The sequence below is a fragment of the Oreochromis niloticus genome, linkage group LG10 (genome assembly GCF_001858045.2).
Source record: "Oreochromis niloticus isolate F11D_XX linkage group LG10, O_niloticus_UMD_NMBU, whole genome shotgun sequence".
Lineage (NCBI taxonomy): Eukaryota > Metazoa > Chordata > Actinopteri > Cichliformes > Cichlidae > Oreochromis > Oreochromis niloticus.
Genome location: NC_031975.2, coordinates 8,383,906 through 8,501,183, shown reverse-complemented (window position 1 = coordinate 8,501,183; position 117,278 = coordinate 8,383,906). Strand labels below are relative to the sequence as shown.

Sequence of the window (117,278 nt, the reverse complement as noted above, 5' to 3'; positions counted from 1 at the left end):
ATGGGTATTTCAAGTGACAGCTAAAAGATGGACAGAGGTTCACCAGTCTGCAAAAAACAATATCATTTAGATAATTTCATAATTTACATAAATCAATTAGAATACAATCAGTAAAAGGAGAAAAAAATAGCAGTAGCACAAGAACATCACAACAGGCAGAGCAACTTATGCTAAGCACAATGATAACAGAACAACAGTTTTGGTTAGTTCCTAATAAGATGCTGTGTTTACAGTGCAAATTAATGACCTGTGTCAAACCTGAATTAACACCTGAGAGCCCTTAAACTGCAGACAAAGTCAGAAACTGACACTGGCTACACTTTCCATCTGTAGTGTACTGCTAGCTAAATATTAGCAGCAGTCGCTGCATAAGAGGGTGATTGTTATTTGAATCGTGTAGTATCAACAGGCATGTGCAGATTTTTATATGCCACCTTACTTACTGACACCCAGAATCAACTGACAATACTGCAAGATCTTGTCAAACCCACCTGCTAACTACTCTTCTTCTCTTAAGCATATAAGTAAGTGTCCTGGCTCAAATTAATTATATTAATAATAACATATTTTAGTATCATTTTCTGGAATTATTTTCAAATGTTATATTTTCCTAACTTGTCTATTGAGGACAATACAGGATAGAATGAAAACAGGTTTTGTGTCCAGTGTTGTTGATGTCATGATGTTGCAGTGCACTCACACAGAAGAATGGCTTGCCATTAATGGTTGCTGCAGGAGAAAGAAGATGAAGAGGTAATTTCATGACACACATCAGTGATGTAGATTTAAAACACACTTTAACTGAAATACAGCAAAAGTGTAAACTGTTTTGATAATGTGGGGACATTAGCTATGTTATCTAGCTAACTAGCTAGTCAGCTAATAATCGCTAGTGATCTAAGCTACTTATATCACTAGAGATTATTAGCTAATAGTAACCTTCTGATCCACTAGTCTGCTGGTATCTCATGAGTTGCCAGCCAAGGAGCTAATGTGTTATTATTTCTGTCTGTTAAAACATTTCTATTCCTATTCTGATCGAATTGAGCATCAGTGTTTGTTTACAATACAGCTCCAGATCCTGGTGACAGCAAGTCAAAATGATGTTACCTGTCCATGTCCAGCAGCGGCCTGTATTCAGTTTGAATGTTGCTATGAACTGAAATGGATCAGTTTATGTCTTTTATTCAGTGTAACATGTAAATTTACCAAAAATGATAAAGCTGTAGCTTCTGTTTTACTCACATTCATCGATGATGATTTCACATAACTAAGCAGCGTGCTGTTGTCGATTGTGGACGCCCCACTTGCTCTTATAATAATTATTGTAAGGTTATATTTTTGTCATTTTCTAGTTTCTAGTTGAATGAGGAGGGTGGAGAGAGAGGGAGGGAGAGGACAGAGGTTGCACAAGAAGAGGAAGAACGAGGGACCAAATAGTGAATTTAACTGGAAAAACAAAAGTTATTTTTCACAAAGTAGTTTTTCATGTTTTTCAGTGGTGCTCAGTGTGCTTTCCAGTAGCACACTTACAAAAAGCCAGTGGACATTGTAAACAGAGCCTATTGATATGAATGACAGGAAATTACAGGATTCAATAAAGGGAGGGTTTGTACTGTATGAATTGAAAAACTTTAATATAAAAGAACTCTACCAGTTTGCTTTGTGTACAGGTCTAAGGAGTGGCAGTGTGATTTTCCAGTGTCTGTACTGAATAATGCCACTTTAAGCTTGATGATTTGTTGGACTTATCTGCTTTGCCAAAAATGTTTTTTTAACTTCTTTAAAGACTTAGCCTTTGCCTTGTGTTTGATAACTAAAGGCTCCATGCTAAAACGGGTGGATTAGATTGAAATCTCTGATTATTCACTCTGAATTACACTCAAAAAAGAACTATTTGAGTGAACATTAAAAAATAATGGAAAGGATTTCCATGTGATTAAATTGCTTTATTTTAGCATCATGCAGTTCTGTTATTCCAACTTAATGTACTTGAGTGGGACCAACTTAATTAATTAATGATGAATCAACATATTTACTGCAGTTGAATCCAACTTAATTCAATTGAGCTGATCTGACACATGCAAATAGTAGTCCAACAAAAGTACATAATGCTACTAGAGGGGCATTTATTAACATGAAAATCCTTCCCATGAGTATTTTAAGTTCATTTAAAGAGTTATTTTTTGGAGTGTCCAACGAATCAGAGTTTGGTTAACATGAAGCTTGTCATACGCATCTTCTTTTCCCCTCCAATTTAATAGCTTTAGGAAATGCCATCACTCTATCTATCTTTTTCTGCTTGTCTTGGAGGGTAACTGCATGTACCCAGAGAGATGCAACAGGGAGAACATGCAGACTCCACACAGAAAGGTCCTGGCCAGTTGGTGGATTTGAACTCAGAACCTTCTTGCACTGATATAACAGTGCTAATCACCATGCCACCAAGCTGCCACTCCATATTTTTAAAAAAAGTTGGAAAGCTATGAATTTGATACAGAATTTTCTTTATGTTTTTGTCCTTGACAAGTTAAACCACAATAAATAGCAATAGCATACACGCGGTGTATGTATGCTTTTCTGCCTTATATAACCCCTGTGATTTTCCTGTCCATGATTTTGCGATATCCAGGCAACAAACCACTCTTACTACTCTTACTGTATCACGTCATCGCAACAAGAATCTTTCTTTTTTTTGTCCCTAGTTAGCGGTCAGCAAGGTAGGCTGTCCACGAAGCCAATACGCCACTGTGGGTTCCGTAGGGATTCCAGCTTGGTCAACGATGCACTTCCAGTCCTTGCGATCTGTGGCCTTAAACTTTACCTTAGATGTCATTGTTTAAGATCATATTCAGTTCAACAAGAATAAATTGAACTAGTTTTAAGTTGTTGAATTTCATGCAGATCATACGTGATTAAATTACCGTAGAAACATAAAATCCTTTTGTTCAAATTACATGTCAGACTCTTGTAAATGTAAAAACCACCCAATTTCACTTTTTTGAGTGTATTCTTAGACCCTACAATAGGTCATCCAACTAATTTGATTGCTTTAGAAGGTAACATGTTTCTCCCACTGAATTGAGGTTTGCAAATGTGAAAAGGGTTGATGACATTTGGAAACAGCTTATTCCATTAATATGAATTAACCTAGAAGTGCCCCTCCACTGAAACACTTTCACTTTTAGGTAAGGCCTAAATTACTTTAGTATAACAATCAACAGAAGGCGTTATTCAGTTAGCCCAGTATTTGGTTGCTGGCAGCCATTGCAGCTGTCATTCAGAAGGAGCAAATGTCTTCTCATTTCACTCCACAAGCCGAAAAGGCATTCTGGTGAGCCAGAAGGAAAATAATCCAACCCTGTAATTGCTCTTTACAGATCACCCTTACACTGGCTGGTGGAATGGAGCCAGCTCCTTCATGGTGACCAGTTGAAAAAGGCCAGCAACCAGATTGGCTTTACAACTAAGTAGAGTGTTTGAAGAATAGTGTGCTGCGAAACAAATTCCTTTCCAGCCTCCTATTAATGCCAAATATGAAATGTTATACAGCTAAAGTGCACTTAGCAGCTATTCCAGCTTTCATGTGAGTTTTAATAGAAAAAAAGGAGCAGCATAGTGGTTTGTTATATCACGAAATGGAGCATGGACACTTACTTATCTTGATTTGAACCTCTTCAGATGTGCCGTTTGCTCTCGAGGCCCTCACCGTCCCTTTGAACTTCTTGAGCGCAAATTATATTTCTTAGAGTGCTTTGCCGTTCCGTATTAGTGATGTTCTGACAGGGTCAGTGCAGTCCGCCTGTATGTGGATCACCCATGAGAATACTGTGCTGACAAATGTGTCTTTTTCTGTAAAGGTTATAAATCCAGGTTCACCTTTACCTTTACTGATAGTTGACAGTGTGAAGCCAGACAGAAACTCTGGTCCTGGTCTGTGATCAGAGGTGCGTCCCGAAGACAAAACACTGTACTGGTATGGATTGTAGAGCTGCCTCTTGGCATTGCACCTTTCCAGCCTTACAAGTTCAAAAAAGCATTGTTGTGCCCTCTTCCTTCTTTGTGTGTATATGTGGAGACCAGTTGTTCATACTGAACACAGCATAGGTTGCCAGACCCCTTAAAGAATGTGCCTCATATCTCCAGCTCAACGTCTGAGGTCAGAAGCAAAAGCATTTGCTGGAAGAACAACTCAGATTTCACTGTTTCTTCAATTTCCCTTCAAATTGCCCCTTTTCCCAATTGACAATCTTGTTGTACGTGGGTTCCACAGCCATAATCTACATTTAAATTCAAGGAGTTTTCATGGAGGTTATCGAAGTGAAAGAATCTGATGTTTTAGATCTGAAAGCTCAAGACAGCAGCTGCCAGTCTTCTTGTGTGGCTCTTCCTTGCTCAGCATTGGACTCTCCAAATGTCTCAGACAATAAGCACAAAAAAATCAAAACAAAGTCTGTCAGTTATTTGCAGCTCTTTGGCATGTCTGTCGTTTCTGCAGCCTGATATATATTAAGAAAAAAATGTCTGGTTTTTTACCCCCCTTGATTTTCTCCTCTTTGCCTCAGCATCCCTGCTGTCAAATCTGTCAGTATAAATCCAAAGAACTGAGCAAACAAGAAAAACAAACATACATATCATACATATTTTTTTTTTCTGATGGGGAATTAACAAACTAACATCTGTCTGATCTACTAAGAAGCAATCTGTCTTTTCAAAGAACCAAGATTATTTAACCAAAACATATCAGACGGATGAATAGCTGCAATTACGTCTCTCGTTCACGACCCAGCAGTCAATTACATATTACAATCTGTCAGCGATAACTGTGGTAAATTAATGCCTCGCAGACTTTGATAATTAGACTACAAGTTATATTCTGGAGCAAGCCGAAGTTGAGCAGCATCTGATCGAGGAGATTATTGTGCACTCTGGTCTGTCACAACAAGTTCCCCTTTGAGATGTGACCTCAGTCAGGGTCAGACAGCTCGCTTTCTTCCTCTGATCCTCCTTGTGCTTTATGGGAGCATCTTAAATCTCATGGAAGCATGACTCGCGCATTTATATAAGATTATTCTCAGTAAACCCACACAGAGTGGAGCAGTCTGTGCTCAGACTGAATGGAGCTTTATATTTCTTAATGCAACAAATAAGGATTAAGGCATTAAACCAAATATAGTTCTCACGATAGCTGGAGGAACCAATTACCCTCAGCATGTGTATGTTTCTATTATAGGAATCTACATGCTAAATTTGAACAAACGTGGGAAAATCACAACCTTACACCGCGTTTAATTATGTTTTCCCAGTGAGTGCCAATGTTCTCCCGACTGCATGCAATTTGCATGGTCTGTCGTTGATTTTACTGTCAATAGCACAGCATCAAACGGTTGCAGAGGAATGACAGAAAAATTTGCAAGAATTGCATGTACGTTATGGGAATGCATATGAAAATCATGCTTTACTATTTAGCATCACTTCTAAGTATGAAGCAAAAGATGTCATAAAAACAGATTCTAAAGAAAATTAACATTTAACATTTTAGTAAAAGTTTGCTTAGAGGAAAGAAACTAAATATAAATCATATCAGTAACTAATATTCAGAGATGTTGAGTTATGTCAGTGAGACACAGTGCCTGTGTTCCTGCTTCATTCTTCTCAAGTGTTGTCCAATGCCCGAGATGTAAGAGGGCGATGAAAAACATTTTCTAAAGGTACGAGTAAAGCCTTTTACAGCTGCTGTCGAAATACAGCCAAATTTAGATAGTTGGCTAAAATTTAATATACTATGTAAATTTAGGCATTAAGATGTGGTCAAGATGAACTGCAGAAGTTAAAGCTGATCATCAGAAGGGACAAAAGGGTGTTTTCAGTGATTTTGAACATGGTATGGATTGGTCTGAGCATTTCAGAAATTGCTGATCTACTGAGATTGTCCAACACAACCATCTTTATGGTTTATAGACAATGGTCAGAAACTATCCAGTAAGCAGCAGTTCTCTGGGTGAAAATGTCTTGTTGTTGCTAGAGGTCAGAGGAGATGGCAAGACTGCTTCAAGCTGAAAAGTAGGTAACAGTAACTCAGTTAACCATCGTGGGGCACCTCGGCAGCCGGAGGTGGTGGACGAGGGGCGCGGGGGGTCCGCGCCTGCCGGAGGAGGAGGAACAGCCGGGTGAATGGCTGCTCCTGCCGGGAGTGGTGGAGGAGCCGCTCGAATTTGAGGCGGCGGACGAGGCGCGCGAAGGTCTGCGCCAGCCGGAGGAAGAGGAGCCGCGCGAGGTGCTGCTCCAGCCGGGAGCGGCGGCATTTACGGAGGAGCTGCGCGAGGTGACAGAGGTCCCAGTGTTTTAACAGGCGGGCGTGTTTGCGGCTGCCATGCAGGTGCGTCCGCACGGCACCGCAGACCACGCCCACCACAACCATTCATTACAGCCAAGCTATTCAGAAGACCATCTGTGAAGAAGCAGATTGGTTATAGCAGCAGAAGACTACTCCGGTCAGCTTAGAGCAGGAAACTGAGTCTGCAATGCAAAACTGGACAATAGAAGATTTTTTAAAAACGTTGCGTTGAGTCTGTATTTCTGTTGTGACACTGTAATTGTATGGTCAGAATTTGACATAAACAACATAAAAGCATGGATCCATTGTGGGGGCAGTGGGGTAATGGAGTGGGTGATATTTTCTTTCCTCTCTTTGGGCCCCTTACTACGGCTTGAGCATCATTTAAACTCCACAGCCTACCTGTGTACTATTATGACCACAACGCACCAATCTTCTGATGGCTGCTTCGAGTATGTCACAAAGCTCAAATCATCTCAAACTGCTTCTTGAGCAGGACAGTGATTTCACTGTACTCAAATGGCCTCCACAGCCACCAATTGCGCACTTTTGAGGTGGAATAGGATACTCACTGTCGAAGCTGTATATCTCTCAGGAATGTTTCCAGCACCTTGTTGAATCTATGCTATGACAAATTTAGGCACTTCTGAAGGCAAAAGCAGAGGCCATTCCATTTGTTTAAGATCATAGCTGATTTCTCCATCGCTTTATGGAACAGGAATGACTGCTGGCTCTTTCATTTTTTTTTCCATAATGTTTGCTAGAAAATAGCAAATAAGAAGTAGGCTTACAAAACGCAGTTTGCGATCATCAAGATTAAAATTGGCCAAACAGCATTCATTTGTTTTACCTGTATATATGTGACCCCATGACTTTAAATGATGAATATAATAAGTCCTAACATACACCGTGTGCTTAAATATTCAAGCTCCTCTAAATATATGAACAGCATCATATACTCATGGGTGCTTTAGTAAAAGAGTGAGCTAAAATGGCTGTGTATAGAACTGCTTTGTGTTCTATTTGCTTTAACCATTAGATGGCAGCATTTCACTTCACATGTCTGTTTGTTTCACCCCTGTGTAACCTTATGTCCTTTATCCTGCTTCCAAGAATCATAAAGAACAATTCTGGGAAAAAAGACCTCAGGTGAGTCATTACTGTATGAGGAAAAGTCCTACGTGATATGCTGAGGTTTCATGCAAACTATAAAATCTGTGATTAGAGTATTTTTGAAACTATGTTAAAATTTCAAAGGTATTTGTTTCATTTTAAAGAGTTCCAGTGAGTTATTTCCTTACGTTGCTCTATAAAACGAACTAAACTACAAAAACTTGTTTGGTTAGTTTGTGTGTATTCTGAAGTCAGTAATGTGGATTATAAACTAAACAATAAAGGTGTGATTGATAAAAAAAAATTGGATCAACTGTTTAGGAAGTACAGCTATTTTTATACATAGTCCCCACAACCTAACATAATTTTACAGATGTGAGTTTCTTTTAAATCATAACCAAATATTCACTTGAGACTTCTTCACTTTACTGCAGCTGCCTTGAATTACTGCTTCATTGTGGGTGCTGCAGATCTCACTTTATTATTTAATAACTCAAAATCATCTGTTGGATTGAGATCAGGTGACTGACTTGACCATTGAAGAATATCACATCCCACACTTTACCATCTCTTGGGCTGCTTTGGTGGTGCAGTTTCGGTCAATATCTGTTTGCGCTGTCCGATCAGTTTTGCAACATTTGACTCATTGTGAGTAGAGAGTATATAGCCCTGTTGATCCTGCTACGTCTATCAATAGTCTATGGTCCTCTTTCCTGTTTCAGAGTGAGAGATAATGACTATTGTGTGATATCATGGTACTTCTGTGTCCTTGGCTTGAGGAAGTAATCTGCTTAAATGCACATTGAGTCACCTGTTAATGAATTAATGTATAAACCACAAGATTTTACATGTTCAGGGTTTTTATTCAGCTGTGTTTCTGATGATTTTTAGGACTGAAGCACATTTCAGCTGTGCTATTGAGGAGTTGAGGGGTGGAAGTGCACAATATTCTCTTTTTGAAAATATTGTCCTCTTTTTTCATTTGAGTGCACAGCAGATGAGAGTCTGTTCAACTGCTGACTGCAATGTTATAGCATTTTTTTCTATATAGGGCTTCTTTGATTTCATGTTATGATGGCGACAAATGCATTAAAAACATTTTTTGGGTTGCTCCTTTGTTTCTCAAAAAAGTGGACTGCTGTCTGTTGCAGTAGATGGTTCTGTATATTTGAATTTTTAAACCAGATGCAACTCCTGACACAATGCTCCCCATAGGCTAGGATTGTGTTTCAGCCCAGTCACATACCCTAGAGATAGAAGCATTGCAACAGCTGAATACATGTTATAGTAGTTTTTTTTCTAATTAAGCCTTTTGCTAATTTCATGTTCTCATGAACACAAATGAATAAAAAAGACGTTCAGCTGAAGGGAGCAGTCGAATGGGGGTGTATAACACGGTGTCCGGTGTCTGAAATCTACACCTACTGCTTTAACTTCAGTTAACCGTGTTAAACTGTTTGGAGTGAGCTGTAAAAACAAGCAGCTGAAGAAGAGTGGTAAGCACTACGTTGGTAAAAGCTTGACTGCAGTGCCAAGATCGATTTTAGTCAGTTTTATGGTCATTCAGCCAATCAGCATTTTGTTTGTTTGTTTGCTTGCTTTTTGGTATTGGAGATTAATTTTTTTTAAAGTATAGCCAAAGGTCTGAAGGCCATCGACACTGTAATTCATAGAATTCAGCGTGTAGAGCAAATACAGATTAAAAGACATGAACCTATTATTTCTTTCATCCGTTCAATATTGTGTTTTTAACATGCTCGACACTGAGCTTTTGTGAAATGTTCCACAGAAATAAAATCAGTTTGAATCAGATGAAGTTCCCTTGCATAGTTTTGCTTTCATTTTTGAGTATGTGTGGTTTTTGTTTTTTAAATCTTGTAAGAGCATCGTAGGCAAATGATGTGTCATACTGGGATATATGCTTCCACTGACTTGACAAATTGCTTGTCTGGTTGGTGCAATTTGCTAATAATTACCAAACTCGTTATATATAGTCCCTCAGCTGTTGTTATGTACTCACTTTTCCGCTTTAAAAAAATAGTACCTATTTAAATGTTTTTAAGCAACACACCCTCCCTTTGCCTGTTTTTCTTTTATTAGCTAACCTATTCAAACCCCTGGCTTCCATCCAGCTTCTCCTTTTCAAATCTTCCAACGACAGGAGGAAATGGCCTGTTGTTAGAGATGGAGTTGTGGGGGAGGGGAGCTTGTCAGGTGATGGCTTTAATCATGTAGCCCCCCCCCCATAACGTAGTTCACAGTCACAGAACGTGGGGCACGTGGCTACGTTTAGAGCGGGTTAACTAAAATGTAATGGATAAATTGAAAGTTTAACATACCTGTCCAACAACAGATAAGAGATCTACCAGCAATCCTCCCGAAACTTCCGATGAAAGGACACGCCCTGTGAAGCAAAATAAAAACATTTTAGTTGTTCCGTTTGCTGCCATCCGTGTCGAATGAGTCATGTGACTGACCAAAACTCAAGAGACAAAGTCAAAAATATTTATCGTTTACTTTGTGTATGATGACTCACAGTGGTGACATCAGATTTAAAGTGAAAAGTCTCGGTTTCATAGTAGAACACCTCTGCTCTACAATTTACTTTTTTGTTAAGATGTTACACACCGGCGCAAAAGCAGGAATAAGAAGTCCACGTGCCTGGGCTTGTCAGATTTACTTGTATGTGGAAATTGCATTTGAATGTACAATTTTATGCTTTCCATCAACTCTAGCAGATCCTTAACAAAACCTGTTTGACTGCTGAGTGAGTTGGCGCCCACTGTTACCACACTGTTGGCAAACAGAGAGAGAAAGAGAGCCCTATTTTTCATTCTTTCTATGTGTAATCAAAATTCAGATTTCTCAGTAAGGTACATATTTAAATAATATGAAAATCCAGTTATTGAAAAAAAAGAAGATGACACAAATCAAAGTGCTGGATGTCTATAGACTTTCTGACTGATAACTCGCATTAAAATGTCCAGCATTTCCTCATCTACACTCATGTTGTTGTTGTGAATTGGTAAAGGCACACGGTCGGTGTTACTCACCCTCAGGGTGAGTAACACTCCCAGTCTAATCTTCCTGAATTACTCCCCAGTACTCACTTTTTTTCTATCTATAATTCCAGCAGTAAGACACGTGCTTGTTAAAGGAATCTAGGAAAATACTTAAGTAACACAGATGGTGGCAATGGTTTTGGCAATATTCATATGTAGTGAATATAAATACACAAAGACAGAATGTACAAAATTAAATAATTATTTACAGGAAAAACTGAAAATGAACGTTTACAGGTAATAAATAGTAAGAAGTAAGAGATGTTCCAAATGATCTATTGATCGGGGGGAATCTGATCATACTTACATGCTAATGCAATGTTTTGTCATAAAACTATCCATCAGTGCACATCACTCATATAGCTGTTGTTGTAGTCTAATCACATGGGCACACATTTAACCACTACTAGATTTCTCTGCTGACCTACAATAAATAAGCCACATGTAATGTATAGTAAGCAATTTCACATTTGCTGTAACTCGAGCATATTATGCCCAACTAAGCAGTCACATGTACTGGATAAAAAGATTTAAAACCCTTTAACAACCCAAACAGTAATATAAAGTATATTGCTATAACAAGGTCTGACTATTGTATAAACTCACAGGTTGGCATTTCCATTAAATATGCGAATATTGAGACTAAAAAATAACATTCTAAGGTACAAGTATGATTTTTTTACAGTACTGAGGTAAGTTCATAGTCTTGAAGGTAAATTTTAACATGACTCGTGATCATACTGTTTTACCCATGTGTCTCAAAAACAAATAAACAAACAAAAACACTCACACACAAAACTTATAAACTTTTTATTATTGTTACTGTGGTATTTGTATGAAACTTCATTTCCCACATTACTTCCAGGCATGTTACTGTCACTTCCCACTTTGGAAATTTATTTTGGCTAATAAAAAAAGAAAGACAGTTTGTATTCTTATAATACTATTTATACAGCAAAGAGTAATATGAATGCTTAACAGAATGGCCCCGTTATAGAAGGCCGAAGCTGCAGACTCTTCCTGGTCAGAAAAATCTGTCTCCACCAGATGCTGTCTGTACAGCTCAGTGGATAGCAATATTTTAATACTGGTTCACAAAGTGGTGAAAGTGCTGCAAAATGTTGTGTTTGTTACTGTTGATTGGTTTTATTTACTCAGCGTCTTTCTGTGGTAAGAATTGCGGAACTGTGTTGTTTATCACATTCTCACCATGTCAAGCTTTCTTAAAAATATCTTAATATATATATAGCTGAACATAAAATTATGTTTTTATTATTTGTTAATTTATGATTGTTAATTTATTATAAATAATACAAAACTATTTATCCAGAATCTTCATTTTGACTGTCGAAACAGTTCAATTTAAAAGACCTCACTATTTTACAGCAGTAAAACAATTCCCTGTCTGTCTTTCTTTATTTCTTATCACTGTGTCAAAAGCGGGACAGGAAGTTGTAATATACATATATGTAATGTGTACAGTTTGTTATAAACTATTTATGGGCATATCCGTGGCATCGCAGTGGTCCGGTTCAGGAAACACTTACATCATGAAACTTCAGGTGTCCGGTGCTACGGCAGACGAAACTACGTGCGCGTCCCCGCCCACCTGTGAAACCGCCTAAAAAAGCTCGCTCCCGCTATTCCCTCTCCATTCAAGGTGCGGCAGCCAAGCAGGTGCGCGAGGAATCGTCGAGAAATCATATAGCTGTTGTTTGCTAACTTTATTTTTTTAAAGCTAAGGAAAACGTGCCTAGATAGCAAAAGAGGAGCCAGTTTTTTTCTCTCAAGGAAGCAGACTTGTTTTTTTTAAAGAAGAGAGAAGTCTGTGTCTTGAGGAGTACCTGAACAGGTGAACAGCGTCCTTTGTGTTTTCAAAGTCAAGTCGGAGAAGAAGTAGAAATGGCTAACTCGGGTCTTCAGATTCTGGGATTCGCCCTGGCTCTTCTGGGCATGATTGGACTAGTAGTTGGTACAATTATGCCCCAGTGGAAGATGTCTGCCTACGTCGGGGACAACATCATCACTGCGATCTCCATGTACGAAGGACTGTGGATGTCCTGTGCGTTCCAGAGCACAGGTCAAATGCAGTGTAAAGTGTACGACTCCATCCTGCAGCTCAACAGTAAGTAACACAGTTGATGGCTTTTAAATAAGTACGAGCGTCCACATAATTTCTCTCTGTAATGGGCCAAATAGGTTAAAAGTTTAACGGCAGGCTCCGGCTTACTGTGAATACTACGGTAACTTGTACTGTCATTGTTCTTAAGATAGAAGAGGAAATTTTAATGTCTGGTAGGAAGTGACTTGCAGATTGTGCCTACTTTAAATCTTTCTGTCAACTTTTTGGCGCAGTCTGTAGGTTGGTTCTTGGTTTCCTAGAACTGGTCTAACCGGTTTAATCACTCGTTCTTTAATTTTCCTGTTTAAACCACCGAGGAAGGCAACACCTGCGCAGAGCAGCTCGGGTTCATAAAGGCTTTTAACGGGCCAAATGTTTAAACTCATCTTCTATTTTACACACGGGAATGTCTGTGCACACCTTGGCAATGATTACCTATAAGCCATTGTATGATAGAGCACCCCCACCCACCCACATGTGGAGCTCACCTTTCCGTGTGGGAGTTTATTTGACACCATTTACTCATCTATGTCTGAAGGCCATATGCAAAACCCTTCTCTATAGAGCAGAGCAACAAATGTTTCTAACAAACACCCAATGGCAGCTCCTTTTCGACTATATTCCAGGGGGAAAACAAAAAAAATGTAGTTGGGTCATGGAGCTGTAAAGTCTAGGTCATTCTTGTTGACCAAAGTGTTCTTCCTGTTGTATTCCAACCATCTTTATGGCTCTTATCTCCTATTATAAATCAGTGGCAAAAATAGGTTAATAGTAGCATGGCAGCTTTATTTCCCGTGCTTCAAATTCAGCTGATCGAAGCTGTGCCCTGGGGTCAAACTGCCTGAAAGTCACTGTGGGACAGATCACATAATTTGTAGTTGTGAATAGCTAATTCACTTGATGGTTCATAGACCGTTTCTTTCGATGAACAAACACAAACCCATCTGTATCAGTTTATTTTTTTGTGTTATTTGTCAAAACATTTGATTAAAATATCTGCAGCAGTGCCGTATCACCTCTTCAAACATGAACCCAATCCAACTCTGATAAACACTGTGTGATTAAACCTGGTGGTTAGATATGGAGCAAGTGAGTAAACAATGGCCTGTCGTTCAGAAATGGGTGCTTAAAATTTCTTTACCAACAATGGATACCAAAACTGGGGAAGGAGAAACACAAATTCAGAACAAGTGCGAACAAGTCGTTTCCGAGCTCGTTGTCTGATTTTTAGTGAAACCCAGATTCTGTCAGATGGTGGTTTTTTGTTTGGGTTTTTTTTTTTTTTTTTTTGTTCTGTTTTGTTTTTTAAACAAAGTGTGCACCTGCTTAAAAAGCGATCTGTTAGTGCCTGAGGTTGGGAGCGTCTTCCTAAGAGTGAAACCTGAAACCTGGTTAGACCTGTTTCAGACTTTCACGCATGTACTGCCAGGCTCCCAACCCCCAACCCCCAACCCCTCCCCCTCGAGCTTTGTTAGACTTCCGGGTAGAGCCAGTTTCTGTGTGTCGTTGTTATAGGGAGTGGCAGTGAGACACAAGAGACCGGTCTCTCTGTTGTGTGTTTGTCTGTGTTTCCACCATCTTCTTCCACATAGAAAATCTAAACACATAAGTCTGCAAATATAAGTGACAGCTTAGTATAGTTACCAAAAAATTGCTGCAGGAAAATGCTGCTGTTTTGCTTTCTTTTTACCTCTTAGATTCACGGTAGTAAATCCTACAGCCTGTCACCACACCCTTGTATTCCATGTAACATATTACAGAGTGCTTCATGTTTGTCACATTAACTGATGGTTTAACCCTGGCCCTTGTGTTTTGTTTGTTTTTTTTAAACCAGGTGCCCTTCAGGCAACCCGCGCCCTCATGATTGTGAGCATTATTGTAACGCTGGCTGGTCTGGGTGTTGCTTGCATGGGAATGAAGTGTACCAACTGTGGCGGAGATGACAAAGTGCGCAAGTCCCGCACTGCAATGGGTGGTGGAATTATTATCTTGATTGGAGGTAAAGAGCGATCCGACTTGGTTGTCTTTAATTTTTTTTTTTTTAAAAAGGTTAACAGTTTGAATAATGTTGTTTATTCTGCCACAGCTTTGTGTGCCATTGTTGCCTGCTCTTGGTATGCGAATGACATCATCCGGGCCTTCTACAATCCCTTCACCCCTGTCAACACTAAGTATGTACATTACGATCTCAAACTGACCTTTGTGTACTCTGAATATCGAGTCATCTTGGCATAGTTCATCTGTTTGACTGACTAACTTTTTTTTTCTAGGTATGAGTTCGGTTCTGCCATCTTCATTGCCTGGGCCGGTGCGTTCCTGACCGTTGTGGGAGGTGGCATTCTGGCAGCAAGCTGTCCAAAAAGCAAAGGGCGTCAAAGTGGACCAAAGTATCCCATCTCCAACCCCAGATCCACTGGTAGCAACAAGGATTACGTATGAACAGGAACGTTCCTGGTTTGAGGCTGAAGGAACACTTTAACATTTACATTTGTCCAACTCAGAGATTGAAGCATTGCAAAGATGTATCGCAGGAGGTGGAGACCTCACTTTTTATTTTGTATTTTAGTTTCACCAGTACTAACCTGTGATGTTACTCTATTTTATTAAATCCAGTAAAATATTTTAAATGATGGCTGTTTACTCCTGAGACCAAGATTATTGGCTTTGTTTTGTCTGGATCTGTACCTACTGCTTGCGTGCTTATATAATGTACACCACACCACCACCCACGTACTATGTCAGTCCTCCCTCATTCTGCCAAAATGCGGTACTGTGACACTGGCAGTAGACCCTTTAGATCAGTTATGGGTTTGGTTCAGTGAACCTCTGCAATGTGCTTTGGTGTCTGAAGAGCTTTGGGGCGCGCCAGTTGTAAGCAAATCCTTTTTTTTTTTTTTTTTTTTTTTTTTTTTTTTTCTTTCCCCCTCCAAACTAAATTCTTCTCATTGGCATGTGGCAGCTGTGTTATCTTGCTGCTGCCATCAGAGAGTGCCATAACACATGAGAGAGCATAGTGGGTCAAGTTGCCAACAATGTCAACAATTGGACAACAAACCCCCCGCCCCCCCACTCCTGTTTTTCAAAAAAAAAAAAACATTTGTAAGGACTGAATGCATAATATTTAGTCTGCCATCCAAGATGAGAAGCTCTGTGCTACCAATATTACACATTTTGTTTCCCCTGTGTAAACACGCAACAAATCATACAACCACAAACTATTATAGCTGTAGTTTTTTGTTTTTGTTTTTGTTTGTTTGTTTGTTTTGTTTTTTAATCATTTGCAGGAGTGAATTTGGAACTACAAATACAGATTTTTCAAAATTTCTAGTGTTTTGCTGAGAAATGTTGTGACCTTGTTTTTGACTTTTTCTGTCTTGATTACTGTTGTTTTGTGTTTTGTCACAATATCTGTTGCATACAATAAATTTTCAGTTTTTAAAGAATTTTTTTTTTTTTTTATTGTAAATTTGTGTTGTACATTAAAAATGGAAAGAATTTCTGGCTTTTAGATTTGTGCCATCTCAAAATGAAGACAATGAAAGTACAGGGGGGAGAGAAAAGAGCTGTGTTAGTGTGGACAGGTTTATATTTGATTAGAATGCACATGTGTTGTACTTCATGTAATGGTGCGCAGAAGCCAGCTTGTGCTGTAAGATATCGGAACCCCTTTGCGTTACACATGCATGGTTCTAGCATTTAGCAGTATTGCAGTGCAGACACATCAGACTCCAGTTGCAGATAAATTTCCTTTTGAGGAGTCTGAAATCATGAAGGCCACACAGTTCTAAAGGGAAGCCATCTTCCTTCAGCTGTATGAGTTTTGCTGGCTGCTTTGCTTTGCCTTTAATGCCACCTAGTGGTGTGTGTGTATATATATATATATATATATATATATAAAGCTGCCTGTAGTTGGAAAGAAGCTGCACATGTTGGTGTGTAGGCTATAGATGAATACAGCATTCTGTCAATTTAAATACTTAAAGTTTGTGTGTGCCTGACTGCTTAATGATAGATTTTAAACTGTAACACTATGTCCCCCACCCCGATACCTTTATAACTAGAGCAGAGAATTCCCTGTTCCTTGTATTTTTACTCTCCCCATCCCTCGCTTTGTCATTATGCCTTCAGAGGTTGAGATCCTTGCCGTTTATGAGGCTGTAGTGTCTTGCTCTAGATCTCCTTTTCTCATTCTGCCTGCCATTCTCTAATCATTACTCTTTCCTCCCTCTGGCCCAGATCATAAAACTACTTATACTGGTTTTGCTTAGAAGGGTCAAACCTTCTAACGCCTCTCTGCCAGTGTCCCACAACTTCAAAAAAAGAAACATCTGTTGTATTGTCCCATAAGATGTTTCAATTGCTTTTGGTTTATTGTTATATATAATAGTGGTGTTCATGTGGAATCCATTTTGTTTTTAAAGTTGGAAAACATTTGTCTAAATTCTGAACACAATACATCCCCTACTCTAATCAGCCAGATAACACTGATAATCAGAAACGTACCTTGCCGAATTGAAGGAACTTTTACTATACACGTAATAGAAAGCCACACTGATACATAATACTTATTAAATAAACAGGGTCTCTTGCACAAGGCTTCTTGTTATATCAACAGTTCACCTCACAGAGCTATTTATCCACCTGCATTGTTTAGGCATAGCGATGTGTACCCTTTAATACATTAGGATCAACCTTGTGGGACTCAAAATGTAAAAAAAATAAAACCCCCATAAACCTTGTTATAAAGTTTTATATATTAACCATACTTCTACTGAACTACATCCACACACCAGAACAGAGGGAAGCCATCAGTGTTTAAAGCATGACCACGAGCCCATTGTCACACTTCCCTCTGCAGTGTGAGTTGGCAGGTGTGGTTCAGCAAAGAGGTACTTACTGCATGAAACTGCATTTTTTTTTTTCCCTTTAAAAACACACATCCTGTACCATTTATTTCCATTATAATCAAAGGAAGGCAGATGCTTAACATCTCCCATAACAGGCAGCTCATACGAAGAATCTAGATAACCAGTAAAATATGTAAACTTAATGTGGGGTTGAATGTTCCTTTTCAAGCTGCACAATCATTCACATCGTAAGCCATTCGCAGGTTGCTGCAGCACATCTGAATATTTGAGTAAAATGTGCTGACACTGGAGTGGCTTGATAAAACACAATCAGAAGGATCTTGCTTAGAAACGTGGCCAGTGTACACTAAAGTGGCCTTGGCATTTAACAGCATTACAAAGAGAACTTTATAGCCCATCTGCATTTCTGTAAAATGGTTCCTTTGTCAGATGACAAAACGCTTATAAAAAGTTATTTGTTCAAAGGTCACATGCAGTCTCATCCTTTCTGTCCATAAAACACCAAGAGGAATGTTGCAATAACTCAGAAAAGGTGTTAGCACAACCTAATTTTAAATAAAGACCAATAACAGAAAGATACACATTTATTATTTTATCAATTGAGGGACAGTCTATTGAAAAGTCATAAAAACTTGACAGCATGGAATGGTCTTGTGTTTTAACAGGCCTCATGCACCGAGAACAGAATACCCTCAGCTGGTCAAACTGCATCTTCTTCAAACTTGATACTAGTAGAGATTTCTATGAAACATTACACAACTCATTTGCAAATTAACTCACACATACAGTTACTGAGCATGTAACCTTTGGCCTCTGGGCTGTCAGTTGGCATGGCAACACAGAGCAAACAGTTTCACAGAGCTGAAATGTGTTGTTACTCCACTTCTAGGTTCATTGCCCAAACCGATTGGCTGAATCGTTTTCCCCTTGGACGGTAAAAATACATCTCCAACACATTTTGAAGGGAAAGAATCGCTGTCACAGGATTATGATGCAACAAATCTCACATTATAATAAACAAACGACAATGTTCCAGAAAAAGTGACAAATTTACCTGTTCTTAATTACACTAAAACAAACATGAACTTCACTGAGCATTGTCAGTATTAGTTCCCCATTGAAAATGGATTAAGTAAAGTTGGAGCTTGTATGCACTTTTAATTGTGTAATGATGGGTTATTTCAACTGTTTCTTAATAAGAGTATATCAAACTTACCAAAGTTGGGGGGATAGAAAAAGAAAAAACATAACATCCTCCACTCTCTGGTGCCAAGAATCATAAGTTTATAACAATGCAAGGATTTATTTATTAAACAAAAAAAAAAACAAACCAAACCCTGTGCTCTTACAAGAGGGTGATGGAGGTGGATAGACCATGCACCAGCACTGCACAGCCACCGGCCATCACTACCTCTCCAATCTCTTCATCCAGGAGGGCAAATTGAAGTGGACTATACGTAAAGAGCAATTTAAGGACAAGTGTGAGGCACTCAGTTTGGCTTCAGAGGGTTTAAGAGGTGCTATGGGCATAAACAAGTTATAAAAATAGATAAAACTGCAACGTCTGTTATTCCGTCAATGCCTGCCTCCACTTCCACAGCTCTGCAATGACCTGAGAAGAAAAAATAAAAACAGCTGACTTAAAATGTTGTCAAAACCAGAGCAGGTTCATAGGCATTTAAAATGTGCCAAAAAGCAACATGGCCTCTTGTGTAGCACATTTACTGCGACACTACTTCCTCCTTAGTTATGATTGGAATATTTGGACATTGATGCCCCCTAGTGGTATGACAAATAAATGGCGCCTCCATTTAAATCAAATTTACAGCTAGTAGCTACATTTCCATAATAATCTAAGAAAGCAGGAATGTTATAATAGCAGGCAATAGAGATTTGTTGTATACCTTGGGATCTGTCACCTTGTGACCATGCTTCACAAAGTTCTCAAACTTGGGCTGGGCTTTAGGCAATGTTACTCCCTGTAATGACAAAACCCAAATATAATCAATTTACAACTTTAATCATGCCAAACAGAATAATGGTAATAAAACCGCTTCAAAGGAAATCCAAGAACCAACCTTTTTCACTGCCTCCATCATCTTGGCTTTGATCTCTGGCATACTTAAAGGTCCTTTGGGAGTTGGTGGGGTTTTGGGAGACTTGTCACCTTTTCCTTTAGGTGTCTTTTCCTAAATAGGGCAATAAACAAATGAAAATGAATAAAAAGCCTAGACATTAGAAGTGTTGAATTTAATCTTTAAATATTATATTTGCCTTTGCTCGTCATTCATTAAGAAATCTTGCTCATGTAAACCATTGTTACCTGGTTTTTGGCTGGAGTGTTTGGTTTTGAACTCTTGCCATTCTGTGCAGGTGCTTTGGATTTGGATGGCGTCTGCTTGGATGCTGCAGGTTTGGCCGGAGCTGCCTTGGCCTGTAACAAATGGGCAGCTGTCAGTTTCAGAGTGTGCGTGTGCAAATCAAGCTTCAATTTAAAGCCCTGTGATAAAGATATCCGCTTGCCTTGACGGGCGTTTCTTCTTCCGTGCTCTCCTCGTCGTCCTCATCATCCTCATCATCATCCCTGAAGAAATGAGAAAGATTAAAGCAACAGTAGTTCAAGTACAACTTAATTTTTTTTATGTGATGCATTAAACCCATTAAGTCCCTTTTAACTACTACAGCCCTCTGTGTCAGCAGTACCACTACTGCTTCAGTTTTTATGAATGGCTTTTTTTTTTTTTTTTTTAAATATAAAATTGACCTCTTGCCTGCAGCAATGCCAAAGTTTGACTAAAAGCAACAGCGCTCCAAACTGTCCTCACCATTCTAGTACAGAAATACAACTTAAAGATGCACAGAAGTCAAAGGGCACTGTTCCCATTTACTTGAGGGAGGAGTAGGGCTGTTCGATATAACGATATATATTGGATGACAACAACATGATGAAAACATCGTTTCATATTATGCTATCGTTTATTTCGTGGTGTCGTAAAATAAACTGTTTACGGCAATATTTTTTTCATTGTTTTGATGGTCACTGTAGTGGCTATATTAATTTCTTAAAGTTCTTTCTTTTATATTTAAAATAACCACACTACAGATGAACAAGCGACTGTTTTTCGTGTTGTCATTAGCAACAAAGACCGTAAACCCAGCGTGTGGCCCCGCCATCTGGTTGTTTATTTTAATAAACCTTTCACAATAAAGCTAAAGATCCTGTTGAGATTTTTCAAAATAAACTGAAATGATGGCAAACAGAAAGACGAGTCAAAACAAATCGAGGACCTTATTTCTAAACGAGGGGCTACCTCTGTAGCATGGACATGGGTTATGCAAAGTCTGACATGGACCGGAAAACCTTTTCCCTAGTTTCATAATGACAGTAACTATTAACTGCACACTGTTGTGGCTACAAATAATATAACCAGTTTTTAGATGTTTCCTACAAGTTTTGCTTTTATCATGTTATGAAGAAAGCTCCATTAAGCATTATTTAATAAATAATTATTATTAATTATTAAATAAGCTCTTATAAAACATGATAGGACAGGTGTTCAAAAGCCATCTGACCTTCGCCATGAATTTCATTTTCACTATTTCAGTTGGTCGGGGAAAAAAAAAAAAAACCAAACAAACAAAAAAAAAAAAAAAAAAAAAAAGGGCCATTTTCAACTAAAGCCAGCTACACATGCTGGCGGCAAGATGAGCAGAAGTACGTTCTTTTCCCAGCAGTGCAGTGACCCAAATATAAAATAACACTTTGCCCAGAGCTGGCCATGTTTAACAACTGATCTCCCGACAGTCATCAGCTCTTTAAAAGGCAGGAGGAGGAAAGATGCAAAGCTACCATCTGTTCGCATGAGGACGTCAACTTAAGGACTTCACTGCATTTGTGTGGTCAGACACTCACTCATCATCGTCGTCGTCTTCATCATCATCATCGTCTTCTTCATCATCATCGTCGTCGTCATCATCTTCCTCCACCTCCATTTTCATCTTTTTCTGTGAAGGAGATTAAAAGTCAGTCATGTGATTTACAGTGACAAGTTTACACTTTATACTAACACCGATTTAAAAAACCAAACAAACCTGAGACTTTGCAGCAGGGGAAGCAGCAGGCCTTTTCTTTGATGTTTTGACATCTTCCTCCTCTTCATCGTCGTCATCCTCATCATCTTCATCAAAAGACTGATCTGCATCCATCACTGCGGGGACAATTTACAAGGAATTTATAATCAAAAATTACTCAGTCTGCTGTGCTACGAGGGGTCTTGATTGTTTGAGGGTTATCACCACAGTCTCAGAATTATGAATACTCACTGACAAGGTGCTGTCCACTGATATGGATCGGACCAGAACCTGCCTTCAGGCGGAAAACTGCTGGGGGTGTGATTGTGTAACCACCAAGACACGCCTGCAACAAAACACACATAAGACAGCTGCTGCAAGACTATACAGAGCAGTTTTTCCTGAGGTAGCAGCACAGAAGCCCCTACATGTGAGGCTAAGGAAGACTAAAGCATGAAATCATTTGCTCGCCCAGGTGTGTTTTCAAGCAGAAAGTTTACTTACACTTGGCAAAGTAGAGGGCTTAAGTGAAACCAGAACTGCCTTGACCTTCTGACCCTCTGCGTCCTGCCCTTCTACCTCCACCATATGAAGTTCATCTTTTGTGCTGGGGTCCACACACACCTAAAGACAACAGAACATTTGACGTTTTGGTGGTGAGAAATTTCAAACTGAAAATGTTAACCAACGATTTGGTATTCACAGTACCACTTGGCTGCATCATTCTCTTCACAAAACACAAGTAATGTGCTCAGTGTGTGGGACACAATGAAATATGAGAATTTTCTGTACGCTTTGCACTACATTTTCTACATTCTGTGTGCCCGATGGTAAGAGCTTCAAGTATACAGGGATGAACAAACTGCATCAAAGACACCTACCATCCTCAGATCCAGCTGATGCTCCAAGTCATCGTCGTCAGGATTGAAGACCACTTCCTTTCCAGCTTCCAGCACACACCCTGATTAAGAGATTTCAATAAAATGATTTATTTTAAAAGAATACAAATGTAGAAAATGAGTAGAACCACTTAGGTGTAAAGCGCTACATTCAAGATGCACACAAGAGGGAGCCCTACAGAACAAGGGGTGAACGTTGTCACATGGCAACAGCAGGAATTCCCCTCAAATGAAGAAAGGGGGAGAACTGAAAATCACTTCAAAACTTATGCTAAAGTTCTGAAACACCTAGCAAAGACACGTGCCATGTTAATATTCCAATATGCATCCTCTACAGCTATGGCATTTCAATTAACCTGGGTTAAAAGCCAATTGCAGAGCTTTGGATAATCATCACCTATCTGGAACAATCTATTATCAGATTAAGACGATTTGGAAGGATTTGGCTTGGTTTCTGTGTGTGAAAAAAATGTTTAGCTCTTGCTCTTTTAAATCACCTCAGAATTTGCAACTTCTCTATTTTCAATTCATTAAACCAGTACACTGTGAACGTATCTGCTGTTTAAACGGTGTCTGAAGTATCCATCCTAAGAGAAGAGGTTAAATTTTAGTGAGTAAAGAGGGCAGAAGGACAGATGAAGAATAGAAACACTCTTTAAGATCTGAGGTGGCTTAAAATGCAGTCGCAGGAGGAGGTCAACGCGGTCCGCGTGTGTTTGAAGCCACGTTGAGACCAATTTCCCCGGCCAGCAGAAAACTTTCAGCTCGAAGAAGAGCGTCAGGGGGACAGTTCATCTAAAAAAGCAGGTGTTTCAATAGAACAGCAGCGCTAACTCTTTAAAGAAACTGATCAGATATCAACTCAGTTAATAAATCACGGGGGCCGCCATGTTGATAATCAAGCACGTGTGTGGCAAAGTGGTCTGAAGCACAGCAGCTCAGCAGGACTCATTCAACCTCCTGCCACGACTCATAACAACTAACAACACAAGACATTTTAAATGTTTTAAATACAAACAGGTCCACTGTCTTCGTCTGGAAGAAGGCACGTGCAGCTAAGCATGCTACATGTAATGTATCTGTTGCTAACGCCAAAAAACACGAGAACACAGAATATAAAACAACCTCAAGCCACACATAAAACAAAGTGGTGCTCTCACCGTAAAGAAAGTTTTGTGGTGCCATTGGTTCATCCAGCCCGTTCATGTTGGAGACGAGGACGCTGACAAACTCTTTATATGCTGTAGAAGATTAACCAAATGGTACCAGCAGCCACTAACTAACGTGCTACAGCGCTCCCGCTCTTCTTCTATTCTCAATGAGGCACGGAGTAAAGAAAATCAGCCCACATTGCCACCTACAGGATGCACAGGGCATCATGCAGCTAGCTCCATCGTTTGTGTTGGAAAAGCGCAAAAGCGCATTGACTGTTAGGAATTACGGTCATTTTGAGATACGGCTCAACATTATAGTCCTTCATTTCTTTTCCCATGCATACTACAGTCATTTAAGATGTTTTCTTTACATAAACCTTTAATTTTACGATCGCATCAAACCTATTATGTTGTTCTGTAGCTGAAAATCTGCCTCTAGGTGTCAGCAGAGTGAAAACGTCTTGAGCCTTTCCTTATTTCTTTATAGTTCACTTCCAGGTAGCCAGACCTTCTTGTATTTTTTTCTGGGTATCTTCTGAAGAAGAAGTTTCATTCTGGACATTGACTTTTTTTTTTTTTTTTTTCCATTTTATTTATATAACGCCAAATCATAGCAACAAGGTGTAATGTAATGTAAAGACCCTACAATAACAAATTAATTTCAAAGTTATTTTTTAAGCCACTCAACACTGATCTATCAGTCATTCAAGAATGACTGAGTTAGGACACCTAACTCTAGGGATGAAGCTTGAACCAATTTAAAGAACCAATTTTAAATTTTCTCTTTTGGCACCTTGTTACTAGTTGCCTGTCATAGTAGCCTGTTGGGTCAGTCTATGAGAAATGCCAAAGGTAACACAGTTTGATAGGCATAATTTTTTTTTCATCACAAGGTAATTTCTAAACAGCTATTAGCCAAAAAAAAACAAAAAAAAACCCTGCCATATAGTGTGCAGTGTGTCCTTCAAGACATAAAGTCAAAGAAGTAGCAAAAAACTATCTACTGCACATGGACACTATTTGAAAGTAGAAAAAGAAATCCAACAAAGACCTGACACAGGACCTGAGAGATGGATTTAACCAGTTGATCAGTTGATCTACTTGCTGTTTGCTGATGCTTCATCAGAAATGATCTCAGTAGAAGGGTTGCTGTTGAAAAGCCACTCTCAGGGAAGTGAAACAGGGATAAGAGTCTGAGGTGTGCCAAGTTACAGAAGAGCTTGACTGAAAATCTGTGGCAACAGGTCTTATGGAGTGATTGACACAAACCTGAAATTTCATTTGTGGAAGACGTCAGGAGACCCAACAGTGACTCTCTACAGCCATATGTAAAACATGGAGGCAGCTTTGTCATGTTTTGGGCTCGATGTTGCTAGATGTTGGGATCTTGTCATAACTGATGAAATTAGGAATGCAGAAAAGTACTGTAAGAATTTGATCACCATGAAGAAAGATTAAGATCTAAAATTTTGCACAGAACTGTACTTATAATATAAATGCCAAGAAGTTAGCAGCAAATAGTTGATAGATGGGCAATTTCTTCACCAAAAATGTTTTTTTTTTTTTCAGATTTTTTCCCCAGTTTGAATAGTTGAGCTAAATCAATACAGACGGGTAAGAAGAGAGAAAAATCTAATTAACTTAACATGACCAAAACAGGTTCAAGTCTGAGGACTTGCAAATGTCATGGCATATGATTCACACAGTTTTCATACTCATTAAATTTTTCAGTGACTCCTTAGAGCCTGCACTGTGTTTTTGTGTTCTTCACTCATTTATGTAGGTTTCTGCTCTAATGATCATTACATTTTTTTTTAAAAGCATACAAAAAGGCACACCAGTCAAATTTAAGAATTGACACATTTATTCATATGGCTTAGAATGAACCTGTTGGTGAGATTTAATAATCTGATTCCAAAATAAGATCTCCGAGACCTGAGGCTGCGATGTCACACGGTCGCACGGTGCAGCAAAAGAGCCTCTCTAATGACTGCGAAAAAGAACAGCAATGAATATTTTAGTGCCTAAACTACGATAGTCTTGCGAGTTTTCTATTATGGTGGCGCATTTAAACACACCACGACTCACAGGAAACCTTCAGCGGGCTACTGCTGCAGAAAAAACCTATTTTCTGTGTACCGTTTACGTCAGTGTGACATCACTGTCCTTGTTTGGATGGAGGACACAGTGCCAAATGTTCATTATTACAAGTGGAGCTGTCCTCAGTGTCATATCACATTCCAAAGCTGACATTCAGCGGGTTTTCCCTGCAAGATTATCAGAAGCTTTCTCAGTTCTTTGCTGGAATGGACCAGCAGCAAACGTCTCGCTTTTTCTGACACAGTGATGTCTTTTGGACAAAACTTCTTCTGTAACATCGCTGTTTCCATCTGAGACTCACGCCTCGATTACCTGTCATCTGTGCAAATAAACATCTAATAAGCCTCTTCTTCAACATCTTTGATTTGCGGGTATTTCATAATTATGTCTAAAACGTATTCATGTTTTTTTTTCAATCTTTTTTTTTAAAAAACATTTTTGACAATACACCAATTTGACCACAAGCAGGAAAGCAGCAGATGAAAATATGAAAAAAGAATGAATCGGTTTCTTTTTCACTAAAAAAGAAAAGAAAAGATAAACACACACACACCATGTAAGACCCAGGAAATGTGCTGCTTTAAAATTATTTGACTTGTACTGTAAGTTTTGGACAGACGAGCATAACACAGACTCAGCACACAAGCGACATCCAGGTCATCACAAATTTACAAGGGTCACCGCATCAGTGAAACCAACGTACAACATTTGCAATATCTCATATCTGTCAACCACAAGATGCATGAGACACAAGTATAGATTTACTTATGGTCAAATCTGTCAAAAAGTTTGGAAATAAAACAAGCATGCAATCATACTTTGGCAAAAAAACAACCAAAAAAAAAAAGCAAATAAACAAACAAACCCCAACTGCTTCTTGGCAAAAAATAAAATAAAATGTTCAGCTTCTTGAGCACATCGCCCTTCACTGGTCAGGAGCAGCCTCATAATGGATGAGCAGCTTCATCTTTAACAGGCCAATCTTCGTCTTCATGACAGAACAGAGACGAATGTGTTAAAATCCATGTCTGTCACATCAGTCACTTTGTGTTGTGTGACGAAACTCGTCAGGAGCACTAAAGAGCATCCCAGTCCAGTCCCTTCATACAAGTCATTGTGGGGGATTCAGCCTATATCCTGACCACAGCTGGATAAAACAGGAGGAGGAGGAGGAGAGACTGGATGTACTGCACATATGCATCCACACACACTCACATTCAGCCCTCTCATTTTTCCATGTGGTTGTCTCCACCCTCTCCGCTTGTTCTACATGACGTTTTCAAACAGCTGCATGGATCTCATCATAGTTTCATCCTGTTGAGACAAAGAGTGTATGGAATTATTTTGAATACCTCCGTCTGTGAAATGAAATCATCTGATGGATTGTGGTTTTTCTTGTGTGCGACTTTTGACATAAAAAAATTAAGTAATGGTGAAATTATGTGGGCCTATTTACACTTTTAACACTGCATGTATTCAGGCTAATATACACTACTGAGTCCTTCTCTAAAAAAGGGCCAGATTTAACAATGTCTGTGAAGCTGGATTTAAAAAAAATAAGTGTTTAAAGTTTTTAGAACATGTATAGTGCCATCTTGCACCAGTACATAACATAATGTCACTGCGTTAGTTGGTTGCTGCTGATAGACTTACAATAATTATTTTAGCTGACTAGTAAAATAACCAATAACTCAATGGAAAAGAAAGAAACAAAAACTAAAAAGCAATCTAAAAGTGTCACTTTAGTTTTATGCTTAAATAACACAGGATATACTGTTCACATTCACTCTCTGTCTTTCAAACAGTAAGTGGCTTTTCATTGTTAGCTAGCTGCACTGAAATGCGAGAATCCACCTGTTAGCCGTAATGTTAGTGTTCGTAGACCACTTTATGAATGAGGAGGAGAGGCTGTTTGAGTCAAGTGTAGTGGTGGTTTCACGACTAGAATAACAAGCTGAAGTAAGAAACTAGTTGCTTTTTTTCTTGTTGGGTCAGGTTTAATGAGTGTGTATGAGTGAGTATTATATTTTAATTCTTTAACTATTCATTTGACAAAAACACATGAAGAAGAATACTGACCTCTTGGCAGGCTACAATGAACTCCTCCAAAGTCACCACGCCATCTTTGTTCTTATCCATTTTCTGTAGAGAAACAGTTATTTTTTTTTTGTTCATTCTGTTCTGATGGCATTGCCTTGCATCCTAACGCTAATGAAACAACCTAATAATGACTACAAAGCTGCTATAAACCAACAAAGGTTTCTTGGGAAGTTACAGGGTTATGACAAGAGACATTAAAAGCCTGCTTTCCTTCATAATGCGTAAACACTAGGGTTTATAAACCTCATAAGGTTTATAAAATGTTCCACGAGTGATGTCACTGTGCTAATACTGCGCTGTATTTGAAATGAGGGTGCTTAAGAACTTCTACTTCTGCACCAACCAGAGCGTCCTGATGGGAAATATCTGACAGACAAGATCTGCAAAGAGTGGTGCGCTCAGCCAAACACGTCATTCGATCAGAGCTTCCTGACCTGCTGTCCATCTACACCAAGCGGTGCAAGACTAAAGCCAGGAAGATTGTGATGGACCTCTCCCGTCCCAACATTGGACTCTTTTCACTGTTGAGGTCTGGGAACCGCTTCCGCTCCCTTAAGACCAAATGAGAGAGGATGAGGAGGAGCTTCTTCCCCCAGGCTATTCGGGCCCTGAACCAGGTGTAGGACTGGACTCTCTCACACATGTCGCATCACCGCACACACTCTGTTTATATGCACACTTCTTATAATTTAGAATTTCTTTTTATTCATATTTTTTTCCCTAAATCATTATTTACACATTCTTTTACTGTAAATTTCTAAATTAAAATCTGTAAATTTTGTAGTAATCTGTAAATCTTACTGTCAGTTCTTACTGTCATTTAATGGTCGGGCACTGCAGAGCAATAAGCATTTCACCACAGGTCGTACTGTGTATGGTTGTGTGTGTGACAAATAAAATTTGAATTAGAATTTGAAATGAACCTGAAAAAAGGCATCCACATGCTGCTGTGGAACGTCTCCCTTCAGTGCAGGGTAGGTGTACTTGCCCATCATGTCATATATGGCCCTCACAATCTCAGTCATTTCCTGCAAGAACAGGAGATTCATGTCATGCTTAGATATAGATCTGAGATAACAAATAAAACCCAGTTAAAACTTTGGTAACACAATGTCACCTCTCTGTTTATGTATCCATCTCTGTTGATGTCATACAGGTGAAACGTCCACTCCAGCTTTTCCCTTAGCGTTCCCCTCAGCAGAATAGATAGTCCCATTACAAAATCCTGTCCAAAATACATCAGGGAAGAGGGAAAGCATAAACTAAAAAAATGAGCAGAAAATTAAAGAAATAACTAACATTTTGTCCATTTTTTGTACCTTAAACTTTATGGAACCATTGTTTGCAGTGTCAAAGGCGTTGAACAGATAATGTGCATACATGCTTGCATCTGTAACACACACAGAAGAAAACTGTAAAAAAAGAAAAGCTTCATAGTGCAACAAAAAAAGATTAAAAACTGTGTACTTTACCTCCATGAGGAAAGAACTGTGCATAAATGTGTTTAAATGTCTCCTCATTCACAACTCCACTTGGACATTCCTGTGGGAGAAATGAGACTACAGTTATTGTACTCAATGAAAATTTTGTTGTCTGATTCTGTGATGCACACATGCACCATATTGCCAAAAGTATTCACTCGTCTGCCTTCACATGCATATGAACATAACTGACATCTCATTTTTAATGCATGGCATTTAATATTATGTAGCAATAGCAACTTAAACTCTTCGGGAAGGGTTTTCAACAAGACTTAGGAGTGTGTTTATGGGAATGTTTGACCATTCTTCCGGAAGTGCAATTGTGAGGTCAGACACTGATGTTGGATGAGGAGGCCTGGCTTGCATTCTTTGCTCTAATTCATCCCAGAGTTGTTCTGGCAGGTTGAGATTAGATTGAGATGCAGGCCAGTCTTCTTCCACAACAAACCCGCTCAATCATGTCTTTATGGACCTTGCTTTGCACACTGGTGCGCAGTTATGTTGAAACAGAAAAGGTCATCCCCAAACTGTTCCCACAACACTGAGTTTCTTTCACTGGAACTAAAAGGCCGAGCCCCACTCCTGAAAAACAACCCCACACCATAATCCCCCCTCCATCAAACTTTACACTTGGCACAATGCAGTCAGACAAGTACTGCGCTCCTGGCAGCTGCCAAACCCAGTATTGTCCATTGGATTGGAGAAGCATGATTTCTCAGTCCAAAGAACATGAAGCGCTTTGTGCGCTATTCTTGAGCAAAGGCCACATGAAGCACATGAGCAGTTGATTCCACAGAAAGTTGGCGACCTCTGCTCATATGCACCTCAGCCTTGCTGACCCCACTCTCTAATTTTATGAGGATTACCACTTGATGAGTTGCTGTCATTCCCAATCTCTTCCATTTTGTCATAGTACCACTAGCAGTTAACAGTGGAATATTTAGTAGCAAGGAAATTTCACAATTGGACTTTTTGCACAGTAACAGACCTCCTGAGTGCGGCTCATTCTTTCACAAATATTTTTAGAAGCCATCTGCATGCTTATGTGCTTGATGCTATACACCTGTGGCCATGGAAGTGATTGGAACACTTCAATGCCTCAGTGTTTTGGACAGGTGTGTGAATACTTAGAATAGAATAGAACAGAGTTTTGGCAATAAAGTGTATTTTAGTATGACTGCATTTTTAAAAATAACAATATCTTGGTGTGTGCTTACATTTTTAAAACCACGATAGAGGATCTGCAGTTCCTGTTTGGTGAAGTTTGTTTGGGCTTCAAGTTGCTCAAGTCCTTCTGGTCTGTGGCACACCATCGTCATCTCAAGCTCATCATCTGTTTTATCTATGGGGAAGAGTAAGGGAGAGGAATTTTGTTTTAAAAAAGAAGATGTATGTGAGCCTCAAAATGTACACACTGTGTGTTTAACAGTATGTTTCACTCAGGATTTAGAAATAGGATGGCTATTAAATACAGGAAAGAGATGACTCAGCGAAGCTTGAAAATGGTAAGTCGGCAACGAATGTTGTGGGATCAAAGAGAATAAAAAAGTGCTTTTGAGAGTGAAGCAGAAGAAAAATAAGGGAGGATGAGGGAAAAAGAGAGAACAAAGGAAGGATTTGAGGAGAACTTCATCTACTTGACAAATTAGGTTTCCCCTTGGGAGCTGAAGCATTTTATTAATGGCAACATGGTGCTCAGTGCCCAGTCCTGTGGAGATGGATGGTGGTTAATGATCTGAAGAGATGCTGCTGTGGGCAAGTGTTTGTCACTGTGACTATCTCACGCTACAGGGCAACGTTGACATCCCAACATCCAGCAGCGACTTTACAAACATGAACAAATATCCAGAAGAAAACACCCAGTGGCTTTTGTGGGCCCCGGTGAAGGAATTAAATCTGAAGTGTGAAGCCTTGTGTGAGGTATAGGGATGGCCTATTTACAAAGGGTGGTCTGTGGCTTGAAATGCATTGTTGAGACTGCAGTTATTATTAGATGATATGTCCTTGAATGAATTGTTTTGACACAAAAGTGTGGAGAAAGCACACTATCAGTTCCCAGAATTTCTCAGTCACCTATGTTATTAACTTGAAAATGACACATGTGAGAACAAATAAGCTTCCTAATGGATTCAGACTCAGTTCAGACGATTAGACACCAAGAAAAGGAGATTAACATGACTACATTGTTCTTCTTCTTTTTTTTGGATGGTAGTGATGACTCATTCATTTCAGCCCATTCATGAGTGGTGTCAGGATTAATCCTCAACAATGAAACTGTATCAAGTAACATACATCATTATGCCAGAGGCCATTGTAATTTAAATTTTATACATGAAACAGGAGAAGAGGCACAGCTATAGAACTGCCTGCAGCCACATTCTCTAACAGTAAATTGTAACAGGTGCAGTCTTCATTTAAGTCCCACCTACACCAGGGGGGAAAGCAATTACCGGCTCTTCATTGACTTTTGAGTGGGAGAGACGATCCTTGTCAATTCTGTCTGCTAGTGAAAAATAACTTACTTAAAGTTTCTGTGTGAAATGGACTACAGACTGATTATAGAACCCAGAATAGGTTTTTATGAATTTCTAAACTGAAAAACTGTGACTTTAAGGAGAAATAAACTCCTAGGAAACTCCTGTGACTAGGAAATGTAGTGAAACTGTGGGATCCTAACAGTCATATACTGAATGAATATGTCAAATAAGTCGATAATGCCAAATTTCCAGCTTATGTCCATACCATAAGCTAAGCAGGGTCAGGCCTGGTTAGTAGTTGGATATGCAATGTGTTAGTTAGTGCTGTTCCCTGATAGCAAAAAGGTTCTGGTTCCAATCCACCATTTAGCCAGGGCCTTTCTGTGTGCTGATTGCATTTTATCCCTTTGTTTGTGTGGCTTCCCTCTGAGTACTCTCTGGCTTCTCCCACAATCCAAAGACATCCAGTTAGTGGGGTCAGGTTAATTGGTGCTTCTAAATTTCCCATAGGTGTTAGTGAGAACGATTGTCTTTCTGTCTGTGTTAGTTCGGTGACAGACTGAGAACCTGACCATGGTGTACCCTGCCTTTTGTCCTTGGACGGCTAGGATAGGCTCCAAGCTCCCTCACAACCCTGAATTAAATAAATGAAGAAGATGGATGGATGTCAGTTTTAGTCCACTACATTTCTGTAAAATGAGGTAACAAACTTTCAGAAAGCTGTAACATCACTATGCATGTAAGTGCTTTAGCTAACAACAGTGGCTTGCTACTGTTGTTAGCTAAAAGTCTTTTATGTAGTTTTTATCTTCTTTATTCTCTAGTGTCAGAAAGGAGAATTATTCATGGTATGTTCATTGGTAGAGGAAGATTGAAAAGCTGTTGGCCAATCAGTGTGCACTTTCACAGTGAGATCCATCCCTTGCTTGTCACTTCCAGTTTCAAACAACAAGATGGTGAGACCAAAAATGCTCATCTCAAGACTTAAAAATGGATGTCCCTGAAGGTACACCCATCTGTTACAATGTTTACTATTTCTAATAGATAGCTAACATTAGTTTTCTAATAGCTTTGTAGATACAAGGTACTAAAAGAGTCCCTTGTTAAAGCTAAATCTAACATTTTAGCCAGCTAGTTGCACTTGTCAGCTTTCTGTTTAATATTGTGACGCTAACTTTATTCTCTTGTATTTTCTCCTGTGTTTCATTTATTAAAACCATGCACTAAAGGTTTAAATACTGCTTACATCTGGACAGGATGGTTGACACAGCTATAAAAACTGAAGGGAGTAGTCATTTCAATGATATTTTCCACATGCTTGGGAAACTATAGCAATAAAATGTTCACTAGAGACACACATGTTCCCTCTTACCCCAATCTGTCACTTTTACATGGCCTATTTGCCAATGGCGAGATAGCATGCTGTCCATTACCATGCAAACATATAATGCGTTACTTTCTCTCAATCTCCCTTCCATCTTCCTCTGAGCTCCAGTTCCAACCCACTGACTCATGTTGTCATGGAGATAGATAGCCATAATAAATGTGAGGAGTGGTGGGTATACTGGATGAACTGATTTTTTTTTTTAAAGGTGTCAAACACAATTTGTACATATATTTTTCCTGTGACTAAAAGTCTCTCGGTTACATGAAAACAGAAAGACAAAGGTGCTGTTAAGACTCCACCTATGTGGACTAATCTTTCCTGTGGGCTGATTTCTCTTTCCTGTTAATGTGACAGTGTGATTAGAAACAGATGAAATGGAATGAGGGTGATGAAAAGGCAGAGGTGTTGATTAGAGAAAGCTGAGACAATGAGGACTGGGAGGAGAGGAAGGAAGAGGTGGCAGAGCGTGAAGAAAAACAAGAGACAAGAAGGAGAACAGCAAAGGGCAAAATAGGAAAGCACAGAATAATGGTGGACGTCGAGAAGAAACGAGAGCTGAACTGGGCTCAGAAGCACAGTCAGCAAAAGAATATGTTGCCTGAGGGTTTCAAAAACCTGTTGAATATATCATATCATATAACAGAATGATCTGATTGCCAGAGTAAGACTCAGGCAAAGAAATGCTGCAGACTTTTGCAGTGAGCCTTGCTATAAATGGTGCAACGACTACTGTGCATGTGATTACTCATTAGCATGTAATGGAAGAAGGTGTGAGACGCTGAAACGGTGCTGATAATTGAAAGTGCGTGTACCAGCTTTGTTACGCAGTCAGTGGCAAACACTGCGGCACTAATGAAAATGAAGGTCGTGTAGAAGTCTATGGGAAAATGGCTCTTGGTTTTCCTGATAACTTTATGGTCTCAATCACTAGTTTCAAGTCATAGTTGAATCTAACATGATCTATCACATCATCTTGTAAAGTGTGTCCTTTAGGTTGATGTTATATTGTGATTAGGAAGTTGCTACCATATGAGTGTGCAGTGTGCCTCAGATCTGCCTTCTCATCACATCCGATTTGGAAACACCAAGATCAAGGCAGCCACTTTATATATACAGTTCTGCATGCTTTGACTTTGGCGTGATCTTGCTTTCTTCTTCCCTTTGTTCTTCATTCATCCTCTTTAATTCACGCAAGCAGCCGACCGCCCAAACAGGTGGAAACGGCTAGCCTTGTTCCAAATATAATCATCCTACCAGTTTATTTAAAGCCTGCTACTTATCAGATTATATCTGGTTTCTTTAATCCAGCAGCCTTCTGGTGTCTGTAGCCATGAGGACAAAAGTTGAAGAAGTCATTGTGTCGGGCCAAAATCACAGTCCCCTACGTGATTCCTCACAAAATCCACAGCAGGCTGTTTGGTTTTGCTTTGTACAAGCAAAGCAAAACCAAACAAACTGGGCTTTGGAAGTGCTGAATGCTGCAGGAAGAGTGAGGTGAACTGTTTCCCCTACCGTGTTGTGTGGACAGCCCCCCCCCCCCCTCAAAGTTTTGTTGAAAATTTATACAGGACCTTTTTCAAGACAAATCAGGTATAGCACAAACTGGCCATACTGGTTAAATATAGACCAGTTATATTAGGGCATTAGAGAGATGAAAATAACAAGCCCTCTTCCTCTCTAAAGAAGTTATATGATTTTGTATATATAGCATTTACGCATGCTCAGCGATGAGCAGTATTGCTAGATATAGCTCTATTTTGTATCCTACTTGTAGCTTACCTCTGAGTCTCATTTCTTGTGTGGCTGTGGTACCTGTTTATCCCCTACAGGATCAGACTTTATCTGTTCTATCTTACATACCTCCTCACAGCTGGCACCACAACACGTTTTTTAACAGACCACTTACTTAGAGCTAACAAAAAATCCCTAGATGACCTGCTTTGCTGAAAGGTTATTTAAAGGCTCTTATCAAAAAACAGACAAACGGTTTCATCTTATCTGCATTTAAAGCATTACCCTCGTACCGTGGGGCATTTCATCAATGTCTTTTTAAAAAGTCGTTATTTTGCTGCCTTTTCATGGTTCTAATCTCGATCTTGCGCTGCCATAAATTCATCATTCACCCTGGTGGAGTGTGCGCTCACACTCTCCCTTTATGCCCCTACAACCCAGTCTCCATGACAACAGGCTTTTCAAGCATAAGGCCAGGGAGAGGTATGATATGTGAGCTGCGTGTTAATTCAAATGCCCAAAACCCCGCTCCCTCCGTGTTTCTGTTTCGCTCACTCACTGGCGCGTTCGATGGGCATGCACCAAACACACACAGGCATAATTGCAGAGACAGAGCAGTGATTTTGCGCTGTTGTTATTTTCAAGGACATCTTACTACATGCCCTCCTGTTGTCTCTAAATCATTATCTCCGTACAAGTGCTATACCTCGTCACTGAACGTGAGTGAGAGATGCTTCACCCTCCACAATACTGCTGCCACTTCTAGAAGTAAATATTATACATTTCTGTTTGAGAAAACAGAATCAGCACTACTGGCTCTTCATTAAACCTATGTAACATTTTCAAGATTCATTATCCACTTATTTTTTCCCTTTAACTTCATAGTTCAATTAATTAAATCACTTGGCAAAAGCAGGGTGAAAACATAAAGTCTCTTTGCATTGGATAAGCAAAGAAAATAACTAAAACAAACACATATCATGATTGGCAGCTGGTGTACAAACATTACGATCTTAGTGTTACTGTCAGTTTGGTCTAGCTTTCTGTTGCTCTTTTTGTCTCATCTCCATCTCTTCTCTTTGTGACTAACATCGACGTACCTCTAGATGGTCTCCTGTTCTGTTTGGTTTGCATGGTCAAAGTGCCCACCACTGCACCCATGTTGTCACCGTGGAAACCAGGCCGGCCAAAACAACCCAGAGAGTAATAGTCCCTCTATTTACTTCACGATTTTGTCAGCCTGTCGTCCTGTCGCTGTCTCCCTCCACGGCTCTGTACCTTACAGGATTTTTTTTTTTTTTTGCCCCCGTCAAGTCCTTTCACTGGGTCCAGATCTGGCACCGGGGGACGCTTCTCCTCTTTGAGCTGACTCTCTTGAATTTCTGATCCCTGTCTCCAAACACACACACACACACTCACACGCACAAGCTGCTCCTGCCTCTTTGCGCCACTCCCTCTGTTCTGTGCCTCACTCTACTCATCTGTCAGCCTTTACCCCCCCACTCTTTCGAGCTCCCTGCCTCCTCATGCCCTTGTGTTATTGTAGAGTGGTGTAGTCACTAATAACGCTTACTGACATGTGAACGGGGGGGCAGGTGAAGAACATTCATTTAAAGCAGACACGTGTATTTTCTCAACCCAGTGGTTACTACTCCAAATGAGCAATTTGCTCCCCGAAGTGTGTACCATAATGAGGATGTAGCTATATGTAAGACTGCCCACTTGGGATGGCATTTGTGCATGCCTATGTTAACTCACCACAGGATAAAGGAGCACATCTTTTTCTCTATCTAGAAAGAATTAAAGTTAATTGTGAGATTTTGAAGAAATATTAAAAAAAACAACAAATCAAATGTGCTACAAACAAGAACATTTGTATTCAATGGTGCCAATGAATCCATGCAGAGTGGACTGTGTGTAACGTGGGATGGAAAGCTGTGGGGGTGAGTGATGCTTGTTTTCCTCCAAAGTCAGAAAATAAGACAGGGTTGCTGGATTGCAGCACAAACAACACAAGCAACAAAAAATAGCTAATGCGTAAAACATAAAATTTAGATTTCACTGTGGATTTATGCAGGAGAATTCAAATGATCTAAGTTTATGGAAGCTACTTGAGGGGCAGTTAGCTCAGTCTTTGTAAGCTGCTTGTAAAAACATTGAGAAGAACACAGAAAGAATGTGAATGATATTCCATCCAATCAAATATTCTACTGGCGGCCGACCAAAAAATTTATTGCCTTTGTCTCGCTCCTTCTTTGTGTGTGTGTGTGTGTGTGTGTGTGTGTGTGTGTGTGTGTTTGTGCACGCGAGGTTCAGAAAACCCTCTCACACTTTAAAAAATTCATGGAGAGACATTTTTTCAGCGCTGTTTCAGCTTTCTTGTTTCTTGAAAGTTGACATCTATATGTTCTGTGCTGAGTAGTAAAAACAAGATCCATGAGCAAAAATGATAATAATAATGATGATGACCAAATCCACACTGTATGGGAGTATAGATTATTATTTACAACCTACACACCAAAACTCTGGAGCCTGACACTAGATCAGCTGTGCAGTTGAGTTTCTGTGTGTGTGAGAGCATGTATGGCCTATGCTGACCTGTGATTCCCTGGGTAGTGCTGAGAAAAAGAACTTAACATGGACTAAATAATTAAAGATGAAGTCATGCATCTAAAATAATTTAAACTTCTCTCAACTTAGGTGATCTCTGAAGTTAGATGGATGTAGCCTTTGGATCTGAAAAGTGAAGCAAATTTAAGGCACATTTTTCTTAAGGTTAGAAAGGGGCAACTACTTTGGTTCCAAAAATAAGTCTGATTGCATGCCGGTCAATGAGAAAACGACCCTACTGCTTACTTTACAACCCCAGTAACCAGATTAGTAGCCCCAGCTTTTAGAGAATACACAGTGATGTGTGTTTTGTAAACTATGATCTAATTTCGAGGAAAATAGATGATCATCACTATATAGTCAATAAGATAAGCGACTGTACAATGAATGGGGCTGGGGGTTAACAAGATCTACTGCTTACTTGATGTCTGAAATCAAGAAAGCCAAGATGGTGAGAGCTGAACGAGAGGCATTCTGCAAAACATTAAGTACCATCATGGTGGCTAATGCCATGTTTTATATAAAGAATCTGTCCTACATTTTTCATCCATTCAAATATAGTCACTTTGTATAGTGACTTTCATGTAATGATTTCTCTGCCTTCTTCAATGCAGTAGTCATTATTTTTCCTTCTTGGATAAATCAGGAAGCATAAAGAATTTGTAAACTGTGTCACAGATGTTTCAAACTCGTTTATAATCTTCACCAAAAATAACCTGCCTGACATACAGACAGTCACACTCACACACTTGCGATGGGAAATTAAGTATTCTGATTACTAAGTAACCCGGTGTAATCCCTGTGACAGATGTTTGCCATCTGGAACAGTCTTAGTGCACCATATCACCCTGCACTATGACAGACATTCAAGGACACTGCATTGCAGTCTGGCTTCATAATCTCTTCAGAATCTTTTCTCTAATTTACATACAACCCCTTCTACAACCAATGGGAAGGACACACTTGGACCTTGTACACTAATCAGCCATTATTTATGATTTTATCAGTAATTTTGTTTTCTGTTTCTACTTTGGTTAGTGTTTTTTTTTTTTAATAAAAATGCGAGATGAGCAAGGTGTTATCTTTGGTTCTGAAACACAGCTGAAACAACTGTTTGCTCTTTTGGTCATATGCCAGTATGCCCTGAGCAAAGCACGAGGCACATTTGTGCACTATAACTGCCTATACTGTGTGTTTAGATTTAGTTGCTCCTGGTCCCAGTTAAAAAATCCCTTTATGCTTTCTGAAAATTACACGGTTCCCTTATGAAAAACCCAGCATACATAGAGCAAACCCAAGAGATAAGTATACACACCCCTGCCTCTGGTCTCTAAGATTGGAATAGAGTCCATCCTGACATCCAGAACTAACCTGGGCATTGAGTTGCATTCCACTATATCTAGCCAGTGCCTCTGAACTGCAAGAGCTCAAGCTCCTTACCCTACGGTGAGGTGATGTTCCATGTCCCAACAACCACTTTCAGCAGCTGGGGTCTGACCTGCCAGGGGCTCTGCCCTTGACTGCCACACACATACACATTGCAGCCCAACATGGGCCAGTCCTCTTGAGGATTCATCAACTATCAGACGTGCTGTAGGGATTTGGTGGATTGTGTGTTGGGTGGCTAGTTAAAATAACACATTCACAAAAAATCCTGTAATTTGAATGCAAATAATGATAGTGCACATGAAAGCCTGTTCTTTCCACTGCCATGTGTCCTTTTATTTCCCAAAGTGTTTCATTGCTCCCTCTGCTTTTGGTATTCTGTATGAATGCATGTCCAAAATCCATGTACAAAAAGCAGCTCATCGTTATCATTAAACTCCTCTTACTACTTCCTCTAACAGTTATTTCAACCTTAAAAAGTCCTGCAATTGCCATGTAAATCAAGTGAACCAAATGATGTTTGGATGGGAATCACTTTCCCTCCAGTGGGCTGAGACAGCAGTTTCAGACCTCGTGTGGCTTTCTAGTCTGACCATGCAAGAACTTGCATCTTTAAATTGTTTCGTCTCAGCTTCTTTCTTTAACCTGACATTCAGTTGTGTCCTTTTTAGAGCTACTACTGAGATGGCAATTATTACACAACAGCTTTTGAAACTAGTATAGCAGTTCACTTTCCCTAAATGTAAATTTGTGTATATTAATTACTTTTGTTTCTTATGAAACACAAAACCAAATAAACTAAACATAAATGGGTAATATATATTTTACTGTTAAAACAACTACATACTACTTATTATTAATGCCATTATTAATATAATAGACTGACTTACAATGATTCTTTAGGATTCCATAAGGAGCGTTTTAATAGAATAATCTCAGGAAGCCGTCTCATACGATTTCAAAGTAAGTATGTTTATTTTTTATATAGAATAATACAAATGTTTAAAAGGAGATACTTTAAAAATTACATATAAATCCTATCTTCTAATTGTAGAACTCTTATAAAAATTAAGAATTAGAAATGCATTTGTTGTAAAGTAAAATGAAATGGATGGATGGATGGACGGACCTGTACACCTGCAGTACCTTCATGGCCCACCAGATGCCATCAGCCTACACCATGGAAATCACTGGTTTAATGCATCATGTAAAGCTTAATTGAATGGCATCATTTTGAAGGTTTGACTGATGATTAAAGCTTGTTTTTATTATAATAACTATTTATTAATATAAGAATACACATTTAAGCTTTAACTTTTAAAGTTTTAAGAAAAACCAAGCTTGAAGACCGTGTCTTATTAGAAAGCTGTGGCTCAGCCTTGCTGCTAAAGGACAATTTATGTGTATCTCTGACAAAATAATGCTAATTGTAATCCAAACCCTGAGACTGGAGTCACTTATCGGTAATGAATGCTATATAACAAATCTCAGTAACATTTGAAAATTGTTAACAAATTCATAATATAGTGAATAAAATGTTAAGTATGCCAGTGTCATCTAGATGTAATTGTTATTGTTTGTTATCAGATGTGATAACAAAGATCAGATTGTAACTAATAAACTAAAATGCATGATACAATTATTATTGATGAAGACTATTTATCATATGTACTAAATTTGAATGCATTTTTATTAATCGTGTTTAATATTATGCATTCACCATTAATGAAGCTGCTTTGGCTTCCATCACATCTTTTTGATTTACCTGTATTTGTTAGCTTTTGAATCTTTAGGCGAGCAATTGAGAATGATGAAACAAAGTACCCACAGCTCTCCTTTTTGCCACTTTGAAATGTGTATTACGTTATCTGTGAGTGCAAAATGATGCTTTATTTCAAGAGGCTAGATAATAATAATAAAAAAAACGAAAATGCACCAAGCATCTTAAAAACAGACAGTCACAAATTTAGTGTGAATGTTCTTACAAAGTGTTTTTAACCCTGCAACACAAAACCCATTAAAAAATAGCCAGAAATTTCTGATTTTTTGGAACTGAGATATTTAATAACCCCTATAACAAAATTCACAAAAATCATTTTGCTATATCATGTTGTGTGATATATTTTTATTATATATTCATTATATTTTTTTTTTATATTGCATTTGATACATTGGAGATTTTTGGCAACTTTTTGTTAACAACAATGTTAATTTTAGACAAAAAAAGAATTTTGTCCATAACATTTTGAAATTATGGCAGTATTGATCATGTTGATGAGACAGAGGTCTCAGAAACTCATGTATCAGATATGATACAAAGTGCATTAGAGGGTTAAGTTTTCGCAGCAGAGAAATCTAACACATGAGCTCAAGTTTCTAATGCTGTGGTGTTACTTGTTAAACGACAGATGGCAGCAGAGCGTAATACTTCCTGATGCAAGCGGCAGCTCATTTCGCCTTTCAAAACAAGTTTTGCTCCTGATTGAATGCACCATGTGCAAAAATCCTCAGGGAACTACTAAATATGAACATGAAAGATGAATTCCACAGAAGTGTCGCTGAGCAAACATAACCTACTGTTCGCTGGATCGAATAGCCATCTAACCATAGGAGATTCTGTATATAAATACCAAGTAGTAAAACAACGTGGCTGGACAGGAGTAATGGGGGGGCGAAAGACGTACACACCCACAGAGGAGGAAAGAGCAAGAGATAAAAATAAATCTAGAAGAAGACGGTTACATAAAAGTATGTAGTGAGGTGATGTAAAAAATTAAAAGCAGAGACACACACTGTCAGCTCCAATCCACTGATTCTACAGCCATAAAAAAGGGAAAGAGAATCAGAGGAGAAAGATTTTGTTAAGGAAAACGGTTATAAAACTGAAGCTTAATGCCAGATCATTCTTATGCAGTTTTAAACAAAATAGATGCTATGTTAGAAGAGCTTGAGCCATAGATTTGAATCTATCTCTGCAGTGTGTGGTGACAGAACCACTGCTGCAAGGTTATGCTCTTAGAGGACACATGTGACTTGTAATAGTGAGAGACAGGTGCAGCATGAGGTCGGGTAGGAAGGTTTCTGTCTTTACCTGCACTCTTCCTGTTTTCAGGACCTTGGTCTACACAAAAGATAGTATAAAGCTATTTTGTTTGTTGAACCATGCATCATGTGTTTCCCCAGCTGTGTCTAGTTTCCCATATCTAAACAAAGATGATTGTCAATTTGCATGATTGCATGATGTGAACTAAATTTTAAAAGTAGATGTTGAAGTTGGGATAAAGATAATCTTTACTGCATGATTTTGAATATAATGGGAAATTTAATTTTATGGGTATAGTCTGCTAGATCCATAGTAAGCTGTGGATATTGTAAACTATAAACTCTGTAGTTTACTGTGTGAGTGTTGGCGAACAATTACAACAACAGACCTCATTGAAAACATGCTTACAGGGAAGAAGCTGGTTGCAAATGATCCATCCATGCTTCCATCTATCCATCCATTTCAGCTTCCTACCTAAGGCTGTGGAATGGGTGGAGTCTATTCCGTCTTAAAAAAAAGATGAGCAACCACAAACCCACCTACAGCCTACATCTACACACTAACTGAATTTCAGGAAACTTGATAGAGATGGATCATGCACAAAGGATGGAAGTTTTAATTCTTTCAAGCGATCTAAAAGAGATTGTTGTATAGGTACAAAACTTTGCTTGTTTACAAAAACAGCAGGAACATTTCAGACACCTGCTTTAAACAACAATGCCACAATTTTTATCTTGAAATAGAGGATATATATTTTCATGCAGATTGATAGGGTAGTGTTGAATCTATTTTTTTTACCATTCAGATTTGGGAGTGGTCTTGTGGTATTTTAGAAATGATACTGTTTTAATTGTGAAATTCTTTTAAATACATTCAAGGTTAAAAACACAGACATTTTTGCCTAAAGCTACACTGTATGTCTGCTGTTGTGGTTAAACAACACATCACAAAAAACGTTGAAGTAGTATTTGTTAAAAGTTGTCCTTAATAAAATTAAATCGGTGTGTTCCAGTTTCCAGTTTCCTTGTCGTCCAGTCATTCTGTCAAAGTCCCGTCAGTTTAAAAAGAGGTTTTTCTTTACTTTAGCAGGTAATGCACAGCATCAGATTTCCCATTAGGTTTGTTGCACTACAACATCAGTACGTCAGAGCAAAATATATATACCTCACTCAAAATATACCTCACAAGTATATTTGTCTGAGGCCTTTTAGCTGATGTCTCATGTGGTGTAAAACTCGAAAAAGTTGCCTCTAGCTGAATGTTTGAGGCTGCACTCTGCCATCTTGCTTTTAAAATGTGCTGTGAGAGGTCGCTGTCTCTTAACAACAGGGAGGACAGCCATTTTCAAATGTGCACTAACGTGAATGCAAGGTCAGAGCAACTGTCAAAACACTGAAGCTTGCTGTAATAAGTTATAGCGCTACTCCTCTGTATCTTCACATGGAAACTATTTTTACAAGGAAAGCACTATGTAAAGAGCATAAAGGAATTTGTAATGTAATGTTAGGGACAGGAATAACAGTAAGTCAGCTACGGCCCCGAGGCATATCATAACTACTGTATCCTCACTCGGTTTGCAATGTTTAAAGGTCTGAGGATGAATATGCATGCTGCTGAACTTAATAAGACTTAAGGCATAAGAGTAAAGATAAGACAGTTCATTTTAGTCTATATTGTATGCAAGGAAAAATGCAAAAAACAACAAAGCATATGACTGTTTTAAAAAAGCCTAAATAGCTTGCTTGTGTGTGAATGTTTATGTGAACATGTGCGCACGTTTCCATGTCTTCATCCATGCATACTTTAGAATGTGGTCTTCCTCTGCCGCAATCTGGAAGCAAGCGCCGTTGTGAAATCTTATTATAATCAAACTGTGCAGAGGAAGGGCTCAAAGCTAGAAAAGGCTTTGTTTCTTCATGCTGTAACCGCACATTGCAAGATCAACCCTCTCCATGTAAGCATTAAAATCAAATTAATTCCAATGATGCTTTAAATGAGGTTTTGTTATCAGTCCTCCTTTGACCTTGAATTGGATAAGTGGAAGAAAATGTATGTATGGATGGCTGTATGCATGTATGTATGGATAGTTGTGCCTGCTCATCTTGAGCAATGGAAATGAGAAACTAACATTGTATAAATGTAAAAATTCCAATGGTTTAAAAATCCCACTGTGGCGTAAAATCATAGATTTATTAAATCCCAGTTTAGACCACTTGAATGTATTTTGACTAGTGGCTCTTAATTAACTCTGTGACATTTAATTATGAAGCTAAATGAAGACTCGGCCCTTGTGCTGCCCATTGCACACGCATCTTAACTTTAAGTCAGTAAAGGTCAGCGAAGCACAATAGAACATTTTCGGCAGACACAACAAATGTCCAGATGCACAGTATCAAGCAAGTGGATGCTCAACATAATTTACATTACATTTGATCAATTACGCATCTTTAAGAATACAAAGAAAAATATAACTAACATCTACAAATAATGAGAGAACCAGATATCATCTTGATAACCGTTTCCCCATTTAGTCTGCTATAAACTGTAATCCTTCATTCCTTTGGTAAAGGATTAGTTCCTAACCATAAAAAAGTAGGTTTGGGATTGTTTCAGTCAAATAGCTACGGTATGCAATTGTGTTGCATGACCTAGATAGTCAGCCTACTCACTGCCATGAGTAGGTTGGATTATTTCTAGAATAGCTCAGCGGCTGACTAAAACACCAGTTAATATCACATAGGTTACAAAGGATTTACATACTATTTTTTCTTCTTTTTTTTAAACATTACAGATGAAAAAACACTGGACAAACACTGCACATGTAACAGAGTAAGTACTTTGTAAGATAAGCCTGGCTGGATTCCTGCTTAATATGCAAAACATTGAACTTGTTGCTCCTGTAAATGCATATTTACATTGGTAACACAAGCTGTGGGAAATGTGTCAACAGACTCATCCTTCATTATGCAAGATAGTAGCTGTTTATGTGTAAAAATGTACAGTTCAGGCATCATGCTGTCATTGTCAGTTTGTTGACAGTTTCTGATGTGTTTCTCAGTTTGCAAGTTCCTTTCTTTGCCCTGTGAAAAATCAATTTCTCAGAGTGCTTATGGCTGCAAATAATTTAGAGGTACATAGTAAGAGTATCCAAATACTTCTAGATGGAAAAGTCAAAAAGTGGTAAAAATACATAAATTTGGAATTTGTGGCCCACAGCAAGTGTTAAAATGAAGCGCTGCCTGCACCTGCACAAATATTTTATGCTCCATACATGTGCGTAGGGTGAATTTTAAATTTATATCAGACCACAGGTTCTTCTGAAAGTGAGAGCAGTACAGTGTGTGTTTTTTCAGTCGTGACAGACTCGCAGCTGCACTCTGACTTTGTGACTCAGCATTTGATTTTTGCAGCTTAGGTGAAAAGTAACTTTTTAACTATGAGATGAGAGAGGGGCAGAAAAAGCAAACAAGCACTAAAGCATGATGAATACAAGAAGTTTAGAGTACACCACAGCCTCTGCCTGTGAGCTATGTGCAGATGAGAGTTAAATGACCTATTCATTCAACTCAAAGCCACCCAAAGTATGCATGTCATACAAGAAGGAGAATTTCCTGGGTTTTTTTTTTTACTTGTGTTTTTCTGCACATGTGAGTCTCTATAGCGAAGCTTACTAGATGTAGATAAAAATTAAAGGTATGCAGATATGTCCAAATGAAATACTGACAGTTTTCCACAGTTGAAAGTGTGAAATTGTACAATTCTTATTAACATGATTCCATCAATGGTGAAATTAAATCATTTTCTTGAATTGGTATATGTTAATTAACCTCTCCTGTGGTGGGTTATAATGGTCTTAATTTTCCTCCACTTGTACACAGTCTCTTATTGTGGATTAATGGAGTCACTTTAGAACTGGCTCTGTAACCTTTTCTAGCCTGCTGAGCATCAACAACTGCTCAGGAATTAGTTCAAGGATTAAAATGGAATTTGGCAGGTGGGGGAAACCCTAGGGCACCCGGTGATCATATTAGCTAAAGATAAGTCACATAATTCATGGAAGGTCAATTTTTTTTGTAGGTGGTCCTCAATTAATCTCAAAATGTTGACTTCCTCAAATTCAAAATTTTGATTTACCTAAGCCAATACCAACTGTAAACACATGCAGTACTGTGGTGACGTTTATGCTTCAGCACAGTAAGCTAACACAGTAAAAAACACAGCATTTTCATGCAACCTATAAGTAACACTAAATTAGTATCATTTAGTTTTTTTTGCAAGACACTTTACGAAAATGTAATTTAGCAACACGTCATACATAGATCAAAGATTGAAGAATGATTTAAAAAGAATGAAGAAATATATGACATGTAGGGCTAAATGTGTAAGTTACATTTCTAGTGTATCAGTTCCCATGTTCCAGACAGTTACATAAAGCTGTGTGAATAAATAGCAACATTCAAAATGTTTGCTTTATTTCCTTAACTTGGTTTGGTTTATCAGCTTTTACAGCTTTTATGCTTAGGTCATATTAACGCAGAAATTTAAACAAAAAAAAAGTACAAGGGATTCGTAAACTCTTTCCTGCAACTGTAGCAAAGCAAAAGCTTTGTAATTTTTAAAGACACAGTGACAGAACATGTGCCTCTTGCTAAATAGACCACACAATGGCTCAATGGTGGAATTCAAATTAAATCTATGTCACAAAAACAATCCTATTACAGTCTTAATATGAACTTTCAGGCACTCATTTATGCCATCATTGCATTTCATTTCTGTGTTTTCTCTCTACTGCATTTTCTCTTTGCACCTTTCTGCAAGTATCTCTGGCTTCTTGGCCGCAAGTTTTGGATCTGCAGCTACTGGCCTCACCAACCTGCCCAGTATTGATTGCTGGCTGTTTCTCACTGCTCTTCTTTTCTCCTATAGGCCTTCTTATTCCAACACTTGAGCCTACAACCACTTTCACATACGCACTGCAGGCCTGAGCCTTGTTAGGACTATGGCACCCCATTTAGGTAGGTATTTGGCTATGCAGTGTGAAAGATTTAGGAAACCTGTGGTTGTATGCAACAAAACAAAACAAAACCCCACCAGGCTTAGCCAAATGGCTCAAACATGGGTTTGTGTTGGTCCTAGGGTTTTGCAGATTCTACAGGAAAGAATTGCAGACTGTCAGCTACATGCTGTAGCTGTTTCCTGTCACCAGGGGACAGTGTCACAAACAACTGATTTGTGGGCTACACACAGCGGCATCCAAGTTGTGCTGTCTCCTGAGCAGTCTATTCAGGCGGCTTCTTCACAACCCACACGAAGTATTTCCAGTAGTACAAATAAGTCTGAAGCAAGCTATTTCCTGTTGTGTTTTACATGTGGCTACTGAATTATGTTTCGTAGGTACGCTATAACCACAATCCTTTCTGAAACCCTGCACCATAACCTACACCGTAACCTACTCTGTAAGCTGATGTGCCCCTCCTTAGGAATGTCACTACATATTGCATCGATTACACCTGCAATGTGATCTGCACTGTCACTTTGTCCTGCTCATTTCTGGATAATTCTTCTTCTGCCACCATTTCTTAAATTGACTGGAGAGAATGGATCAACACCATCGCCAACTGATGTTTTGGTGGTGAAATTGCAAATGGGGCACACCGCGGCAACAGCATCTGTCGCTTTTATAAGCTATGTTATAGGCTCTACATTACGTTTAACACAGAAGTATAAATTATACTTGAGAAAGGTAGAGGCAGGGGCAGATGGGTGGGTTTTCTTCAATGTATCTCAAAGAATCTTTGAGCTTCTTTAATTAAAGCAAAACTGAGTGCTATTAGAATGCAGCTGAAATCTATCACTGATATAAAGTACAACAAACAGGATATCAGAAAATAGGCAAATTATTTTAGATCAACTGCAGGAAGACAACATTAAGTTGATCAAAGCATTGCTTTGTAGGGGGCGAGAGAGAGTGGCGGTGGAAAATGTCCAACATCCATCCACTTTTTGCCAAGTGCTTGGTGATAGGGAATAATTATTTTTCTATATCAAGTGAAGTTTGGCCTAACTGTTCAAAGACAATAATAAACTATCTTGTGATGTGCTGCCACATAAAGAAAAAGGAATTGAACTGAATTCACATGCATACACAGGAGTACCCATAAGACCTCACTGTATCTAAGTTAGCTAACACTCAAGAGGCTCAGAATATGTGAGTGCATCAGTACAAAGTACCTTTTGTGAGGGTTCCTGAGACCAATCTCTGCAGGGACTGGATTAATTTGAGCACCCCCTGTCTGCAGCGGCTGGTACAGCCAGCCATCCTGAGGTAGATGCAGTGGCAGATGGGTAGACTTTCTTCAATATATCTCAAGGAATGTTTGAACTTCTTTAATGTTGCCCGTGATCCTTATCACAAAAACGAATCTGCTTCATGTGACATCATGAGGTCCTTCAAGCGGCTCCTTGTGAAGAAAAGGGATACGATTAAGCCTTTGTTCCACAGCTTATGTGCAGGACATTGAATTTTACTTACAATATGCTGTCACACATTAGTACCTAAAGCACTCAGGCGTGTTCCACTCTCTCATTCAGAAAGGCATGCAAAAACACTCAAAAGAAAAACACACAAATATACACAAGCAGTAGCCAAACAACAAGAAAATGTTCAACATTTCCTTTTTCTCTGGCTTCAGACCTTTACGTTAAACTTTTTAAAAAGCAAAGTTGCTTTTCACAGACGAAAATAAGTGAGAAGATAAATAATTAAATGGACTCTAAAAGTAGAACACGGAGCGCTTCGCTCCCCTGGAAGTTCTGTCGGTCCAAGAAAGAGCAGAAAACCTCGTGCAGTGCTTCTTACCTCCTCTGTCAGTTTGTTTCATCACTTCTTTTCTTGTCCTCCACTTTCCTTTACCTTCTGTCCTCTTAGTTGTTCTGACTGTTGTCCTCTCGTATAATATTTCGGTGTAAGGTTTCCCTCTAAACTGCAGTGGGAACCCTGCGGCTGTGATCTGTGGAGGAGCTCTGCTCTGGTGCTCTCAGCAGATCTGTACTGCAGAGAGCGCCAGCAGCCACCACTATACCCACCCTGCCTCCTCGATGCTCCCTCCTCCTGTCTCACATTCTGCTCTTAGTCTGGTTGATGTGCTTTATCTTACCTTTTTCTTGATCCTATATATTTGCAAGATACACAAACTGGGCTGAATCAATCAAAAGAAACAACTGAAGGTTAAGCATGGTGGATTATAACCGGAGCACTAATTCAATCTATAAAAGGTTCCATAAGGATTTTCTCATTCAGGATCCTCTCCATGTTGCAATAACAGAGTGATTTATATTAAAGTGGGCACTCTTGGTCCTCTGCAGTTACATTCAGTGTATTAAAATGTAACCTTTTCCTAATAAAACATCAGGAATGTGTTTTAAAGCACATCTGTGCTTCATGAAGCCAAGACTTAAGCCTGAAATTTTGATTGTATGTGAAATACTATTATTTTGACCTTGCAAACAACTGATTTATTTAATTCAGTTATTTCCATTGAGCTTTTTGAATTATTAAAAAAGTGATGCTTTTTTATTCAGCATAATAAAGTGTTTAAATATTATTATCATAAACCTTGCCATACCCATTAAACATTGTTTTTTTGTGTAAACAGGTAGGAAGATGAGAAGATGATATTGTGCATTCGTGTGTTATAAGGTTTCCCAGAATGTATTAAATTAAATACCATGCAACCACATGAAACAAATAATTCAAGAAGTGACATTCAAAGTAAAAAAGATGGATGGAATAAAACTGAATTAGGAAATGACATTAAAATGTATAATGAAACAGTAGCTATACCAGAACACTATTACCTAATCACCTTCATCGTGTTTATCATTTACCAATATGGAGAGTAACATGCACAGAATACATGCACGTTTTTGTCACTTTCTTAATCAAACTTCTATCAGAAATGAGAATAAATCATTGCTGAGACAGAACCACGCTTTGTGCCAAATTCACTTTTAAGCAAGCAGCACACAGTAGTCTACCCTATCTCCAAATGACTCCAAAACAGGTTATGTAAGCCTGGGAGTTTGCTTTTGGAGACAGAGCTTTATGTTTCTCACTCCAGTGACCTGGGGAAATGCTCAGGGAGAGCATGACGCAGTACTTCCTCTGTCTATGTTTCTCCCCCCCATCCTGTCTCGTCTTTATTTAATGTTTACAGATTCTATTTATCTTCCAAGGTCAGTGGAATATTGTTGTGAGTCTCTGTCTGATACTATCTTCATCCTAAACGTCATCATCAATAGATTGCTACAATAAAGAAAATAAATAAAGGAAGCTTAAGTAGGAAGACCATAGCTTTCGTGACTTGAGGTGGTTGTTCGCACAATTCTGTTTCGATCCCATGGGAGGTGCACTTTACTCAAAGAGTGGCATGGTAAAAATAGAAGCACAGAGCTGGCCACATTGCCAAAAAGAATATGTGGCGGATATCGGCAATCAAAATTCAATTAGAAAATATGAAAAAGGCACTTTTTGCAGTATCATAATGCCTTATTATAACAAGAAGACACATAACAGGACAGGGTTGTTTACATTTAATTTTACTAAAGGGCTAACAAGGGTAAAAAAAAGAATTGTGTGTTGTGACTGGCCAAACAAATAACACTCGAGGGGCTGACAACACTCAATACAAAAACTGACTACAGACCACTACAAGACAGGCAGTGTAATATAGCAACAAATTAGAACAGAACAGAAACTTTAAACCTGTGTTTACCTACTATTTTCATGTCAAAATGGCTGCAAATGAAAAAGTCTATTAACATTTGTCAGCTGATAGGGCACTTTCTATCATCTGTACAAGTCTGAGTGGCATATGATCTATTACATTCTGTAAAATGCAAAAAGCATAAAAAATTGCTTTGCTTTAAATGCTTTATATTCTTCAGTTAACAGTTATGCATCATATTCTATAAATTCATATATTCATGGTTTAGCAATGAATAACAATAAAATTGTATAAATAATTTAATATAGACATAATATAAATGTAAATTAAAAAATCACAACAAAAATAAAAGGCTTGAGAACTGTATGACACGGTTTACTGTCATATAATAGGAATCAATGTGGTTAAAGTCATTATAACTGGGTAAACGCATCAAAACCAGGCAATTAAAAACAGCATTTTATTTGATGGCCACCAGATGGCACTTAGCTGTGGTTGCAAAAGGACTCAGTCCTATAGAAGTCTGTGGGATAAGAAATTCATTCATTTTGCGTAACATTGATTAAGGTGACCCAAAATGTCACATTTATTAAAAAATGTCACATTTATGAATTCTTGGTTATACTATCTTTCACAATGGAGGATTATCCATGGCCATTGGCTAGCAACTTGAGGTTGACATGTTTTCAGGAATGAGAAAAAGTTTCACAGTTCCATACACACCGCTCGTCCAAGATGGCAGTGGTGAAAATGCTAATCCAGCATCTAAGATTTGATGTGTCCTCCCCATTATTTCTGTGTAGGCTTTTCTTGCTTTAGTGCTAAAGGAGTTATTAAAAGCTGCTTCATGGTACACTTCAACTCTTCTTCAATGTCTTCAGAATTATGATTAGCAAGAGACAACTCATCAGTTAAATGTTAAATCACAGGGTGACTTGCAACTTTCCATTCTACCATGTTTTGTGCAGTCTGGAGATTGTAACTGTTTCAGAAACCTGCTTCTTTCCCTTCAGTCATTCAGATTGCAGGCTTATCTGCTCAAACAACAACTGCTCCTCCACAAGTTCCAGCCTTTGTTGCATGGACACTTCTGTGAAAATTACAGAAAGGATATGGAGTATTTAATGGATGGCACTCAAGCTAGCTGTCAGACACAGTAGCCACAAAATTGCAGTAATTTACAAGCTGAAAAGAGAAGTCAGCGTAAAAGAGCTTTAAACCTGCCATTCTTTTAAATGGGTAGACAGGGACAACTCAGCTGGTTGCAGAAACACTTCTGATTGTATGAGAGTCTATAGGGAAACAACCCTCATCTTCATTAATCATCAGAGTTCAGTCAACACAGTGGGTTATGTCATGGTGGCTATTTCCATGTCTTATATACAGTCTATGAAGCCAGCAAGAAATAAAAGATATGTTAAGTTCACGGATTGGAGACAGGACAGGGAGTGCCTTCCCCTTCAATATATATTTCTTTTACTGATTTTCCGTATTTAGAAAATCAATTAAAAAGCAAAATTGGTTCCTTAAAGTCCTGCACTGACGACTGCTCCATTTGACAAAAGACCTCAAACATCAACAAACATTAAGATCATCACTGGAGGATACAGTTTCAGCTCTTTTCAGCCAAGAATTCCACATTTTGCAAGGTCAAAGACAACGCGTCAGGTGAGAAGTGAAACCATGAGCACTGTCATTGTTTCATTCTAAAAGAATCCATTTCATTCTTCAGGATAATAATGTATTTAATGTAAAGTGTTATTATTAAAAGAAAATATAGGTACTGAATAATATTGTGCCATATATCCTTCTGAAAAGTAAGATAAAATCAACACAAACTAAAAGTTGACCATTAAATAAATCATAAAATATAAAAGTGGAAAGTAAAATGCAAGCATTTCTTTACAGGTTGCTTTATCATTAAATGTGCTTTCCAACAAAGCTGCAAAGCACCTTGCGAATCCAGAAAATCACCCATTGGCATTCTCATCTGCTGCTTCATCCACATACTCATTGTAATCATGTCTGCCCCGCAGAGACCATTAGTAGCCATGGCAATGTCAACACACATAGAACTTGGATAATTCACTGGTCTAATTTCTGCACCACTTCTAGAGAGTGTGCTCTGTGGCATAGTTATTAGTGTAGCCCTTCATCAACGTCATAACCCAAACCAATTACTTGATCTATCATTGTGTACCAGGCAAAAGTGACATTAGTCATAAAAAATGTTGGCAACAATATTCTACAAAGATCACTAAAAAGAAGCCAAAGGTAGGTGAAGAGAGAAGAACTGGTTTGTTCGTAGTGTCCATGGTGATGTATGAATCTGAATAAATGAACTGATAAAATACTTTCTCACATGTTGGCAGAAAATATTGTTGCCATAGTGAAGCACATTCCTCAAGCACAAAGAAGGCTTTTTCAAATACTGTGTGCATATTTTGAATCAAATTGCTTGAAAGTCAAACCCCCGGTGCTCTTTCCTGCACTCATTCTGATGATCCTGGCGAGGGAAGCTGCAGATTTCTGCCATTTCCTCGGGGTTATCTGTTCAGTGCTGTCAGTATGAAAACAACTGCTGTTGGGTGCAGGCATCCGCACAGCTGACCCCTGCAGCAGCAGTGTGCTGCCTCCCACACTCAGATGTTAAGTCTTCCAAGCCCCCGCACTGAGCATGCTCAGACAAACCAGCTCCTGGATCTCTACAGGAGTTTAGTTTAGCAGTCATCTGCGCATAGAACGATGCGAAGTGACAAGAACAGTGGGAAGCCATGGAGCTGAGATAAGAAGCAGAGCCAAAAGCTAGACCGGCACACAAAAATACACACAGGCCCACGATCGGAGTATACATAGAAAAATTTATTTATTTTTTGCTCTGTCAATGCACAAGTCAGTCAGAAACCAGACAGAAACATAAAGGAAGACGATCTTGTGTAAGCTACTACAGTGAGAAAAGAATGTTAATATAGCGTAAGAAAACACAACTTTATTAATAACATGCCTTTATCCTGTTTTCAGTACTTCTTCTAAACCTAAAAGCGAAACCTGTAAAGTTGTACAGTTACTCCGGCTCTTCCACAGAGCTGCAAATCTGTGCACTGCCTCTGCTGCAGCTGACACTTATGTAGGTACAACAGAAGTGCTGACTCCACAAAGAAAGCCTGTACTGCATCAGAGAGGAAGGCACAGCACAAACACGTGTTACAACCTTTTCAGTGCAAACGCAAAATATCTCCAGATTAGGCTTCTAGACGCGGAGTGCGGCTGTTATCGGAAGCGTTTAGCGTGGAGTAGTTCTTTCACTTTTATCTGTTAATTCTAAAACAATTGTAAAACCTCCGTCAACTCCCAGTGCAGCCTGCGGAAGAAATTTGTTTAATTATCCATGGCAGCTGCTGTCCTGTTCGGGTCTACTGGGGACAATTAGGACGTGCGACTTAACAAACACCAGCCAACAGCCTCCAATCACATGCAGAGGCAGTATTAGCAAGCGTATGCAGACTTACATGATGGCACTGAAACCAGAAAAGGAATCTTATTTTAAGTTTTTTTTTGCACCTCACCACCCACATACCTTCTCCTCCTACTCCGTTGCATAATGCATGAGGATATTTAAATGCTCTTATCACATTCCCAAGACAATAAACAGATAGATACCAAATAAATGAACAAATGGCAGCGACTGGGCACAGACTATGTGAAAATTAGAGAACGCTTGTGAATTTTTAAACGCACATAAAAAACAAAACAAAAGAAAAAACTGTAATTATGAGCTGATATCCTTTCTATTAGTTCTCTTTTCTTATCTTTGACCTAAGGAGAGTCAGTGTGGACTGAGACATAACTTTCAATTCGGATCTTAATTAAATAATAATAATCATAATAATAAAAAACTCACTTTGTCTCTTTCTAATCCCAAAGCTGCCCATTGGGTACATTCCAGAAGGGTTCCGAGTTTAATGACTCGAGTGGTCTCTAATGAAAGACCTGCTAAACTCTGCCTCTGACTGCTGTTCATAGTCATTATGCTGTCAGAGTGCTCTTTTTAATATGTTGATATTAGTTGTTGCAGCGATATAACCACAATCAGCAGACTGCCCCTTGATTTACTGTTATTTTAATAATCCATAATTGTTGATTTTTGCTTGTTTGCTTTGTTTTATTTTTGTTTTAAGCAATACATGCCACATGGAGAAAGACTAAGGCCTTTTCAAAAGCACATACACTTCAGATGTTAAACAAGTTGTCAGAAAGAAAGCTGGCTAACACTGCCACCTGCTGGAAATACATGGTTTGTTCACTGATATTTTCACTGATTTAAGGGCATCCAGAAAAAAACAGTCGATCTTGGTGAATCATCTCTGAAAACTATTCCCATGCCTGCTCAGTCACTCAGGGTGAAGCTATGAAATATACTCCTATGAAAAGAATTAATCCACAATAGGATTATTTTGGCCCAACTAATCCTATAGAGGATTAATTAGAGACCGATCCTTTTGCACTGTAATGCAATATCAGGTCATTTAGCAGCTTGTGTCATGTCAGTTTTGACACATGGTTCCACTTCTGTAAATGATGGGTTCACAGAACTACACTTTGCTTGATGGTAGCAATTTGGCTAAATTCAAGTTTATTTATGTAGCTCCAAATCACAATAGCAGTAACCTCAAGGCGCTTTACTCTGTAAGGTAAATGCCCCACAGTATTACAGAGAATAAATTCCCAACAATAAGATGATCCCCTGTGAGCAAGCAGTAGGGAAAAACTCACTTTCAGCAGGAAGAAATCTAATTTAAGGGGAAAGAGGTAGAGAGGCATAAAGAAATGGGACAGAACATTATTATATGTCTATATGTGTATGTAAGGAGAACCAGTACAACAAATCTAAAACGAAAAAAGATTGAGGCTTTAAAACTAACAGTTTACTGAAGATTCCACTTCAAGCTAGAATCACAGGATATTAAATTGTTTACTTTAGTTAGACTTTTGTTTGAAAGATCATTACCAAAAAATAACTGCAATAAACAACAGTGACCAGATAAAACCCAGCGTTTTTTAACATTTTGTGCAGTGAAACTGTGCCACTGCACAGACATCACACACATTTCTTTTCTTTTTTTTACTGTATGCCTTTAACCCAGCGGTTCATCTTAAATACTGGTGAAAGAGAATATTATTTACAAAGATAACTGATGCTGAAATGGCAATCCTCATCAGCAGAGCTGCTGTATGTGCGGTGTTACGTAAACATGGGCAAATAACCGTTTGCACAGAGACACACTCCAAAGCTATAATACTCCAGCTATTGACAGTCAGATAAAAGTGCTGCTCTTTGCACATCTTTGGGCCGTAGAGGTGTAATGCTGGAACTGACGATGCACAGGTAAACAGAGATACCCTGAGTGAAAATAAGGGACTGCACATCTGAGACTATAAAAGGTTTCGAATGTATCAGGTCTTAAATAAATAATGAGACAAGTACAATATTGGATTAGTGCACTTCTGAGCCAACGATACGTTTTCATAAAGAGCGTAATGGCGCATCAGCTTTTTCATCAGCTTAGTCATGACGAAAAATTACAATTGGGTCCCATCATGTATGCTGATGGCTTCAGACAGCACTCATATCTTGATTGTCTTTCTCACCACTATATTCAGTCTGGTTTAGTTAAGCTGCAGCACAGACCACCCAGACTACGTTAGGTTTGTATTCCCGGTTAAAGAATGGAACCTGTTGTTTTGCATAAGTTATTTGTACTTAATTATAATATGTATTTTTCTAAACAATACAATATACAGTATACATACTGATACATATCAGAGCTTAAAAAATAAGGATCAGTTCATTCTTTTGTCTTGGCAATCAAAGAATTATGTTTTCAGCTATCATTTTGTTTTCAAATTAAACAAACAAAGCAAACAAATATTGATTATAATCAACATTCACAAGAGCATATATGTCACATACAGGACAAGGGTTAATCTCAAGGAACTTGCTTCAAGTGATCTGATGTTGAAAAGCCAAAGAGGAAGCTGCATACTCTGCAGTTGCAGTTATAAATAAACAGTTTAATATAAAGCACAAAAACAGATGTAATGTCCAGGAAAGAAAGTTCATTTATTAAATGTTCATGAGTCTCTGTTAATGTTTCTCCTGCTGGAAGAACATTTGTCCTACTGAAATGCCAATGAAACCTCCCACAACACCTATGGAGGAAGATGTACATGCAGCACTTACTCTGAGCTGCGTTTGGAGCAGTAAGGTCCAGCTTACCTTGTTAATGAGTTTTGTTTAATTAAGTTCCCACTGACAATCTTCTTCATACATTCAAAGACACATATAAAACCAGAGTTATATTAGATCATTATTCACTACATAGCACACTGTCTGTAAAATATTCATAACATCAAAATGTAAGCAAAAATGATAAAGTTTGCTTAGATTTACTTAGATTTGACTTTCACAGTAGTCTATATCATCACTGTGCACAAGTTTCACATCTGGTTATAATGGCTGTTGATCTATTTACAATACATAAAGGCAGCATAGCTATAATGATGAAGCGCATGTCCACTGGGATAATAGAAAAGAGCTGGTCTTTATCATAGCTTAACTGATAATTTATTTATTTAAAAAAAAGGATATCTTGTTCAACTGCAGTTAATCTGTAAAAGTGTCCAGGAAGTCCTTCTGTTTGTCCTTTTTGGGTTCATACACATATTGTACATATCAAATGAACTTGCTGGTGACTTATTTACTTTGAATAGCAGGGCTGGAGGGTTTAAAAATAAACAACTTGCAAACTTTTAACTACACTTGTCTCCGTGGAGCTTTCTGGGAAGCTTACTGAGTCATCTATTTATTCTATTCAGATCCACTTTTCTACACTGAAGCCTACTGTAAAAAACTTACATTTCAATACTTCTCTCTTAGTTCAACACTATTATAATCAAAGAAAAATGTGCACCTTGAAATAAACATGTAAAGATTTCTGTTATTTTCCAATAACAGTGTTATTAATCATTAATAAAACTTTTATGTAACATTTATTGTACTGTGCCTGGAATTGCACAAACTTTGGCACTATCTACAAATGAGCGACAGTGTAAATTATTGGCTAATCTGGTACTTTGAGTAAGTGAGTAGTAGTAAGCAATATTTCGCTGCCACTCTAGAGTCTATTGGTGAGACAACATCCATAGCATTTCATCTTGGCTCATCAGGAATACCATTTCCCATTTGTAGCGTGAGGTTCTTCTCCTCTGTGTTTTTTTAATGTATGTCTATCTGTCCCTCACACTGTTGAGAGAGTCTTTGTCCATTAGTAAAGGTCAATCGCTTATTTACACCGTTAAGATGCAGTTTTCTCCGATATAATCTTTTGCAGTGAAGCAGCTCTCCGTAGGCTCTGCGGAAATCCCTGTTAAAGGCTGGATAAAGGATTGGATTAAGGGTAGAGTTAAAATAACCCAACCACAGGACTACGGAGTGAAGTGTATTAGGTGGGTTTGTTTTTTCCTTCATTCCAATCCAGGTGAAGTAGGTGAAGTAAGGGAACCAACAGATGACAAAAGCCCCGAGTACTGCAGCCAGGGTCACTGTAGCTTTGTGCTCTCGGGCTACCACTGCAGTTGCTGTACGTGCAAATGATGGCATGGTAGCACGAATTCGCCTTGCCTGAAAAGATTGGTTAAGAGAAGGACAGAGAGCCAGAGGACAAAGATAATGAGATCTTGGGACGTAACCAAGTCACTGATTTGATAATGAAGGATTTACAATTACAAGACAACATGAGTGTAAATAAATCCCATTTAAATTTCCACTGAAAAAAAATGTAACAAAAAATTGATCTTTATTCTTATATGTATTTCTACAGCAGCTGGCCCAGACATCTTCAAAAAGAAATGTAAGCCTTAAAGTTATGACCTTTAACAAAATCATAATAAACACTGACCTGTTCTCGTGCCATCCTGAATATGCAAAGATACATTCCACACATAACCAGCAGAGGCAGGTAAAATGAGCCAAAGGCATAAAGAAGAACATAGTTGTTATTCCATCCAAACTGACAGTAGTAGCCCTCTTTCTCATTTCCTCCCGTGGCCCAGTCTAAGTTTTGAACCCTGTAGTCTGGTGTGTTCCATCCCAAGTGTATAGGCAGAACAGACACAGCTAGTGACATGGCCCAGATGGCAATGATAGCCAGTGTCACCCTTAGTGGTGTAACTCTCCGGGAGTGGCTAAGGGGTGCTGAAATGGCAAGGTATCGGTCCACACTGATTGCCAGGAGGGTCAGGATGGAGGCTGTGCACAGCATGACATCTAATGAAATGTAGATGTTGCACAGGACTCCTCCAAATGGCCATTCCCCGCTGCGCAGCTCCACAGTGGCGGACAAGGGAAGCACCAGTAGGCCAAGGAGGAGATCTGTCACTGCCAGCGAAACCACGAAGCAGTTAGCAATTCTCCATAGTCGACGGCTCATTCCTACAGCCAAACACACCAGCACGTTACCACCAATGGTAAGAATGATAAAAAAAACCAGGATGAGCCAGCGCAGTGCTGTGGCAATCATGATGCACTCCTTCTCTGGCACTGGAACAGTGCTGCTGCCGGTACCTCAGTAGTAAATATTGAAAATGCCTCATTCACTTATCTCCAAAGTTTCTCAGCTGCTGTCAGTTCCCTCAGACTGTCTTTTCCATGGTATCTATGTGTATAGCAGCAGTCTGGTTTAAAAGTATATCTCTGTATGGAAAGCCCTTCATAGTCTTTTCTTGTTTCACATTGCCACAGCCTCTGAAGTAAACATGACCCTGGTGAAAAACAAAAACAATGGGGTTACTTAAAAAGCTATAAAAAGGAAAACATCTGTCATTTAATGAAAAAGTCCAAGTCCAACGCTGTTAAAGGTCAAAATACCACAGATGGTCACTGAGAAAATGACAAATAAGCAAACTATGCACAGGGCTGTGTACAAATCCTGACAGTATGTGTGTATATGTAGATATAAAATAGTGTCACTTCAATTTGTTTTTTAAGTAATAAGGTTTCCATAAAAATATAAATAATTCAATATAAGACAGTGGACTACAATACTGACAATTTTTGCTGACTGAAACTGAAAATAGTTTAACAGGCGATCATATACCACATCAGGGGTAGGGAACTCCAGGCCTCGAGAGCCGGTGTCCTGCAGGTTTTAGATATCACCCTGGGTCAACACACCTAAATCAAATGATTAGTTCATTACCAGGCCTCTGGAGAACTTCAAGACATGTTGAGCAGGTAATTTAGTCATTTAAATCAGCTGTGTTGGATCAAGGACACATCTAAAACCTGCAGGACACCAGCTCTCGAGGCCTGGACTTCCCTACCCCAGTGCTACACACTGAATGCAGCATGAGCTCTGGACCAGATATCAACACAATTTTGATCCGCTCTTCACGTGTTAACCTCTTCGACATGTCAATGGCTGTGAACAAAGAGAAACTTGTAAATAACTCACGAAAGAATAAAGTTACGTTGAAACCAAGCACGCCATTGTTTTTCTTGTGACATTACCAATAAGTTTGATGTGTCACATGGCCCTCTTCCTATTGAAAAAACAAAGTTGTATCCAAGATGGCCGACTTCTAAATGGCCACCATGGTCACCACCCATCTTGAGGAGTTTGCCCCCTCACATATACTAATGTGCCACAAACAGGACTTTAATATCACCAACCATTCCCATTTTATTACGGTGTATCCATATAAATGGCCCACCCTGTATATTCAGTTAAGGAGTCATCTACAGACCGAAATGCGCCCAAGTAATGACACCCACACTGACATTTTCCCATGTTACACTATCCATAACTGCCTGATCTGCTATAAAATATACAGCAAATAGAAATAAAAAGAGCTGTTCCTAGATGCTAATTTTTACTAGCTAGAGAAAGTGTGGCTGCACTATATTATGCACTACCATCAGCATAATGCATAACAAGCTATTAAAAACAGTCATAAAAGACTATAGTATAAGTGTAAGAGTATAAGAAGACATAGAAACATTGAAGCTCTTTAAGCATGAGATGACTTATGAAAGAAAAAAAACCTGACTTACATTCAGTTTTACAGTATGAAAAAATAAAAACCCTGAATGAACAGACTTGCGCTGTTTTTCTTTGGCTTGCTTGACAGCTGCCCTGCCTTGAGCCACTGCTGATGGATGCAACTCATAGTTTAATAATAAGGAACATAAACCAATTTCCTGTAAGAGTTAATTTAATTTGATCACATCTGTATAATGTATGTTGTCATGTTTCATGTGTTGTCCATGCATCATTCTTTAAATTCATTCAAAATAGAAATTAGACACATGAAAACAGTCTACAATTATAGACTGTTTCATCACTAGTGTGTTTTTTTTTTGCCTTAGACAAACATCAGAGACACATGCAGTGTTTAGTGAGCATGGTTTACACAGAACATAAGATACCAGAGCCTCAACTTTATGACATGTTTACCAAGACAAACTGTTCATTCATGTTTAGATTACAGTTGTGGCAATTTTGTTTCGTGGCACCAATCCAGAGCCTCTTCAGGGGTTTCACAACAGAATGTAATTCATGCTGCGGCAGCAAACATGCAAAAGTGATAAGAACAGATATCGCGTTATGGTGTTTATATTGGGGTGGAGGAAATTATGGCTGTGTTCCAACAATAATAGAATGATAAGTAATGATAACAGAATAATTATTGTTTTTTTTGACAACTGTGTTCAAAGATCCTATTTTTGGAAGAGAGGATATGTGATTAATTTAGCCACGAGGTTTTGTCTCAGGAACATGCAAGGTACACAGACTAATCAGGTGTAAATGTAGGTACAGGTAATTAAGTTTTTCAATTAATTTTTTTATTATATTCTCAGAAAGAAAGTTATTATTTCTAGATACAGCCATTGTATCTAGAAATAATAACATTGTAGATCAAAATTTGGACAGTCAGCATTCTTCAGAAAGGTTCGTTATATATGGTACACACTTCTAAATGAAACCAAATTGCTCAAATTAAATTATATTAGCCAAATAGAATTTTTCACAGTAAACCTCAAAGTTTGGTGTAAAATAAATCACATTTTTTAAAAATTAATTAGATTCTCATTTAACAATTTTTAACATTTTTTAATCATTTTAATGTATGTATAGTTGAGTGTTTTTTGTCATTTCACTTTAATTTCCTGCAATTATCTAAAAAGCATCGTCCCTATTGAATAAAATAAATTAATATAATTTAATCAATTAATTAAAGAAAGTCAGATCCATATTTCTGGCTTCATTGGCAACAATGAATGTTGTGAACAATACTCTTCAAAATGCTGAAGCCCTGTTTTTTTGTTTGTTTGTTTGTTTGTTTTTAATCTCTACACATACTGTTCTGCTAACAGTGTTCTTTCTAAAAAAGCACACAAAATGCCAACACCCCTCACCTAAATGTTCCTCCATATGATGACGTGCATGATGGATGTTCCATGAGTCGACTGCCTTTTAAATTTACCAGTGTAAATGTGATAAGTCTCAACATTTGCAGACTTAGGAGATCTCATAATGATGCAGCAAAGTCTAAATTAAATTTTCTTCTTCCACAAATACTGTTCAAACATAACATAACATAATAAGAGTGTACAGGAAATGAGTGTCTCCTTTCCTTTTACAGTAAATATCTGAAAGTTAGGTAAGGTGCAGTTTACCAAAAATGACACTTTACTTAAGATGTAAGATAGTTTATTCCTCACACAATGACAAAGAAATTATGCAGTACTTAAAAATATTTATGCAGTACTTAAAATTACTTTCCCTTCCTCCAAAATTTGGGCGCTATTATTTAATCACTACTCAGATTTACTTAAAATGTAATTATTTCTTTTTTCCTGTAAAATATATGAAGTTAAGAACTACTTATAATAATATAATAATATAATTGTATCATAATGAACTCATAACTGGGCCATTATTTCAAATGATGACATTACCGTTTGTCTTCTCATGCTTCAAGTTAATTAATTTAAAGCAGCCTTTGTTTCAGCTGTACTTGGCCATTCAGAGGATCGAACCTTTTAATGTTTTTGATAATCTCAATGGATTTCCCTCAGGTTGTTTCCATGGGGACTTTGTTTGTTCAGCACAGACAGCACAGACAGAGTTTTAGTCATCTGGCATTTACAGCCATAATAACCAGGCTTTACTGAGTATAGGCCATAAAAAGTCAGGGAGGATTTTTTTTGCACTTTTGCTAACTTACAAACGCACAGAGATAACCGGTGAAATACAACATTTTATTTGCAAACAAATAAAAAAAAAAATACATCAATAAATACAATTTTCAAACAATTTTTGATTTCTTAAACTGTCACTTAGCAAGAGGTTAATAAGAGGAAGAAAAGCCTAAAGATTAAAAAAATAAGCTTGCCAAGTAATATTTACAATAGTCCCCTGTAATGTGAATAGTTGGATATAATCTGTGGTCACCATGTTTCAGTAGGACACGTGTGTGTGTTTATAACAAACGGATGTAGGGATTGATGTCAGGCTAACACTCTGTGCATGACTACTTACTACATGCCACCATTACTAAGTAGTGCTACCTGTTTTAGCTCATCAAACTACATTGCTTACTAACAGTTACCACATGAAAATTCTTTCTTCAATTCTGCACTCCAGAGTATCTCATGAAAATAATGAAATGGTAATATGTTTCTGTTCAGCAGCAATCGTGCACACAGTGGTCAGAGAACCTGAATTATCCTGTTGATCCTGGAACTAATGAAGGTACCAAAAATCAACAATGAGAGGGAGTAACATCTTGGCTGGAATGGCAGAAGAATGTAGTGATGGATACGGGGGAGGGACCATTATAGTTCAATAATTTAACAACTGAAAAAAGAAACCACGAAGAGCAGTCTGGTAAATCATTTGGGAATTTGCCAAAGTGAAATCCTAGAAGAGGTTAGATAATTTTTGCCCAGTGACATTGGGTTCTTGTCTTCTGAAACTCTGACTTTTGCTTTTTTACTACTTGTTTACAACTTGTTTAGAGTAAACTGATTTCATTAGGGACACGGCTCGTGTCTTTTCAAAGACACAGACTGAGTTTCATGTGGCTCACATGTTTACTGCAATATCAGCAAGTCCCACTGTCATTTACCCAAATCTGAATCTGAAGTATGAAGTCAGCAAAATCAGAAAATTAAACCCATTAACTTGATAATCCACATTTAAAACTCACATGTGACATGCAAAAGCATGCCTGGCCTTGTGAAAAAGAACAGCTTGTCTCTGTGTTGCCCTGTACATATACTGCCAGCTGCCTACATGCCAGCTAACATCCTTTGAATAGGAATAAAAATCAAATAAATCAAATCCCCACATCCGTTTGGTATAAACACACACACGTGTCCTACAGAAACATCAAATTTCCCTTTTTGCAAAAGCTTTCATGACTGTGTGCTTCCTCAGCACCGTCTCAGTTCAGATAAGATCACAACAACAGCCACAAAAGAGAAATGTTTACTGCCTCACCTCACGTGGTTTGTCGTAAACACCTGTCAGATCCAACACTTCTTCCTTGAACATGGACTTCTGATTCCTCAGGCCTGGCTGTGTAAACTTATCCCTCTCTCTCTCTTGCTCTCTCTCTCACTCTCTGTCTCTCTCTATCTCTCTCTCTCCCTACTGCCTGCTCTGTTCTTGTAGATGTTATCAGCACATGCACTTCTTGCAGTTCTGTGACATTGTTTCATTTGCTCCCTTTAAAGTTTATTTCAGCCCACATCTTCAGAAGAGTTGGATGCTTATCCCACAACTTTCTTTCTTATACAAGATAGAGTTAGTAGGTAATATGGGAAAAAAGTTGGAAAAAGTGAGCCACTATTTATTTAATTATAAACAATATGTCTTTAATTATATAACTGTATATTTGTTATCATTTACAATGTTGCAGTGCAGACGACTAGAAGTCATTATATGACACTCAATCGATCATATAGCAGTAAGTGCATCACCTGCTTAGAAAGTCTATTCTTTTCTCAGCATTTAGAAAGGATCCTTTGAGCAGCATATCATTTAAACAAAAAACCTGCAGCACAGGAAATAAACATATTGTTATTTTAGTGACCTACACAGCTCAGGGATGATTATCAAGATCCGCACCCTGCTCATGTGTGATGCTTTTCATAGAATCAGCATTATACATTCATGTTGGTAAACTGATATGGCAACTTGCTGATGTTTAGCACATGATCCTTGCTATTTATCACATTTTGGCTTGTTTGCATGGTAATATTGATTTAATAATGCAGAGCAAAATTTAAAGTGCAGTTTGCTAACAGGATTTTTTTTTAATTCTAGGGAACCCATATATACATATCTATATATATATATCTATATCTATATCTATATCTATATATATCTATATATATATATAGATATATATATATATCTATATCTATCTATCTATCTATCTATATATATATGTATATATATATATATATAACCAGCTGCTAGTTGACGAGAGTGGCTAACTGAAGGTCGGACGGTCCTGATCCCCAAGGACCCCAAGAAGGGACCGGTCCCATCCAACTACCGACCAATAACCTGCCTCAGTACTACATGGAAGCTCCTGTCAGGCATCATATCGGCTAAGATGAACAGGCACATGGGTCAATACATGAGCGGGGCACAGAAAGGGATTGGCCAGAATACCAGAGGCGCAAAACACCAGCTACTGGTAGACAGAACAGTCAGCCGAGACTGCAAGACCAGGCTGACCAACCTGTGCACTGCCTGGATTGATTACAAGAAGGCCTATGACTCAATGCCCCACAGCTGGCTACTGGAATGCCTAGAATTGTACAAGATCAACAGGACCCTAAGAGCCTTCATCAGGAACTCAATGGGGATGTGGCGTACAACTAGGGCTGTTCGATATAACGATATATATCGGATGACGATAGAAAAACGTCTATCGTTTCATTTTACGCTATCGTTTGTTTCGTGGTGTCGCAAAATAAACTGTTCACGGCAATATTTTTTCATTATTTTGATATATTAATTTCCTAAAGTTCTCTCTTTCTCTTATATTTAATATAACCACACTACAGACGGACAAGCGCTTGTTTTTATGCGTTGTCGTTAGCAACAACGACGGTAAAACCACCTCGTGTCCGCTTGTTTATTTTCCACATAAACCTTTCACAATAAAGCTCAAGATCCTGTTGAGACTTTTCAAAATAAACTGAATCACGTGAAAGATGCAGAGTATTTACGGATGAGAAGCAAAAAAGAGCCGTCAGGTGCTAAAAAAAATAAACCTTAGACTCAAACGTTAGAACAGGCTTTTTCCTGCAGCACGCTGTGTAATAAATACTCACAAAGAAAACTGCGGCCGTTACAACTTATGTCTAAAAATGTATGGTTTCATGCATCAGTTAAAACACTCGACTCCAGGTACGCGACGCCCAGCTGGAAACACTTCACGCAAGTCAAGCTGCCCGACATTCACAGAATTTACAGAAAATGTTACATTTTTGTGGTTTTATATCGTTATCGGACGATAGATGTCTTAATATCGGGATATGAGATTTTGGTCATATCGCACAGCCCTACGTACAACACTAGAGGCCAACTCCAAGCCCATAGCACAAGTCACCATCAAGTGCGGGATCTACCAAGGAGATGCTCTGTCCCCACTGCTGTTCTGCATAGGCCTGAACCCCCTCAGTGAGATCATTAACAAGACTGGCTACGGGGGGCCGGGGACTGGTGAGTGTCAGCACCACAGTCCAGGATGAGACAACAAACATCCAAGAATACATTGGGAAGATGGCCCCAACTGACCGAGTGCTCAGTGAATACCTCAGGCAGCAGAAACCCAAGAAAGAGGAGGGAGACGAGGAACCATCATGGAAGGACAGGCCCCTGCATGGTATGTACCACCGGCAGATAGAGGAGGTGGCTGATACCCAGAAATCCTACCAATGGCTGGACAAAGCTGGACTGAAAGACAGCACAGAGGCACTAATCATGGCAGCACAAGAACAAGCTCTGAGTACAAGATCCATAGAGGCTGGGGTCTATCACACCAGGCAAGACCCCAGGTGCAGGCTGTGTAAAGATGCCCCTGAGACAATCCAGCACATAACAGCAGGGTGCAAGATGCTAGCAGGCAAGGCATACATGGAACGCTATAACCAAGTGGCCGGCATAGTGTACAGGAACATCTGTGCCGATTATGGCCTGGAAGTTCCGAGGTCAAAATGGGAGATGCCCCCAAGGGTGGTGGAGAATGACCAAGCTAAGATCCTGTGGGACTTCCAGATACAGACGGACAAAATGGTGGTGGCTAACCAACCGGACATAGTGGTGGTGGACAAACAGAAGAAGACGGCCGTAGTGATCGATGTAGCGGTTCCGAATGACAGCAACATCAGAAAGAAGGAACACGAGAAGCTGGAGAAATACCAAGGGCTCAGAGAAGAGCTCGAGAGGATGTGGAGGGTGAAGGTAACGGTGGTCCCCGTGGTAATCGGAGCACTAGGTGCGGTGACTCCCAAGCTAAGCGAGTGGCTCCAGCAGATCCTGGGAACAACATCGGAGATCTCTGTCCAGAAGAGCGCAGTCCTGGGAACAGCTAAGATACTGCGCAGGACCCTCAAGCTCCCAGGCCTCTGGTAGAGGACCCGAGCTTGAAGGATAAACCGCGCAGGGGCGTGCTGGGTGTTTATTTATATATATATATATATATATATATATATATATATATATATATATATATATATATATATTTATATATATGTATATATACATAAAAAAAATTCTTGTCTTGTCTATCCTTCAAGCTCGGGTCCTCCACTTAAGTCCTCTACTTAATGGTCTACCAGTAGCTGGTGTTTTGCACCTCCCGTATTCTTGTCCATCCCTTTCTGTGCCCCACTCATGTATTGACCCATGTGCCTGTTCATCTTAGCCGCTATACTGCCTGACAGGAGCTTCCACGTGGTGCTGAGGCAGGTTATTGGTTGGTAGTTGGATGGGACCGGTCCCTTCTGGGGGTCTTTGAGGATCAGGACTGTCCGGCCTTCAGTCAACTAGCAGCTGGTTCATTTGTGCTGCCAGGCGCTCATGGAGTGCAGTCAGCTTCTTCAGCCAGTAGGCGTGAACCATGTCGGGGCCTGGCGCTGTCCAACTCTTCATACTGGAGACCCTTTCTTGGATGTCTACCACTGTGATGGTTACTGGACCCTGTTCAGGGAGGTTTCTGTGGTCTGCCTTCAGATCCACTAGCCACTGAACATTGCCGTTATGGGTTGCGTCCTTCTCCCCTATGCTCTTCCAGTATTGCTCCGTCTCCAGTTTTGGTGGTGCTGATTTCATATTGTTCCCCTGCCACTTAGAGTACACCTTGGCTGGTTCTGTGGACAACAGCTGGTTTATTCTCCTGCCTTCGATCTCTCTAGTGTACCTCTTCAAACAGCTGGCCAAGGCTGCCTCAGGTATGGACAGCTTGCTGTACTTCTAAGGCACCTTCTTTGTCGCCCCTTTCTGCAGCTCCGATAGTTGGCTAACCTCCCTCCGTGCTACCTTGATCTTAGCCTCTAGCCTCCTTCTCCATGGTTAAACTTATAGCCCAGCATCTCACTGATCACTGCTGCCGTGGTGTAGATCAGCTTGTTAGTCTCGGTAATGGTGGCTGTAAGTATCGTCCGTAGTGCTGCATTAACATCATCTAGCAGACCTTCTGAGGGTACTTCACAAAGTCTTGGTAACCAGCTATGAGGGATCCAGGTTTCAAGCTTAGCCATGATCCTATCTTTCAGTTCCTCTCGGACTCAACGATCCTTCTTCTATCGCACTTGGGGCTTGGTACCCAATCTTGGGAGGGGGTGATGATATCTCCCCCCTGGCTCCCCCTTGCCGTAGCATTTGTGTTGTACCTCGTCAATAGCTGTGAGAGCAGTCCCTTCTTTCGAATGTTGGAACACTGAGCTGCTAGTTGTTTTGCCATCATTGTGGATGTTGGGTGTCGAAGATTCCATTGGTCTCTCATCCCATTCATGTAACCCCTTCCGCCAGGGTTACTTGCGTAGTATCATTCCAACAACGCCCTATTTTCATCTCTTGCCCACCAATGCCTTCTTGTTCCACCAGCCCACTTCTCGTTAGGGTGCCCTGGTTCCTCAACACCTGACGCAGACTTTATTGATCCGGGCGATGTCTGAGCCGGCGTGCCTTCATATTTATCTGTCTCGCTTAGCATGGGGGGTCTAGCCTTAGGACCCTTACTGGATACAGACCCTCCGCTCCAAAGGCGTGTAGTCTTACCACTAGGTTTTTTCACTTTCAATTCAATTTCAGTCTCAGTCATTGTCACTTTATGGGCATTTTATTTATGGTCTGTGAGCTTCTTATATATTCAATAACAATGTCTCTTCTCAGCAGCAAATCCCGACGAAAAAAAAGAATTCTCAGACTTTTTGTTGGTATTTTAGCTTCAAACCTTCTAGTGTGACATGCATTGTCTCTCTTTAATCCCTAAACTAATATTCAGGCTCTATAATGACCAGTGATCCATTATAAAACTGTACCTCCATTGCAATAAGACTCTAAAAACAAATGGTCATTTGACAAAATAAGTTAATGGTTTCTTTCAAACGAGGTGTCCCTGAGTTCACAGTACGTGCTCAAATCACCATACTTGCCCCCAAAGGAAAACAAGTTAACAATTGAAGCAAGTCTGAATAATCCTGCAGGCTCATGGGATTAAACAATAACACATGTAACTTAAGAGTTATGATACCTAACTGTACTGCAAACTCAGGATGATATAGGGGGCTTCATTTTTTCAAAGATGTCTGTCCTGGGATCCCCTTCACATGTATAGTAATGCACATATTTGGATGTGTACACGTGCAAGATAATCTCAAACAGTATCTTTATTAAATGTAACCTTTTTGCTCTTGTTTTAAGTGCACAGTTACGTAAGAGTTAAAAAGTAATGCAAGCAGGAAGATTAGTGCTTTAGTTGATGGGAATGTTCAAGATGTTAAACCAAGAGGGAGTCATAAATAACAGTTTTTATTTGGGGAGTAAAGGAAGTCTGAAAAAATCCCCAAATCTAGTACACTAAGTTGTGCTTCATAAAACTCATTAGGTTGGTGAGAAACAAGTAAGTGACAAAATTTATGTATCAATGTAAATTAAATGAAACTGACATTTTCTAACTTTGAAAATTCCAAATTGTTAATTGAGTCGTTGCATCTTTATTGATTGTCTTAGGAACTTATTATCATTAGTAAAGAAAATATTACATAACCAAAATGAAGTTGTTAAACACAAATAAAATAAAATAAAATCAGAAATCCTGCTAAAAATTTAAATATAATTTAGTTCAGTTCACTCTCAGATAGAGATATATATACTAAAAAAAAACAAAAAACATTTCCTTTGCAGTAAACTCTGGGTACATATCTTCAAATCCTCTAGTCAGTTTAGTAACTCTTTTCTCCCACCTGCTGGGCATAAGTGGGTACTGTAGGAGGGGCTTCAACTCCTGAACTATCAGAAATGGATAGAGACAGAAAGCAATTTCCTAATAAAATTGTGCATAATGTAAACATGTAGTTATTCTGTTGTTATTATTATTATATTTGTCCTATTCTATAGGTATAATTATGTATACATTATATTCTTAGTTGATGATATTTAGTTTGGCGATCGTGGCTTAAGAGTTGGGAGTTCGCCTTGTAATCGGAAGGTTGCAGGTTCGAGCCCTGGCTCGGACAGTCTCGGTCGTTGTGTCCTTGGGCAAAACACTTCACCCGTTGCCTACTGGTGGTGGTCAGAGGGCCCGGTGGCGCCAGTGTCTGGCAGCCTCGCCTCTGTCAGTGCGCCCCAGGGTGGCTGTGGCTACAATGTAGCTTGCCATCACCAGTGTGTGAATGGGTGAATGACTGGATATGTAAAGTGCTTTGGGGTCCTTAGGGACTAGAAAAGCGCTATATAAATACAGGCCATTTACCATTTGCTATTATAGAGAACAGTGAATATTCCCATTTGGAAACACAGCGAAAAACCTTTTAAAATATGATCTTAATTGCTACTCAGATGTTTTAAAGTTTTAGACAAATCAATAAATTATATTATGGATATATATCGATATATGCAGCTAACTCTGTTTCAGCTTCTACCTATTGTAACTATATTCTGAAGGAATATAAAATGTACATAAAAAAACATGTAAATGTTTGAAACAAATGCAATAGAATAAACTAGGAGCAGTGTAAATCAATAATAATCTGACTTATTATGTAGCTGTTGGACTCAGAGTAGCTTTGCTGAGTCTTTTATTGCAGCGTTTTACAGTGCATTAGCATTTAATGGTGATGTCGTATTCAACATAAATGTATGCATGAACCCAGTTTGCATATGGTTTTCTTTGCCTTCCACAATAAAATTTGCATAGCGCTGTACTTTCTAATGTGTTCATGTAAAAATGTGTACATTTTGGGAGGAAAATCTGCCAAGCTGTTATTATTGCTTATATGAATATTTTCTTGACTGAACGCAGTAATGATAAAGGGCTTTCAGCTATGTTTTAGTCATTCATCATTATTCAAACAGGTGTGCTAACAAGATGTAAGCCTGGAGTGCTGTGCCTGACTAACAAGCTTTCTGTCACTCTCTCCGAGGTGTTGAGTATGTCCTGTTTGGTGTTGATGCGTCCCCAAACCTTAGCTTTCATCTATGACAGCTGTTCTATAAAGTTCAAAAAAACCCTAACTCTAATTTCTTTAACAGACAGGTTTTCTACACATACATAGTTTCACTAGGCAAGTTCTCTTCAGTTGTGGCTTCTTTTTAATTTGCTGATATGTAACATAAGCATTTGAACTAAATGTGGATTTAACAAATGAGCAACCAGGTAATTATTGGAAGTACAAAACTTCCAATATCCACACTGCATGCTAAAGAGTATGTCAGATGACTCGGGTGTTTATGTTTGGGATAGTCTGTCAACCTGTCTAGGATGTACCAGGCCTCTGTCCATATGAAGCCAGGCTGTGCTCCAGCTCCCCCCAACCCTAAACTGAAGAAGTGGAAGAAAATGTATGAATGAATAGATGTCATGCATAGAGGGAGCAGAGCGGTGCTGGAGGCATTGTTACTTCAAAAGAGAAATTTGTGGTTTGAACATCTCATAGTCTAAAGTTATGTGTATGTTATATGTAATTCCATAGGTGTGAATGTGAGCATGAATGATCCTGTGACAGACTGGTGATCCGGAGTGAACCCTGCCTTTGTAATCCTGTAATTATTAAGCAATTAAGAAAACAGATGTCATCATCTGATGTCCAAAAAATGCACAAAAAGTCTTGATTCAATTCAATTCAATTTTATTTATATAGCGCCTGACCACAACAAATGTCACCTCAAGGTGATTCACATTGAAAGGTAAATACCCTACAACAATAAAAAGACACCCCAACAATCAAATGATCCCCTTTGAGCGAGTACTTGGCAACAGTGGGAAGAAAAACTCCCTTTTAACAGGAAGAAACCTCTATCAGAAATAGGCTCAGGCAGGGGCAGCTATCTTCTGCAACCAGTTGGGGATGAGGGGAGGAAGACAAGGCAAATGACATACTGTGGAAGAGAGCCAGAGATGAATAATTACTAATGATTAAATGCAAAGTCATCAGTGAGTGAAAAAAGTGAGTAAAGAAGAAATACTTAAAGCATTATGGGAAGCCCCCAGTTCCAAGCTTGTTGCAACATAACTAAGGGAGGATTCAGGATCACCTGATCCAACCCTAACTATAAGCTTTAGCAAAAAGGAAAGTATTACGCCCAGCCTTAGAAGTACAGAGGGGGTCTGTCTCTCAAATCCACTCTGGAAGCTGGTTCCACATAATGGTAAAGTGTGTGAATTAATTTAGTTAATATTTTACTAAATATGTAAAAGCTTTTAGATGCTGGTGACATTTAAAAGCCAGGGTATTGGTTCTTTTTTTTTTTTTTTTTTAAAGATATTCAGATTATGTATTTTGTATTGTACAATCACAGACTAAGGAAATGGGTTTAAAGGAATTTACTGAATGGTGTAAAACATACAGTCCAAAAACCATCAGTCTGACCTAAGTAAACTCAAGTAAAATTAATGACAAAGATATTCTAACTGCAAACTAAATTACCTTTTTAAAAAAAAAAAAGTTTAATGTGTTTTTTAATATTTAATATGCATTTAAAAAAAAGTTCTTGTGTTACATGTTTATGTATTCTATGTGTGGATACGTGTGGTAGTCTCCTTGTCAGTCAAATAGATTAGGCTCTTGAAGAAATAAGGGACATGTAATGTCTTGGTTACTGTCAGTCATTTTCTTAAAGAGACATCACTTCTATTAAATAAAGCAAGCATTGCTTCTAAGCTCTCAAGGTTATCTCTGGTGATTATAATTCACACTACAAATACCGCCTTAATGTGGTGCGATGTGGCAAGATCACAGGTTTCACACATCCCTATTCATTGTTTTTTATTAATTTGACCTCACGCAATATTTAACATGATGGTGTAAAGTCATGAAAAAGAAAAGTCAGACTAAAGTGGGAATTGTCATGTTTGTTAAACAAGACTATCAAACCACATTACATCATGTTCAAGACCACAAAATAAACCCTAGTCAATTGACTTGTCTCTCATGGAAATTTAACCATTACGCTCTTCTTTCTCTTCCACGTCATTTTTTCCATTTCTGCTCCGGGGAAAGCCGATATCTTCCATCTCTGCAGATTACTGCTCCTCTAAAACCCCTCTGGAGGACACTCGACCCTGAGAGGAGCAGTGAGCTTAAACCCCAATGTGCCCTTTTCTGCCCTATTCCACTCCTCATTGTCCCCAAGGAACACTGGCAGTGAGTCTCCACGTCAGAATGAGTCATTAGCTTACTCTGTGAATGAAACCGGCAGCAATGTTTCCATATATAGAGGAGAAACACAAGAGCCAGGGATATTTATCTTTGGTAAAACAGCAAATAGGCCACATTCTAATCAAACAATCTGATTTAAACAAATAAATAAGCAAATAAATGCAGACATATGAACTGAAATCTGCTTTACACTCTTATGGCTGACTGGAAACCTGGTGTAGTGATTTATTTTTGCTACATTTTGCATTTTGTCCACATATAATGAGGTCAAACTTACAACTTCTGAACATAATCATATTACTGAACAACCCTAATGCTGTCTTAATGCAATTTAAGTGCATTAAGACGGCACTTAAAATTCAGCATGCAGTTTCTTGCATACAGCCCTACTAGAGTACAGATGAACACATGCTGGTTATAAATATTTACTAAATGTTTAAACTTAACACTTTCAAATATAACAGCGAGGGCAGGAGTAGCTCACTGTGTAAAACATCCTCATGATGACACTGTCAGAGTGAATATGCAAAAAAAAAGAAAAAAGCTGACATTCATTTTAACATTAATTGTCAGCAGATATAGAAAGAGATTGAAAACTATGGCTAAGACGACTCAAAGTCTTCAAATTTAGGCCAACTCAGTTCTACAAGATTTTGGAAAATACATTCATTATAGCATCCTGCAGGTGTAGAAATCCACCGCTCACTGTGCTGGAAAGAAAAACAACAGGGCAATTTGCACAGAATTTCAGTCTAAAAAATATCTGTCAGGGCACAGCAGGCTGCCCTGGGAGAAAAGCACTGCAGTGGAAATGATTGTCCTCTCTGAAACTGTCTCTCTTGGGACAGAATCCCCCCCCCCCCCAAAAAAGAAAAACTAAACACAATATAATTCAAATATTAAAATCTTCACTTTTATTTCAAAAATTGCTTGAATGGTAATTTTTTTCTTATGTTCCTAAATTTCCTAAAAAGAAGGACCCTGCCTTCAAGCTATTTAGGAAAATAGCTTCATCTGTTACCCATACTACTGTGTGCAAGTACTGTTTGTGCAGTACTGTGCTGTTAAAAAATTAGCATATGTTATACTGGATTAAAAGCATTCATGAATCACTGGTGTCACATAACACTCACAGCGCTGTAAAAATACAAGAAAATGTAAATCAGCACCAGCTTACCTCGGTGTGCTTATTTGTGCTACGCTTGCTTCCACTCTCAGGATCATACAGTAAATATTTTGGAGAAATCCATGCAAATCGGGTGACAGATAAACATGGTCACAGATAAAGTCATAGTTTTGTCAAAGAGTAATAAAGAAAAAAAATAGTGTGGCTTATGAATTACATAAAAAAATAATATATATATATTTTTTGAGCCATAGGATTGTGCAAGCAGTATCCTGTTGAAAGTCATCGTCGTTAAATGATTCCGAGTTTCACTTTCTTTCTTGGAAGTGTGTTTTTATCACAAGATGTGTGTGTAGCACATATTAGCATGAGAACTAAAGCTATGTTGTGCGTTTTGTGGATCTGACTGTCTGAAAATCAGCATATCAAGGCAAGTTGAGGCCAGTTACAAAAAGAAAGGAAACAAACATTAAAAACTGAACTGACACAGTATCCTACACATCACTATGTTAACTTGGGAATATTACCATGTTGCATTAGCATTTATCTCAAGGCACTGCTGTACACAATCACTGGGTATTGCAGTTGATATTTCATTATTAGATGTTATAAGTTTAGTTTTGCATTATTTTTTAAATAAAATCATTGATTATGAGAAAAACTGGGGCTAAAGCAGGAATATCAGCATTTTCTCTGAAATGGGGCAGCAAATTTTGGGGGGTAGCCAGTGACCCCCCCTGGTGGCACCCCTGCTAACTAATCTGGCTTTCACTATGCTTCATAATCAATGAGTTTTTCATAGTTAATGAGGCTGTCTGCCTTTTTTTACACAAAAAGGCACCAAAGGTAGCTCCGTATGTTTGAGCTGCCAGATTTAACAAAAATATATATTTCAGAAATCCTTCATACAACACATGGATTTATAGGAAGAGATTTACTTCTCCTTCGGTCGAACCAGGAATCTTTTACCTTGTACATGATTGTGTAGACCATTAAGCAATGCAGCTCATATAGTGCTCATTGCCAGGGCAAAGTGAAAATAATTAGTTTGGCCCCATTTGACACAAGGTGGAAACCTACATTGTTACCAGTTCCCTTTAATCCTATATTAGCTTTTTGGACTACAGTATTATTCATCTACACAATCCAGTCCCTGTTCTTGCCATATAAGTATATTCTATTTCCATTTAGCTCTTGGGAGGGTGGGGCTTAATATATGATCAACATTATTTACCAGCTGTAAAATCATTTAATCTGCTGTTCAATGCACAGGTACAGTGTACAGTACACAGTGTAACTTATCTGAGCCTGTGAGCTGGCTGCTACCCTTAGCTTTTTTTTTTTTTTTTAAATGCTAGGGCTGATGGAAGTCACTGGACCTAATCCAGATGGACCATTGAACCAAAATAATGAATTGGAAGTGGCTGAGGGATGCATGGACCTGCAGACCAGCTGCAGCGTTGTAATACTTCACCTGGAAAGCAGTAATCTGATTTGGAGGTAATATCATCTATCATATGATGCAGACTGAAGATGGCGGACTTTTTTACTATTGTAACAACTGTAAAAGGTCAGTTAGCACTTTATATGTAAACCTGGTTATTATTTATTTTATTATGTGCAGCAAAATGACTTTTATATGCATATGTATACATATGCATATACTGTAACTACTGTAAGCTGTATGTTATTATACAGCTACGTTTTGTAGCTCTGACTGTCCTCTTACAAACATGGAAATATTGTTGAAAATCAGTGTATCAAGGCAAGTTACAAAAAAAAAACCCCCACCAAAAACTTCTATTAAAATTCAAAAGAAAGAAGCATGCATTAAAAACTAAAATGACGCTGACAAAGTATAATTTTATTGGGTAATCTGGTGAAAATGGCTCACAGAAATGTTTGGAAACTAAACTCCTGACTGTGGGAAAGCAAATGAAGATAAATGCTGTTTTAAATGCATAAAAGCACGGGGGTTTAGATAAACAATCTCCACTTAAATAGAAAATGGCTTCTTACAGAATTACTTAAAGACTTTATTTGTGCAGTTCCTCAGATATGCATGCTTTAAGTACAGCAGACATTTTAGCATTGATGATTTCCCCCCCCCCCAAATATCTGCCTCCAGCGCTACCCAATTACCTCACTTCAAAAGAAGCAACAGTCATATTTTTTGCAGTGATTGTCTATGAGACACATTAAATTGTTTTTCTCTGCCTCTTTGTGAGTTACACTAGTTGATTTACAAGCACAGTAAAGGTTGGAAATGACACTGTAGAACTACTTGTCGAAACGCTTTAAAATGTAGCACTTGAATTTGCACATAGATGACACTGGTTTAATTCACAGTGAAAGATAATCTCTGATGTGGATATCAATAAAAATGTAATATGTGGTCTGCCCTGTTTAAATTTATTTTATGGACCCATTCCTCTTGTCTTCTAGGGCCTGGGACTTGCTGTGGCTGCAATATTATTCAGCAGTACCACTTTTCCAAATTAGCAGGCCCCAGATAAGTACACAAACTCAGCAGAAAGCTCCTGCACAATTTCTATTAGCCAAAGTTTATAAAATGTTTTGTTTGTGTTCTTTTGTGTATAGTAAATTTAAGTAAGACTAATGCAAATCTCTCTTTGAAATGAATCAAATCACGTATTTCATTTGACTTAACATTTTGCTGAGCTGGCTCATGCAGAAATACAAACATTCAGAAATACAAACTCTCCAAAGTGTCTCATTGCATTAAAGCACTGACATAGTACAGACTCACGGAGGAGCTTTCTTCATAACTGACATGGCGTAATTGAAGCAATTAAAAAATGAATTCTGAAAAGTTCTCCTCCTGCACAGCTTGTACCTACAATGCAACCTGACAGCCTGCAGGTATTTGAGTTAGAGGATTTCAGCATATTATGATATCAACATGCAGGGGAAAAAAGGCAAAAGAAAAGGCTACAAATAAATCAGTTCAGTCACCGAACACGTTCTCATACCAGATGACTATGTAATCAAGATGTTTAGAGGGAAAGTGTGTTTTTAGGACACTCAAGCCTACCACTAGGTCCAATAATGTTAGCTTATAACCAGCCGTTGTTGTTGTTTAGCTGGCTTATTGTCAGATGTCCCGAGATGAGAGAGGGCCACATGTCTAATCTGCTGTGTTAAAGCCCTGAAGATGGAGCTTGAGCTGAGGAGGTACAAGTGAGGGAAGCAAGAGAGCCACCACTGCTGGTGGAGGAGACAGACATAATGGCAAATAAATGATGAAATGTACATGCACAAATATATAGTTTGAAAGAGCTATTTGTAAAAGTAACTTATTAGGCTGGTCTCTAGCCACATAAAATGTGATTACGTGGAACAGTGATCTTGACCAGTGTATATATTATTCATATAGCATCAAATCATAACAACAGTTGCTCGGGGTGCTTTGGACAATCATATATTTAACTTATATATTTAGTATTTTATACCTTTATGCATTTTTAAGTCTGCACCTAAAAGTCAATGCAGAATTTTTGGGACTTTAAGTGAAAATTGCACCTTTGCATGTCTGCATTACTTAGATTTAAATGTACTGAACAGGGCTACTTGTATGAGGCTTCAAAGCTTTCAGAGGTGCTTTGAGCCCACATTCCTTGTAACAGTGTTACACGACTTTCATTTTCAGTGTGCTTTATTTCTTCTTAGAGGGGTTTTTAATTAAAATCCTGAGTATCGCCTGCTAAGAAGGTAATATCACAATCTTTGTTTGACATACTGCTCAAATAAAATTTGCACGCACTCTTATTCATAAGCTTTCATCCAAAATTCCCCTCGCGCTTTATGAACAGTTCTGTGAAACTACAAGGGTCTGTTTCACGTTGCTAGTTTGCTTTGTATGTCCATAAGTGTGTGTCCATGAGGGTGCTCATGGGTATGTGCATGCTTCATTGCAGCCTTTCGTCATTTCATTGTTTTACTCAGAGACCTTTTATGAAGTTCAGATTGTTCGGGGATTTGGAGACCATCAGCACAATTGGCAAAGGCATAATGAATGCTTCTGTATTTTGTGCACCCTTGTGGCCAGTTTGCAGTTGTGAAAAGGTTTAGATGCATTGAACGTACATGTCCTAAGTGGAAACAAATCTTTATTTCATTCATAAATTACCAAAAACAGTTTAGCAATTAGAATCAATCAGATTAACTAATTTATAGACAAATAAACAGATGTTATATCAAACTACTTAACGGTAATTAAAAGGTAAAGCGACATTTAAAACAGGGAATATAGAATCAAATGCTTTAATCATAACAGTGCAAACAGAACAGAATCTCATGTACAAAATTAGATATAGAAATCTACATTTTAATGCAGGCATATTGACAAGAAAACATATTTAACTTGAGAAAAAGTGAAAATACATTTCTTATGGATGGTACTAGTTGAAGGTCACAAAGATCAGGTTCAAATTTGAGAAAATCCTTCATGTAGGCTTTGACAGTGTGCAGAAGAGTGGAACTTTATTTGGGAAGAACATAATTCAAAGCAATCTCATTCTACAGGGAGAAAGGGAATAGTAAGAGTTCTCTGCAAAAGGCTTCTGCTGGTCACTTGTAACACAGGATAATGGCTATTAAACTGCACACAGGTACTGAAAAGAGGTCTAGACTTTGTGGGTTTTTCTTGGAAGCCATTTGAACAGAGTCTTGCACAGCTTTTTGCTTTTCAGCTTTGTCTTTGTTAAGTTCTTAATGACGACATTTCTGAGCAGGCTGAAGGTTAAAGGCTGGGATAGGTGCGCAGTTGAACGATTCAGAACCTCCAAGAAGCGTCTTTCCTGCTGCCTGAAGTCATACTCTACACTGGAGAGACACACACAGCCCCAAATTAGTCATTCTCCCACCTGAAGAAAACACACATTACAAAAAACAAAAAGTGTGTCAAACCTGAAAGCTTTCTCCGAAGATGCAAATGAATGTTTTAGTGTGTCGTATCTGCATTTCCAGCTCATTTTTACATAATGCAAAAGCTTTTCATGCCTCAAAATCACTATAAACTGTGTTGCTACATTTCACTTTGCTTTGTGTGGTCTCCTCATGTGGGAAGCTCTGCACTTGTCAGGTTTCAAAGTGGCTGATTGGTTTGGGCAGGTAGACATTTCCCAGCAGGATATCCTCCTTTTTTGGAGGGTACACACGTCTGGTTTGAATATTCTTATCTTCCCACTTGGCCTTTTAAGGACCAGATGCCCACACACACACGCGCGCACACACACTAGTCAGCAAATCAACTTATGTAACACTCTTTTTGTCATACAAAAGGGGTTTTGGAAATAAGGAGATCAAGAGGAATGTTTTGAATATTTCACGACGAAGACAATTTAAGGTTTTGCTTTCTCGAGCTTGAGGCGTTTTTGTTTTCCGAAAAGATGATGAGAAGAATTTTAGATTTTCCTCGCCCCACTTAGTAATATTTTTTATTTTCCATTGCTTCCACCTGATGCAACATTTTAGTTATTAGGTGCAAACTATACCAGTGTTGGAATATGAGAACTAACCAATATTCCATGATAAGTCTTACAGGCAAGGGATGTGAAAGCTCTTCTCAGACAGCAGACAAACAATTCCTTTCACTGCTTTCTTTAATAAAGGGGAATTAGGTTCAGTTTGCAAGGCACTGAAATGCAACCGCTACTGCTGAATTGCTTAAAATGGCTGTCTAAACTAAGACAGTAATAGCTCAGTTAGCTATAACTACTTTTGATATATTCTCCTGCTTCCTGCGAGTCATCTAATCTGCTAAAACATTTCATTTTAATACAGCATAACATCAATTAGTCTACAATCCAACTGACAGTGCAGATTTTGACTTCATAAATCAGTATAAATCAGTTTTGTAGGCTGCTTGGACCCGACTCAGTTCTGTCTGCCTGCTTAAATTTCCAAATAGACTGTGCTACATAAAGCAAGTGCTTAAATTTGGCAGTTTTTCCATGAGATTTATCGTGTTCTCTGACAGGAAAATATAATCCTTCTGTTACTTCTGAGCAAGAAACTGCTTGCTAATGACAGTAAGTCATTAAGTTTTAGAGAAATGAAGTGAACAGGCTGGCAAAGAACCGGCAGCTGCAATGGCAGAGGTGCTGACCCATGAACTGAACTGTGTGCCTGAAACTGTAAATCTGTTGTCCGACTTTGTCCTTGAATAAACTGATACGAGTTCCTGTTACTGTGCATGCCATGCATGTTGATTTGGTTTAATTGGTTTCTTCATCTCTTTTATCGAATGAACACCAAAAGGGAAACAAGTAGCAAAATTAAAATGTATTAGTTATTCTGTAGAATAGTTATGATATATCGCAGCAGATTTGATCAGTTATGTGTTCAAACTTTGCATGTAGGCACAACTGGCAATGACACTATTGTCTCACCTGTATACAACACAAGCAGTTTTCTGACATGTTGAGCAGTTTTTGAAGTCCTGTCCTGTTTTGTGGGATCGCCAACTGGAATACAGATAAAGCACATTTTATATGTTAAATATTGTGAATAACTGCTTAACTCTGTAACCCTTTAGTGCAAGAGAGTATGAGCTATTAAGAATTCTAATATAACTTGAATGGAAAAGGATGGATGAATTAATGTATGACCCTATCAACTATCAGCAACTTACATGAATCGTTGTGTCTTATTCTTGATGAAAGAAAAATACACGATGCAACTGATGCAACAACTAAGGTATATCAATGATCACGATGTCAGTCATGATAAACCATAAACCTGTGCTTTGTGTTAACCAAATCATCATTTTAGATTTACAGTGTAATCATCTTTCCCATCACTGTATCCATCTGAGACACATTCAGTCTAAACTGTTGGCAGTTATAAGCTATATAACATAGCGTGTAAGACATCAGTAGGTTATTAGGAGTTGGTTATTCTAAAACATGACCTCAGAGGCAGTCACAGCTTATTAACACAGCACACTGAATGAGAATGATTGACAGAGACACGTTGCCAGAGGCCTGTTTTAATTCCTGTTATTTGTCCCAGAAGAATTGCGTGGCTATATAAATCTCTGCCCCCCTGAAATGCCCAAGTAGGTTTCTATCATACTCAGGAGCATAATCACGGACCTGTTTTCAAACCTGCAACAATGTTGCAATGCCACATCACTACAATTCGAATCAGATTTTTTGCACGTTTGTGAAACAGACTTGATAACATGTTAGCAATGCTGCCTTCAAATTGATTTGTGCAACTTAAATCACAGTGTGCGAAATTATTTACACGACTGAAACTTGTTTGGTTAAAATGTTATTGAGGTCTTCTAGTGCGGATGCGGGAATATCTTTCTTCGTATTATTTACTTTAGTTATGGGACAGAATGGGGAAATATGTGAGAAACACGTGAAGCTCTGTGCTTTAACACAACTGTTTTCAGTCTAAAAACAATGGTGTTTGCATTGATATTCAATGCTGCTGAGTGTTTCCAATCTAAGTGATGACTCACTGGAAAGCCAGAGATCAGCAGAAGCAGGAATGCTTTTAAAATAATTCCTAGACAGGATTCTGGCAGCTGTACTTGTACTGGACTGAATATAAAGTATTACAGCAAAATATTTACAACTCATCTCTAACAAAGCATGTTAAGTATATGCCATTCACAAATGTGTAAAGCTCCAATGAATTACATATTAGACATTCAAGTAAAAAACTGATGAATCTGAAGTGAAAAAGAAAACTCAACACATACCTTATTACACTTCCACACACACTCAGAGCCCAGACACACACGCACATTTACTTACCCACTGGTTGGAGCGTGGCATGTCTCTAGGTCATGGATAATGTTAAGCAGAGTAGTGATCCTGTCCTTGTTGGCTGCTAGGCTGGCCTCCACAGTCTCAAGTCTCTGCTGTAGGGCTGCTGATTTGCAGCACTGTGAGGAAGGCGGCAGCAGCAGGGCTGCATCAGCTGGGTGGGAGTGAGCCAGGCTGGTGTCCTCTGGGCACGGCTGAGGAGGAGCGGGGCTGTCAATTGCCTCCACTTTCTTAGACTGGAGGTGGGGATGGGATGCCAAGGGCTTTGTTGATGATAGCAATATGGAATTGCGATCAAGGCCTGTGTGCATACGGGGTTCTCTCTCACTGCTGCACGGGGTTGGCGCAGTGAAAGAATGCTCGGGACGTGTGAGTGCTTGTGGCGGTAATAATATGTCAGAGTTTTGCTGGACTGAGGATTTGATGATGGGTTTGACATTTCTGGTTGAGGTGATGGGTCCACAGTTTGTTTGCGCTGTTACAGAGGGTGTTGAGTTGTTGGGATGTGTCTCTTTAACTACGTCAGTTTTAAGCTTAACATTTGCATGACTGGCTGATACACCCAAGGCAAACCGTTCTGCATTTGAATTCTTTTGCTGGGCTGTTGTTACCGGTGGGCATGTTGCACAGCGTCCCTCATGTTCTGTTTCTGCACATCCTTGATTATGTGCAGGCTTTTGTTGTTCTGTTTTTATGAAACCCTGCAGACAAGAGCTGTTTGACTTAATTAGGGAAATGTAATTCTGGAGGTTTGCGACCTGCGATGGATTTGAATTTTCATGGTCTTTTGACTCAAGCACAATTAATTCATTGATTAGATTAGTGCTGAACTTATTTTTATCAGAATGCAACTCCTCACTGGGGTTATTGGTTGATTTAGGGTGATTAGTGCTAGCATCACTGCCCCTGTTATGATCTTCTGGCACAATTTGAGGCTTAGATAATGCATGCGGAGGTGCTAAGTTGCTTTCCTGATGACGAACAACACCACAGTTACCAGGTTTGTTACTGCTCTGAGTTCTGATGTCTGGTCCTCGTGTGCATTGAGGTTTGCTTGTGTCGGGGGCTTCATTAAAGCTAACTACTTGTGCTGTGCCTATTGATTGAAGCAAATTTGCACTTGATACAGAGAAATTATTTTGTTTTTCTGTCAAGGCAAAAAAATGCGAGCCAGCTGGGGTTGCAGATTTTTTCAAATTGAATGCTGTGTTCCTGAGAGCTATATTTTTGTTCAGGGTGCTGTTAAATCCAAGTCTGGAGCTGGAAGTAGTACTCACAGGCACCTTAACTTCCGAGTCTAGGAGATTGGATGCACTAGATGTCGTGTCTAGGGAAGATGTACAAGCGTGAAGAAGAGGTTCAGAATTTGAAGAGTTAGGGTGAATTATTTGTGCAGGCACAGACTTATCATCACATGCAATTTGATCTGAATTAGCTTTATAATTTAAAATGCTTAAATATAGATGTGGTATAGCTGGATGCTGTGGATTAACAAAAGCTTGAATTCCAGTTGAGTTTATTCCTCTGTCAGTAAAAGGTATTTTAGCTAAAGATGTGCTAACAGCTGCTGTGGATGCCTTTTCTTGTAATTTATAATGTTCAAGCTGAGTATGTGGTGGACCTGAGGGTAAAAAGTGTGCAGGTGACTTTGATTTATGCATTTGGTTGAATGCATTGCTGGCCAGTGATAATGTGGGGCATTTAGGGCTAATTTGTTGGTTATTAGTTGTATTTATTTGACCTGCATGCTTGGAGTGTAGAGGTTTATGCTGAGTATTGACTTTAGCAGCTATGCTTTCAGTGGACGTTGGTGCAGAATTCAAAACTGTGGTTGATATGAGCGTATTGGTACTGGATGTATTTCCAGTCCCTGTGGCTACAGTATATAAATGCGAAGGTGGTGACAGTGTAATCTCAGGTGCAGCATGTATAGACACACATACATTTTGAGGTTCATTGTATTGTCTAGATATGTTTTGTGTTTTCTTAATGCGCTTGGGGTAAGTGTGTGAATGTGGGTTGTTGGCCTTGGTAGCTATGGCCAACTTAGGGGTCAAAGGGAGAGTTGTTGGACGAGAGAGCTTATGGTCCTGTGGAGGTTTGGCACAGAATTTTTCACTGGAATCATCCTGTCTGGTTTCTATTGTTGCTTTTGTGATAGTGATGGTTTTAGCATGTAGGACGGTTGTAGGTTGGATTGATGTTTCACCTCTGGCAGGATTTATATTTGACAAAGTGACTTGATTGCCTATAGAGTGGACCGGGCATGCAGGGTGTGGTGTTTTTCGATACCTTAGTTCCTCATTAACATATAATGATTGCGGATTGACTGTAATTTGGGTCCTGTTGTCAGTATTCTTAATGCTGTCAGAGAGTTGTTGGTTTGCTGTAGGGTTTTTTTCAGTGTGGGATATTTGGAAAGGCGTAGAGGTCGAGAGTGAGGTGAAGGATGAGTTTAAAGAGTTCCCTCTAAGGAAAGCATTGGGAGTAGGAATTTTCTCCCCTATAATAACAGCTCTGTTGGTTACAGACTGTCTCCCTCCACAGTGGTTGCATATTTTTTGAGGCATACCAAAAGGTCGGACACCAGATAATGGCAGCGTCTTCCTACACAACTCTGTATAATGACCTTGCAATCTGGTCCGGTCTCCTCCACGACAGGTTGCTCCCTTTACAGGCTCGGCCTCATCATTGTGTACGGTAATCCCACCGATTGCCTCTGAGTCAACCACACTGCCATTAGTGTAACGGTTACCAGATTTACAATTAGACCTGGCATTCCCTGCAATGTGTGGATTTGTCTTGATTGCCCTGGTATAGCAATAAGTCCCTCTACTGTTCCTCTGACAGCAGGCCACATCCTTTGAGGCCTCACCTCCAAGTGCTTTGAAAGTCACTTCCTTTTTGGTCTTGGATTCCCCACTTTTCTGTTTTAGAATAGCCTTTTTCTCCTTGTCACTCTTTGTTAGCAGTAACTCCTTTTCTTCCGTTTCCTTGGTAATATAGCTGTTGGATGTTTGACTAATGTTATCTGAGAGTGTATCAGTTAGCTGGGTAGGAGGTCTACTTATCGCAGGGGACGTCTGAACACCAACACTGCACTGAAGTCCCCACAGGGCTCCTCCGGATCTGTCTCCTCCTGTTGCCTTCCAACCACGCACGCCAACCAAGGCAGGGACTCCTAAAACCGGAACCGAAGTCGTCAGGTCAGCTGCTCGTCTCCCCATTCCTCGACTGGTCGACTCAAAAGTCTGATAATTCAAAAAGGGGGTCAGCGTTTCCACATCATTACATCCATCTAAAAGTAAGAGAGGAACACGTTTAAAGCGAGAGACATTTTAGATGGCACTGTGAAGGAAATCCATGAGTAAGCAGGAAACAATGCACAGAGCTTGGGCTGAGACAACGAAGCGCTTCAATAGTGCAAAAAAAAAGAGGATAACTAGAGTTGTCAAGAATTATGAGGATTGTGCTCTTACTTTCTTGGAATAAGACTGGAAAAAGCAATGACAATGTGCAAATGCTGATAACCAGAGAAGTGTTGTATATTATATCAGCATTTTGAACATAATGCACAGATCCCACCCACATTAATGTCCCAACATAGCGCCTGGAGTAAACTCTGTCTTCTTTCATTACAGTATTTGCCATAGAAGGCAGCTTTAGCCCCATTACCCTTCACGTTCAGCTCACCTTGAAAAAGAGTACCATACACTAATGCTATAGCCTTAATTAAGGTCTGTGTGCATTTAACCGCAACACCATTTCACAAAGGGGACAGCCTGTGTAAGTGTGTGTGTCTATGCGTGCACACAAGTTTTCTCATGTGTAGAGGAGGTCATTTTAATGATTTATGCAACAACAGTTCAGTTGTCAACACCAGGGTGATCACGTGTGGATTTTTCAGCAATTCTTTATTGTACAGTTAAACACAGATTGTGTGTCTATGTTAGCACTTGCAGGTATTCATTCATGACAAAAAAAGAACATGTAAATACATTTTGGTAAGGCTTTCTTCACTTTCTCCTGGCCTTCATACCCCTCAAAATCCTTCATCCAGATATGTCTAAATTGCTAGACGAACATTAGTCATCCACAGGGACTATTATTTTGGTTCTCGTGTCAACTGATGTTAGTTGAGCTAGGTCAAGTGACCCACGTCTGTAGTTGCTGTCTAATAATAAGTGACAACTGTCTTGCCCTGTTAATACACCATAAAAAAACAAGCAGAGAAAAAACAAGCTATTGAAAAGCTGCAGAATGTTTACACGCCCTCAACTTATGAATAAAAAAAAAGACATACCTCAGTCTTTGTTTGATCCTGCTGCAAGTCTTGGCTCCAAATGAGTTAGTTTTACGCACTCTCTTTTATGTCCTCATGGATTCTCAAGGTTCTGAGTGACTTTGTCTTCATATGTTTTATCCCTTGGCTGCACAATTCAAACTCGGTGCAGTCCACAGGCAGTCATCTCGGTAAAGCAATGCTGCTTAATGAGTCCTCTTCGTAACTGCTCAGATTCTGAACTAATCTACCTTTTATTGATCAGGCATAAAGCCAAGCTGTGTCCTCACTGCGTCCGCTTCTTGTTTTGGTCCTGCTGCTCCACACTGCTCCATAGTATGCTACAGTATGCTGTCCTCCAACACACTCTGCCTTACTATGCCTTATCTTTTTACCTCCTCTTCTCACTTACTCTTTGAGCGGTGCTCCCTCTCTGCTCTTTCTGCCACTGTCCTCCTTCCCAGCATTCATGTATCCTGGTCTATAGCTGGGTGGAGAAAGAGAGCAAGAGAGAGAAAGAGAGAGAAAGAGAGGGAGAGAGAGGAAGTGACTTGCATCAGTGGAGTAGGGACTGTGTGTAAATTACCATACAACTTAAAAAACAGGAAATGTAAATGGCAACAAATGTATATAAACGAAGTTGTAGCAGTCTGAAGAGGCAGTAATTACAAATATAGTCTCTTTGACGCTATTATAAATTTGAGTCTGTAATTTCTTTAATGTATATAGTTTCTTTTACAGAGAAGGCACTTTTTTTCTAGATCGGGCTTAGTCCAAGTAGAAAATAGGCATTCATGTGTAGCTAATGTTTGATTTTTCACACATTCTTTTATCATCAGGATGTGTGACCCCAAGTCTTCAGTGTTCTGGGGGGTCGGCGGATGCCCTGGGTCTCCTGGGCTTTTCTCTGTCTGCCTCTAGTTCCCAGAGGCCATTGTTTCAGCTTCTCACTGCTCATTATGTACATTTCATGACCAGTGTTGGGGTTGTTATGTACGTATTTCACATTACTTTTCTTAAAAGCAATTAAATACTTTCTTAATTACTCACTGGAAAAAGCAATTCAATACGCTAAACATTACTGTCACTTTACTCCAGTAAACAATATATATAAACAATATAAACAATATATACCTTAAGCCAGTGGTTCCCAGAGTTTTTTTTGCCAGGACCCCCTTTGTTTTACAAGAAAAATGTTCGCGCCCCCCCCCCCACCGCACAAACACATCCTCCAAACACACACACCCATATTTTCTTTACAAACTCCATTGCGGTTTATTTCACACCTCAAACATTTAGTAAACAATTAAGCAAATACAAGTAAACGGCAATAAATTACAGGTAGTAATAAAATATACTACTAACTCTTTTACGCTACGTCCACACCTACACGGGTATTTTTGAAAACGCAGCTGTTTCTATGCGTTTGGGCCTTTCGTCAACACGTAAATGGCGTTGCGATTCACCAAAAACGGAGATTATTTAAAACAAAAAATGCCTCTCTGTGCAAAATGGGTTCAAAAACAAAAACAGCTGTGGGATACTGTTAGTCTGTGATTTGAGGGGGAACAAATTACGCCAGGATCAGCCTGATATTATTTGTATCCCACTGTAACTTTACTGCATAAAGAGCTAACATGTCCAAAATGTCAGGAGTAGTTAGTTATTACAAGAAGTGTTTGTGAACTAAAAATCAAGAATGTGGGATACTGTTTGTCCGTGATTTGGAGAGCCCAGCGCGTGCTCCCGACGCAGGGAAAACTAATTTTGCAGGGGAGACCTACCTTGGCACTTGTGCAGGTGAAGCCAAAGGGAAGATATGCTTCACCATATTTTCTAGTCTTTGGCTTGGAAGGAAGTTGGTTTGGAAACATATTTGGCGATGCTTCATCTCCTGCTTTGCGTTTGTGTGGGAGCCCCGTCAAAAACCTGTCCATAATGCTAGCAGTGTCCAAGCGTTCTTCTTTTTTTTTTTTTCTTTTCATACCGCGCCCCCCTGCAATGGCTCTGCGCCCCCCCTAGGGGGCGGGCCCCACACTTTGGGAACCTCTGCCTTAAGCTAATGTTCACACAAATCCATATTCTAATGAGGACACATCTTTGAGGACGAGGATCTTTCTTTTATCACTTTTAACACAAAATCAACAGCACAAAGTTGAAAACCAGTCCAAAGAGAATTCAAAGTGATCGTCACAGTGATTCTACTTTTAGCATGTAAGGACAGAAATGGAGGCCACAGTGTTTCAAGCCTGACTCCTCATCACTTCCTTTGTTAGCCACTGCCTCTGTTGAAGTTCAAGGTCCGGTTGCTGGTCTGGGGCTGGGAATCACTCTGGGGTTTTTTTTGCCAGCTTTGCATTAGCGTGCTGTCTGTGCAAATGTTTGCAAAAAGGAGCCAAAGTTATGTTAGCAGAATAATACTGATGTTTCTGTCCTGTAACACAGTTTGCATTTCACCATCACACCCCGGTCCTTTGGCACAACAGTGGATGTAGACCATAATTCTGGTTGGACAGGACACCCTTAAAAAAAAATACTTGTAATTAACATACAGTATTTCTATCCTACAGTGTACTTTTCTCCACATTGGCATTTAAAGCACTTCACCACATGTGTATTCTATCTTACGTTTATGAATATTAATTACTTTTCAGGTTATGATTTTTTTCTTGTTTTTGCAACTTTATCATGTTGTTGTGCAAAATGTTTGATGTCTTCACAAATAAATAAATAAATAAATAAATAAATAAATAAATAAATACATTTTAAAAAACTGAGCTTTGAAGGTTTTTTCCTGCTGCAGACATTAAAGCATGGTTTCTAAGCCCTGTGGAATTCTTTTCTTTTGGTAAATTTCTTTAATTATAACAACAATTTGAATATTGTCTTGGGATAACAAAAAAAAGGATTATTTTCCATAGCAAACGTGCAACATTCAAGTACATGTTTTAAGTTAATAAAAGTTTAATTTAATATCAATTAATGTGTATTTGATATGTATTTTTAAAACCATGTATTTTTACATCTGACAAATAATCGATAAACCATCAAAACGTTTCTCATTTATGGAGTTTAATGTGTCGTATATAAGCCCTTTAATGTATGTCATTTAAGTTCACGGACACTACAGCCCACAAGCCTCTAACATAATTTATCCCTATGCCTGCATCAACATCATATTCATAGGATATACTGAAATTATGAATAATCAAGTATGGTAATGTTTATATTTGCTGTCAAATCAATCAGGTTATGCACTATTATGGACATCATAATATTGATTATAGTCAAGTGATCTTTGTACAATGCTCTAAATAATATTTTCCTAAAATAAAAAGATGAGAATGAATTATTTTATTACTGTATGTTTTGATGTTTACGATTCTTTTGCACCTGAAATGATTTTATTGCATTACAATAATAAATTGTGGGACTAATAAAGGTATATCAAATCAAATCAAATCAAATCATCTCCTACAGTGTTATTACTTTCACAAGATTAAATCTTCAGCCAGCATTAGACAGCACTGCAAATTAAAGGAGAAAAGAAAAGGTAAATTAGACAGGATGAAGAGGATTATGTCATGGATGTTAAAACCTCAAAAAACTTTAAATACAAAAACAAATTAAATCAAACTAAGAATATTCTAATACTTTAATGTTTTATTTTCATACAACAATCTATTAAAGTAATGAAAGTCCTGCTGCGCAAGGAAAATGTATCCATTCTGTGACTCTATATAGGTAATATATAGCATAGACTGGCTGCTGACTAATAATTTGGTCAGTAGCCAGTTCCGTTTAGACTGCAATAGTCTATCAGACTATTGTTATCATCAGATATTAGTAAATTTGACTATGGAAACCAGGCCGTGTGTTGACTTCTGATTTCAAGAGATTGCACTCAAATTCCATCACTGCAGCTGTAGGGAACACGAGGCTGACTTTGTGAATAAAATATTATCTCATAGCCTCGGGGCAATTACACAGTATTGTATCAGGGAAAATGCCTACAGTGAAAACGGTTTAACTGTCACTGTAAGAGTTTTGTGTGGTTTGCATTTATTCATCATAACAGTTGGTTATGCTTTAGTGAAGACATTTGAAAAAGAAAATCGCTTTCCTTTAAAGAAAAAAAATCTTGCGAGGGTGTATATTTGTATTTTGCTTTGTTAGAGTGGTGACAATAGACTGATAATTTGACAAGTGGGCTATATACACATATATTTACATTTTACTAAGGCTCTTTCTCTTCTTTTCAAACATGTTTCCTTTAGGCAAATAAAATGACATATTAGAATAATTATAGCCCATCTTTTTAAACCATGAGAACTCCTCATGATTGTCTGTACATGTGAATCAGAGACAGCGACATTATTAATCCTTGGACTCTTTTTGTCATTTGTCACAATGCAATATGACTATTGAGAGTTTGGTTGTAGTTACCAATGAAGTTATACAAAGGTGATGAAGTGACATGGCTTGTGACTCTGTCTGGATCATATAAGTTTTGCTGTTTTTTGTAAGTCTAAAGTTGTTGCCCTTTAAGTCTAGCTGCCATCAAATATTTGAGAATCTATAAAAGCTATATGCAGTTCAGCAGCTTCCAGAGTGCTATGCTCTTGATGAGTCACAATGGTGAAAACATATTTTAGTGAGGTTCAATAGCGTTCCATACAGCTGTATTAAGAAATGCAAACACTTAAATTAGCAATTTTGTTTTTCATTTTAAAGCTGCATTTAAAAAAACTGCCACAAGAGGGCAGATAAACATTAATTATGCCCCTTCGCTGTTTCTTCCTCTTCCTTTTGTTTTTTTACATCACTGACAATATGTCAGTATGACTGCTAATTATCATCATTCTGTTGGAAAGGACTGACATTTAAATAACATTTTTCCCGTCATACTGACGGCTCAAAGCAATTCAGACATACATTTAACCATACATTCATACACCACATTGTTCTATGCACTTTAACCACTTTATCTACCTCACACTAATGAGTTAAAATCGTCAGTTAGACTAACATACGTGCTTTTAGGCTGTGCCAGGAAGTACCCAGAAGAAAGCCAGCAGGCCTGGTTAGAATGCTAATACAGAAAAAGGTGACCATGAGGTTTGAAGCAGGGACTTTCTTGTTAACCACTGCCCCCCTGTGCTACCCAGGAATGGAGGAAAGTCGCAGTCCTATGTACCAGTGTCTTCAGAATGAATTGTGTTAGAATGAAGTCATCTCAAAAGTAGAATTTGATGTCTTTAGATATTAATTCCACAAAAAGAAAGGCTTTTTAATTATTACATATGCTGGTATTACAAAGTATGCTTTCTTTCTCTGCAGATAAACAAAATGCTTATTAAATATGAACAGTATGGGTCGGCTGCAGCAAGAAGGCGGAGCAAGGGTGGTGTGCATTAATTACTTCTCCAGACAGATGGAGCCAGTGCAATGAATATATAAAGGCTTTTCCTATTTTCCTAAAGAAAGACAAGTCTTTGTTCAAATAGAAGGGAAGTTAAAGTCCCACGTTAATCATCATCCAGTCCCTTTTTCACGGTTTTGCCAACTTTAAATTGTTGAGATCTTGTTGACATCGAATACTAATGCTGTATTTTCTCATTTCCTGCATTCCCATATTTCAAAATTCCACTGTTGCCAAAGTGGAGAGGAAAAAAAGGGCTTCACAGTCTACTGAAGGAGAAAATAAGCTGTTAGTTCAACTGAATTCAAAACACTGTTTGAGATATTTAAGAAAAAAAAACTTTATTTGTGACTTATTAACAAAACACATTACCAGATTGATTAAATCATAAGAATCACTATGATCACCTTTACAATGATGAGCAGGTGTACAAAAAAGTTATTAACAGATCTGCACTGTCACAGTCGACTGGTATGTGCCACTCACTGCCACACCCAACGACTGAGGAACATTCACTATACACAAGCAGAGAATACATCAACTTTATTTATTTTTTTTATTTCACTTTTTTGTATTTTAGTTTTTTTTTCTTATTTTTCTGCCTTTTTCTCTATTGGGCAAGGGAAAGGTACAGAGGGTGAGCAAATGATATAATTTCACAATAGTGTCTGTTTGATCATCATTTCAAAGTTGAACACAAGTTAGTTTAAGGACTGATTTTCTATCCATGAAAATCATATGGGTAAAAACAGAAAGAAAAAAAGGCATTTCATAGCATAACACAATAGCATTATGTATATCTAGAAGATTAAATTTATTTTCAACATGATAAAAAAAATGTTTTTCTTTTAGGTTTTTTCACAAATTGCTGTTGCCATGTCTGTATTTACTGTATGTTTGTGTCTGTATGGAGAGGTGTGTATTGTCTTTGAGAATGTGTATCAGAGGTATATGTATATATTCCAATACGCATTTCCCAGTGGAAAAACATATCTATGTATATATATAGTATCTATATAGGATCTGTTTCCTTTGCTTATAACATGCAAACAGCCACTTGGTGATCTGACAGCACAGAAGTACACCTGAAGAACAGGGCAGGTGGGGAGGGAATAGTGTGCATGGGAAGGACTGAGCAGCACCTATATACCCCTATAGTGAACGGTAATATGATGGTCTAATAAAAGGAACAGTGAGGTGAGATTTTATGACACTTTCAATCATGTTGATGCTGTTCCCGTTTCTACCACACTATGTTTACACACAATATCAGGGCCAAAATTTCCCAGCAATCTTTTCCCCCCCATATTTATGTGGAGCCGTAAAGCAAAAAAAAGGGACATATTAAGGTCATGCCAGGTGAAGCCAATGAACCTTGCATTTTGTTACCTTTCAGTCACAATTTTTATTATAATAGTAATTATCATAATTTGAATTCAGCCTCCAGCCTCTTTGTACTGCAGCTGAACTGTACTTCCCAGTCAGCGTTAACTGCAATACATGTGCTTGTGCAAAGGAGAAATGACTTGCCCAATAGTTTCTTTGTCTCCTACACTGTATCTACACAATGGACTACTATGACTACTATTTTCTGACTCGCACTCCATCTTGCCTCATATCTAGCACAGCATAATCTCAGTTTCTGCTAAGCTCTCAGGCGTCTTCGCAATTCAGTGCATACAAGTCATGCGAGAGATGACAGAGCTGTCAACAATGAGCAATCAGAGGAGACATTCTGGCAGAAGCGCCTAAACTCAGCTGAAGTTGAGACAAAAAAAATGTCTATGAAAGTGTGACGTGTGTCTATATGTCTATGTGTCTGCTATCTGTGTAAATATGCAAATACACACATGTTACTGTTGCACAGTTCATTGAAGCAAAGTGGAAAGATGTCCAACCATGTTGATTTGAGGAAACAGGAGTAGAGCAAGGAAACAGGCGGCGGGCAAGCAAATCCTACAAGCACTGAAGCAGCCGAGGCAGTGGCACAGGGCTTAAAGAACAACTATTTAACATTCAAAGACAGAATAGGACGGATCGGAACAGAAATGAAGCGACAAGTAGCGTTCCTGCTTCCTAGCCATATAATACACTCCCATGTTAAGGGTGGCATTGGCCTTCAGTTTTTGGAGTTTCCACAAAGGGCTGCGTATTCTTTTCGTGTATTTTGAATTTAAATGTTCATGTGTGCGTGTGTTTGATTTGTTGGATTGTGTGTAAGCGGCGGAGAGAGAGTCAGTGTTTGTGTACAGTAATGTGTGTTTCAGACTGGGTGTGCTGATTCAGACCCCATTAACCTGTGTCATATCCCAAGAGAAGAAGCCATGTCAGGGGCTGGTTGCATCAGCTGCACGTAGGTTCCCTAGTTATCGCCGAAGTCGCCACTAATCCCATTTCAGGCATTGCTAAAATTACAAGCTGTACCACTACAGAAATCTGTCCGAACGTAACCTTAAGTAAACGCTAAAAATATTAAGCAAGCAATAAAGCAGGTGCAAATGATACAAGTCACACAAATGCACTCACTAACAGTAAAGCATCTAGTTTTCTGCACACAGCATTTTTTTTTCTTTAGCAGTTCCCTGCTGTTTTGCAACTTGAAGGGCCACAGCCATGATTTTGAATGTTTCTGTCCATTGTCTACACATTGCACAAACACTGTGGGCTATTTTCAACTATTTAGTGTGTCATTCCTTTTCCGTTGGCATTAGGTTCCATGGAATGTGAAAAATAACACGCTGAGACTCGCCTTAGGTACTGTACCTAATCTGGTTAATTGTGTCAGTGCAGTAGCTACACTATAGTGTGATGAAAAAACAGCTTAAAACAAGGACAAAATTCAATGTGTTCACTTTGATGAAAAGTGTGAAACAGTTCCGAGTCTCAGCTAATGCATTTTTGTGCTATAGTCCATTAAAAAAAACAATACTTTCCTGCATGGTGGGTAAAAAAAACCCCAATAGAGTTTCCAAAAACAAAATGATGTGCTTCAGAAAATGATTAGCCTTAAAAAATGATTGGTAGAAAGTGGACTAAAACATTCAAATACTAGCATTTTCCTTTAAAAGTCAAATGAGAATCGGTCATGTTTTATGCCAATCTAGTCCCAAAACCATCCAGTATATTGCTATTACTTTTTTGTTACTCATTCTAACTTTTAATAATATAGAAAGATCTCACCTTAAAATCCACGTCTTAATACCTATTCAATCATTGGATTTAGTGACATGCTAATTGCGAAGGAATTAGCAGTTATGAGGCCACCACTTTATACCCTAACCTGGGAACAAACTTGCGCATAGTTGGTGCAACCCAGTCCAGGTCCTCAGCCTCCACAATGTGCTATGTTACACTGAAACAGAGCTCTTTATTTGAGCGTGGTCTAACTTCTTTCAGGCACCTTGTTGTCCCAAAGGTGCTAATCCTATGCTACGCATACTGTATGTTGTTGTCTTTGCTTATTTTATTATATTTTTTATGTATTTGTTTTTTATAAAAGCCCACATTTTTAGATTTTCTAAAAGGCCTCCATAATACTGAAGACAATAGCCCCGTTTATTTTTATTTTTTTTAATTTTAAAGTTATTTCTTTTACTTTTTACTTACCCTTGAACTAGTCAGAAAGGAGGAGGGCCAGAGATATCATCACAGGCAGCCTCAGCTGACAATGGTCAGTTACAAATAGTACACCTTTTCTGGGTGCTATTTTTGTTGTTGTTATACAAACTGGGGGTGGGGGAAGGGGTTGGGGAAGTGGGGGGGTGGGCAGCAAATCACAAAGGCTAATCTAAGCCAATAAATCATTTTCTGGTGTAATTTGGTCCATTCTTTCGATAAAGAGCATTTGTTTAACAAGTTCGCATGACGTTTGGAGCCAGGCCTGGTCTAATGAGGATTTGGCCACTGTACAATGTCTATGCAAATATGGCGCAACGAGGCTCCCTTGGTTCTACAATATGCATTTGGCTTATTTTTCTGGCTCTGAAATTGGGTAGTTTGTTAATAGCTTTGCTTTCATATCACCACTTCTCCTCTAGTCATCACCGCTTTCATCTTTTCCTTTCTCCTTCTTGTCTTTCTTGTCCTTCTTCTTCTTTTTCTTCTTCTTGGCCTCCTCCTTCTTGCCAAAGCTTATGAATTCACCCTTGTCATCCACAGGACCTGCATCGTGGCGGATAGAGATGATGGCTGGAGATCCAGGAATGATGAAGGCTTCAGGAGGAATCTCTCCTGGTTTCAGGGGCTGAGGAAGGCCATAGCCTTGTCCGGCGCCGTATCTGAAGTGCCAGCTGTTGCTGTTAACTCCAGCACCCACTGGAGGTGATAGCTCTCCACCACCTTCTCCATCTACACAGCGTGATTAAAAAATTGAAAAGAACAAAAAGGATAAAGAAAAACAAAGAAAAGAGATCAATTCATTACATTTTATTTATTTGTTAAAGAAACTGTTCATAATTTTAGGGAATCGATATACTTAGCATTCTTGCTGAGAGATTCTGATTAAAACAAGGAAAAAATAATAACTTTTTAAAACATCACATTATGTGGTACCCAGTTGCACCACAGAGCTGCTGGTAAGCAGACTTAAATACCTTTAATCAGAGCTAGGCTAAATTAATTCCTTTGTTTCCAAAGCTTCCAAGCTAAACTATCCCAAAAGCCAAAAAATGAAAAACAGCCAAATAAAATAAATGCAATATCAGAGACCAAAATAATTTGGAAATGTTAAAGAAAGAGCAAAGTTAAATTGAAATGACAAAAAAGAGAAAAGAGCTCAAATCAAATCTAAATATGATATATTAAGGATTTAAAATCTCAAATGAAAGCATCAATTGTCGAAAGAAGTGGTAAAGATGTGTAACTTGACTGATATTGACTGGTATCAATTTTCCATTCATCTTTTATCAATGAGGTGCATGTGGTTGGTTTATTTACACATACTCTTTCACTGCGGCTTTAACACGCAGCGATATTTGGATTGTTTTGCTTGTAAGTGGTAGAAGCATGATATGATACATTTGGCGTTATAGGGTTAAATGTTGGTCTGACAATAGCCAAGATTCATATACTTTAAGGAGAGCAATGCAACCCAGTTCACTGACGGGACCACAGGAGGGGACTAACCTTTAAACCACAGGGATGTTTAACTTGGCAGAACAATTTGTATTTGGATGATGGCTGCAGCATAATCCTACTCTCACTGGAAGCCAGAGACAAGGATTCATCATTCAGTGCATGGACGTGAAAGATAAAGAAACCCGGATTGCAAATTGACAAAAAAATAAAAAATGAAGAAGGGATCTATAGCCTATACTGAATAATTATTTTGAAATCTGAAAAAGGACCTATCTATTGAGGTCAAAGGGTCATACATTTCGTAATGCAAAAAGAAAACGGATGCTTGATGAGATGAAGATGGAGAGAGAAGAGAGAGAGAGAGTGTGAATGAGAGAGAGGCAGTAAGAAAGATGGGGGTGGGCGGGTTTTGCAGACACGGTGCTCTCAGGCCCACACCAGTTCCCTCTGCGCTGACCTACTTTCAGTCTGGATTTTATTTAGATCAAAATCAGGCCCCTACAAAAAGATTCTGTTTGATTTTTCTTTGTAGGCTATTTATGACATTGCTGGAGTGCTGAAATGATTTCAACCACTGCCCCACTGGGAAGTACACTATTTTGAAAATGTGTGCTCTTCATACGCACAGTGTCCCACAGAGTCCCCACAACGAGTCCATTGAGTATAAAAATAAATTACACGTAGGCTACAATGACAGCAGATGTAATGGTCTCTACTGAACTGGTCAGTCAGTTGCTCTGCATTATTGTGCTGTTTAACCTCAATGAGCAATAAGTGTATAGGCATGCTTCATATATGATTTATCATTGACTCATTGCAAATACATTAGATATTAAATAAAGAAACTACAATGCCAGAAAGGGCCATTGTTTTTCATATAGAAAGAGTAGTCAGATAACAGACAAATAAATTATTAGTTCGAATTAGTTTCTGCTTGCAGAAGTGATCATTTAATTATTACACGTGTTTAACATTTTATAATTAGCACATAGAAGACAAGGTGATGGAAAAAAAGCCAAAATAAAACAGAAAAAAATGGGGTATAGCCAGGGGTCAGATTGGGATTTGGCAGATGGGGGAACTGTAAGCTTGGGTGTTGTAGTGCAATGTGGGGGAAAGAATTACTTAGAAATAAGTCACATAATAATTTGTTTAGCGAGCTCAGTAGAATTTTCTTTGCATGTAGACCAAGTAAATTCATGTATAAAATGAATGAGGGTATAACATGTAAGATTCAAATTTCGAGTCTATAAAATTTCACTTGCTGAGTCCTTTGAAAATTATCTCCTTTCCTCTCTTTCTTACATCTTTCTCCATCTCTGATAGTGTCACACATTAACGTTTTATTTTCTCTCCCTAGGAAATACAGCAACCGTGCGTTTATCTGATGGATGCATTTTGTGACAAACTGTGCAGAAAGAGTTTGTTTGTTTGCTGATATTTGTTGAGCTGTTTGAAAAGATACATTCGAGCTTATACTCCCTCCTGTTCAGCAGCTAGTTAAGCACCTCTACCACAACTTTACGTCTGCGCCGTGAACGCATCACAGGGAAGAGAAAGGAAAAAGGGATGTGTTGAAAGTGTAAGCGCGCTGTGGGATGTCATTATTTTCTTACCACTGAGCAAATACCTCCAGGCTGTCACTGAAAGCAATGCTAGTCTGCGGCACATGAAAATGAACTCATTCAATAGTAATAAGCATTAACCTGCCTATCAGATTTTATAAGTTGCCAAGTGTGGGAGCTGGACTGCTGTTCTAGATCCTTCCACGCCACATTAACACCTGGGTATCGCTACTGAAGGCATGCAGAGTAATCTGGTTGACCTTTTTCTTAAAATTCACCCAACTTTCTGCATTTTTTTGTTTCTTTGCTTAAATAACCAGCTTCTTAGTAATTATGTAGTGTCAGATGTTATTATCTCACTTTAACATTAGTGGACTTACTACTAATAATTACTCTAATGCCAGTCGTTTTAGGATTAGGATTATACCATTTGACGGTCTGTTAGCATATGTTTAATCTGTGCTTAAGCCTTCATCATCCAAGTGACGAAACGTTTCTCCCACAAAACGCTACGTCCAGATGAACAGATTCAACTTTTGGAGATAATAAGATATGAAAAGATAGCTGCTCAGATGCACGAAAAACTGCGGGAGAAAATATAGTGCACTTTACTGCTCTATACGTAGTATACAGTTCATTTTTATGTAACTGACACACCATTTCCTGTTACCTGATAAGTCCTCTTAAAGGAAAGTGATTTTTTTTTGCTTAAATTTTGGGAGTTCTAAGTAATATTGTCTTATCTAATAGTTAAATATTCACAAAGGGTCTTTCCACATTTTACATTTTATTTTTACAGGTTAATGTATGTAAGCATGCAATGTGAAAACACAGTATTAAAATTAATTTGGGGCAAGCGTTATAACCTGCAGTTTACTTTTCACCATAGAATTACACGTGACACGGTAGTTGAGACAGTAGTGGTGACACAGTAGCTGAGAACAAGCCATTAAAAGGTCATTAAAATTTCAACCTCATGTATTATGTATAATGTAGTCGGTGTAATTCGATGATTACCATACTTGTTAGAAACATTTTGTCTAGTTTAAGTTTATATTCTGGTGGTGAAAGGTCAAATTAGGAATTCATCTTCATGGAATATCAAGTTTATTTAAATACATTTCAGGTGCCAAGGGAAAATCCTGAAGTTCACCTATAGACTGTATATAAAAGACAGACTTATCCATGTGATATGTGATGTCACACTGTTTGTGAATTCCTGTTCTGAAGGCCTGATGCCTGCATGGCTTGGGTTTTGCGGGGGGGGGGGGGGGGGGGGGGGGTTGTTTTGTTTTTTTGAACACAGTGAGCATATTTGGATCAATGGATATAAAGATATCAGTTGTCAAATATCAAAACTCAAGCAGAAACTCTTAGAAGGTCTATACCTCGCAGCAAACCATATTATTTGTTAGATAACTGCACTAAAAATACTCCAGAAGGTACCAGAGAGACTTCCAGTTCAGTGACTCAAATTAGCTGAGGTAAAGCTTAGCGTCTACCTATCAGTCAAAGGGGCCATGGGCCTAATAATACATAGTGTTAAGCCTTTAAGCAATTTAAACAGGTGATCTCAATATATTAAAACTCACTCTAGAGTTCCCATAAAGGCCAAAACATTTCTGATCTCCATAGAGGCTGTAAAAACATTTATTTCTGCTGTCTGGCAATTTACTATTGGGAGCCTAGAGGGATTGGCTTAACCTTTGAGCCAGGGCTGCTTAATTTTTCATCCTGAAAGGTTGCTACTTGAGTTGGTGGAAACATCTGGATCTATAATCTGTAAGTAAATAAATGTTTGGATGATCTTTAGAGTTTCTACAATTTTAATTTTGATTTGTAACCATGTTACCATTTCCTGCTTAGAGTACCAAATGTGTGTGGGTACAGTATACACAGAGCAGAGGTCAAAAAGTTTGTATTTCTCTGCATGATGTACAGAGAAGTACAATATCCACTGACACGGCACACCGAAACAAATGGGTATCGCCTTATTGTCTTGGAACATTCTAGGGCTTCATGCACTGCTTGAACAAATACAGACCTCTGGCATTGTTAATTAAAAAAAGACAACCCACGTTTTAATTCAGACATTTCCTGTTTAGGTGTTTATAAGCTTTCCATGTCACAGATTGCAATATTTCAAAGAACTTTGCTGCCTTTGCGCTGCTGTTTATCTAACATGCCCCAACCACTGTTTCTTTTTAACAGCCTATACTTCACAGCAAATGGATTACACTGTAACTGCTAGTGAGCAGGTCAGTATAGCGAGGAGCACGTTGTGGCACCTGATGTGAAAATATAAGGGTGTCGGAAGCCTCATTTGGTGTAACCTACATTTAAAATAGGCTACTCCGAGACACGGTTCCATCCGAAATGAATCCCTCTGGTGGTTTGTGGCACATTGAAATGCGACAGTCACAGTGCTCGTACATATATGTGACATGTACCACATGTATTCTGCATGGGATGCAAAAACCACCTAATATCGTCTAAAATACCATCTTTTTTCTTTCTTAAAACCATGGTTTAGCCAAGTCCCCTTCCCTTTTACTCCTCTGTTTTTTTGTCTCTAAATATTCCATTCAGAGATATGACCCGTTGCTATGGAAACTGCTTTCGCCCACTCCCTGCTGATGGAGGGTGCGGCTGCTGCAGCAATCTCTCAGTTAGACAGTGTTGCCAGGCAACAGGTCACATGGTGTTCCCTAGCAACACCACTACTGCAGGAACCTGCCAATCCTCTTAACCTTTCTCTCTCTGTTTCTCCATCCCCCCACACCTCGCTTTTTTTCCCTCCATCCCCCTGTACGTCTCCTCTGTTCATCTTCTAATCACAGTTTCTTTAAATGTTGCCACATCTTTCTTTTTTTTATGGCACTTTCTTGTTTGTGATAACAGCACATCTCCCCCTCTGGCATCAGACAAATGTCTCCTCATCTGCGCCATGGGTCACTTACATAAACACAGTTTTGAAGGTGCCACATTTAGATGCATCACAGCATGTCGGAAGACTTCATTGTGATAACAGTTTGCTGCAGATGTGAAAATGTGTCACAATAAAGGATGACGTGTAACAGAGAGGATAAACCTGTCTGTGCTATTGCACTAAGCCACTCCTAAAAATGTATTTCCTAATCCATCAGCAACAACTGGAAGGACCGCAGTATGCTGAGCACTCCACTTAAAGACAATATTTGAGTCTTTACAGGGCCAGAGTTGGCCAGATGGTTTCCATCTGCTGTAAGTAAAAAAATGCACATTTTTTGCTGCACTCTGGCAGAGGGGAATACACTAGAACTGGGAAATGATACAGCTGGTATCTCAAACAATTCCCCAGCTTCCTTTTATACAGAGAGAAAAAAAATCTTTATTTATACATGTTTACTGACAGGCAGTATAATCATATTCTTCCCCTGGTTTGCCAAGTGATTTACTGTGATGCTACTCTTCACCCTCAAGTGTCTACGTATGTCCTAATTCCTGAAGCCAGTGTCATGAAATTAATATATATTTTAAGGCTTATTTTGCTGATTATATTGTTTTAGGTATAAAAGAAGGCCAGCTTTGAGACTAGGTCACATTCTGACAGGAAACTGGATGTTTTTTTGTAGAGTATGAGCAACAGACAGAGTGAAACTAAGGCTACGTTCACACTGCAGGTCTTAATGCTCAATTCCGATTTTTTTGTCTGCTTGTTCACACTACAAATAAAATGCGACAGCAAACGCGCTCTAGTGTGAACGCTCAAAGCGGCCCGCATGCGCAAAATATGTCACACACAACGCGCTCTGTTTAGACCCAGAGCAAACAATATTGTTTGACTGATGGCCCTTAATATAAAGACTATGGACTTTACGTTTCCCAATTTTTGCTTTAAGTTATTTTGTTACTTACATAATAATGTAGATAACCTAATAATTATCCTTATTGCTGTTTTAGAGAGGAGCGGTGCTTCAAAGGATAGTGGCAGATTTCTGTCAGAATCTGCAGATTATACAGTACAAATAAAATGTTCACGTTTCTCCAAAGTTGTCTTCCCAACAGTTTCACTAACATCTACGCTGGATGGCCAGGAAGCGTTCGCAATGTCTTCTCGGGTGCTTCTCGGGCGCTGATAATTGGTGTCTGTCTTGTGTCAGTGATGTAAAAGACGGATTTAATGCGACATGACCGTTCAAACAGCAGTCACTTTCTAAAACATCGGATATGTATCGGATTCAGTACCACATACGAAAGTGACCCAGATCGGATTTGAAAATATCGGATTTGTGCCGTTCACACTGTCATACCATGATTGGATATGGGTCGCATAGGGTCAAAAAAATCGGATTTGATGCGCTTTCGCCTGCAGTGTGAACATAGCCTAAGTTCAGATAGATTGCCCTGGCAACAGGCCTTAGAAAGGCGAAGTTCTTGCGAGCTGCACAGGAAGTTTTAGTGCACAGGCATATTAATAAATAAGACACAGAAAAGAGGAACTGAGTAGAAGGAGTTTTGTTTGTAATGAAACTGTGTGCGACGTGTGTGACGTCTGGAGTACAGAAATAACATCATATAAGACACATGTTGAGCTTGTAATGTGAGAGATCCTGTAACTGGCTTTTGGGGCTGTGCAGGGCTCTCTCTCTTCTGGAAGATGACTGAATAAAAAGAAATAAAAAATGTTTTGACCACTACGAGTCGGGTTTTCTCTGTTCTATCATGGGGACAAAAGAATCGGGTTTTAACACCAGACAGAAAATCAATGTATGGAAGCGGGGGTGGAAGAATAGGGGAACGGTTCACAGTGCTGAAACATGGTTTTGAAATCTTGCTTACCAAAGTCTTCCAGTCTCTGTGCCCTTGTAAAGTTCCACACACAAACTTTTAAGCATTAGCTCTAAGACACACTTTCTGTAAAGCACGAGTCTTTGAGTCCAGCTTTCTTTACACAACAGTTGTGTTGCAACATTTTTCAGCACTGCCACCCATTCACTAACTCATTCTTATAAGAAACAGTTGCCTTTTCTGATTTCTAGCTCTTGCTTGCTGCTGTTGTGGAAAGTGACAATATTCTAGGTATGAAAGTGCTCTGCATAAGGGTCCAACATGACTATGCATGTTGCTTGGCCTATGGAACTCTGCATACATGCTAATTTGTTTGTTTGCTCACAGTTACATGATGAGACAAATGTCAATTACTTCTTCACTGTTCAGCTGCCCTTCAAGTTATATCATGTTGTAAGGACAAAAACAGCTTCTCACCCATCAAAAAGTGGAACTTTTTCCTTTGTTTTATTTTATTGCTCTGTATTTTATTTCATTTCATTTTATTTTGTTTTATTGTGTTTTGGATTTTTAGTGTACTTTTTCTTGGGACACTTTTTTCTAATGTTTAGTACTTTGGTCAACACTGTTGTTTTAAATGTGTTATATAAATCAACTTGACCTTGACCTAGATGGTTTTACCCAAATTATATTTTGGGTATCTGAACTATTTCTAGCTAAATATTCTGAACTACATCTAGCTAACACAAAACCAGTTCTAAAAACTCTTCATCCTGTATCCTGATTACTACATTTCCACTCACCTGCAGCACTAGACACAGTGGGCCAGTTCTGAACCAGCATGCCCTGGGCTCCCTGCATCACAGAGGACTCCTCCATGTGGACGGAACTGAAAGGTAATCACATTTAGCAAAGTGAGAAATTTGCAAACATTCAAATATTTGAAAATAGGACACATTTTCCTTAACATTCTGCGATTTTGTTATAAAATTCAAATGATTGTTGGTGCAGACCCTGGAATCCATCCACAACTGAGCAATTTAAAATAACAGTCTAATAACATGACATTTCTGTTTAATATAAGGCAAATTAAGTGGTATTCAAATAGCTTAAAAACTTTTAAACAGCAGTACTGATTATTTTAGACCCTGACAGCGGCTTTCTGGCTCTCCAGAAAGAGAAGTGTTGGATACATTTGTGTGGTCTTGTTGCACCTGGGTACAGCCCCCCACCCCCCCACCCCCCCAGCCCCTCCACCCCCTCTTTAAAAAAACCAAACCCAAACCATCCCACCCTTCAGGCTGAATACCTGTGCTGTGCCTCCTATGACAGAATATCTAAAGACTCAGGGCTTTTGTAATGCATTAAATTGGTCTAGCACTATTCTTGGAATAGCTATGAAGAAAGACGGAGCACATAAAAGAATGAGCGACTTTTCACAGAACAGAAATATGCATACTGACGACTACTGTAGGACTACATGAAGTGCTCTTTAAACTTTGCTGCTTATAATGGAAACTGAAAATAGCTGTTCTGTCCCAGATAACCAGGTAATCTACTGTTTTCAACTGTTTTATGTGGTTGTGTTTGTGGTTGAAGTGGACCAGGATTAAGAACCGCTAATACAGTGCACACCAGTATACACTATAACTACACTAAAACACTATAACTATGCCCAAACACCTTGCTACATGAAAACAGTGCCACTTGCAAAGAATAACAAAGGTACACTGCAAATCTTCATTTTCATTCATTTTGGAGCTTCTATACAATCTGCACTTGTAATTGTTCCATAGCTTTTGAAATTTATAAACATAATGAACTATCATGATCCATGCTCAGTGTTTTGAATAGTAATTGCATATGTCTAAATGACTTTGATATCACAATAGAATAATGCATAAAAGGCATATGTTTCATTGTGTGCCTTTAAAAAAAGAAATTCAACACTCTACGTGACAAATACTTTCATATTCACTTTGAAATAATCGTAGAACGTAGGTTAATGTAGTTGTTACATGTTTATACAAATGCATAAGAATACTACTGATGACAATAGTATATATAGAGTTTTTCAAATATAGAGCTTTTTAAAAAGATCGGTTAAACCAGTGAAAAATTCATTTAACAGTCTATCAATCACATTTTTACTAATTACAGATTTAGTACAGTGTGAGACTTTCTACTTTGTTTTGAAATCATTTTTGGGTGCACTAGCTTTTCATCTTCCCTGTGAACTTTGTTTCACCTTCTGTGTGTTAGCAGGGGCTGAGCTATAAGAAGCACAGCAGGGGAGAGACAGGTGAAGTGAAGACAGCAAAACTATTTAAGTTAAAGAGCACTTGCTACTTTTCTACGAGTGCAATAAGCCTCCCAACAAATGTTAATCCGTTTGAAACTAAGGGTGAACAGATGTCGACCCCAGATGTCTGAAATCAGGCCAAAATATCAGCATTTTCTAAATCAGCCAACCTGAATCTGCCAGCAGTAACAAGGTTGCTAGAAGTTCTCCTTCTGATGGTAGGAAAGCTAGTTCTGGCCAGTGCCCTAGCAACCCCCAAACAAGAAGAAGAGAACTGGCTTTCACCTACATTGGCTGCTGGAGAGAAAGACTAACAAGGGTAAAATTAAGTGCAAAAATAGGAATTTAACTCAGTTCTGAGAAAGAAAAACAATTATTTTAGTTTATCCAATTTTCTGAGTGAGTGAGCAAACCTGCCCCTTTCCATCCTGGTGTCCATTTTTTATGCTAAGGGAAGCCAACTGACAGCTTGCTGTATAGCTTTATCTTTGCCATGCTGACACCGTGGTGTGAGAACAATCACATTTGAGGAAATGCATTTGGCAAAAAGTCAAAATATTTGACTAAATATGAGTGTATGAGCTTATATAAAACTGACACACCCACCCTAGCAAAAAATAATTTCCCTCATCCATTTGTTATAAATGTGTAGTTAATTGTTGTTGACTAGGTTTTCTGCAATGCAGGACATTAATCCTATCATCTGCAACCTGCATTATGTTGATTTTCTAACGAAGAAAAAATGGCCAGGTGTATTCTAAGCAGTTTAATGTATGCGAATATGACACAGAAAGTACTGATGTATTACACTAATGTCTACACTCAGAATATGGGTCAACAGTGCTGGTGTTACATGCTGTGTGATACATTACAGCACGCCTGTGTTGGGGCTAAGTGTTGATGTGAGCCATCTCTGTGTCTCTGTGTGTTTTACAGTCACTGTCATTTAAGAAGTGGCAGCGGCAAATTGCAGTGATGATTTATCTGAATCCATGTCATGTAACAGTGACTTGATGACAGAGTGCACATGATCCATACAAATTAACACTAATATCCAATTAAATCAATTTAGACTACGAGGATGACTTCACAAATGAGCTGTAAGCACTGGTACCATGAAATTTGGAAGAATTTTGCAGAAAGCATAGGAGTGTGAATAGCAAACACATTAATTCCTGATGTCCCTGCTGTTTTTAGATCAACTTATGGGGAAATAAATGACATTTTCTGACATAATCATGGGAAAACTGTAAAGTTTTGTTTTGGGTAGAATTCTTTATAATCGTTGGTGCTGCTTTTTTCTATGATCCTCTTCATTTCAGTATTCTCTGATTTGCAGCTAATGATACTGTTTAAAGTGTAGTGCTTCATTAATTAGATATATGTAGGTGGGAATACTCGAATATTCATGAAAGAGCAAGCACACTAAAATCACAGCAATCTATTGTTGACACAATACCTAGGAGAAGTTTCAAGCCCAAATCTTAGAAATCATGATTTTAGGAGAGGATAATCATAGCTAGAGTACTACAGTGTTTGTAGACTTAAAACAATTACAATTTTTTAGTGTAATATGTCTTCGGAGGTGTTGTTTTGTGTGGATTTGGTCTTGCAATAAGAAGTGGAAAAACTTAGAGATGTAAAAAATATCATCTTTGCACAATAATATATGTGATACACAGAGAAATGTAAACGCATGCATGGGGTGGTGGTGAGGGGCAGTTGTACATGCAGACACTGCAGCACATGTGCATGTGATAATCTAGGAAATGTCATCATCTGCCTGTTTGTCCTTCATGCTTCCAGCTTAAAGACTGCAAGTGAGGGAGTGATGTTTAGAATGTAGATGACCTATATAGTATTTCACTGCAGAGGACCAAGGCTATGAATCCAGTGACCGAACCGCAAAGGCCTTTTCCCAAAGGGAGAGGTTGAGGTTAAAGGTTCAAACAAATGCTTAGGCGCCACTCAGTCATTTCTGAAAAGCTCCAGCATTAGTGTTGCAGTAGCTTTTTGAATCATTTCCATAGAGGTGTAGAGATAAATGTAACTGTAACATGTGAATAAATCATTTGCTTGGGGAATCGTATATGTTATAGCTGCAAGAGCAAAATGAGGGGTCTCTCTAATGGTGCAGACTAGATGGCGGCAGGATGAGTAGAGTGGAAAGGTAGAACCTTTTTTGAGATGATGAAAAGTTGTACAAGACTTTAACATGGAAAATGCTTACCTCTGCACCCCTGCCCTCAAAGATGCAGAATATCTCCAGTCAGCATTCGGGGCTTTGGGCTGAGCGAGCAAGAGGGAGAGAGAGGTAGAGAGAGAAAAAAAAAGGAGAGAAAGAGGTAGAGACAGAGAGGGAGGATGAAGAGAGTAAGTTTAGCTTGATCTCATACTGTGCAGAGCCATGGCCTCATCAATTAATCATGATACGCATCCCAGCTCTGGACGTGATAGGAACACTGCAGTTGTGTCGCTGATTGCAAGCACAAACACACACACACAATCACACACACTTATGCACGCACACACACACACACACACACATGCACGCACACACACACACACACACACACGCACGCACACACGAGAGGACTTTAAAAAGAACAATGACTGCAAGCCATATTGACAGTTTCTGGACAGTCTTTCATTCCACTGCTGTGTAAATGTGTGAGCTGGGAGAGTAATGCCCTTTAAAGGAATACTATGATGACACTACAGACTGATGCATATGTGTTTGTGTGTCACTGGAGTAAATCTGTCTGCTCCTGATGAACCTAGCTGAGTGCTTCAAATTCCCAGCAGCCCTCTGGTAAATAATTGCCTTTAAACTCCAATAAAACAAAACAGAGCTCATCACCAGGCCAACCACATCCAATATCTCTGGCCTGCATTGGCCCTTGCTATATTAAGATACGGCTATCTCAGCTATCAACACGTAGTATTTATAAAAGTATTTCCTCTTTACTTGTGTTCCTTTTCTATATATCTCATCTAAAACATTTCATTATCATTAATCAATGGTAACTGTATGGGCACATTTTAATAGTACATAGCACATTCTATACTTGCACTGAAAACCTGATAAACAACATTCCGCATGAGCACAGAAATTTAAAAAGTATTGGTGAAGTTCAGATCTGTTGCTTGGGGCTATTCACCATTGAAAGCCTGCTAGGACTCCCAGAAATAAGTGGAAGTCCTAGTAGGACTTTGGTCATTGTAGATTTCACTGATGAAGTTAAAAGAACATCCCCCCCTTTGCAATATAAATGGCATAAAATGGGCAATTCATTGTTTTAATGAGCTAATGCTTCACAGCCATTAATTATGCCGGACTCTTTCATAATCATGTTCTTCATGAGTAGGTACATGCACAACTCAATTAAAAAAAAAAAAAGCACAAAAAAAAGAAAGAAAAAAAAGCTGTGTTTAAGAAACAAACCTGCTCTGGCAGCAGCAAGTGTCCCAGATAAAGAAAGCACATCATGTTCCTTAGTTCATATTAGGGGGGAGTATTTTTTGCTGGCAGACCCGGCCCATTTGAGTAAATTTAATTTGCAAGGCTGATGAACACAGTGTGGAGGTTAATTTCATTTACACTGCTACACTTGTCTTGATCAGATTTCTTTTAAAAATAACTAATTTACCAGAGACTGGCACCTGCTAATTAAGACAGGGAACTCGTGGAAACTCCGAACCTTCAAAATCATATAAATAAAAACAACAACAACAAAAAGCAAAAAAAATAAAAATAACAAAAAAATTAATATTTACATCATCAGCAATCATTAGTGATAAAAGCAGAATATGTCACCCCAAACTTTTTTGCAAGAGTCATTTAAGACATAATCTAAATGACTTTAGAATAACTTTAACATAAACACAAATGGAAATAAGGTGCTCAGGAAATCACATAAGCCAAACCCTTGATTTGAATCTTGCCGGTTAAAAAGCTCTATTATTAAATGAGGTTAACTCATTAATGATTCTCTTTTTTTTTAAATCACCCAGAAGTCATTAATGCAATACAGCCATAAAAATAAATCTCAAAACTAACCATAAGCAGAAATCAAGTCAGGAAACCCCAACTGCTCCTATATCACTGCTTTACTCAGTCACACACAGCAAAAACACAGACAAATCAAAACTGCATGCAAAGAGGGTGAGCAAGTAGTAGGAATGATATATGACCTGTTCCTGGTGTAGACGTGATGACAATCTCAAAGTGAAACACAAATCTCTGAATCATCAGAAATACCATAGGACCCTTGAAAAGCATCACAACTGACACTAATTCGGTGTGAGTGCTGAGCTAGGCTACACTGAGTAAGTTTGCAGTGCAAGTGGGAACTAAACAAAGAGACTGAAGGTTGCAGGGATTCAGTTCATTGCAGGAGAGGGTAAAAACCTGACGTGCAACATGTCATCTCCCTGCAGCAACAAAGTGACAGTGACAGAGAATATGGTAACACTACACACTGGGACAATAATTGTAATGAAAAGTCGGGTTTGGCATGTTTAAAAGTGCCTATTGCTGCTTACACCTTGGTCAAATTCAAGACACTTTTTTTAAACTTGAAGGTTCATGACCTTCCGGGTATGCGGACAAAAGGTAAAAATAAAAAATTAATGACCCACCTCTGGGCAGATTTGGAGGGAGGCATCGGGCATGCTCAGTCTGCGTACAAATCCACTTCCACTGGTGAAAAAGCGGTCGGCACCGCTGCCCCAGGTGCCACTGATGGGCCGTCCTGTGTTGTAGAACATGAAAGTGTCACTGCCAGACGTGGCAGTCAGGCAGGTCTTGTAGCAGTAAGTCTTCGTTAGGGAGCCATTCCCACGTACTTCGATGTAGTGAGGTTCCACTTTAAGGTCTCTCCGAAGCACCACATTGTTATTAGGCTGGCCTGGAGCTCCACCGCTGCCACCTCCGCCAGCACTCACGCTGCTGTTCCCACCATCTGGAGGGGGTTTCTGTGACACACAGCATGGGGAGCAGGACCCAGGCTGGGTGCAGTAGGCGTGGCAGCGGACGATAGCCAGCACCACCACAGTAACCAGGAAAACAAAGGTCGTGGCGCTCAAAGCCACGGTCAAGTAGACGGTCACTTTGGACAAAGGGATTGGGCCTTGAGGTCGAATTATCCTCTTGGGATCAGACACCACTTTTGGTGGCACCTCCATGACTGCCACGTTAATAGTAGCGGTGGAGGAAAGAGCAGGCTGGCCATGATCCTTCACAAGAACAGTTAGAGTGAAGGAGGTGGAGTTGTCTTCCAAGATCCTCCGAGTGGTCCTGATCTCTCCGTTGTGTTCGTGCACCTTGAACAAGTCCGGGTCAGTGGCTGTTTCCAGCACATACCCCAGCCAAGCATTTGGACCAGCGTCTGCATCGTATGCCACCACTTTGGTCACCAGGACACCAGGTTCGGCATTCTTTTGTACCGTCTCCAAGGAGCGCGTGCCATTGCCAGGGGGGTTGACTATCAGTGGTGCATGGTCATTCTGATCCATTATATAGATGTAGACTGTGGCGACACGGCTGAGCGGAGGAATGCCCCCATCTTGGGCTTTGACCTGGAAGTGAAACTCTCTCAGTGACTCATAGTCAAAGGCTCGCAGGGCATAAGCCTCCCCTGTATCGGCCTTCACAGACACATATGAGGTGACAGGAATGCCGTGGTTGTTGTCATTGAGCACTGTGTAGGTGATGCGTGCGTTCTCTTTGATGTCGGCATCTCGAGCTTTCACAGTACACAAAGAGGCCCCGGGGGCATTGTTCTCAGCCACATAGACTGTATATGAGGTCTGTTCAAATCGTGGTGGGTTGTCATTAACATCTGCCACATCCACCTGTATAGTCTTCTGGGAGGATAGGGGAGGATTTCCTCCATCTGTGGCACTCAGAGTGACATTGTAGGCATCAGTGGTCTCACGGTCCAGAAAGGCTGAGGTAACCAGAGTGTAATAGTTTCTGAATGACTTGATCTTGAATGGAAGGCCTGGTGGGATCTCCAAGTTCACCTGCTTGTTAGCTCCAGAGTCTCGATCAGTAACACTAATAAGGGCCACAACTGTGTCTGCACGGGCATCCTCCCTCACAGGGCTCGACAGAGATGACAACACTATCTGAGGGACGTTGTCATTCACATCCACAACCTCTACTACCACCTTACAGTGTGCTGCCACAGCACCGGGGCCCTTGTCCATTGCCTGAATGTACATCTCATAGGAGTTCGTCTCTTCATAATCAACATTGTTTCTCACTCTTATCTCTCCTGTATTAGTGTCCATGCTGAACATCTGCCTCACTCTCTCCGGGGTGTAGCTGCTGAAGGAGTAATAAATCTCCCCATTTGTGCCCTCATCCAGGTCAGTTGCATTCAGTTTGATCACCAGGGTGTCTTTGGGGGAGTTTTCTAACACTTTCACTTTGTACACTGAGCTGTCAAATGAGGGAATATTGTCATTTGAGTCCAGTACCCGGACACTGATTTTAGCCGTCCCTGTTTTTTCCGGCGTCCCACCGTCCACAGCACTTAGAATTAATTGATGGTAAGGCGTCTGCTCGCGATCAAGGGGCTTTTTGAGCACAAGCTCGATGTGCTTTGTATTTAGAGAGGGTTTGTTAGAAACCAGCGCGAAATGGTCGTTTGTGCTAAGCTGATACATGCGAACAGAATTTGACCCAATATCTGGATCTTGAGCGTTTTCAATTGGGTAACGAGACCCCGGTAAAGCAGACTCTATGATTTCCAATTGATACTCGTCTCTGGGGAACTGCGGCGCATTGTCGTTGGCATCTACAATCTCCACCTCAACGTGGTGCACTTCAGTGGGGTTTTCAATCAGCACCTCTAGATTAATGAGGCAGGTGCTGGATAAATCGCACAGTGCCTCCCTGTCAATCCTTTCATTGACAAGCAATTTCCCATTTTTGGGGTTGACAATCACATAGCGTTTGCCGCTGTTGGAGGTTACCTTGATTTTTCGGGTGGCGAGCTTTCGAATATCCAGCCCCAAGTCATGCGCCAGATCACCGACCAGTGCCCCATTTTCTAGTTCTTCTGTAATCGAATATCGTAACTGTCCAAATGAAAGGCCACAAAATAATGAAAATATCACAAAATAAAAAGGCACATTATTCCCTATCAGGTTGCACAGCCCAGCCACAGCCATTGCAAGCTCACAGGATCCGCAGACGGATTAAATGCAGCCTTCCGCCTTTTTAGCTTGCAGTATCTCGCATCCCAGCACCTCATTAAGGTGGGCTAATTGGTCTCCCGGTAAATGAAACAGAAGCGGCTCATCCACTGTGATACCCGGCTGAAGCGAATCCTCTCCAGCGCATCCATATTTCCTTTGTCCGTGATGCGCTTTTTTGTCTCCAATGCACGCTGCTGACGGGTGTGTTTCCCTGTCGCTGGAGCTGTTAGATAATCAAGGCAGGCGAAGTTTTACCTTATGGAATCGGAAAAGACCGCTGTCCCTTTCAAAATAAAATTATGAGCGGTCTGTGCCTAACTTTGCTTGCACTAGAAGAGGAGAAAAAATTACTTAACCAATCCAATGTGTGGGATTATGTTAGGCGCTGAAATAAAAGGCAAAAGGTCACAGCTTGTCAAGGATTTCAGTAATTCCTTGCTTACAAAAAATATTTTGTAAAAGTTTGAACCATTATGAATAATAATTTGTTCATAATCACATAAAAATGTGTGATACGTCACTTAACTATCACCTTTTTAAATAGTTATTTTAGTATTGATTAAAGACTTTTATGTGAGACGTGATGCTTGAACTGTATTACATTATTTGTGCCTGATGTTGTATGACATGATTAAAGAGTATTATGTTTATGTATTTAATTTAGTTTAATAAATGGAATTATGAACCAAGCACCACGGATCAAATATGTACACAGTATGTTCTCTGCAAAAAATAAAGCAGTACCAGTCTGTTCATATTAGGTTTATTTTGAATGGATAACCGGAACTCATAAAATTCAATGTAGGTGACTTGACCTTGGAAGGACACTATCCCGCCCTAGCGCGCACTCCTCAGCTCTCTCCTCTCCGCTGTGGCGCAGCTCCCCGCTCCCCGCTTCCCCCTCCACCCATTTCTCTCCTCTCATCCCCCCATTGCGATGTCGGTGTAAGGTCTGTGAGCTAACCACATATTAAAGCACCTCCAGAAAAAAAAAGAATGGCGACCACACAAAAAGACCACATAAATATTTGGCGTATGCATCCAGTCTCACCAGACTTTCATCCCGTAATTAAAATTAGCTGTGCAGCATGTGGCAAAATATTAATCGTAGACTTACAGGGGATTGATGATATAACGTGAATATTTAGTTAAAATGTTTTATTTGGCAGATTCTCTTGGATTCACTATTGCGCAAGAAGTGAGGGCAGGTGGTAATGAATGGACGAAACTCTCAGCGTAATAAAATACAGATGTGGGTAAACATGTTCACAAACACAGATACATGTCCGGGAACTGGCTCATGTTTGTCGTCCTTTGTCTGCTCCGAAGTCGCAAGGATGGTTAATTTGCCAGTGGCGATTCTGCAGCGCAGCCTACCGCATGGCGATCATTTAGGCAAGGCACAGCAGCAAGAAAACATTGTACTGACAATCACAAGCTCCCCTCCACATGGATCACTGTCAGAGGCAGACCTCAGACTGTCAGGTCACATAATCGTATTAAAGAAGCCCCATAAAGGACCCCATAAAGCAGAAGTCTCATTCCCTGTATGAAACATGAAACATGATATACGATATTCGGGCGAATGATGACAACATACATATATATATATATATATATATATATATATATATATATATACATATATATATATACACTAAAGGGTACTAAAGGAGCCAGAGAATCATAGGAAATGATCGATCACAAATAATACAAAACCATGACAGAGGCTTGCTGGGTCAGTAACCATGGCTTGGGGTAGAGCCTGAACATAACACCTATCCTATCACACTATGAATACAGAGGAAGCTCTACTGATGTTACACATTATGAAGCTCAGAGCTTTATGGTGAATAACAAGGAAGAGTAATAGCAATTTGAGGTGAAAGCTAGCAAACCACTGGAAATAAAGAGTGACTTGTATCATTTCAATGTAAAAGGGCAGCATTTTGTTTCTGATTAAGCTAAGGTCTGGGAAATCGTTCCAAATCAGACAAGCAAAGTCGGTCACAACAGCTGGCAAGGCTGTCCTGATAGCCTTGAGCAGAATAGATCACTGGATGAATGCATCCAATGGAGGAAAGCCATAATGGCTCCTTTGGCTATTACACAGTATGCACAGTTAGCTGGCCCACTAGAATGTGTTGCAATAATAATCAAGGTTTTATCAGTATTTCTGCAACAAAACATCACTTTAATGTCAATGCCATATGCTGCTGAAATATCATGAATCACCACATAGCTGAAGTAAAGAAAAAATGAGGAAAAAAATAGGTTAAAACAGCCATCGATGTTTTTATTTAGTACACAGAAGATATTTTGCTACTTGCACTAAGCTGTTTACCATCCTGCCGTAGAATTAGCATGCCATTAGTCCCTAATTTGGATTTTTACAAGCTATTAAATTTCATCTTGGTGCTAATGCAGGGTTGTGATAGTGAAAAACAACAGGCACAACAGAATTAAAGGTTTACAATATTAAGTCTCAGACCTCCTAATGTGTGAACTCCACACAGTTATGAAAAAATATAATAATATAATATAATAATAATATAATAAAAAATAATTAAGTAATGATTGAACATCGCTATATATATATATACATAACTATATCTATATCTATATCTATATACATATCTATATATATATAGATATGTATATATATGTATGTGCGTGTTATAGATATACACATTTTTCATTCAGTTATTCTCCTTGCTGTTCACCTGTTCATCTAGTTATAGGAACCATTTTGCATTTGTTGCATAAGACTTCTGTTTCCATAGCAACAGCAATTTGATGAATATGTGAGCTAAATTGGATGTACTGTCCTCACACAAATCTATGCTTATTTATATTCCAAAATAATGAAAGGTCCGTGTTACGCTTACCAACAAAGAAAGAATTGTTGGAGTATACCTTTCACCACAGAGATTTTTGAACTGATCTTAACTTAGCCTGCTGGGGAAAGTCTGTGCCTGTTCATGTTAATGTTGGATTTAACACAAGCCTTTTGTGACTTCTGAGACAGACATGGCCATTTTGCCAAACTGCATGGTATTTAATGGACTCCTGCTTGCATCTAAAACAACCAGCAGACGCATCATAAACGAGTGCAGCAGTAACCCCATGGCAAGGGCAACCATGCACATGGATAACCGGCCACAGGCATCACTCAAGATGGAGTATAAGTCACACTGCACTTCACTCCATCATAGTAGTACATTCAGAAGATTACCCTCCAGTTCAACATTCACTATTTTCATCACTGGTCTCCCTGCGAGTGGGAAGCTCGCTTATTGGTATCCTGGTTATTCATGTTTGCATATCCACATCTTTAATATTCAATACATACAACAAATTACAACAACCATACAAAAAAAGACAGATGTTGTCTGTGGAGATCTAATGAATTAAATGGTAAATTCTGCGGATTCTGCAACAGATTTGTATCAGTGTCTTGTCCAGTGTCTCTCTCTAAATCAGAGTGACAGCCTGGTCATGTCCTTTTCTGCAATAATGTAATAACTTTTTTTTTTTTATCTTTGTCACACAGCCTCCTCACAAAATCGAACAAATGACAGGGATACTTTGCAGGAAACCTCTTTAGTTATCTTTTAGCTGTAGTCCAGACCAAAGCTCTAGGTGATAAGACTCATGACCCCATTGTGCATGGGCTCCAGCCAGGGTATCTTTGCTGCTCATCTGACTCATGCATAAATGGGTCAAGTTCTCACATGCTGTCTGACACTTTGACCGATAGTGCTGCCAATCTAATAGCAACATGGGTTCCTAAATGAAACAACAAGGGTAAGCTTGTGTAACAGGTAAAGCTGCTCTGATCTGACCTGATTAAATCAAACGTTTAAAATTGTTTTTTTCTAAACATCACATCCAGATGACAAGTGTGATAACTATTTTACACTGGACGATCCAGCATGTCTCCTCTTTCATCCTCAGAAGTCAGACTGACCCAGTAGCTTCTTGCCAAATCTGAGTGATGTCTTTATTATCCGATTTTAACAAATATGGGTCAGGTAAACCTTGTTTAACTCCGCCGTTGCTGGCCCCAAACCCGGGACCGGCAAAGG

The 117,278-nt window shown here is 39.0% G+C and overlaps 6 protein-coding genes and 1 long non-coding RNA gene across 11 annotated transcripts; 2 read left to right on the top strand and 5 right to left on the bottom strand.

The window, feature by feature from the left end:
* Positions 1-263: 263 nt before the first annotated feature.
* LOC112848018 (uncharacterized) lies at positions 264-2,829 on the top strand. Its single transcript, XR_003221890.1, has 3 exons — positions 264-524; positions 692-753; positions 2,706-2,829. It is a non-coding gene; the product is annotated as an uncharacterized LOC112848018 (long non-coding RNA).
* Positions 2,830-12,150: 9,321 nt separating this feature from the next.
* On the top strand, positions 12,151-16,129 carry LOC100710159 (claudin-7-A). Of its 2 annotated transcripts, XM_003450486.5 has the most exons (4): positions 12,153-12,637; positions 14,469-14,633; positions 14,721-14,805; positions 14,905-16,129. In XM_003450486.5, exons 1-4 carry the CDS (start codon positions 12,415-12,417, stop codon positions 15,071-15,073), a joined length of 642 nt encoding a protein of 213 aa, XP_003450534.1. In that variant the 5' UTR covers positions 12,153-12,414; the 3' UTR covers positions 15,074-16,129. The 2 variants fall into 2 exon arrangements, with proteins under 2 accessions (XP_019219450.1, XP_003450534.1); XM_019363905.2 differs by having other exon boundaries at positions 12,151-12,637; positions 14,469-14,805.
* Positions 16,130-18,071: 1,942 nt separating this feature from the next.
* npm1a (nucleophosmin 1a) lies at positions 18,072-23,796 on the bottom strand. Its single transcript, XM_013274551.3, has 11 exons — positions 23,633-23,796; positions 22,455-22,534; positions 22,078-22,197; positions 21,826-21,919; positions 21,595-21,710; positions 21,416-21,507; positions 20,026-20,086; positions 19,826-19,936; positions 19,581-19,691; positions 19,407-19,481; positions 18,072-19,114 (listed from the first exon to the last, which is right to left on the bottom strand). Exons 1-11 carry the CDS (start codon positions 23,676-23,678, stop codon positions 19,070-19,072), a joined length of 951 nt encoding a protein of 316 aa, XP_013130005.1. The 5' UTR covers positions 23,679-23,796; the 3' UTR covers positions 18,072-19,069.
* Positions 23,797-25,467: 1,671 nt separating this feature from the next.
* Positions 25,468-49,028, bottom strand: kcnip1b (Kv channel interacting protein 1 b). Of its 2 annotated transcripts, XM_005471936.4 has the most exons (9): positions 48,801-49,028; positions 48,173-48,402; positions 30,525-30,649; positions 29,299-29,368; positions 29,146-29,216; positions 28,944-29,051; positions 28,750-28,854; positions 27,806-27,868; positions 25,468-27,040 (listed from the first exon to the last, which is right to left on the bottom strand). In XM_005471936.4, the coding sequence occupies exons 2-9, from the start codon at positions 48,258-48,260 to the stop codon at positions 26,993-26,995; spliced, it is 678 nt and encodes a 225-aa protein (XP_005471993.1). In that variant the 5' UTR covers positions 48,261-48,402; positions 48,801-49,028; the 3' UTR covers positions 25,468-26,992. The 2 variants fall into 2 exon arrangements, with proteins under 2 accessions (XP_005471993.1, XP_003450536.1); XM_003450488.5 differs by lacking the exons at positions 48,173-48,402; positions 48,801-49,028 and adding an exon at positions 36,003-36,433.
* Positions 49,029-57,085: 8,057 nt separating this feature from the next.
* On the bottom strand, positions 57,086-64,353 carry hrh2b (histamine receptor H2b). The gene is made up of 3 exons (XM_005471935.4): positions 64,233-64,353; positions 58,626-59,487; positions 57,086-58,348 (listed from the first exon to the last, which is right to left on the bottom strand). Exons 2-3 carry the CDS (start codon positions 59,244-59,246, stop codon positions 57,944-57,946), a joined length of 1,026 nt encoding a protein of 341 aa, XP_005471992.1. The 5' UTR covers positions 59,247-59,487; positions 64,233-64,353; the 3' UTR covers positions 57,086-57,943.
* A 14,530-nt stretch (positions 64,354-78,883) lies between these two features.
* LOC102079344 (uncharacterized) lies at positions 78,884-87,334 on the bottom strand. 3 transcript variants are annotated; one of them, XM_025911103.1, is made up of 4 exons: positions 86,868-87,334; positions 82,553-85,862; positions 81,173-81,247; positions 78,884-79,645 (listed from the first exon to the last, which is right to left on the bottom strand). In XM_025911103.1, the coding sequence occupies exons 2-4, from the start codon at positions 85,789-85,791 to the stop codon at positions 79,630-79,632; spliced, it is 3,330 nt and encodes a 1,109-aa protein (XP_025766888.1). In that variant the 5' UTR covers positions 85,792-85,862; positions 86,868-87,334; the 3' UTR covers positions 78,884-79,629. The 3 variants fall into 3 exon arrangements, with proteins under 3 accessions (XP_025766888.1, XP_005471990.1, XP_005471991.1); XM_005471933.3 differs by having other exon boundaries at positions 78,884-79,604; XM_005471934.3 differs by having other exon boundaries at positions 78,884-79,604; positions 82,553-85,815.
* Positions 87,335-92,583: 5,249 nt separating this feature from the next.
* Positions 92,584-113,434, bottom strand: LOC100700924 (protocadherin alpha-C2). Its single transcript, XM_005471931.4, has 4 exons — positions 110,623-113,434; positions 108,212-108,270; positions 104,483-104,568; positions 92,584-96,615 (listed from the first exon to the last, which is right to left on the bottom strand). Exons 1-4 carry the CDS (start codon positions 113,161-113,163, stop codon positions 96,302-96,304), a joined length of 3,000 nt encoding a protein of 999 aa, XP_005471988.1. The 5' UTR covers positions 113,164-113,434; the 3' UTR covers positions 92,584-96,301.
* Positions 113,435-117,278: the final 3,844 nt, after the last annotated feature.

What these genes read in the sequence shown, in the direction of transcription:
- LOC100710159 (XM_019363905.2), top strand. Translation starts at nt 12,415, where the DNA reads ATGGCTAACTCGGGTCTTCAGATTCTGGGATTCGCCCTGGCTCTTCTG. An exon ending in CTCCATCCTGCAGCTCAACA is followed by an intron (nt 12,638 to 14,468) that starts GTAAGTAACACA and finishes TTTTTAAACCAG; the next exon opens with GTGCCCTTCAGGCAACCCGC. An exon ending in TTCACCCCTGTCAACACTAA is followed by an intron (nt 14,806 to 14,904) that starts GTATGTACATTA and finishes TTTTTTTTCTAG; the next exon opens with GTATGAGTTCGGTTCTGCCA.
- npm1a (XM_013274551.3), bottom strand. Translation starts at nt 23,678, where the DNA reads ATGAACGGGCTGGATGAACCAATGGCACCACAAAACTTTCTTTACG. An exon ending in ACACTCCAGCCAAAAACCAG is followed by an intron (nt 19,692 to 19,825) that starts GTAACAATGGTT and finishes TGCCCTATTTAG; the next exon opens with GAAAAGACACCTAAAGGAAA. An exon ending in TGATGGAGGCAGTGAAAAAG is followed by an intron (nt 19,482 to 19,580) that starts GTTGGTTCTTGG and finishes TTGTCATTACAG; the next exon opens with GGAGTAACATTGCCTAAAGC.
- kcnip1b (XM_005471936.4), bottom strand. Translation starts at nt 48,260, where the DNA reads ATGGCTGGCTGTACCAGCCGCTGCAGACAGGGGGTGCTCAAATTAATC. An exon ending in TCTATCGTGGTTTTAAAAAT is followed by an intron (nt 29,369 to 30,524) that starts GTAAGCACACAC and finishes TTTCTCCCACAG; the next exon opens with GAATGTCCAAGTGGAGTTGT. An exon ending in ATGGATACATAAACAGAGAG is followed by an intron (nt 28,855 to 28,943) that starts GTGACATTGTGT and finishes CTGTTCTTGCAG; the next exon opens with GAAATGACTGAGATTGTGAG.
- hrh2b (XM_005471935.4), bottom strand. Translation starts at nt 59,246, where the DNA reads ATGATTGCCACAGCACTGCGCTGGCTCATCCTGGTTTTTTTTATCATT. An exon ending in TCAGGATGGCACGAGAACAG is followed by an intron (nt 58,349 to 58,625) that starts GTCAGTGTTTAT and finishes CAATCTTTTCAG; the next exon opens with GCAAGGCGAATTCGTGCTAC.
- LOC102079344 (XM_005471933.3), bottom strand. Translation starts at nt 85,791, where the DNA reads ATGGGGAGACGAGCAGCTGACCTGACGACTTCGGTTCCGGTTTTAGGA. An exon ending in TGCCACGCTCCAACCAGTGG is followed by an intron (nt 81,248 to 82,552) that starts GTAAGTAAATGT and finishes TCTGTATTCCAG; the next exon opens with TTGGCGATCCCACAAAACAG. An exon ending in ACTGCTTGTGTTGTATACAG is followed by an intron (nt 79,605 to 81,172) that starts GTGAGACAATAG and finishes GTGTCTCTCCAG; the next exon opens with TGTAGAGTATGACTTCAGGC.
- LOC100700924 (XM_005471931.4), bottom strand. Translation starts at nt 113,163, where the DNA reads ATGGCTGTGGCTGGGCTGTGCAACCTGATAGGGAATAATGTGCCTTTT. An exon ending in CCCTCCAAATCTGCCCAGAG is followed by an intron (nt 108,271 to 110,622) that starts GTGGGTCATTAA and finishes TTGCTCGCTCAG; the next exon opens with CCCAAAGCCCCGAATGCTGA. An exon ending in TTGAGGGCAGGGGTGCAGAG is followed by an intron (nt 104,569 to 108,211) that starts GTAAGCATTTTC and finishes ATTACCTTTCAG; the next exon opens with TTCCGTCCACATGGAGGAGT.